At 39.3% G+C, this 113752-nt stretch overlaps 4 protein-coding genes across 12 annotated transcripts; 1 reads left to right on the forward strand and 3 right to left on the reverse strand.

The window, feature by feature from the left end:
- The first annotated feature begins 439 nt into the window (after positions 1–439).
- On the forward strand, positions 440–18356 carry hipk1b (homeodomain interacting protein kinase 1b). Of its 4 annotated transcripts, none has more exons than XM_058631316.1 (18): positions 440–812; positions 4128–4861; positions 5174–5365; positions 5488–5669; positions 5829–5952; positions 6539–6658; positions 6863–6949; positions 7093–7277; positions 7366–7516; positions 7609–7795; positions 8131–8249; positions 10324–10458; positions 11477–11637; positions 11760–11831; positions 12150–12320; positions 15021–15235; positions 15319–15428; positions 16387–18356. In XM_058631316.1, the coding sequence occupies exons 2-18, from the start codon at positions 4130–4132 to the stop codon at positions 16849–16851; spliced, it is 3408 nt and encodes a 1135-aa protein (XP_058487299.1). In that variant the 5' UTR covers positions 440–812; positions 4128–4129; the 3' UTR covers positions 16852–18356. The 4 variants fall into 4 exon arrangements, with proteins under 4 accessions (XP_058487299.1, XP_058487300.1, XP_058487301.1 ...); XM_058631317.1 differs by having other exon boundaries at positions 11480–11637; XM_058631318.1 differs by lacking the exon at positions 10324–10458.
- A 5193-nt stretch (positions 18357–23549) lies between these two features.
- Positions 23550–25596, reverse strand: LOC131461248 (RING finger protein 224-like). Its single transcript, XM_058632344.1, has 3 exons — positions 25402–25596; positions 24980–25300; positions 23550–24093 (listed from the first exon to the last, which is right to left on the reverse strand). Exons 2-3 carry the CDS (start codon positions 25285–25287, stop codon positions 23979–23981), a joined length of 423 nt encoding a protein of 140 aa, XP_058488327.1. The 5' UTR covers positions 25288–25300; positions 25402–25596; the 3' UTR covers positions 23550–23978.
- Positions 25597–27430: 1834 nt separating this feature from the next.
- On the reverse strand, positions 27431–38228 carry ube2j2 (ubiquitin-conjugating enzyme E2, J2 (UBC6 homolog, yeast)). 4 transcript variants are annotated; one of them, XM_058632565.1, is made up of 7 exons: positions 38073–38228; positions 33840–33970; positions 33593–33633; positions 33372–33474; positions 33128–33266; positions 31235–31315; positions 27431–29848 (listed from the first exon to the last, which is right to left on the reverse strand). In XM_058632565.1, the coding sequence occupies exons 2-7, from the start codon at positions 33968–33970 to the stop codon at positions 29558–29560; spliced, it is 786 nt and encodes a 261-aa protein (XP_058488548.1). In that variant the 5' UTR covers positions 38073–38228; the 3' UTR covers positions 27431–29557. The 4 variants fall into 4 exon arrangements, with proteins under 4 accessions (XP_058488548.1, XP_058488550.1, XP_058488546.1 ...); XM_058632567.1 differs by lacking the exon at positions 38073–38228 and adding an exon at positions 37897–38006; XM_058632563.1 differs by lacking the exon at positions 38073–38228 and adding an exon at positions 35228–35344.
- A 700-nt stretch (positions 38229–38928) lies between these two features.
- LOC131460789 (arf-GAP with coiled-coil, ANK repeat and PH domain-containing protein 3-like) lies at positions 38929–113196 on the reverse strand. 3 transcript variants are annotated; one of them, XM_058631575.1, is made up of 26 exons: positions 112930–113196; positions 75808–75865; positions 72159–72278; positions 70942–70995; positions 66383–66441; positions 64588–64771; positions 64337–64381; positions 63140–63235; positions 62871–62945; positions 60814–60825; positions 57007–57119; positions 56320–56371; positions 55551–55651; positions 54666–54777; positions 54347–54582; positions 53681–53750; positions 53443–53537; positions 52522–52742; positions 51592–51684; positions 51300–51392; positions 50282–50505; positions 49913–50022; positions 47604–47714; positions 47404–47465; positions 41494–41543; positions 38929–39685 (listed from the first exon to the last, which is right to left on the reverse strand). In XM_058631575.1, the coding sequence occupies exons 1-26, from the start codon at positions 112974–112976 to the stop codon at positions 39617–39619; spliced, it is 2562 nt and encodes an 853-aa protein (XP_058487558.1). In that variant the 5' UTR covers positions 112977–113196; the 3' UTR covers positions 38929–39616. The 3 variants fall into 3 exon arrangements, with proteins under 3 accessions (XP_058487558.1, XP_058487557.1, XP_058487559.1); XM_058631574.1 differs by having other exon boundaries at positions 51592–51687; XM_058631576.1 differs by lacking the exons at positions 38929–39685; positions 41494–41543 and having other exon boundaries at positions 46407–47465; positions 51592–51687.
- Positions 113197–113752: the final 556 nt, after the last annotated feature.

Here is a 113752-nt window from a genome sequence, read left to right on the forward strand (position 1 = left end):
TAGAGATATGCATATTCTCCCTTATAGCACTTATAAAAATAAAACCTGAGTCACTAACTGTGACTGTATCGCATATGTTATATAGAAATACATGTAAATGACGGAAAAAACACATGGTTTGATGTCAAATCTACTAGAACTGTGGAATATGTCTGGCCCTCCACGGAAAATTACTGATTCCTCCCACTACACGTTTCCTTTTACCGTAAAAAATGCTGTTTCTCGTTTTCCCCTTGACGCCTAAAAACCACCGAACACATGACTCGACCACTCTTTAGACCGCGGTGGCGTCGTATGACAGACGTAAATTCATATTTGTATTCGCTTCAATAGTACTTTTAATCTCTTTATATCTTGTTAAAATAACACTAACGTCCGTGTGTCTACGCCATCAAGCTGATGGTAATTACGGTAGTGAGCGGAAATGCCGTAAGGCTCGCAGCTGATATAAGGACGTGGTTTGTTCCGGTGAAAAGTGGCTTTCGCTGCTCCAAGAGAGGCGGTTTTATAATATAATTTATTTTATTTTTTCATCAATAACTGTGCGAATTTTTAAGGATATTGACATTTAATGTTGTAAGACAATGAGACCTTGGTGTTTTTCCTCTGAGTTCGGGACTCTGTGACGTCTTGTCCCGATGGCTAGCATTTCATCGACTGAAGAAACAATGCAGGCCTAGCGAGCGGCTAACTGTAGCAGCTAACTGTAGCTAGCGGAAGCTAATCGAAGAAGGCTAGTCCAGCAGCAGACTGCAGTGGGATTTAAACCTTGGACGAAGCAGTTTTTCGACGCTGTTATTCCATCCAATCCGGTATGTTGCATCTTTTTTGGCATCTTGTGTTTAATTGCATACGCGCTGTGTCATTCAAACACATTAATTGTGAGTTTTTATCAGCCGACCAAGAGAATATTAACAGAAAGTTCAACCGTTGACTTGCTAGCATCAGCGAGCTAAGAAGTGTTGCCTTGTTGATTTGGCTCTTATAGGATTGCCTGTCTCAGTGTGGTAAGCTTCGGATTTCCGTGGCGAATAAAGTGGCAGGTTAATCACGCTTTCAGATGGGATGTTTATTTATTTTTTCTTATTGAACAACAACAATAACGGCTGAACTTCCACCAATGTCAACCAGTCTCAAGTCAGCATTCACAACACAACGTTAGCTTCATAACTTCACTTTCATTTATTAGATCTTGTTATAAATTAAATATAACAAGTGATGCCATTTTTACAACCTTAAATGTAGTAAAGAATATACTTTAGTGGTCCTCCAAGTGGTATTTTTTGTTGTGGCCCAGAAGTGTAATGATAAAAACAAGTAAAATACTTAGTAATAAAAAGGGACAGAATACATAACTATTGAATAACATGTATGCAATAATATTGTTTGATTTATATGAATATAAATTATTTAAGTGAATTCAGGTAAGACCAATCTTAAAATAGTGACTTGCTGTACAGTTACGTAATTTATCCCCTTGGAAACTACAGTATCCATTAGCTCCCGCAGATAAACACACCAACAACTAAAACCTAACACTAACAGTGCAAAAACAGGTTTATTTATTGTAGGACCACTCAACCTCATTCAAAATGTTTACCATTCAAAGCAGTGTGACACCTGTAACCTGAGCAGTGCTCAAGTGTCTTTGCTCAGTTGAGATGTGGAATTTTGCCTCTGGCAGTTGAAACCAGATGCTTCTGCTCATTTCCAGAGGAAAATAGGACATTTCAGCGCTAGTGATCTGGGAGAAGTTGAAAATGACATGAACCTTTAGTTTTATTGTTAAGTGTATCACATCCAGAGATACAAGCCCTTTTTTCTGCAAAATTAATACATTTTCCTATTTACTGTTCACGAAAAAAGTCTGTGATTCAGTAATAGTTTCAATAGTACCTTCCAACATGGAGGAACAGCACTATATTTTTGACTGGATGTGGTTTTCCGTCATGTTATTGTAGCATCTCAAACAGGCTGGACACATTTTGGTGCATGACACGGGTTAGGGTAAAACTACACACTCATTGACTAAAATATCAACAAAGTGCATGATGGTGGTTGGTAGTCCCAGCTTTGTATGGTGTCCACTTGCACAACTTTTAATTTAACAGTTGTTTTAGTGCATATACAGCCCTTTTTCAAACCTCCCCACTCAAACAGAGCTGTGTAAGTTGTATACCAAAACACAAACACCCTATCTTAAAGGGGACATAATATGCAAAATCAACTTTTTAATAATTTTAATACTTAATTTGGGACTCTTGAGGCCCTACCAGTCGCCAAAGTGTGGAAAAAGAATACTCAGTCATGTTTTCGTGGTCCCCTTTAGTGTAAGTATAGGCGATAAAACACGCAATGTTGAATTCCCTGCTCATTATGACGGCAGCATGCGCATTTCACCGCGAAGTTGCCACCCCACCAGTAAGTTTACTTCGAGAGTTCCACCGTAGCTCCACCTTGTCCCTATAAAATGCGAGAGTGAAGGCGAGGGAGGAAGAGTGGTATTATGTCAACGCGGAGGGATAAGTGTGCTGTTCGTGGCTGCACAGTGGAGCACAGTGTTTTACACAAACTTCCAGCCTCAGAGGATTTGCGTGTCCGGTGGATACATTTTATGTATGAAGCTAATGTGCCAGATAAAGTCAGCAAACGTGTTCGCACCACTTCGCGACAGACTGCGGCCAGTGGTCGCTGTATTTAGTCAGCGACCGTATTTCACCGACGTACAAACACACACATTTTGAAGAAAAGGTCAAATTGAGCTGATAACCGACCATTCTGACACGTCCTAATTAAAAATATTTGTTCAGTACGTCCTCCATGACCGGAGCACAGACTCAGTCTGATACAGTCACATACAGCCGCAGTTTATGCAGCTCGCCGGTGGCGATCAGCGGTGCTGTCCCTAAGTCTTTTTAACTTATTTACTGTTCGGCTTGATCCTTGTGTCGGACGTCTCTTCCTGTGACGGCACTCTCGCTGTTTTCTGCGCACGCTGCCATGTTGATATTGTCAGAGAACTAGTGGAGGGAGGGGGAGAGGAATGGAGTGGAGGGAACAGGAGCTGAGTGAGCGCAGTAAAAGGCCAAATCAGAAACCCCCTGGAAGAAGTGGGTGTGTGTTTGCCTGTGTCTCATTTGCATGTAAAGGGACCAGGCACAAAACCGAGCGTTCTGAAAGGGGTGGTTTTGGCAGGGTTATTGAACTGCTATGGTGCTTCATCCTTATGGTATTTTGACCAAAGCATGTCACATACATGTTCATTAGGACACCAGGGAACTATTTTAACTTGGAGAAATAGGGTATAAAATGTCCCCTTTAACAATTCTGGAAATCAGTGTCAGTGTGTGCTGATATAACTACACCTCTGTTTGCTGTTCAGTGTTAACTGTTGTTTGGGTTAGCATTAAAAGTTTATTGAGAAAATAAAAAAGTAAAAAGACAAATGAACTTTCTTGAATTTGAAAAATAAATAACTATTAAAGAATATAAACAGCAGTTTTAGACAATGTAAATCATTGTTTACATGCAACTCTTGGAGTATGTCCACAGTGTTTATACCAATATCCCTGTTCTTATTACCTTTACACACAAAGCTTATTGCCTTTACACACAAAGCACAGTCTGATACTTTTTAGTTTTATTGATCCGAGTCATTTAATTTTTTTAATTAAATGACTCGCACAGTCGTGCATTTAGTAAAAGTAAAAAAACAAACATGATAAGTTATGTTTTTGAAAGTCAGACATTTTGGAACTCAAATATGAACTTGGTGTCCATAAAGGCTTGTTAGAGTAAGTCTTTCAAATGTGAATAACAAGTTCTTTCCTCAAATGATCTACAAAACTCTTGTCATACTTTGCATGTCACAACTGGCCAGATTTGGCTGGAGTCCAGAGAAAACTACTGATTGTGTCTTTGTTAATGTACAAACCAAGCTTGTAATCTAATTTCTATGATTTGGTCACTACAACCAGTGTGACAAATATCACTACACTAATAGTACCTGCAGTGGCTCCAGGAGTTCTTATGAGTCAAGATTTTAATAAATGATAGGGTTTATTTGGTAATTCAAGAGGTTTGGGATTCTTTTGTTATGTCTAAATTTTCTTTAAATCTCTTTTCAGCTATGAGCTCTCAGCTGCAGGTCTTCTCACCCCCTTCCATCTCCTCCAGTGCCTTTTGCCGTGTTAAGAAGCTGAAAGTCGAGAGCAATGTTTGGGACGTGTCCACCTCTGAAGCTTACAGCTCCATAGCAGGCCAGTCGGCGTATGCTTTCACGCCTGCAATGGCTGTGCCACCCTTTGCACCTTCTCTGGTCTTCCCTCCTACAGCTCCTGGCTCCAGGGGCCAAGTGGTGGTGCGGGCAGCTGATAGCACCGGCAGTCTTCCACGAGGTTCCAGTCGACGTGTCACTGAGCATGCAACGTCCTCCTCTTACACTCATGCTGAAACAGCATCTGAAACCAGGGCACACAGGCATGGGCAGAAGAGAAAAATTGAGGAGACGAATGAAGGCAGTGGGAGTGGATGTGGCAGTGTGCAAATATTAGAGGAGCTTTCGGCTCCTGCAGCAACATACTCCAACCGTACAGGTGGGGGTGGTGGAGGGGGCACAGGCCAATCTATACCGCATTCGGCTCCAACCACCAAGAGCAGCAGCTCCAATGGCGAAGGAGATTATCAGCTAGTGCAGCATGAGATCCTCTGCTCAGTGTCCTGTAGCTATGAAGTGCTGGAGTTCCTGGGAAGAGGCACATTTGGACAAGTAGCTAAATGTTGGAAGAGGGGCACGAATGAGATTGTTGCCATCAAGATCCTAAAGAACCATCCTTCCTATGCTCGTCAGGGCCAAATTGAGGTAAATCAGATAAATATTTGTTTGCTCTACCTCAATAACGCAATAACTAGCCTGCCTCAATTACCCAGTTAACTGTCAACCTTCAAAAATAATTGAAACAAGCACTGTGATTTTTAAGTTTTCTTTGATTTCTTTGCCCCATTAAAATTGTCTTTTTTGGTTTGTTGACAAAACAAGACATATAAAGAGGCAGCTTTAGTCATTGTAGAGAAAACTGGCCAAATGAAACTTGCAACATATTACTGTATTATATTATTAATCACTGAATTGTTCTTGCCATTCATGATGTGAATGTATGTGCCTCTTTCATAGGTGGGCATCCTGAACCGGCTGAGTGCAGAGAACGCAGATGAATATAATTTTGTGCGTTCATATGAATGCTTCCAACACAAGGGCCACACCTGCTTGGTGTTTGAAATGCTGGAGCAGAACCTTTATGATTTTCTGAAGCACAGCAAGTTTAGTCCACTCCCACTACGGCACATTAGACCCATCCTACAGCAGGTTAGCAAATGTTTTGACATACACACTCAATATTATTGGTTTTTTTTTAGCCATCTTGAAAGTACCCATTTTTCATTCTTGGTGTTTCATCTTGGGTAATATTTGTATGTTTGAATATTTAGGTGGCTACAGCACTGATGAAGTTGAAGAGCCTGGGCCTAATTCATGCAGACCTAAAACCTGAAAACATCATGCTGGTTGACCCACTTCGACAGCCGTACAGGGTGAAGGTTATTGACTTTGGCTCAGCAAGTCATGTTTCCAAGGCCGTCTGCTCAACCTACTTACAGTCTCGCTACTACAGGTTGGTAGGAAGCCATTGGGCTGTGCTTTTGTTTATCATAATACACTTCCTTGCAGTCATGAAGCACGGGTGCTACCAAATAAGCCACTTTTATGCAACCCAACTGTTTTTCTTTGGCACTAGTCTTTAATTTCTTTAATTTTCTTCTTTACTGTCTAGGGCTCCAGAGATCATCTTGGGTTTGCCTTTCTGTGAGGCCATTGACATGTGGTCTTTAGGCTGTGTGATAGCTGAACTGTTTCTAGGTTGGCCTCTCTACCCTGGAGCCTCTGAGTATGACCAGGTCAGTACCAGTGATTGCATTTCCCAGGCTATATTTTGATGAAGTTGCATGTTGCAGTTGAATATCCCTCACCTTCCAAGTGTGTTTGTTTGTCCATTGCGGGCTATTGTAAAAATCATGATGGCCCAAAACCACCAATTTTTTTTTATTTGCCAAATTTCTGCACCTCAACAACCTGCCTCAGATTTAGCGACATGGTTTGGGCTGGTGGAATCCTGTTTGGTTCACTGCCTCCTCCAGCAGGACTGCAAATTGTCCCACCAAAATTCACAAATCACTAGTTTTCGTCAGCGAGCTTAACAATCTGTACATGAAGAATCATCTTCTGTCCTTGGACTGTCAGTCTGAGTAGGACCAACTCTCTCAAATATCTGCAGACAAGTGCTTTGGATTCTCATGTCATTTAGCACTCATATTGTGTAAAGGCCACCAGGCTGCAGACGCTTGGAACTTAAGTAGCAAGTCATGAGTAAATAAGTACTTGTTTTGTTTTCAATCAAAGAGGTTTAAGTGCTTCAGTATTTAAGCCCAACCTTAAGGGACTTGCAGTAATGGTTTCCTTGTGTTCTCTCCGTATCGCCTACAGATTCGTTACATTTCCCAGACTCAAGGCCTCCCAGCAGAGTACTTATTGAGTGCCGGCACTAAGACCAGCCGTTTCTTCAACCGTGGCCCTGACTCTAGCTACCCACTCTGGAGGCTGAAGGTGAATAAATCCACTCTTTAATACAGGCTTAGTTTCTGTTTATAAAACATTTTTATAGGTATCAAAAAACAGGTAAATATGTCAAGTAAAGTATTGGTGCCATTTCTCATTTTCTTATTTGAGATGAACATGCATAATTTGAGCAGGTTCTTGGACAAATGCTTTTTGGCCTTCAAATGTGATTTATTTTTTTCTTTTCCCCAGACCCCATCAGAGCATGAAATGGAGATGGGCATTAAGTCCAAGGAGGCCAGGAAGTACATCTTCAACTGTCTGGATGACATGATGCAGGTAGATCATCACATTTACTACTATCTCTGCATTGTATGTGCGTTTTGCCCACTTTTTTCTTTCTTTTTTCTATATTTGTATGTTTTTATTTTCTTTACATGTTGTTAGTTTGATCTATGTTGACATAAATATGTAAATTCTAGGTCAACTTGTCATCTCATTTGGAGGGGACGGACATGTTGGCTGAAAAAGCTGATCGACGAGAGTTTATAGACCTCTTGAAGCGGATGCTCCGTCTGGATGCAGACAAAAGGATCACACCCACAAAAACGCTGGGTCACCCCTTTGTGACGATGAGCCACCTCATGGATTATCCCCACAGCTCTCAGTAAGTGTTTTACTCCGATGTCCTCACTGTGTTAATTGAGTTGTGTTTATTGGAATTAAATCGCTCACTGTTCCTCAATTCTCTCCAGTGTGAAATCATGCTTCCAGAACATGGAGATTTGCAAGCGCCGCAGCTCCTATGACACTGGCAAGTCCTTGTACTCCACCAGTGCTGTCCCCAGTGCTGCAGCAGGGAACCTCACTGTTACCTTCAGTAGCCAACTCAACCAGCACAACCAGGCATGGCCCACTTAACAGTCAACTTTAGCATATGTTAAGGAAACTGTGACTCAAGTCTCCGCTTGTATTGATTTATGGTATTTTTCATCAAGGTGCCTTCTGCGGGAGGAGCGGTGCCTCTGTTGAACTACCAGCCAGCGCTGTATCAGCAAGCGACCATCAATATTCCGGGGCTGGCTCAGCAGAGTGTGCCAATTCCAACTCGTCCTACTGGGCTATGTAGCCAGGCAGAACCCTTCCAGCAGACTCTCATTGTCTGCCCACCCTCCACTATTCAAGGTGAAGGCAAGGCTAAACTACACAAAGAACTTCATTGTGGTCAAGATTAAAGGAAAGAAATAAAAAAATGATAATTTGAATATGTCCTGCGACATGTCATGTCAACTGTAGAGAGTATTCATTTCTGGACTAAAACTTTTGTTATATAGCTAAATGCCAAGCAGTTTTTGAATTTGTTTATCATTTAAATGCTGACAGTCCGAAGGCTATTTGTCTTTTATAACAGGAATAATGATGCTCACACACACCATCTATGTCCAGAAATGCATAAAGGCACTGACTGTTGGAGGACAAAAAGATACTAAAGTTGTTTTTGTGTGTTTGTCCATTTCCAGGGCTACAGCCATCCAATAAGAGTTCCAGTTTTCCTGTGAGGATGGAGAACTCTGTACCTATTGTACCTCAGAACCAATCTGCCCAGTCGTTGCAGATCCAGCCAAGTATGCTCACACAGGTAAGAGTTTGGGCAGTGTTTGTATACTTGTATAGTGTGTTTGCATAGTGTTTGTGTATTTGTTGAGTGTGTTTGTGAGTGTACTGTTGTGAGAGGAGGTAATACTTACTGGTTTGTGTAAATGTACCATCAAACAAGGGATACAATTCTTGTTTGTTTGTCCTGTAATTTTCATTTTGGGTAACCTCTGGCATTACAACAGAAATAATTAACTTGCATTGGCTAATTTTCTAACTTTTTCAGGATTTACCACAGAATGTTACACATGTTTCCAGTAGAGCTGTGACCTGAGAGTTACAGGAACCGTACGAAGTTCATACTGTGTAAACTGCTGGAATGACTCATGCTCCTACCTGAGGTTGACATTGCAATGACATGTTCTGTCCATATACCCCTATTAACACTGATAGGAACATGGTTCACAGCCACATTTTCCATCTGAAAGGCTCAGCATGTGTCAGCTTAGACCTCTGTCTTTTCTCAATGAATTGGTATACAGTATCTCTAAAATACAAAAGAATTTAATGATACTGACATTTAAATGTCAAAGAACCAACTTCTTTAAAAGAATGTAAAGAATGGGGAAAGGCTAATTACCATTCTTGTGAAATTATTTTCGCTAGTCTGTCAGTATTTTCTCACAATATCAAGATGCACAACATGCATATTACAATAGCTTTGTACATATTACAAAAACTGCTTGACCTGCAATAAATGTAGATTATTCCTTATGCTAGATTTGTTTGACCTTTGTTTATTTTCTTCCAATTTGGCTTAAATTCACCCATCATATGTCAAGAGAGAACTGAGTGGACAATGAGAGACCTTGCAGTTGAATTCAGATTTATTTTACATGTTTAGAGTAGAAGAAAAGTAAACCATGATGTGGGAATGAAACATAATTAATATTAATTTCAGTGTCTGAATTGGCTCGTCGCTGTTGGCACTGAACTCAAAGCTGAAAACATACAACCGTAAACTTGAGTATTTGTTTATTAATTGTAAGTCATCACAATATTCAACATTTTTTTTGCATATTGCATGTTTACCCAATATTGTGCAGCTGTACTCTGTCATTTTTCATGGTCAGATGTATTTATTGTCTGTGCATCAGTTATCTAATCTCTAGGTTTCTGTAAAAATGTGGGATCATCCACGAGTGAACATGTGAACATGTTGGCAGTGGTGCCATCATGGTGGATATTCTGAGTTCATCCTGTTGTTGTTGTTTTCATGTCCCCTCTCCTCTTTACTGCCATCACAGCTGGCCAAAGTGTGGTAGGAAGGACGGGTGGACTATGATCTTCAAATAACTGGTTTTATTTTCAGACAAGATTTTTGTTATTTCACTGTGTTGACACACACATCAGTGTTTTGCAGTAACAGGGGTGGCTTTAGTGACATGGTCAAAGTTGTTTTTGCTGATTGCACCCTGCTTTGGATTTGCTTACAAACCGGATTTGACTGCCAGGCCTCTCTTATTCCCAGTTTTCCTGTCTGGGATGGAATCCAGATGTTTAGGGCAGGAGACTCATCTGGCACAATAGGTTGTTAGCTAAAAATAGGAATAATTGCTTGACTCTACATGATTCGCTATTCATTCCATTAAGGACCTTTGTATGTTCCCTTGCCCACACACAAACATGACAAAATTAGTTATTACTCTTACTGTTATTCACATGAAGTTGAACTCCTATTGACCGTCAGTGAGGTCTCCTCCACTGCCTCACTCACTTGGTTGTGTCCCTGTTTTCACAGTAAAACACAGTGTGGATGTATAATTTTTCTTATGTGCTCATAGCGCCCTCTGCTGGACCATGAGCTGAATACTTCAGACTGTCTGATGCACATTTAGACTGTATATTTAGAAATCTTAGAAATTGAATTTTCTTCATCAAGTTCTAACATATATCAAAATTTTGGATACATGTTGATGGTGATGGAGTGTGCATCTCTTGTGCAGCTGGTTTTATCTCCTCCATCCCTTTTGTTTAAAAAATGATACAGCCTTGAAGGACGTACATTTTCTATCCTTACCCTAACATTGCCCTCACCTATCCTCCGCTCCCTCCAGGGTTCCTGCACACCCCTGATGGTGGCCACCCTGCACCCACCCTCAGCAGGCATAGCCCCACAGTATTCTCTGCCCCTGGGGCTTGGCACCGGGGTGGGTCGGCCCACCCTCTTGGAGCACACAGCCACAGTGCTGGTAAACCAACGATGACATCCCTGAAGAGACATGCACATGCACACTCGCTATACCACTAACAATGCCATCTCTCTCTGGCCCCACTTTCCATTTTCTTTCTCATGCATTTGCAAATTTTCCTTTCCGTCTGTGCTACACACTGTATGGGGATAGTCTTTAATTTTATGTATCTTATTATTACCTTGTCCCTCCACATAATGTGGACATGCCATGGTTGTCAGAATAATGACTGATCAATAATTATTTTTTTTTTAAATCACCATTGTGTGTTTTGGTGTTTATGATTTTAAATTCTCCCTTGTAATATCATATTAATAGAGAAAAATATTTCAGGGTGTCCACACCTGACAAAACAGTCTTTTCACACCATTCACACTCAGTCATTCCCTCCCTCAGTCTTCTCTCATAGGTGTGCTGAGGGCATTGAGCGCATGTGCTGCTGAGTTGGTCTGCGCTTTGCTTGCAGCTTCTCTTGTTACCATCCATCCTTGATTTTCAGCACAGGAGGTTGCAGCTACAGAGTTGACTAAAATCCATACTCCACAGCCTGATCTGACTCACCTTTTATTTCAGCCCCAGAACACGTGGCATGCTTTTTTCCCCCCTCAAGACAGCTTATCAACAGACTATTTGGAATCAGTGAAGTGAACTAATCTCTCTCAAATGTTTCTTCTTTAACAGGCACCATGGTTCTTTGTGAACTTTTTTACAATCTGACCTTTTCTAAAATGTTAAATTTGTCTGTGCTTTGCATGTTATCCTCTTGTGAATATGTTGTAGGGCTATGCTATAATGAAGGAATGGCTTGGAAAAGTTGCTCGCTTACTTTAGCTTTATGCTTTTGCTCGTAGTAGAGATTTACCCCATTGTTGTGCCTTCTCTGTTTTCTTTGAATTTGTTTCTCAGCATGGCTCAGTTTGCCTGGCCCATTCCAGTAACTAAATCATTTGTGGATTTCTTAAATGCTGATCCTTGATATTAGTGTCTGAATTGTAAGTGTCTTTTTTTCTTTTCTCAGCAGGCTTGGCCCACTGGCACCCAACAGATCCTCATACCGTCATCATGGCAGCAGGTCCCGGGTGTGGCCATCCACAGCTCTGCCCACCAGTCCACTATTCCAGAGTCTTCCCTCCAAACACATCACTCAGATGCTGCCACACAGCAGGGACACAGCTGGAGGTCAGTCAGCGAATCTCTAATATACCCCTTTCAGAATAATGAGCTTTCTTTTTCACGTTTCATATCATAATCTTTACCATTGGTGTCCATCATTAACCTGTTCCGACCTTAAACCATTACAGGGCCACGAACCAAGCTAGGACTCAGCAGGAGAGGAAGAAGGTGAAAGCCAGACGTGGAGAGAACAGGAACAGGTTGATAAATCATTCTTTCAGCATTTTTTTATGAATGTTGAGCAAATGTTTTTTGGCCATAAATCAAGAAATGTTGAGCCTATTACAACAAAATACCGTGGATATAATTAAGTCTTCACTGCATTTAAGAGTCTGGACAGACATGAAGTTAAACTGTGTCTTGACAGGGAGCACTGACTTACAACTTTATTGCAGTTTGTCTACTTCTGATTCTTCTTGGAAAATTACTCCATCTTGTGTTTTTCCTGAAAGATCTGCACCAAACTTTTTCTCCTCTTGTCATTTTCAATATTCAGTGTTTTGATGATTATTTTTTAGGGGTCTGCCAACTGCATCATTACTTGGCAGTGGTGGTTGTGACCCGACTAGTTCCAGTGCCACGTTGTCCCAGCCAATCATCATCTCTGACACACCAAGCCCGGCAGTCAGCATCATCACGATTCACAGTGACACTGACACAGAAGACGAGCGCAAGTTCCATCCTGCCAGGTATGAAAAGATGCTCCAATCAAATAAACACATGTTTTTTTTTCTGAGTTTCTGCCTCTGAAAACTGAGATTGTTGTGGCTCCTGTTATCTTCCATCATAGCTGCTACAGCGCAGGAATAGGTTTCAGTATTTGATTATTTGGTTGAATATAAAAAAGGTGGTTAGTAATGCAACTGTTGTTGTTGTTGTTTAAAAAGAAGCAAAACTGAACATGGATTAAACCAATTATTTTGGCTCCATCTTTTACCTCAAGGTGGCAGCATTTAGTTTGTGGAATCCATGTGTGTCTGCAGAAGGGATTAGATTTTCTTGCTTGCATACCGGGAGCTTTTGAATGCATCATGTTAGCTCACACCTTGTGCACTCAACTTTGTTGTTGTTTGTTTTACTGAAGTGGGCAGTTTCTCTCTGACCAGGAGGGCTGACACAATTAATCATTGCTAAATTCATGAATTTAGCATTTCTGATTTGTGTCTATGCTCCACATAAAGAAATCATTAAAACAGAATCATTCCGGTTTGTGGACGACACAAGCCATTTGAGAAACACCATCATTTCCAGGATTGATAAACACAGATCAACATTTTCTCAATTAATAGAGAAATTAAATGACAGATTAATTGATTTATGAAAATAAATGTTAGTCGCATCCTAAGACAAAAATAGATCTGATTCAGGTAGACAGCATTTGTGCTTGAACTGCCCATCTATACTACATGGATAATCCTGTACCTTTGCACTAAGATTACTGATGGATTCCTAACAAACGGTTAAATATGAGAATTGTTAATTGCTGACATACATTGCTCATGCACCCCATTTCCCACTAGTCAAAAAAACCCAGGCTTAAGGTCACGATCGGCACGAGCTCGGGTCAGGTGGTTGTGTGTTTCTCATCACTACCACCTGGGTTTTCATCACCATCCATTTTGTATTTATTTCTCCTTCGCACACACTTTCTCCTATGTTCTGTGCTGCACTCACTCAGTGCCGCTGCTTGTAAACTCTGTGGAGGCGGAAGAGAGTTGCTCTTCCGCCTCCACTGAATCACATGATGTAAAGGAGCTTGATGTTGAGAGAGAAGGCAGCAACAAGAGGAAAATGGGATCGTTTATTTGCGATGCTGCTCATGAAATAAAATGCAGAAGAATTGTTTTCATTTAGAAATTAGATCACGTGTTGAGAACACGATATTTTTTAACCTTTTACCTTTTGTTTTGCTCATGTTTTCTTCTTCCTCCGACTTTGTCTCAGGTTTGTATGTGGTGCCACAATCTATACATCCGGGATGCAGTGGTTAAAAGAAATGCCTAGGGTTGGGACAATATTGCTTGTATCGATATACCGTAAATTTCAGCCTATTAAGCGCACCTGACTACAAGCCACACCAGCTACATTTTAAAAGAAAATAAATTTTGTACATCTATAGGCCGCACTTGAATATAAGCCGCAGGTTTTCATGTTGTTACCAGTAGCGGAACCAGGATTCAATCTCTTATCAAAGAAGTTTGTTAATGAATGCATCGACTTTATGAATGGCGAGTGAGTGCGCTTGACTAGCACTGAATGATGCGTCTCGATCACGGATGCATCATTCAGTGAAGGATGCGTCCGTGATCGCAAGTGGGCTACGGACAAAAGTGGGCCCACCTGTAACGCCGTGTATGGTTGTAACATGAGATATTTACATAGAAAGACGCTACACGGAAGTTTTTTTGTTGTTTTTATTAAAACACGGGGTGAACATGCCTACACGTTTAGAAAATAAAACAGCACCGACACGGCATCAACATGCCTGGTTAAAAATAAACACTGCACCAACCCGAAAGTAACACGCCTGGTTAGAAAAGAAAACACTTTAGCCTACCAGAAAAGTCATTGGTCGCTATCTTCATCTTCTTCTTGCGCACTTAAGCCACTGAAGTCTTCATCTTCAGTGCATAATATTTCCCCGCGTCTGTCTCACTTTTGCGTTTACTGCTAGAGAGTGCCCCCCGGTGGCCTTTAGCCAGTAAAAATCTATAAATTAGTCGCACCGTTGTATAGACCGCAGGGGTCAAAGTGTGGGAACAAAGTAGCGGCTTATAGGCCGAAATTTACGGTAGTTAATTTGGCGTCATTTGGCTTACTCTGTTATCATTTCTTGTCCTTACGCTAGTGTAGTCATATTCTCATCATCTGTTTTTGTTGTTTATTTTCTTTTTGAAATAACAGTTTGCGGTGCAGTTGCAGCAAATACGTCAGTGGAAAAGTGTTAATTGTTATTGTTAAAATTGTAACAGTATTGTATTTTTGAATTAATTACTGTATATTTTTGTCGTGTAGGAAAGATTTGTTTTATTTTATTCATGGAGCATTTTTATTTCAGTGACCTCTAACATTTGGTATGTGGCTTAAACTTATAACAGACAGCGTGTTTATTTTTTCAACGGTTTGCCTCTAGAAAAAAAAAATCGAATATGCTATAAAGCTTTGGGGGAAACCCTAATTACGTCACAGAAAAAATATTGAAATGTATATGTCATTCAGATAAAAAAATCGATATGACTTTATGTCCATATCACCCAGCCCTAGAAGTTCCACAGGGCAGACCAATTACTGGTTATAGGAATTATGTTTACTGCCCTTTTTACTGGGTTCAATTAGGTTCACGTATCTGGTGTATAGCCACTAATTACACCGTTCCTGTCTTCACACAGTGTCAGTCTGAGCCAGCGCACTAACGTAATCAGCTGCGTGACGGTGCACGACTCCGACTCGTCGACTGCCAGCCCTCTGACCCCTCTGCCCCGCACGCTCAACCCAGCCAGCAGCGTGTCATCACGCCACGTCAAGTCTCTGGCTGTGGTGGCACCTTCAGTGAAAACACAGGCTTCTGAGAAAGGAGGGGCTTCACGTGGACGTTTGGAGACTGGTGAGTGTCGCTCATCGCGCCGTCGACACATTTTATTTGGTTAAAAGCAGCGTCATAAATTTACTTAAACTTTTATTCCCCAGTAAACTACATAAAACCTAAACGATCCAACCGGCAGCCGTGCAGTTCTGGGGAGAGTGTGGAGCAGCATGGACTAGTGCCAAGTCAGTCACACCCATTAAACCTGAGCCAGGTGAGGTGTTGCGTGGGAATTTCCAATGAAATGTTTTGAATACAGTCGCGTAAGAGTTTTTTCTGTATTACTGACAGTATAATTTAAACACAGGGTTGAAGCAAACACCAGTGAGTTTATCCGCTGTAAAAAAAATGTGAGAACCAAAAACAAAGCATTGTTCAAACACAGGCAGATTCAAGGAGCAGCTACAGAATCTGCAGAAAGATAATTTGTTCTGGCATTGTGGGAAAATGTCGCTTTGTCCAACGCCCACGACTCTTTTTTATTTTTTTTTTTATTTTTTTTTAATGTTTCTCTCTGAAAGTTAGCTTTTTTGACGAGCAGTCTGGAGAATGTAAGGTTCACTCTTTATAAGAGGTAAACTGATTCATCGTAATCAACTAAATCCTGCCACTGCTGATGTTAAATCAGTGTAGCCGATGTATGATGTCTATTTATTTATTTGTCAATATGTTTGGCCAGTTTTTTTCCCTCCCATCTGATTTAAAAATATAGCAGTTTAAAAACAACAAATGTACACTTGTCCGTCTCTCCTTTCTGCATTGTCAGCACTGCAGTACAGTGTTCTGTGTTTAAAAACTATTATACATTTGTTATATTACATTATGTTAACTGTTGTGTATAACCTAAAACACGTTCAAACTATTGTGAAATGAGTTTACTTATGTCAGTTCCACTCAACTCTGTGTGTTTCTTAGTGTTTAGATCTTGTTTCTCTTTCCAGTAAAGCGAGAGATGACTACAAACAGGTTTGGAGTACGACTAAAAGGTCATAGGTTCACAGTTTTGAGATTCCAGATAAAAGAGAGGCAAAACATATTTTTTTTAAAAACACCAACACTGCAGCTTTACTATACAGTAATGTGTAAACTAAAAATTACAGGGGTTGAGACAGGTTACAAAATTCACCCCTCGGCTGATTGTTGTGTATGTCTGCCTTGTCATTGCTGTTTAGGTTCAGCCGGTGGTTTCATCATCTCAGGAGCGTTCGGGTTTGTCCCACACTGACTCATCTTTGCGCCGGCAGCAGACGTTCCCTCCGGCCGTCTCTGCCTCTCACTACTACAACCCAGAAGTGTCGGCGCTGACGTCGGCCACGGCCTCAGGCTCCGGCCTGTACACGTACCCGGCCTCCACTGCCCTGTCCTCAGCGTCTCAGGCCATGGAGCATCTGCTGGGCCGTGGCCACAGCAGCCACGGACACTCGCCCTCCACCTATGCAGCAACGTACACCTCGTCCTCCAGGAGAGACTCGGCCAGCCGCAGGGATTCCGTCAGTAGCCTGCTGCACGGCCTCCCCGCGGCCTACCAGCACCAGTTCACCACTGTTTCTCCGTATGTTAGTGTGACGCCGCGGGCCGAGGCTTACGGTGCCTACCAGCTGAGTCCCAGGCGCCTCACGCAGTACCCGTACCTATAGACAGCCACAAACACTCTGTGAACAAAGAAAAGAAAATACACTTCCCCTCATACTATCACAAAGGGACATTTAATCTGTATTTCTAATAGAATAACTATTACTCACTTTTGCTGCTTTTGTCCACAAGGCAGAATCTCACTTCCAACTGTGGACTGTTTGAGTGTTTAATGTTTTTAATGTTCTTTGGTATTATTTGATATCAGGTCAGTTTGTTTTCCCTTAAAAATCATGTTTTATTTCCCCATATTTTAGTCCCCGTCATACCCCGATGTGCAGTAATGTCATTGTGGTTCATGTATTTTACATCCGTTAATCTTGAGGTTTCGCGTGAAGAGAGATTTTTGCTCCTGTCACAAACTGCGATGACACTTAAGGATTTTTATTTTATTTTAACACCTGACTTTCAACACGCAAGGATCATGAAGTTGAAACGGGGAGAAAAAGAAAAGAGTCACGATCCTTGTTACAAAGTTTTCACACTAATCTAGCGAGGCCCTATGTTTTAGCACATATTACTGACTGTGTCTGTTTACTCACAATTATGTCTTTTACAATGTTTAAATTATGTTGTTTGTCAGCGTGAGCTCGGAAGAGGACTAAGAGAAAGGTGTGGTTAAAAACTGTGATGGATACGTGTTAATTTAAGTGCACATGTGATAATAGTCTCTTAATGTAGTGATATTGTTTAGACAGGAATAACCATGTCCTTTTTAAAAAAAGAAACAAAAAAAAATGCATCAACTGAGTCTTGAATGTATTTATGAAGTAGAGCATAACCTCCTGAGGAATGACGTGAGGAAAAAAAAAATTCAAATAAACCTTTTCAATCCAGACTTTCCTTCAAATATGAAAAACATATTCTATATTATCTGTGAAGCCTGATTGTTTAGGACCTGATTATTATTATTATTATATATATAACATGGATACATGGCCAGTTATAACAGTCTTTGTTGCTATATATATATATATATATATATATATATATATATATATATATATATATATATATATATATATATATATATAATTTTATATATATAAAATTGATGATTTGGAAACTCCCCTCACTGCAATACGATGACTAATGTATTTAATGGTACACAAACAGCTGTGTAATGGTCTCTGTGGTCAGTTGTCTGGTGAGCAGACGCTGGAGTTGTGACGTCCTTCAACACCGTTCAATCAAAGGCGACATTGAAGGCAGTTTTTCCACAGACGAACAATAACAATTGCCGTGTGTGTGATAAGAGGAGGTTAAATATTTGGATGGTTTTTTGTGTTATGAAATCGCTTTTCTTTTTTTTCTTTTTTTCTTCCTCCCTGCTGTGTTTGCATCAGTTTTGTGTTGTAACGTCTTGACTGTTAAACTGTATTTCATCTTAACGTAGTGTAGTTGAGAGACTTGTTTGGTAGTAAGTAATTCAGGGAAAAAAAATGCTTTCGGCTCAAATAATCCACAGTCACTGTTTTCAATAAAATAACCACAAATTCACAAAAACTCACCGGCTGTTTTGTGTTTTTTGTACTGTGAAACGTAGCGTTGGTTGCTGTTGTGAGCAAATGAGGTGAGAGGATAATTAAAGAAAACAAAAACAGTCGAGCACAGACCACAGCCGAGGCTTAAACACCTGTGTTTATACTGGCACCACTACATTTTTACACTTTTTTAAACGTTGGACGTCCTTCAATAACAGATGACCCAAAAACGCCAAAAAAAGGTCACACTGATGAAGTATTTAAGGATGTCTGTGCAGGATGCTGGGCTACACGGCTGGTGTAGTGGTTAGTGTTCTTGCCTTTGCAACAAGAACACCTGGGTTTGAGACCCAGTTGGAACAAGGATCTTTCTCTGTGGAGTTTTTCATGTTCTCTCTGTGTGTGTGTGTGGCATTTCTCCGGGTTAATAAATAAATACAGAAATAAATAAATGTATGAATAAATGAATAAATAAGTGCTTTGCATTTATTTCTACATTTCTGTTCACTTACATTTATTTATTTAAATGTACATACTAAACTCTGACTTTTTTGTCACATTTTGGACGACATACTAAACTATGACTTTTTTGTACATTTTTGGACGACATACTAAACTATGACTTTTTTCGTCACATTTTGGACGACATACTAAACTATGACTTTTTTCGTCACATTTTGGACGACATACTAAACTATGACTTTTTTTTCTCATTTTGGACGACATACTAAACTATGACTTTTTTCGTCTCATTTTGGACGACATACTAAACTATGACTTTTTCGTCTAATTTTGGACGACATACTTAACTATGACTTTTTTTTCTCATTTTGGACGACATACTAAACTATGACTTTTTTCGTCACATTTTGGACGACATACTAAACTATGACTTTTTTTGTCACATTTTGGACGACATACTAAACTATGACTTTTTTTTCTAATTTTGGACGACATACTAAACTATGACTTTTTTTTCTAATTTTGGACGACATACTAAACTATGACTTTTTTTTCTCATTTTGGACGACATACTAAACTATGACTTTTTTTTCTAATTTTGGACGACATACTAAACTATGACTTTTTTTTCTAATTTTGGACGACATACTAAACTATGACTTTTTCGTCTCATTTTGGACGACATACTAAACTATGACTTTTTTTTCTAATTTTGGACGACATACTAAACTATGACTTTTTTTTCTAATTTTGGACGACATACTAAACTATGACTTTTTCGTCTCATTTTGGACGACATACTAAACTATGACTTTTTTTTCTAATTTTGGACGACATACTAAACTATGACTTTTTCGTCTCATTTTGGACGACATACTAAACTATGACTTTTTCGTCTCATTTTGGACGACATACTAAACTATGACTTTTTCGTCTCATTTTGGACGACATACTAAACTATGACTTTTTTGTCTCATTTTGGACGACATACTAAACTATGACTTTTTCGTCTCATTTTGGACGACATACGAAACTATGACTTTTTTTCTCATTTTGGACGACATACTAAACTATGACTTTTTTTCTCATTTTGGACGACATACTAAACTATGACTTTTTTGTCACATTTTGGACGACATACTAAACTATGACTTTTTCGTCTCATTTTGGACGACATACTAAACTATGACTTTTTTGTCACATTTGGGACAACATACTAAACTATGACTTTTTTTTCTCATTTTGGATGACATACTAAGCTATGACTTTTTTTTCTCATTTTGGCCGACATACTAAACTATGACTTTTTTTTCTCATTTTGGACGACATACTAAACTATGACTTTTTGGTCTCATTTTGGACGACATACTAAACTATGACTTTTTCGTCTCATTTTGGACGACATACTAAACTATGACTTTTTTGTCTCATTTTGGACGACATACTAACCTATGACTTTTTTTCTCATTTTGGACGACATACTGACTTTTTTATCACATTTTGGACGACATACTAAACTATGACTTTTTTGTAAATTTTTGGACGACATACTAAACTATGACTTTTTTGTCAATTTTTGGACAACATACTAAACTATGACTTTTTTGTCAATTTTTGGACGACATACTACACTATGACTTTTTGTCACATTTTGGACGACATAATAAACTATGACTTTTTCGTCACATTTTGGACGACATACTAAACTATGACTTTTTTGTCTCATTTTGGACGACATACTAAACTATGACTTTTTCGTCTCATTTTGGACGACATACTAAACTATGACTTTTTCGTCTCATTTTGGACGACATACTAAACTATGACTTTTTTGTCACATTTTGGACGACATATTAAACTATGACTTTTTTGTACATTTTTGGACGACATACTAAACTATGACTTTTTTTCTCATTTTGGACGACATACTAAACTATGACTTTTTTCGTCACATTTTGGACGACATACTAAACTATGACTTTTTCGTCTCATTTTGGACAACATACTAAACTATGACTTTTTTGTAAATTTTTGGACTACATACTAAACTATGACTTTTTTGTCACATTTTGGACAACATACTAAACTATGACTTTTTTGTAAATTTTTGGACTACATACTAAACTATGACTTTTTTGTCACATTTTGGACGACATACGAAACTATGACTTTTTCGTCTCATTTTGGACGACGTACTAAACTATGACTTTTTGGTCTCATTTTGGACGACATACTAAACTATGACTTTTTCGTCTCATTTTGGACGACATACTTAACTATGACTTTTTTGTCACATTTTGGACGACATATTAAACTATGACTTTTTTGAACATTTTTGGACGACATACTAAACTATGACTTTTTTTCTCATTTTGGACGACATACTAAACTATGACTTTTTCGTCTCATTTTGGACGACATACTAAACTATGACTTTTTCGTCTCATTTTGGACGACATACTTAACTATGACTTTTTTGTCACATTTTGGACGACATACGAAACTATGACTTTTTTTTCTCATTTTGGACGACATACTAAACTATGACTTTTTCATCTCATTTTGGACGACGTACTAAACTATGACTTTTTCGTCTCATTTTGGACGACATACTAAACTATGACTTTTTCGTCTCATTTTGGACGACATACTTAACTATGACTTTTTTGTCACATTTTGGACGACATACTAAACTATGACTTTTTCGTCTCATTTTGGACGACATACTAAACTATGACTTTTTCGTCTCATTTTGGACGACATACTAAACTATGACTTTTTCGTCTCATTTTGGACGAGATACTAAACTATGACTTTTTTGTAAATTTTTGGACTACATACTAAACTATGACTTTTTTGTCACATTTTGGACGACATACGAAACTATGACTTTTTCGTCTCATTTTGGACGACATACTAAACTATGACTTTTTTGTCTCATTTTGGACGACATACTAAGCTATGACTTTTTTGTCACATTTTGGACGACATACTAAACTATGACTTTTTTGTACATTTTTGGACTACATACTAAACTATGACTTTTTTGTCAATTTTTTGACTACATACTAAACTATGACTTTTTCGTCTCATTTTGGACGACATACTAAACTGTGACTTTTTTATCACATTTTGGACGACATACTAAACTATGACTTTTTCGTCTCATTTTGGACGACATACTAAACTGTGACTTTTTTATCACATTTTGGACGACATACTAAACTATGACTTTTTTGTAAATTTTTGGACGACATACTAAACTATGACTTTTTTGTCCATTTTTGGACGACATACTAAATCATTACTTTTTTATCACATTTTGGACGACATACTAAACTATGACTTTTTTCTCACATTGGACAACATACTAAAATATGACTTTTTTGTCACATTTTGGACGACATAATAAACTATGACTTTTTTGTCAGATTTTGGACGACATACTAAACTATTACTTTTTTTGTCATATTTTGGACGACATACTAAACTATGACTTTTTTGTCAATTTTTGGACGACATACTACACTATGACTTTTTGTCACATTTTGGACGACATAATAAACTATGACTTTTTCGTCACATTTTGGACGACATACTAAACTATGACTTTTTTGTCTCATTTTGGACGACATACTAAACTATGACTTTTTTCGTCACATTTTGGACGACATACTAAACTATGACTTTTTCGTCTCATTTTGGACGACATATGAAGTTTTTCTCACATGTTGGACGTCATACTAAACTATGACTTTTTGTTTATTTTTGGACTATCTTTGTCAACTAGTACCTAGAGAGCTAGAGAGTTGAGGCTTTTTCAAGGCTCGTTCTTTCCTCCCATTATTGCCGTTGTTGATGATGAAGTTGAAATCCTCATTGAAATTGAAATGATGCACGCAACGCAACGCTGAGTTTTCAATTGGTTTTTGGAAGTTATTTTGTTTGCTTTTGAAGGTTTTTAGTTTGGTTTAGTTGTTTTTAAAACACCCAGACAGACACACATATATTCGTAGACACATACCTCCAGTGGGATTTGAACCCATGATGACTTGAGTCGTGATGCGACGTCCTTGTCCACTGGACCATCTTCAGCGCTGGTGATTTCCCCGACAGTGACAGACAATCACATGAAATAAGTGAACTGATGAAGGATCAAACAGTTTGTCCTCGTAATTCAACTGTTAAATTTTTGAAAAACTCTGACCAAGATGAGAGCATAGAGAGGAAGTTACTAACAGTACCAACTTCCAGATAAACCACGAATGAGTCTTGAATTTGTGACACCTCTTGGTAACTTTTCATCTTTGACGGGTCTAGTACAAATAGATTTTTTTTTTTATGTTGGTGCGATTAACATGCTCATATAAGTTCAATTACAGTTAAGTTGAGTTTGTGGTCCCGGTGAAATTTGGGGCAACTTAGTTTGGACTTAGTTTGGTTTTGAGCCATTTTGCACTGCTTTTTTTGCATGTATGCAATGCTTAGTGCCTTAAAAATGTGATCCTTTCGGAAGAAAAGTTAATAAATTCCAGGAATTCCAGCAGGTCCAGCACTTAACTCCTCCCCAAACATAGATCTGTTTATTTTATATAATCAGGTTAATGCTTTCAATCTAAACGTTGACACAGGAAAAAAACGAGGCATCAAACCCTTTTCTTTTACATCAAAGTCTACATTTTTCCCTTGGACGATGCAAGTCATACGACGATCATCAATCTAACAACAGTGACCACACGGTTTCTGAAATTCACAGTTTATTTTTAAATACACATCAGTAAACACTGCACTTGGCTCATTTTCATGGTAAAGTTACATTAAAAGAAGTACAAATATTAAATAACATTAAAAATAAAAAATACAAATTGCGAAACAATATAAAATCACTCAAACGTGAACGCGAGCAACCACGAAAAGTAACAAACAAGAGAGTTAAGTGAAGCTCTGTATCGTGAGGCTTCAGCCATGGAAGAAGATTCCATCAGTGTTTTTGATAAATGAATGACATTGTGTTTCTTTTTCCTATCATAGAAGTAACTTAGAAAAAACAAAAAGAAGTCAGAAAAAAAAGTCATTATTTCAGAAAAACAACGCCATCAAAACCTAAACAAATCAGGAAAATTATCCATTATCTCTTGACAAAAAGGATTTTTCTTCACAGATACTTCAAACGTTTATGCTTCCCATTATTTCAATAAATCAGGAAAAACACAAGACAACAGATGCTGCCGAGATGTCATCCGACCAACACGCGGTCGTCGTGTCTTGACTGTGGACATGAAACCAGACTGAGGATCAGATCTGCAAAAAAAAGGAAAGATGTCTTTAGAATTAAGGTTGAAGATAAATTCTAATTTAATGAAGTCACTTTTTCCCCACAGACAAACGAGAGTAAACGTAAATGAGCAGATTTTTCTTTTACTAAAGATTTAACTTTAAAAGTTGTGGTTCACATATCAACGTCAATGTTAAGTTTGACACTCTTCCCAGCACCTTAAATAACTTCATAAATATATTAAAAAAAGACACGTTCAAAATGATTATTTCATGTAAAGAAAAAAAAAGATCACATCATGTCGTAAGACTAATGATGTAAGACAAAAACAATTCCTATTTGTATGAAAGGTGCGTTATAAATAAAGTCTTTGATTGATTTAAAAACATTTTGGATAAGTATTAAGTGAGGTGTGTTATTTCAAACATACAGACCTTATTTTTTAGCAGAAACTTCAGCATTAAATTAAATAAAAAAGTTTCTTTATTTGGGAAAATTCTGCTCATATGTTCGGGGACCCCCCCAAAAAAAATCTCGACCCATATGTGGGTCCCGACCCAGTCTTTGGGAACCACTGGACTTTCTTTCTGACAATTTATTCACATAGTGAAATAAATAAAAACACAAAATCTAAACTTGAACGCTTGATGCGAGTCTTCATGCTGCTCTAGTACTTTACATAGTCAAATATTTAAGAATCCTAATATAATTGATAAATATAAGAGAAATAATATAATTGAATATAATTGAACTATAACTTGGTGATGACTTTATGTAAATCAGGTGCTTTTTAATTTAAATGGTGTTGCAGTAAAGCGTCAAACACAGTCTTTCCTGCGTGCACATTAAAGCTGCACGTGTGGGTCTGTTGTGTGTCCCCCCCGTGGACGAGAGCAGGACAAGCGTACTTACACTTTATTGTCTATCCTCCGCGGCTCCTCCTCTGGAATCTGCTCCCAGATTTTGTAGTCCACGTACAGGACCCTGTCCAGGTCCTTCCCGGTCAGGATGCACGTCTGCCAGCGGCACAGAGGACAGCAGATGGTGCGGATGCAATCCTCCTGCTTGGATATTTTCTGCAGACAGTGGACGCAGAAGGTGTGTTTGCAGTGGAGGAGGAGCGGGACGCGGCTCCTGCGGTAGAACTCATGGCAGCACACGATGCACTCCAGGTCCGCTTGGTCCGCTTGGTCCACCGCGGTGAAGTTTTGTGAAGACATTGTTTGTGAGAACCTGCAGCAGAGGCACGTTTTTTTTAAGTATAAAGAAGAATATAAGCAACGTTTGACTTGAATGAATGCTCTGAAATAATAAGTATTTAAAAGTATACTCACTTAAAGACTGACCGGCTGGAAGACGCTCGCTCAGGTTTGTCTTTGAGCTGCTGCTGCAGTGACTGTGTGACGTCCCCTGTGGGCTCAGGTGTTTTTAAAGCAGCCCGTGCTCATTCAGTCACCGCACCTGTTCTGTCACGCTCACGCTTGTTTCTGAGGAAGTGACTGAAGAGCGTGTTGTTTTTCTGTGGAAGAGCTCAGCGCTGCTGCATGCTGCTGCTGCTGCTGCTCACGTCACTTTGCATGACTCATTATTTTCACATAAAATCCTTTACTAGAGATTTTAACTGACATTTCATTTGCAATATCATTTGATAAAAGTTAGGGTCACTCCTGCATCTGTGTGTCTACTTGTTTCCAACATGTGTGCGTGACATTTTTAATTTGCATAGATAGTCAGTCAGTCAGTCAGTATCTACCGCTTAATCCTCCACCAGAGGGTCGCGGGGGGTGCTGTGCCAATCTCAGCTCCATCGGGCGATAGGCGGGGTACACCCTGGACACTTCCCAGTCCATCACAGGGCCACACACACACACACACACACATAGAGACAAACAACCATTCACTCTCACACTCACTCCTATGGTCAATTTACAGTGTCCAATTTACCCTAATCCCCACATTGCATGTTTTTGGACTGTGGGAGGAAGCCGGAGAACCCGGAGAGTACCCACGCGCACACGGGGAGAACCTGCTAGGCGAGAGTGCTAACCACTATACCACCGTGTGGCCCTTTGCATAGATAACAAAAACAATGACAATTTACACTAGCGCTGAAAAGTGAATCCTATTTTAAATTAAAATCACTATTTGAATGTAACTGCAAATGTTTATGTTCATTTAAAATGCTAACGATACACACTTCAGATACAGAATCTCACATATAAGTCATGTAGGGCTGAAACAATTACTCTATTATTAACCACTTAATACATGTAAACCAGGGGTCGCCAACCTTTTTGAGACCGAGAGCTACGTGAAGGGTAGAGAATAATGTGGAGGGCTACCATATTAACATTTTATGCAATTTACGATTTAAATGAAGAATATTATGCATTCAATTGCATACACATTAATTCCAGTGCTTACTCCTAATGATTATCACAGTTTTTATAAACAATATCAAGGACATTTTACTCAGTGATCATATGGATACATGCAAGTGAGGTGAAGTGAAATGAGCCCGCGGGCACCTCGTTGGCTGCTCGCGGGCTACCAGGTGCCCGCGGGCACCACGTTGGTTACCCCTGATGTAAACTATTCTGACACTTGGTTTATCAATTTGAGCGGTTTTTTTGTTTTGTTTTTTAAGAGTTAAAACAAGTTTTCAAGATTATTCAGCTTCTTAAATGTGAGAATTTTCTGGTTTCATTTCCATGTTTGAGAAACACTGAGGAACGTTTGATGAACCAAACAATTATTCGACAGATCGAGAAAATGATCTACAGATCAATCAATAAAATAGAAAAGAAAAACACAAAGATATTTAAAAATAACAATGATGTACAGACAAAAAAATGTTGGTTTATTTCATGGTTCCTATAGTTAGTGGAACTATAGTGGTCAGCTACGCCACTTCACTGCAGCTTTAAATCGACAATTTCAAAAGTTAAAGCGCTGAACAAATGTATTAGACCACACAATGCAAGGTTTGCATTGGTAATAATCAAAATCATTTCTTATGTTTCTGTAATGGTTAATACTCCAGTAAGCTCTTTAACTGAAACGATATTTTAATGCTAAAATATAATTATTGTTATCCATGAATTTTCAAATGTACTGTTTTACAAACAAAAAACAGAAACAAATAAAGCACATGATTATTTCTTGATTAAGTCGTCAAATTATAGCTATTTACTTGGATTCCTGAACAGAAACATGATTTTTAATGGTTGAATGTGTCGCTTCTGGCTCAACTTTGTTATTTAACATTTTGTTAAGCACTGAAGATTAATAATGTGTCAAAAAACAAAAGATATTTTTGATATTTGGTTCCAATTGTTGATTCAGACATGAAGAAGCAGCGGGGAAGGTTTTCTAAAACGCCCCGCCAAGCAGGGTTATTTATTTGCATGTACTATGAAAACATTATGTCACACAAGATTAACTGAAGCATGGAAATGTAGGCATTTGCTGTATAATCACACAAACGCACTCCCATCCTCATCATCGAGTTGTTTTTTTTTGTTGTTGCCAGGAAAAGAAGAACAATAAAAAGCCAATCATCTGCCTTCTGATCATTTTTGTTTTACCCTGTCGAAACATTACATACACAAGAGAACCATCTTTACTAAAATGCAATGCACAACAGTAAATTATCAGCAATTAATGCGAGTCCGGTCCACGGCCTGCCTGTGTGTGTGTGTGTGTGCGTGTGTGTGTGTGTGTCTGTCCATACACACACGTCTCCTCAGAACCATGACAGACAAAGCCAGGCAGGCTCTATAAATAAAGAGAAAGAAAAAGATGTTTTTTTGAAAAAAATATAATATACAGACACAAAACGTTGCTTTATTCCATGTGTCTCCTTATTTGGACCTATATAGAGTGGGCTAGGCAGAATCTTAACTAAAAGGTACTTGTCTGTGTGGGACACTGCTTTGCTCATGGGTTGACTGGAATGAATACCCGGTCTGATGTCAGACTTTTACCAGTGTATCACAACGGCTCGTGAGACAAGACGTTGCCAAGTTTCGTTTCTCCACGTTTTCCCTCCCCCCCTCGTCGTCAACTCCGCCCATCAACTCTCAACAGAATTCTAAAGATGATATCTTCCTCCTGGAACATGAGACACGAAGTTAGCAGAGAATTAAACCCAAACGCCCATTATTAATGTATTAATTAGCCTGAGGGGCAAAAAAATAAAAATAAAAAAGGAACAAAAAATTTAAATCACATAAGAGGTGATGGTTTGAAACTTGATTTATATCAGATTTCTACACGTCGTGTCTCGGTTGTTTACGTGACGTAAGAAAGAAACAATAATCGCGTTAGTGTGATGACTTTTAAAAATGTCCTGATATGTTTTTATGCAGACCCAAACTGTTCCCAGCTTTGATTTGGATTTTGGCTTTGATTTGGAAGTTGTCAAACAAGTAAAATGCAAAATTCTGAAATCCAGGCTGGTGCAATTTTGCTCTGCTGAATCAAATCTTTTTTATATTTCTTAAGTTTCAAAATGTCGCTTGACATGCTTCCACCCAGCTTCAGCGAAACTGTCTAATACTAACCAAGCGAGTTCTGTTGGTATCCTGGGATTAAGGGCATTAGTCGAGATAATGTTGTAGTTTATCTGGAAACATACTGAGTGTGAAAGCTGTGGCTCAACACGACACACAGCATGTGACCAAGTCTTTACATCCACCAATCAGAGGAGTTTGTAGAGTGAGATCATGCATCTCTATTTATCCCCATTTCAACAAAAATCAGTTGCTGCAAACGTGTTTCTGCCGCGCAGTTACCAAAGGATTGATTATGTTTGGACACAGAGTGGACACTCGTCTGCCTGAAACACGTGAATGGAGAAAATAATGGGTAATACTTCAGGACCAACGACTTCACCTAAACCCCACTTTTGATTTCGCTCTGCAACAGCGCCACCCTGAGGAGCCTTTGTGATAATGAATAATGAGGGGCCTTTGCTGGGCTAATGTTAGAATAATGTACAATTAAAGAAAGAAACAACCTTTTTTTCCACTGATGTTCATGACAGCGCAGGAGAACAATGGTTACATTTTATTTCACCTCAGAAAAGCACATTTCTGTTGTAACCAGTCGTCCAACGTGGCGACACCACAAACTACGACCCTCGGTTTCACACTCTTCCACAACCCATGAGCCAAGTTTGTTCCTATCGCTGACATGAACCTCTGACGCAGAGATTGGATCACAACCGTTTCAATGAGCCCCTCAAACCCGCCCCCCCACCCCCCCAGCTCTACTGATGTCCCCACTCCTCCTTCCCCTCTCAGTCCTTCCTGGGTGGGTTTGGCTTTGAGATCCCATCTAAAAGTCGATGGTGGTCGTAGTGGTTGAGTGGACGGGGGGCTTTAAACAGGACTGAACAGCGCCCCCCCCCTCCACATAGAGTGTGTTTGTAGAATTTGGAGTCCACTAGCCTGCAGGGGGATCTTTGCCCTACAACGCCAGCTCCTCTCACTCCTGCGCTATGCTCCTCAGCACGTACTTGACCGTGTAGGCAAACGCTGCAAAGCCTACAATCACAAACAAGTTGGCCAGAGCTCCACCTAGAAGTCCATGGTTACGATGGGCCTGCTGCAGACCAGGGGCGGGGTTGGCTGCCCCCAGGGGGACAGGGCCCCCGTTGAGGGCGGGTAGGCCATAGTGGGCGTGTTGAGGGTCACCGTCAGGCACCACGTCGGGTAAAGGGAGGGGCTGCGTGCGGGCACTTAACTCCTCCTGGGCCTTCTGTTTCTGCTTCATCTCCTGAAGGGATGAGAGCAAAGACATGAGAGAATAGTAGGCCAACAAAGAACCAGAGATATATTATACCATTTAAAACCGTAGTGCATCATTTTTAAATACAAACACATCCGTTATTTCACACCATTGTTCACACAATGCTGATGAACTGTCAGCTCCACACGACTCTCTCAGTATAGTGTTTGCATTCCCGCACTGCACACAGGAAGGGATTTGTTTTATGTTAAGACAGACAGAGACTTGGTTGACTTCAAATTCAAGGACTTTTCAGGACCAATGCCATCTTTTGCTTGTTCATGTCTTTGGTGAGGTCCCTGGCACAGCTGGCACAACAGGAAACTCAAGTCTTTTGAACTATCACCAGAAAATATTGCATGCTTTTTTTTTTGATTGACTGACTCATATAGCCTTTGATTGATTCATATAATCATTCATATCATTCACATACAGTCAAATTGAACGCTATGGTAATTAGCCTGTTGATGTCTAATTAAAAGGTAGACATGAACAGAACGTTTTTGCGTTTTGTTGTTTTAATAGTCTAACATTTTTAAAACAATAAATACACATATATTTAGGAAAAGTCAGGGACCCATGGTCTCATATGTTCAATTTCAACAAGGTTATCACCATACAAAAATCAGAAACAGTCAAAATGACCCCCCTTGGTAGTTAAAGCGTTAACAAGATATTGTTCAATATTTCTGGAAATGTTGCTACACTATTCGTTTGGTGTGTATATTCATTTTTAAGTGGTTTAAATTCTGAAATTCTAAGTTGCTGTGAAAGCCCATAATATTTTCCTACTTCTCTCTTTTGATGCAAATGCACAGTTGATGTCATTAGCCCTGCCCCCTCTCTTTTGTGTTTTTTCAACAATTGATGATGAATGTGGATCATGAGATGACTGCGGCGATGAGCTGTGACTTGCAACAAATTTCTGAGTGTTTTATCAAACTAGAGATCGTCCAAACTGGTTTCACACTGGGTGAGTATGAATACACTTAAAAACCAAACTGTGGTTACATGTACTGTAACATTTTGGTTTGTGCTTCTTAAAATGTGCCTTCCCTTAAAAAAGGTTCAAAAACCCTGACTTCATCAAAGTTGGAAGCTAACCCATTGACCCACAGCAACTACAAACAGACTATGATGGTGGAATTACTTTAGTTACGGTTCAACAAGAGTTAATAAAGAAGAACTGCATTGATAACATCTGTTGTTTGTCGTTACCATAAATAATGTCTAATAGCCACCCGCATGACAGTCAGTAGCACACTGCAGCTTAATCCAACTGTGTCTAGTATATTCTCTCTGGTTCAGACAGAAAAATGTGGCCACAGTCGTAATCTAATGTGAACTCAGCTTCAGGGATCAGCACATACTTACATCAACTACATCAGGAAACAGCTCACAGAACACTTTATCCTTCAGGTTGAAGGCCAGGCTTTGGGCCGACAGCTGTCTTTTCTGTGGAAAAAAATATTGCAACATATATTAAATATCCGACTGTATGTTTGTGTCACTGCTCTGTGTTCATGATGTTTTTTTTTTGCCATTTTAAAATATTATTATTTAACTTATCAGCCTGGTATTACTGATGTGTCCAAAATTATTGAATCAGTAGCAACTGGACATGTAGATTTCTTGATGACTTCTTATAACACAAGTTTACAAAAAGAAATGTCTTTGATAGATGAGAAATTTTAAAAATTAATTTTGTTAGCCAAAGATTATATGAAAAAGTTTGATTAAAGACTCACAAGTACAGACAAAAACAAACACACAAAACAAATGAAACAAACATTTATGAATTAAGACTTTAAATCAAGAATAGATTAATGTTTAAACAATTTTTGTGCATCATTTATATTTTAATGAGATGGCTTGAGAACAAAATAATTAACCAAAATAAAAAAATACTAACATCTTATACAGTTAGGTATGTATATATATTATGGACAAAGGCACACATATTGTAATTTTGCCTCTGTACACCACTACAATGAATATGAAAGGAAACAATCAAGATGTGAATAAAGTGTGGACTCTTAACTTTAATTTGAGGGATTGAACAAAAACATTGCATTAACTGTTGAGAAATTATAAGAATTGTCCATTTTCAGGGGCACTGAAATAATTGTGCAATTGCCTAAAAAGCTGTTTCATGGACAAGTGTGGCCCGTTACCTCACTATTCTGTCAGAACAAGACCTAAAGCCGATTGCATGTGTTTAATTTGCATTTGTTGGCTTTTCACTGAAAGTATCAATGAGGCCAAAAGAGCTGACAAGTGAAGACGGCCATTATTCAGCTGAGACAACAACATAAACAGATATATAGCAAAAATGTTAGAAGTGGCCAAATTAGGAATTTGGCACATTCTTAAATAGAAGAAATTAAAAAACACCAAAAGACCTGGAAGACCACATAAAACGAGGGGATTACCCCTTGTCAAGAACAAACTTGAGGAGGTAGATGTGTCATTATCAAAAGTCTACTATCAGAATAATATAAATATAAAATATTAAAAATATTCTTCAGACCGATGAAACAAAGATGAACTTGTACCACAACGATGGGAAGACAAAAGTGTGGAGAAGGAAAGGAACAGCTCATGATCCAAAGCATACACGGCATCAGTCAACCATGGAGGAGGCCTCACCAGGCTCACTTGTGTTTGTTGATGATGTGACTGCTGATAGAAGTAGCAGGAGGAATTCTGAAGTGTACAGGATTATAATTGTCATTGCTGAGATTCAGCTAAACGCTGCAAAACTGATAGGACGGCATTTCCCATTAAAAATGGATAATGACCCAAAACATACTGCAAAAGGGAGACAAGGGCTTTAAGGCCTGGCAAAGCATGTCCAAACTCAGTATTTGGCAATGTCCATGGGTAACAACCTTTGCAGCTGCAAAGGATTTTTAACCAAGTATTTTATTTATCGTGATTTGAGTTTGGCAATATTATTTCCAAGGCCCCTGATAATGGACAATAATGTATGAAAATGCTTGTAATTTCTCAACGGTTAATGAGATTTTTCTTGTTCAATCCCTCAAATTAAAACAGAGTGCACTCTTTAATCACATTTAATTTCAAATTCATTGTGGTATAGAGGCTAAATGACAAAATCTTGACAAAGTCTTTGTCCATATACATACGTAAGTGTACTTGCTGCAATGATTTATAAATAAATATATTTATACAATTGATTTTAAATTTATTTCATTTCATTTTGTATAATTTGCCCAGAGAAAAACCTCTGTAATTTAAACCCACTGTGTAGTCCGAGGTCTCAATGCTCCCGAGGGTGGGGCCTTTTTCAACCATGAAGCTGAGCAGACCTGTGAGGATGGTAGAGACGGACCACGCAGGGTTCCATGTGTCTGGATGGAAGTCTGTGATGGACAAACATAATCTGTAGGAAAAAAAAACATGCACAAACAGACAAAAAATAAGAACCAGGGTCTTTCCAAAACAACCTTCTTTAAATCCTGAAATCTCAATTCATCAATATTATTACCTTGTATTACACTTGAATCTCCCATTGGGTGTGATCATATAGATACTTGGTGGTTTAAAGGGAAACTCCCGTGGAAATATAAGTTTCCCATGATAATATCCTCCTATGAAAGAGAGATGAGGGTTAGGGTTGTGAAATGTGATAAAACAATCTGCGTCAACAAACCACAAAGATCAGCATGTTTAGTCTTGTTCCATAAATAGACCGTCAGGAGTTTTTACCTTCATATGGTGTTTTCTCAGGACCTCTCACTACATAGTGCCTGCAGAAGACAGGAAAGATTTATTTTAAAACAAAGCTAATAAAATATGGTAAATGGTAAACTGAACACAGCCTATGTAAAGTGCCATGAATAATGCATGTTGTGATTTGGCGCAATACAAATAAAATAAAATAAATTAAAAAAATAAATGTGTAAATAAATATAAAATTTGATTTATAATTGTATCCTTTTTTTGAAGACCTTACCATTCTAAGATGTTAGAGGGTAGAGGTTCTGCACAGATGTAAGGCACAGGGTCTTTCTTTATCCTGAGGTAATCCTGCTTAAGTCGCTGAGTGGCTGTGGTTGGAGCTCTCTTATTCCCGTTGCTGTTCATCTGAGGATTTAGAAGATGTGAAAAAAGAAGAGACTGTTATTTATCTTGCCATTTTAGGTCTTTTAGTGTCTTAGTGTGGGGTCAAATCAGATTGTATTATTTCAACTGTGGGACTTTAAACTGTTTTTGTGTCATTTAACGCAACTGTGTAAACTGATTAGTTGCAGTTGGGATTCATTAACCTATAACAAATGCCCGGTTTATGTATTAAAAACAATATTAGGTGCTAGATCTTATTAAGTGACAGTAAAAATAGACATTATATTATGCATAATTTTGCACTTGTCATCATTTATATTATGACTAAACTAGAAACTAGTCTTCCCTAAAGCACCAGCTACTATTTAATGCTAGAAGTACAATCACTTTATTATGTACAGTACATGTCGCTAATATTAGGTTGGATCCCTTTAAATGAAAAAACTCTCTATAATCACATCTCTGTGTGTATCTCCTGTTCCACCATGTAGTGGCAAACGTAGACTTCATTCCAAAGCCATCCAAAGTCGTTAGCTGCAGGCAGTTTCCTATGGGCTTCATGTTCAGTCATGTTAAATTAATGTGCAAACCCTTGAGTCAACGGTTTCCACATTTATTTCCAATTGTCATACATCAAGGTTACATTTACTTCCACCATATCCAAGCCTCTCTCGGATCAACAACACAGAAATATTCCCTTGACGTTCCAGGTTGTGAATGACAATCTATAGATTTAACAGTAACAAAGATCAAAAAAACGTTTTACACCAAACCTAGCACAGCTTCTAACGGACACGTCCACCAAACCAAAATGCTAGATATTTTCCATTACATATCTACCTATCCTTCTATCTATCACAGCTGTCAAAGGATCGACAGTGCCCTTTATCTGATAAACTGAAGTTCTTAATGGCATCAAAGGTCCACAACGCCACGTTCCTTTCCTTGTAAGAATACATGCTTAAGGCAAACAGCTAACTACTTTAACTGTTCAAAAATTATGCTTAAAGAAATAATTTGTGCATTAATCATTTAAACTAACTCAAAACTAAATTAACTCAATACTGGCTCCTACACACCACAATAGTTCTATTTTTGAATTAACAACTGGTGACACTGGAGGCCATTTGAGTTCAGTGAACTCATTGTCTTTCACTCATGACGCGTCATCGGAAAACAACAATACCGAGGTAGGCTATCATTTGTCCAATAAGTACTACACCAAAAAATATCCCCCACAGATGGTTTAATTTTGTTTACACCAAATTCTCACCCTACCATCGGAATGTCTCAAAGATCACAGCAATCACTTCTAATGTCACTCAGGCTTCTTCTACTTGAATCATGAAATTCAAAATATACATCAAAGTGTGCCATTCGGCCAGGAATGGTACACTCCAGCTTTGAGTTAGTGCCTTGACATAGAAAATTGCAAGAACTTCAAAAACACTTTAAGAATTCAGAATTTCATCTGTCTTTGATCTCCATTCTCTTCCTGTGAAAAGCACAAAGGCTGACACCATTCCACTGTTCACGTAAACTTAAGTGCACAGCAAAGACACGTCGATGACTGTCCTGCAGAGAAACTCATGCACCCCTCAAATGGCTGGAGTCCTGACAGAGAGCATTGTGGTCAACAATATGGGACAAATATCAACGGTTGAAGATGAGGGACTTAAGCAGATGATTTAACCCAGGTTACAGTTGACTCTGAAAAACACATTTTCCCAAACTACTCCCCAATATCATGTTGGTAGTTAATCATGCATTGAAACATCCTTCGATTAGTAAAGTACTAGGATCTTGTGGAGCATGTTAAACAAAGTGAAGCAAGCCAACTTGCTTGGCTTCAAGCAATCTAAATATTACATTTTTTTAAATATAAAATTTCTATTAATTGTTTAGGAATGCCACAAAATGACACAACAGACGTACCACAGTGTCAGTGACACAGTTCCAAATAGGTTTGTTTCACTTCTCGGATGTTACTTAACAGACAGTGAGACTAATTCACTGCTAATTTTAATGTTTTACTGATGACGGGCGCTCACATACTTTGGAGAGCAGCCCCCGGTTTTGGTGGAAGTTGAATTTGGGAAAGTATCCAATTGTTGCATCACTAGCTAAATCATTCCTGTGAATACCTGGTACTTTAACTCCCTCCGAGCACCTCTTCTCTGCTGCTGGGAACTCGCCCTGCCCAAGAGCACATCAACATGCACAAATTCCCACACTGCAACTTACACATCACCAGTATTAATTTCCTTACTGCAGAGAGTTTAGGTTTGAAGCCTTTTAATTTTTTACATTTGAAGTCTATTGAAAGACTAACATTTGAACTTTTGGACTCCGGTTGTAGTCTGGACCCAGATCCAACAAGATACTTTTTACTCAATGGAATTGAACGTCACTTTAACTTATTCTTCAGTATGTTTCGGGTAGAGTTCTCAACAGATCGGGCAGGCCCAAAAAACCTGACCGGACCCGTGAGTTTGGGCCGAAAAAATACGCAAATGGTTGGGTCGTGCCTCAGGCTTACTTTTTTCCACTCACAAAACACATTGCTTGCAGGTTGTCTTATATGTTGTTTTTTGTAAAATGCTGTGTTGTTCATGTGTGGTGAAGAGTAAATCTGGCTGCCTGCTTGATGGAGAGGGGCAGACCTGATGCCACTGCGTGCGTAACCCCCGACACTTTGGGCATGTTAGTGTCATTTGTGGAGCCCTTTTATGATGCTCAGTGTGAACTGGAGGGGGACAAATATCCCACTCTGCATCTTGTGCCGCTATGGGCAAAACGACTCAGACATCACTGTCAGGCCAGGGCGGGTTCGGGCGGACCATTCATGCTGGTGTGCCGGGCTGCATTGGGTTTGGGTTTAAAGACCCGCGGGTCGGGTTGTAATTTTTAGAACTCTAGATTTGGGTCTGCTACCTGTAAGGCATGTTCACAGCCTTGGACAGAGGGCATGCTTGGACAGAGGCTGCTATTTTGAGTTATTTATTTGTACTTACACTTGCAATTTAATTTGTATTATTATATCAATTTCTTTGATATTTTGGACTCACATGTATAAATGTTACAAATATATTTGCTTAAGCTATTAAGCTTAGCTTTCATATTCATCTGTCATTATTTTTGTCATTACAGGAAATTACACTGGACAACAGGGTGATTTACATAGGACAAACATAAAACATATTTACACACACACACACACACATACATACATACATACATATACACATACACACACACATACATACATATATATATATATACACACACACACACACACACACACACACACACACACTCACACATACATATATGGGTGGATCTAGACTTTTTTTTTCTCTCTGTTTTGTTATTTCTTGTTGACTCAAGGTGCTTAAAATTCCTCTGTGCAGCTGTTCTACAGATCCAAACCCTTTCAACCCTTTTAAACACACATTTCAAAGTGAACAGGTCCACTAAGTCGTACAATTTTAATGTCTGAGATAATTCTAAAAGCAAACATTAAAATTGGTTTTGTGTTTACTACTTAACTACAGTAAACAAGCTACATCACATTGACGGGGGTGTACGTGCTGTCTCTCCGCCCCAGTCCATTGAACTCAAGATAACTCCACTAAGCGCACAGTGATCTGCTGTCATGCGGCTAACTGACATGCACACACTACTGAGACGAGTTGAAACCGTGTCAGAATCCCGTCTTTTACGAAAACACAGTTTATTTACCTCAAAGTGTATGTGTGATTTACCTGTGACTACTACGCTAACGCTGCTATTAAATCTCTACCTGGACAAGTTACATCGACCAAGTCACACGTTCGAAAAGTGTAAACAAACAAAACAGAGCAGCTGCAAACCGTTGGACGCCATTACAAGTGGCTGAATATTGTTAATAATGTGTAATTCACATGTCTGTTGGTGTGGCCGCTTACTTGTGTGTTATATGAAGCTCTCGTGTAAATTGTCCTCGCTTGCTAACGTTAGCTAACACAGGCCACAGCTATGTTTAGCTACCAGGCGTTAGCATCCACTAGCTCTGTTACTCACGAGAGCTGAACGCCGTGTCTGTAGCATTTATTACCGCGAGGACATTTGGGGCATGACGTACCTCTCCAGAAACCACAGTGGAAACAGGGATTCGCGGCTGGACCCGGAACGATGCTGCTGTTTGTGTTGTCAAACCCCAAACCGCTAAGACGATGATGACACTGACGTAGCTTCAGCTATCGCCAGCAGCAGGAGGAGTGACACTTCCGGCTTTCTTCTACTTCTTCTCCTTGGCATTTTTCTCGTCGATTGGCAAACATTTCTTAGGCACATTAGCGCCCCCAATTGGTATGGAGTGTAAATCACTACTTTTTTATGTATTTTTTCCACTCTAAAGTAGTGACGTGCGATACCAGCCTGAAATAAAACTCAGGCTGGTATTGACGATAATAGAAAAAGTAGCATATTTCAAATTTTAGGTTCATCATGAAAACAAGACATTAGACTACTCTTTCTTGTTCTTTGATTATAAATGGACATTTCGTACAGTAAAAACAAATTTATAATAGCATCTATTTATTTCCTAACCACATTTCTTCATGTAAATTTGAGTAAAATGGGATTCCTGACCCTAAGGGTCTTATTTATTCTTGCTGACAAATGAAAATCCATCCATCCTCCATCTTCTACCGCTCAATCTTCCATATGAGGGTGTCAATGCTAGCTGCTAGCGGAGTACACCCTAGACAGGATGCAGGTCCATCACAGGGACTCATACAGACAAACAACCGTCCACTCTCACACTCACACCTACGGTCAATTTAGAGTGTCCAATTTGTCTCACCTCCTAAATCTGCATGTTTTTAGACAGTGGGAGGAAACCGGAGAACCTGGAGAAAACCCAAGCACACATGGGGAGAACATGCAAACACCATGTAGAAATACCCTTATTCTGACTGGGTAAATGCGAAACCAAACAATTTTAAAACATTTTATTAGAGAGTTTGCAGAAAAACAATATTAAAAATGTAAAAGGAATTATGGGCATTTCAATTGTCTTTAACCTAAAATACAATTTACTCATCACAGAGAGTATTTTTAAGCCAATGTGTTTTTGTAAATACTGTCATTGTCTTTAAGGAAATATCTCAGACAATATTATTGTTCTAGCTTTAAACAGGAGAAAATCATAAGCAAGCATGGGTTTTAAAATCAATGGACTTTTCACAAGCTGACAAATATGAAATTGTGTTACATTATGTCAAATTACGAATCTAGTCATTTGGGTACTTGTCCCATACTTGACAGTATACGACTGTAATGATTGCATCATCTTTATGGAAGCGAAACACTACATTTGTGAAGTACCGTCCATCCAAAGTATTCATGTTACATATCCCAACAATGTGGTGTCAGACAGACTGAAATAACAGTGCAAAGACTTTTATCCCAATCAAAATAAGAAAAATTAATTCAGAACCATTATGATTAAAAGCACATTGTAAACTCACTTTATCTGTTTACCTATAGCACAAGAGTGGCAGAGTATAGTCTGTTTTTACTGGCGTGCTGCCACCATTTTTATTCCACAGTGGTCAGATGAAGTGGAGTTCAGTCGTGGTCACGATGGCTTCTTGCAGCGGCAGAATTGTAAGCTCCTTCTCCTCAACTTCTCGGGCTGGAGAGACGCGAGGACAGAAAACTCGCGAAAGACATCAACACAGGTGACGTTACCTGCAAAAGGCAACACTTCACATAAGTTCAGGGAGGAAGGGGTGGGGGGTGCAGGTGCGGGAACTGTGGAGACTGTAGTGGTTAAACTGCTGTATTGTGCTTTCCTTTAACAACATTAATACATATTTTTAAAAATAAAGATACAGGAGCGAACACTGCAATCTCTATTTTCAGGAGGAAAGAAAAGGAAAGAAACCACTGCATTGTGCACCCAAGAAATAGCAAAGCCCTCAAAAGCATAGTCTACAGATATATAGACATTTATTCCTTCATTAGTATAATATACATGACTAATTCTCCATTAAACAAGATTGTTGGACTATTTAAACTGTATCAGTGCTGGTTAAAATTCTCGAAATCCTTAAAACATAATCATCAATAAGAAATTTTAATCAAGCAAAGGTTTTAGAAAAAGACAGCACCACCGCAGCAGCAGCAGTAAGGGGGTTAAATGACATTTCTGTTATCTTTGATAGGAAACAACATTGTGCACCATTTTGACACACTTAACCATAATATTTAAAATGTTTAACTTGCTCCAAATTTACTTGATAGCTTTTATACAATTGAGCAACATGTCTTAGTAGTAGAGTAGAAGGGTGTACCTCAGGGCTTTGTATTAAACCCAATTTTGGTCACATTGTGTCAGTTATCACTCAGGTTTTAGAAAACAGTATCATCACAGCAGCAATAAAGGTGAAATTGAAATTTCTCTTGCACTTGATAAGAAGGAACAGCATTTGACCATGATATTTTAAAATGTAGACTTTTCTTTGGAGCATGTAGTTGCTCAAGCAAAAGGTGTCAAGATATTAGTTTAGATATGGATTATCTGCTGATAACATGTCCAGAGTCAAGGGCATACCACAGGGCTTTATGTTAGGCCCACTTTTATTCACTCAATAAACTAGAATTTTTTTTTTTTTAAATTGAAGGTTAGGAACATATATATATAGTTGGTAAATAATATATAGTAGCATAATCTTGGCTGAAACTGATTGATGCAAATACAGTTGAATATCAATGCTATTCCTCAATCTTAGGCACATATAGCACATAAAGACGACATAAAGTCAAGTACGTTTTGGTGATATTATCAGGTATTTGATCTACCTATTCTACCTATATCAGGTATTTGGTGTTTAATTTACAACTATTAAAGCAAACTGTCTTAGAGAAGCTAGTTGTTAAGTTAAATTTAAACACCATAGATCCAATATCTACCTCATGATATCAAAACGTACTTGACTTTATGTCGTCTTTATGTGCTATGTGCCTAAGCACGTCACCATTTTATTTGACATGTAAAGTTCGACTCACAAATGTATATATTTGCATCATTTTACATGTCTTCTTATGACAAAACAAAATATTTATATTTGTTCATGTCTATGATACAGTTTCTCTAAATTATCCAACATTCCCACTTACTTCCCATACATTTCTACAGAAAGCTTCCCATATGAAAATATTTCCAAAATTCTCAATCTAAAGTTCCCATGCAAATTTTCTGAAAATGTATCTGAAACCTACCAGTAATTTTCCGCCGCTTTGGAGCCCTCACAAAATGAAAATGTCAAATGCTAATTTTAATATTTAAACTGATGACACCCATTACATGCCATAATTAACATTATCAAGGAAGCTCCAAATGATTTCCCACAGAGAGAGAAAGAGTTTGTGTGTGCTTCAATGACAGAAGGTGATAGATGGAGACACCCTGAAGATCATCCCCAGACCACCAAAGCAGACAATCACCGTATCACACTAATCCCTCTAGTTAAGACGGCCCAGGAGGCTTCACTCACTCTATCCCGAACATCCTTGGCTTTAATTCTCCTGCTGCCTGGGGCAACCCCTGTGGTAACAGAAGCAATGATACGTCATCAAAATGTTTATTTGCACAAGTGGACACGTGTTGGCTGCATTTAGTGTAAGGTGAGGAATTAGGCATATCTGGCATGTGAGAAGAGTTTTTTTTATCAGGGATGGTGTATGAATGCTAATGAGATCACATATAAATGTTTAACACACCGGGAACACCGAATTATTCAAGGCACAATGTTGCTGCTGCAGACTGGGAACGTGATTTAATACCCATGAGATCTTTTAAGATCTTTAAATTAAAAGTGTTCTTGTGCACACCTCATTTATATATGCTGTGATTCCCAAAGAATGGGTCAGGACCCTTGTGTCCCCAAACAAATTTACAGAATGTTAGTTCATATATACTTTATGTGTATATGTTTTAAAAGACATGCATAAAATGAAGCTGTAATTCATTTACCAAACGTCTCATTTGTTTACCAATTCAGAATGATATTGTTACAGAAATGGCTGAAACATTATGGTCAAATTTGCTCTTATCAAGATTTATGATGTGGCATCTTTAAAAAGTGGGTCCCCATATAGAAAGTGTGGGAAACATTGATTTAATTCACCATTTCATTGCAGAGAATAAGTCAAAAGTTAGAAACACCAGATTATATTGTTAAAAAAACAGTATACTCCCAACATCCAGCAATACTTTAACGGCTAGACATCTAAAAAAATGTTTCCAACTTTTTAAAAACAACCATTTCAAATGTATTGCTTTAATGTTGAGAGAATGTTACAGATCAGAGATGAAACAGGAAACAGAAATGAGAGCAACAAGCAGGAAGCCGGGTTAGTTCATCCAGAATTTTTCAGTTTTATTGTATGTATTTTGTTTTACTTTGTTCCCCCCTCAGTGCTTCTAAACACAAGAAAGAAAGTATTCCAAAGATATTGAAATGTTATTGAACAGAAGACATTACAGGTCTGTCTGATAGTTGTTGGTTTTTTTTGTTATAAGTAAAAAGACAAACATGAAATAGATCAGACAGTCAGGATCCATGATTGAATGCTGAGAGGCAGGCAGTTGGCTTTGAGTTGAAATACATAAGTGTACTATTTACAGCATGTTTGTTTTGAGCAGCACCTTTAACCACTCCTATGTCAAAACACACACAGACAATGGACACAACATTGAATACTTCTGCTAGAGCAGTTGGTCACAGTAGCTTCACATCACCTGATAGACTGGTTCTACTTGCAGCACATTGAACTAACGCAGAATCTCACCTGCCACATCAAAATCTGTCAGGTGGTGAGTCACAACTCTGTGACCTCTTTTGAACACGCGAGTACATCAAAAGTGTTTTCATCACTGTGTCACTTCACAAAGCATGGTGAAAGACTATGCTGTATCTACTCGGAAGAGTTTCATAAAGAAAGAAAAAACTGCGTTATCATACAACAATGTCAGACACTTTCCCTTTAAAAAATCTTTGGCAGAGGAAAATAAACAACTACGTTTTCGCGAGTAAAAAAACAAAACCAATATGACAGGAATGAGGAAGCCGCCACAGATTTTGTTTGTGGTTAGAAGAATGGCACAGAGGTGTCATGGCGATGCATGCTTATTCCACTGGACTGCACTGTACGACGTGGTCAAACCACAGAAAATTGTTTCATCATGCTTATTTATGTAAAAGATGTCGAACTTCCCAAAAAAATTCTGGCGAGTCATGCAGGGAATATGCTCAGCGTTAAAGGTGATATATGTAAGGAATGTATTATATTAAGTCATAAAATGACCATGATGTCGCTTCAGGCAAGGCAAGGGGACATGTTAAATCAAAAGATTAACAATTCAAATTTTCATTTGTGGGCTGCAAATAACAACCTAATAACACACTGAGTCGCCCTTTGACACAGCCAACTGCAGCTGCAGGGTCATAAATGTCCAATGTTACCAAACCATAAAAGCCTCACTACTCCTCTCAAAAACGACTTGACCAAAGAGACAAAATGAGGACCTGCAATGGAGATGTGTTAAAATTTAGACAACTGAAAGCAGAAAGTTGAAGACAGACAATACAGGACAGGAAACCAAAAGAGCCAAGGTTTGCTAAAGCGTGGAACGGTATGGTTTGGTAGGTATTAGAGATGGGAATTGGTATCGGACAGATAAAAATGTCAAATCTGATACAATCCAAAAATCCTATATACTGCAAGCTCCACTAGGCACAGACTGTGAAAAATGTAAATAAAAATCAGCAAAAACATTTTAGCTGAGTCATGTTTGAGCTGTTTAATTCTTCTTTTTTTGAGAATAATATATGTTACACAGTTGGAGTATTACGTTTTTGAAAGGACTCAGCACAAATGTGTTGTTAACAGCTAATATCGGTATCGGTAGATAGTGTTTGTGATGTTAACATCCCACCCCTAGTATAATACGTATTTTTTGGCTTTTCCATTAGGAACAGTACCAAAATAACCAGCCCCAACTGTTCCATTTTTGGCACCCTTCCCTTGAGGTACCAGAGTATGGTACGGTCTTGGTGGCGCTAGACCGCCTCACAGAAAAACCTTTCTCCCTTGCGACAAACAGCCACAAACCAAGGTGATGCAGCACTACGTATGTTGCTGACGTAGCCGTCAGGCACGGAATACACTCCGCCTACCAAGTAAGGGTACTGACCCCGGGCTTTACCATTCCAAACCGTACCAAACCGAGCCGTACTATGATGGAAACATGGCATAACTCTCACTCAGGTGGGTATTAAAGGAGCATAATCTTTTTTAAGGCTACTTATGTTGCCTTGTCTCCAATCATGTGATAATTCTCCGCTATCTCTGTCTGTTGCCGACACGTAAAACATTAATCAAATTGGCTAAAAGATTTTGAACATAAAACAGAAGGTGGGACAGTTATGTGTGTGACGCCAGGTATATGTGCAATTCATGTTAGGGAAAGTCTGACAACCATGGCCCGCAATGTTTACAATTAATGTGCAGTAACCGTTTTGAACACTAAAGGTCACTGTTGTACATATTTAACATATATCACCTTTAACCAGCGTGGGAAGACAGAAATGTACATGTCCTTTGACCCCACAGGCAAGTAGACTGTTCAAAAGTAATGTCTCACCACAGGTACTGTCAAATGGATGAGTATTTACAACAAAACCGAGGGAGGGGTTATTTCCCAAGAAATTTTCTGCAATTGTCAGGGAAGAAGTCAACCGTTTACGGGCGAGGAGTGAATCTGGTTTGATTCACTCCTTTACTGCACTGCAACACTGCCACAATTGTGTCACATTCACCTTAACAAATCCACCCTCAAAAGAAATCAATAACTAACTGTGAGTCATTTAAATAATAATACCCCGCAACTACAATTTCCATAGCAAAGGCTGTAAAATCTCTGTCAGTGGTTTGTCTGAATGCCAAAGTTGTACACATTTAAATCTAAGGCCATTCTAAAGTGGAAATGAAAGCACAAAGTCTTTCATGGAAGTGCTATTACAAGGTGTAATTTGAACACTTAGATTAAAATGACAATCATTAACAGAAATGCAGATGAAAACTGCACCCAAGAAATGCATTGCACTGGTCCTCTGGGGAGATAAACATAAATAAAAATGAAATAAAATAGACATATAGATAAAGATATACAATAACACAAGTGGACAAGAACAATCTAAAAAAAAAAAAAGTCACACTAGCTCAATAAAAAATCAAATTATATAATACTAAGAATGGGAAAAGTGCACAGTTTCTTTTTTCCTTTACATAGTGTATCATATTATGATATATATTTTTTTTTTACTCTTTCAGTGACACATGCACTCCTGTTTACTCACTCGCTCACTGACTCACTCACTCATCATGTCACAAACTATCTACGAGAGCAGGTGAGGGTCTCTTCCCCACAAGCCCTTCAGTATTTCTGTCACAGTTTCACACTGAATTCCCCTCCTGATTCCTCTGCATACACAGGAAACTACTTGACCCACGTCTAATGCAGTTAGTCAGTTTCTAATTTTAACAAAAGCAATGGCACACATACCATTTTTTTTTTTTCACCTCATGCCACAGCATAACACATTTAAAAGATTACCCATGTAACTTCTAAATATCTATATTTACATCTCTGATTGAGAAGCGCTGGTTATGCTGGATGTCACAGAGGGTTTGGATAGATATGAAGTGATGGGGGTTAGTACAGTTGTTCAGAGGTCAGAGGTGTTAGATAACCCCACATTCTCGCACAAGAGGTTATACCACGTTTGATAACTCTGTAAAGGTCCAGTGTGTAAAAATTATACACTAAAAAAATCTGTTTAAACCCAGGTTTTAACATGTTTTGACCAGTAGGAATGTGTTTAATCTGCATTCACTTCCGTACAAAGCACGCCTGTGAACTGGGAACACCAGACATGCTGATTTTGCCTTGTCTATATTTCTGGTAAAGATGCAAAATGTAGAGAAACTTACTGTTATGGTGTTTGTAAATCAAACACCAAGCTTTAAAATAGTTTTCACCGACATTCGCTCTGAGCTGCTGTCTCTGCTGTGTGTGTGTCTGGTGTTATTAGAATCTCCAAAAGTCTCTAATAACACCAGAAAAAGTCACTAGATTTATCGCTAGTCGCTTTATTGAAAAAGAGTCGTCTGAATGTTCGCAAAATATAGCGACAGAGTCGCTAAGTTGGCAACACTGTTTTAAAGTGGGACAAAAGCAAAAGACACAACAGGGTAACGTTTGTGACGTCACTTTGGTGTGAATGGTGTTGCTCAGTTCAAGTATACGTGTGGAGTGGAAAAAAGGTTTATTGGCTGTGTACATCTGACTCTGCCTCCGTAGGTGGCGCTGTGTCTCTCTATAAGCTAGTGTGTATTGAATTAGTTTCCTGTTGACCGTTACATCACAGAAAAACAAACAAACGGCGAGATGGATCGTGCTGTGACTAATTGGACTATGAATCGCATTATCCAAGTATGTAGCTCAATTTAAGTTGGACCAACGTGTTTACATGACATTAAGAAAACCAAATTATTGTCTTAGTCTGACTAAAATCAAACTTTTAATGTGCATGTAAACACATCTAATGATCAAATCTAAAAATCCTCTGCGCGTACTTCCTGTTTGTGAGAATGTCAGGGAACTACGGTGGCTTTCACATACCAGAAAAGATGCCATTCTCCTTTGTTTGTGTACTAGACTTCAGCTTCAAAATGGAAAAACACACGCTCTGGCTAGTTGGTCCATTTTGGCTGCTGTAGAATTATGGCGGCCTCCGCAAAGCTAGGCCCTTGGCTAAAGTACACATGACAAAGATTATTCTAAGGCTACGAAAACTAAACTACTTTTCGTTATAAAAAAAAAAATTTATACAATATTACCTCCTGAATGTTACACACTGGACCTTAAAACACCCCCCTTGTGTGTGTGGGAGATGGAGCTACCATAGCATGGCTGGTGCTGAGTCATGGCAAGCAGAGACATGGTAATGATGCAGAGAAATGGAGGTGGTGACTGTATCATCAGTCAAGTTAAAAAGGTCCATCAGGGGTCTCCCTATGACACCACACACCCTCATAATGAGCAAGTGGTACGCTCCGCTCTTCTCAGACACCCTGAAGAAGTTCCCCATAAGCCTTGATCTACACGAGTAACTGAGATCAGTGTCTAGGGGCAACTTTGTCTACAGGGTCACTTTCCGTTTCCAGTCAAGAGGAATATATACCATAGTATGTATATACTGTATATATACTGTATGTATAGGGCACAAGCCATGCTCCTGGATACAGAAGTGACTAGCATTCGTCTATCGTGAGGCAGATGAATTCTTGGATGCACTTCCTATACTGCTGCTCAGTGGGGCTGCTGCTGTGGTATTGACCTGGTTGACCCAACGGAGGCTCGGCCTCTCGCATCTCCTCGTTCATCCGCGCTAGACGCAATCTGTTGAGGAGAAACAAGGAGGGAGAGTTTTGACTTTGGATTGCAGTAACAGTTTTGAATTGTTGTGGACACTGTTGTATGTATTCTATATACATCACCTCTAAGCAATAGTTACAATACAAAAAAAAGAGGATTTACAGTGTGACGATGTCCGCATTGGCAGCTTTCACAGCAATGCTTAGTGGGTCGCGACCCTGCTCATCCACCTCCGTCTGTGACGCTCCTCTCTTCAGGAACAGACACACCTGACTGTAAAAACGACAGAATCATACATCAGTTTTTTACAAAGACAGAGACAGGGGTACCTGGGGATGTTATGTTTATAGAGGCCGTCGTGTTTCCATGTCAACAAAACCACGATGACCTTTATTGCTTCGATTTTTATCTTCTTTTAGTGGTGACAGGGTTACTAGACTAAGCCTAACAAACAAAGTAATATAAAAACAACTTTGTATTCTTGCCATATGGGGCTGCAGCTAATCAATCCATCTATTATTAATCGATGACTAGATGAATTGTCAAATATTTTGAGAATTGTTTATTCTGTCTTAGAGTTTTGAATAATTAAAGAAAATTTTCTGATTTTTTCAGCTTCTTGAACGTTAAATGCTTCATTTGACAAAGAAAAACCTTTAAAAAATTTGGTTTGTGGACAAAACCGACAGATCTATTGCCGTATCTATTTATTATAATATTGATTTTGCGATTTAATCTGTATTTTAAGTCTTACTTTTGTATATAGTTTTATTATTTGTTTTAAAAAATGTTCAATGTTTGCTAAAGGAAGCTTCTGTCTTATAAAAGAATGTTCTGCAGCCAGTCGAGTTATCTTTGTCACATCAGGTAATTCCACTCAACCCACTCAACAAGTCAAAACATAAAGTGAGAGTTGTTGACGGCACGTTAGAAACGCACGTTTTTGTTTCACATTATTAGGTCAAATCCAAAAGTACCTACTCAGGTAAAATTCATGTGAATTTTTTACCCTTAATCAATTATTTACTCTCAAAAGAAGTTCATCTTGTATTCTTTTTGAACTCACTGCTATATCTATATCAACTATATCACCACGAGGGAACTCTCTGGTTCAAAACAGAATAGTTTTTATTCTTTTTTCTTTTTGGTCGTGAAGTAACTTGGTATATTCAAAGCATTTATCAAATGTTATGTATTTAAATGTCTACTTAATATAAAATTAAATTCATCATTGTTCATTTAAATTACTTCATATAATTTATGTCTTGCATTTTTGCTTCTCTTGAAGGTCATATCTCGTGCACTGCGTATAAAAGGTCACTCTTCCACCTTCCATCCCCAGTTCAACAATAAAACATTATTGAAGCCCAAGATATTTTCCTCCCATTACCTAATGGACATGTTGGCGCCTGCTTTAAAACCGCCAAAACGTGCTGTAAGGGGTGATGCAATTACACATGCTGTAGGGAGGTGACATCATGCAGCGTATAAATAAGGGTGCACATGTCTGAAGAGGAAGAGTCCAAGGCAAGCAGGGAGAACCTTAGTCACTCTGACCTCTGATTTAAGAAGGGTATTTTCTCAGAAATCTCATCACTTATCTTTTAATTTTGTTATTTGTACTTTTAAGTATTTGTAGGTTAACCATCTTCTCTCATCTTATATTTTTTCCCTTTTCTTTCCTTGAACAAATACCTTGGAGGTCAAAGAAAAGAAGGTAAACATAAGGAACCCGCATCACAGTGACATTACTGACATATGAAAATTAGGATTCCACTTATGGCGCTTTTCCACTATACAGTTGTAGCACGGCTCGACACAGCACGTTTCTCTTGCTTTTCCATCAGTGATAGTACCTGGTACCTGGTACCTGGTGCTTTTTGACTACCTGCTCTGGTGAGGTTCCAAGTGAGCTGAGCCGATACTACAATGTGACGTCGATAAATTGCCGGCCAATGATTGGTCAGAGAGTGTCGTCACCGGAAGAGCCATGAGCGTGACGTCCAACACAAGAATCAAACTGATCAATGCCGAACTGTAGTTCAGTAAAAAGACTTAAAAATCCTGAAACCATGCGTTAATCTATAACATTCAGCAAGTAAAGTGTCTAAAATCTCAATATTTAACAGAGGAGTCTGGTGTATTTAGTGACAGCACTGCTGAAAGGCGGAGATCGTGAGGCGACTCACAACCCGTTCAGTCGTATTTTAGTTCTAATTAAGTTTTAATTAAGTGATTCTAATGATTCACTTACACTGAAAGCAACTGCTTTGAGCGTCACTAGTTTGTGTGTTTGTGTCGTCATGACAGTTTCGTGACCCCGCCCACATTGAGGAGGTACTACAGTAATGGAAATCAACACCAAACCGTGTCGATATGAGCCGTGCCGTGCAGGGCTACAACTGTACAGTGCAAAAGTGCCATTAGTGTATTAAGACACTAGTGAAGAGTATTTATCCTGAGCTTCTCACCCTGTGTGTCCCAGGAAGGTGGCGTGGTGCAGCGGTCCTCTGCCTCTCATGTCCCTCTGATTCACATCAGCACCATTCTGTAGCAGGAACTCGCAAGCAATGAGAGAACCCTGTTCCACAAACAGACATCCTTTTAGTTGTTTTAGTTAATTTGCTCTCAATGGGTTTTACCTAGTTAATTATTGGTTAAATAAAAAATAATTTCATTAAAACTTAAGTCCATAATTTTGTCCATAGTTTTTGGCATTATTAAATAACGGTATAAGGGAATAACATCAACATGTTGAGAGAGTTAACATCGCGTGAACTCCTCTGACAACGGTTGAAAGCTTGAATACATTTGCAGGCTGGACAAACACAGCGTCTCACCCCGATCACGGCCTGTATGAGCGGCGTTTTTCCCTCCTCCTCTTCACTTGCGGCGTGGACGTCAGCACCGTGGGCGACCGCCTCGGCCATGAGAGGCAGGTTGTGCAAACGTGAGGATCGGTAGAGAAGCGCCCCGGGATGCAGCTCTCTGGGATCCTCTGGGTCTGAAGACGTTTCCTGTTCGATCTCCACCTCACCGCTGGAGGACTCCTCCGACTCCTCCTCTACAGGGAGGTAAGGAAACAGGACAATGGTAATAACTGACCCCCTGATGAAATGGAGCACAGTTAGGCACTTTGTCAGCTGACCAGAGAACATAAGAGTTGGTGACAGCTAAGAGTGAGACCAGACTGCAAAATCACATGTCTGTACATGCTTTCTGGACGAGGTATCTCCACCTGCACTTGCACTTATTGTCCACCTACTGGAAAAAGACTAAGGGGGCGTGTCTTTCTATGGACATGTTATCCCTAAGTGGCTGTGACCGCAGTGTTTTCAGGGAACTATGGTGGCCTATGCTTACCAGAAAGCTCCATTTTTTCTTCTTCTTCTTCTTCTTCATTTGTTTATGAATCAGATTTATATGGTGCAGAGGACCCACTTTTCCTTTTTAATTTGCAAAAGAGCAGGCACAAAACGACGGCCTACCGTAAAGCAAGGTTCTTGTCTACATTAAATATTAAAGATTTTATCGAAGATGACAAAAACAAAATGATTTATTTTATTCTAATGCAATTATACTCTCATACAAACATACTGATAGGTAGTCTATTCATTTGAAAACACCAAAATGTTACACACTGGACCTTTAAGTTGTATTATCTAAAAAGGGACATTTTTCATCTTTGATACAACCTTTTTAGTGGGACAGCTAAGCTTTTAGCAGATAACACAGCAGGTAACAAAGCAATAAAACAGCAACCAGTTTGGTTATTGCAAGACTTAACCTGTGTTTTCCTGTATTTAACCTTGATTTTCTACACTCACGACACATGTTCTCCGTTAAACTCACACTTACCTTCTTCCGTGACACTGTCCACAACTGAGCCAAAAACCAGGATGTCAGTGCTGCCGTCAGTGCTTCCTCCGAGGCCGCTGTCACTGCTGAGACCTGCGGGGCCAAGTATCGCCGAGCCACGGACACGTTAGTCACGATATTATATTACAGCAAATTACTGCACTTGTCACACAGCATCGCCGTAGGACAACAAAATGAACAGAAAACATGTATTTGCAATAGGACATCAGTTACTGACTCTACAGTGTTATTGCAGGGTGTGTGTGTGTGTGTAGATGTGTTCTGGACTTACTGCGAGGACCAGAGCCAGTGTCAAAGTAGGAAAACAGTGAGTCCAGCTCATCTGGACAGAACAGGGAGTCCCGGCGAAACTTTGCTGCAGCAGCTGCTGCCAAAAGAGCAGAGAACCACAGGATTTCAGTCTCTCTATCTCCACAACTGTAATATCTGTGTGACATATTCACCATTTACTCGTCCCCCAGACACTTCTGAACCACCACAGTCATCTGCTCTTAAACTCACATGACTCCACAGTCAGGAGAGAATGTAGCATTTAAAATTGCAGATGTCAAGAAAAAGACTCTCCCTGTCTGTGAACACCGCCGGCATTGTCAAACAGATCCAGCACTTTCTTAAGCAGAACTCCCAGGTTTTTCCTCAACATGCAGAATCAGCTGCAAAAGGCTGACTAGACTAGAATCGACTAGAGCACACAGTGCCACACATGCCGCCCCGGTGAAAGTAGACGTTTAGTATAGACGTTTAGAACACTAAGAACACTCTAGAACATTAATCATTCCACTTGTAAGTTTATTAGACATATGAATCTTTGCCTTTACCTTCTTGCATCTTGATGTTTTTTTAGTTTTGTCTTTAAATTGACAGAGCAATGCACTAATATGTCATTTAAAATATTGAATATTAGTGTGAGAAATAATTTACTTTTAATTATTTTTTTTTTTCTATTTCATCATTATGTATCTATAGAAAAATAATAAGAATGACGTAAATATGAGAATGAATTGAACACCATGGTTCTCAAACTGGGGTAGCTCAATATTTTCTCAGGTGGTACTTGGTTTAAAAAGTTTGAGAACCCACTGGACTAATACGTACAGATCTATATTAAAAAAGTCCAGTTTTAGTCAGACTAATGCAATCATTTGCTGTTTTTCAGATGTAAACGCACTGACAGAGGACATAAAAACTATATCTTACTCACCTGCTGAGAGGTTTGCAGGTGAGGCGCTGCCTGGCTCGTAGCGGTGGTACTTCCTGCGGGCCTTGTTGGGGGCGCGGACAGAACTGCTGTGTCGCTGGCACTTCTTCACCGTCCAGGGGCGGGACTTCCTCTCACCCTCCACTAAGGCCTCGCTGCCGCTCATTTTCTTCAGGAAGCGCTTCTCCACATATTTGGACTTGATCCAGGCTTCCTTCTCCTGCCTGAAAGGAGATTAACGAGAGACTGATCGATTTACATCCTAAGTAATGATTATTTTCATAATTAATTAATTAGATGAATCAAGTAATCTTTGGTTCACATGTCAAATCTGGAAATGATAATGGTCTCAAACCAAAATTGATTCAGTTTGAATGATTTCTTTGTGATATGGAGCAAAGAAAATCTTAAAATTTAAAAAGCTGAACAATCTTAGAAACTGCGTTTAAGTGTTTAAAAATTAGGTTTCAAATCATATAAAATTCATTAAAAAAAAAGAACTTTGACCTCATTCTATGCATGCTTCACTGCTTATATACTTTAGTGAGGACCAAAGCAGGTGAACACTGCAGTTCCTTAATTTATGTCAATGCAACATTTATAGTTTTTCCTTGTATTTTTATTTCTATATAATCTTTAAATGTCATCATATATCATCATCAGATAGTTAATACTTAAATAGTTAAAAAAAGATGGATTTCTATTTTTTGGAAATGTGTTGGTTAATGTACTGAAATAAAGTATATACTCAATAAAGTATAGTAGAACATTAGTCTTGTCGTTTTTACATATTTTAATGCAGAAATGATACATACTCGCTTCAGAGTGGAGTTTACTCTATAGGCAAAAGTATTAACAATGGAACTTGAACCATGGCTAGTTTTGTTTCCTATCCTAATATTAATCACAGAGAAGAAAACTGACCTTGAACTGGAGGGTCCAGGTTTTTTGGCTCCTTGTTCCTCACAGCCTCCCTCATAGATCTGGTTAATCACAGTGTTCCCCAATTCACACATCAGCTAAATGTGGGAAGAGGCAGATGCAGAAAGGGAATATATATATATTGTTTTAAAATTTGTTTCAGCAAAGCACAAAAAATATCATCAAACTGCAATTGGAAATAAAAGGAGAAACAGTTTGCACACGTTTTGCAGACACACACCTTCAGTAACTCCGGCTCCCATGAGTCTAACGTCAGTGAACGCACTTTAGAGCAATGGACGCCTAAACTCCTGAAAGAAACAAGGACGACAGAGGGGGAAAGAAGTTTACATCACGAGTTCCACGTAAGCACCAACGTAAATCCAGTTTCATTTCCTATAGTTTTCCTTTAATTCACCTTTTAAGAGGGTAGGCATGTTTACATCCAAGATACTTCAGATCTGTAATGAACTGGATTTGAATCAGACTTCTAGAATGTGGTTGGTAATCAATGTTTTTGCAAATGCTTATTTTTAGTTTATTTTTTTATTAGTTTGAGTTTTTTGTAATATATATGTATATATATATGGAGAGAGAGAGTATTTGCCAGGGGCAAGATGCAAAAAGGTCATAAAAAGTATTGTGTCATAAAACCCAGCAAAAGATGTCATTTTTTAAAAATGTATTAGGACAGATGAACAACCATCCCTGAAACAAATATAACAGTCTACAAGAAAGTAACCTAAAGTTCAAATTGCTGAGGTTGGATGCAGTTAGTGTGCCAAATAGCCAACATACATTTATTTCAGAAAATGTTAGTTTTTGTTAACTATAATAACCTGGTTGGTGATGTGGCCGCAGCCATACAGAGAGTAATGTGGCGTTTTGTTATTGTTGGTGCACGTACCTGTGGATGCCCGAGCACTCGATGCAGAGCAGCACTCCCAGGTTGATGGAGGCCCAGCATGGAGAGGTCTGGCTGCAGTCGCAGCACAGCTCGTTGCCCGGCAGGCTCTGCACCCTCTGAAGGAGGCTTTCTCCTCCTCCTCCCCTCACTCCTTTATCCCCTCTCTCCCCTCTGTCTCTGGGCTCGCTGGCGGAGTCGATGCTGCTGGTGGAGGGCGACGCGGTGCGGTCCAGACGCTGCAGGGACAACAGGAGAGGCAAATTCAGAGACAGAACAAATGGCAATGAAACATAAAACGCGTGAGTGCGTGTGTTCATACCTCTATGTAATAGTTGTCAGTGATGTCTTTGTAAGCTGAGGCGATGCTTGCCTGCACGGCCTGGATCCAAGCCTGCCGCAGCTTCTCAGACTCCGCCTGCAGCATACAGCTCCTTCAGAGTGAGACAGAACATGTGTGATGATGTTTAACCCTTAGAACACAGAACATTAAGGCGGCTTTTTGTCCATTACTATGTTCAAGCGTATATACAGAGACTATAAAAATGTGCAATATAGAGTGTCTTTTGTTTTACATCTCTTTAGTTTTTCTTTATTCTACACACACACAACACAACTCCTTATATGGACATCCTGGAGGTGTGTGTTTATAGGTCACATATTCAGGCTTTACAAAGTGTGTTTTTTCGTCTTCCCATGTGTTGTTGAGTCAAAGTTATGATTGATTTTATATTGCATTTTTTATAGTGATATAAAGTAGCAATAATTGTGCAGAAGTCACAAAAGAGACAGTTTTTATTTTATATTTGTTCACAGAAACGAGCCAAGTGAATCAGATTGTCGAGGTTGTGCTGAAAAAAAGGATATAAGACACTATATTGCACGTTATCTTATAGCCTCAGAATCCTATTTTATTAAATAGGATTGAATTAGGGAAATTTGTAAATACGTCACATTTCAAAGTTCACTGGGCTTGTTTTTATGAACAAAAGGAAAAGTTAGTTTTTTTCTTTTTAAATAGGCAATATAAAAAACACATTTTGTAAAAGCCTGTATGTGTGACCCATAAACACACTAACCCAGGATGTCCATATAAGGAATTGCGTATTATTCCCACGGCAATTTACCATGGGTGCACCATGAGCACAAAGGGTTAAAGTAATAAATGTAGTTAAGCACACACACACACACACACACACACACTTACTTGGTGGGAGAAACCACCTCAAAGCAGAACCTCCTCTCATTATCTTCACAGGGTTTGACTGAGCACAGCCTCAGGTCTTCCACCACCACGGTCAAAGAGTCCTGTCATTGACAGAGAAGACGGTCACAACTGTTAAAGTTAACAGACAAAACCACCTCTCCTTCAATGTCCAGTTTGTAAGAATTAGTGGTATCCAACGGTGAGACTACAGACTGTAAGAAATGAACGACGCCTTCCCTCACTGCTCCCTTTTTAAAGAGCATCAGGGAACTACGGAGGCCTGAGAGAAATTTAAATAATGCACTATTTTGGCCTCTCGTGAATGTAAGCATCTGATATTGAAAATGAAAATAATTTGACACACACTTTGGCTTTAGGCAATATTATGCCTCGTGCCATTAGAAAACTGCAGCAGGCTGTATTGTGGTTTGATCAAATTTGGATTTATGGTTCAGCCCTAGTGCCAATCACACCTGCTGCTGTTTCCTTCACCACGCAGCTCAAATGAAGCTCCCTGGATGCAGTGCAGTCTGAACAAGTAATACACATAACCTGCCAAAGTACCATAGAAGTGAGAGAGGGAGAGAGAGAGAGAGAGAGAGAGAGAGAGAGAGAGAGAGAGAGTGAAATCTACAATGGGCACTGGACCTTAAAGTGGTAGTAAATAATAAGTAAATGCATGTCACTGTTCTTCACCAAAATGCAAATTGATCCCAAACACACAGTCAAAGACAAGACAAAATCAAAACTTATAAAATTCAAACTGTACCTTGAGTTTCTTCTGGTAAACCAGTTGGCTATTTTGTATAGAAAACCATCGTCTAAAGGGAAGAAGGTATGAATTTAGTTCAATTAATGAAAAACAAATGTTTATATCATGAACTCTGCTCTGTTACTGTGTTCACTGCAGTGGTATTTAATGCACATTTAGTACAACACATTTATTAGACTAGATAGCAAATAGATAACAAATTGAATTCACCTTTTAATGCCTACATTTGAGCCGACTCAGTGGGCTTCTTCTCTGAGAAGTCAGAAATATTTTTGTCTGTTTTTTTGGAAAACAGTACATTTGAAAATTCATGGATAAATACATATTCTAGTATTAAAAATGGAGTATTGGTTTAACGGCTTCTACAGACAGTACTTGTGTATTAACCATTACAGAAACATAAAAAATAATTGTCATTATTACCAATTCTGTTAATTTAGGGCAGCTGTGGCTTTGAGTGGTGGTCTAATAAATTGTTACTGACTGATTTCTCATTTTTAATTTCATTTAAATTCATTTTGGGATCTAAGAAATAAGTGAACATTTTTTAATTTTGTCAAATAAAAACCCACTGTTTCCTCGTCTTTAAATGTTCCTACCAATAACACTCACAATAAATACTGTGTGTATCTACTGGTTATCCTCCTGGCTTTAATTATTTGATGATGTTATGCTTTCTTTTACCTGTTCCAGGTCTTGAAAGCATTGCTCGCCCTCTTGAAGAGGTAGCCCTCCATGACCACACCATTGGGAGCATCCACATTAAATTCCAGCTTGGGGTCATCATAGGAAAAGTCCTGTGAGGAGAACACACAAGTGTGTAAGTGTGGGGGATGAACTCACTTTCAACTGTGTGAAATAACTGTCGGGGAGTCACAAGTGAGATTAGAGTCGATCAATCAATCAGTCAATCAATCAATCAATCAATGTGTCCTTGGGCAAGACACTTAACCCCACGTTGCTCCTGACTGGTTTAAAAGAGGAGTAATAGAAAATTCAACAAGACTAGAAAAGGCGTTATGTATATATCTTTATATATATATATATACATATATATATATATGTATATATATATATATATATATATATATATATATATATATATATGTATACAGCAGGAATAAAATACACAACAAAACAGTAAAACAGTAAGGAAAACCAATGAAATAAGAATCAGTAAAAATAGAAAACGTACTATTAACCCTTTAACACCGAGCGTATCGTGGACAACACTTTTGCACAAGCTTACTTCGCATTATCGTGACTACGTGACGCGAAATTCCAACGGTTTCTGAAAGCTGAGAAGTTGCACATCAAAGTCAACATGTGGCCTGTTCATGCAATAATTTCCATTTGTTGGCCTGTTTTTGACATTGAAACAAAGACTTATTTGTTATTTAAATGTGTTTTATACTGTTCATATTTCATATTTAGCACGCAAAATCTGACGTTCATGTACAACTAGACTAAACTAGTATTTTAAAGTTTTAACATGCAGTCAATAAATTGCAGATAACTGCCAGATATTGAAAGTTATTCTGGAAAATGGACAAAAGCACTTACTCACAGGATCATGTCCTGGCCCCAGAACAGAAGCAAAGTGTCACTGTGCTACTGAATTTTAAAAGCCATAATATATTGGGGGGGGAAAGCAACATGAGAGCAACGTTTCCATGACTACTGGGATGGCTCAACACCACTTTTTTTGCATCTTAAACAACACTGATATCACACGCTTGGGAACAAGCAGAGGTTTTCACTCAGCCGACAGATTGTGCGCCACGTCATGTGACATGTGTGTATTATTTGACTTCACATCTCGACTGTCTATCTCTAACATCGACTCCAAAACAAGCATCTGTTCTCCACAGTTTACCTGCAAAGGTTTGTGTGTCCACCTGTCAGCTGACACCTGTGGCACACAGAGCTGATGCCGCCTGCCCTGGGACATGAATAACACTGATTTAAATGACCGTCAACACCACAGCTCAGCTTTCATTAGTGTTACGGAAGCTTTCGGTTTGAGGTAAAGGGATACTTGGCATATGGCAAGCTGCTCTCTCTCTCTCACGCGCGCTTTTAATGACTTCAGAGGACGTTAAATTGACTTACATTCATTCCCCGCAGACTTACTCGAACCTCAACCTCATCCCAACCATAGAGCCTTAAAATTAGGGCTGCAACGATTAATCGATGATTATATTTTTGACAATCACTTAATTGGTTTGCATGAATTAAAACAAGCTTTCTGTTTTTTCAGCTTCTTAAATGTGAATATTGTCTGGTTTCTTTGCTCCGTATAACAAAGAAATCATTAAAACTGAACAATTTTTTTGGTTTATGGACAAAAATGGACAAAAAAAAATGTCTTGTTTTTGTCCACAAACCAAAACCTTTAACTTTTAATGATTTATTTGTTACGTGGAGGAAAGAAACCACATAATATTGACATTTAAGAAGCTGAAAAATCACAAAGCTTGATTTTATTATAAAAAAAATGCTTTCAAACCGAATAATCGATAATCAAAATGGTTGACCATTAATTTAGTAATCGATTAACTTAAATGAAATTGTTGCCCCAGTGAGGACACTTTACCATGAAGAAGCCATATACGTTTTATTACACCTAAGCAACAATAAAGATAATTCCGATTCTGTTAAATATTCATTAACTTAAAAATGTGAAAATAAAATAATGAACAAAGTAAACAAGGAAAATGAACTGACGTATAACAATAATATAAGTGACATTTCTCACCAGTGTTTGGTCCAGTCTGCCAAATATCCTCATCCTCACCACACTGCCATCCAACAGCATTTTCCACTAACAACACTAACAACTTTAATAACTTAAATAAATTAACTAGTGAGCTATTTTTAACTCTATATCATCATATACGTTATTCCCTTGAAGCAAAGACACACGTGTGCGTCCCACAGCTCGTGTCGTGCCTTCACTCCACTCCACGCCACCAGTGGACTGCTGGGCCGCGTGGACCTGGCGCTCATTATCATACAGCTGTCACAGAGAGTGACCCGCTGACCTCGCCACGGCTGCCGGTGATCAAACATTTGCCGTCCCTTCTTCTTCTTCTTCCTATTCCTTCGCTTCCTCATCGTCGTCCCGACCTACACCCGCGATTTAGGGCTCTCCCTCTGACCCTGTGACCCCCCCAGCTCCTCTCAAAACCGGGGTTGCTGTTGTTGTGTTTTTTTGTCACCCTCACTTTTTGGAGCAGTCAGCTTTCCATCTGTCTGCGGCTCTCATCACTGTTCTTCCTGCCTAATCAAGCTGACATTATTGCTCCCCAAACACCAGCGCGGAGGCCCCGCTCTTCCCACCTTAAATCAGCCACGACGGTGGAAGAATGCAGCGCACACAAGTATCCACACACACACACACACACACATACGCACACACTGGTTTCCATGACTTCAGAGGACATTGCGTTGACTTACATTCATTTCCTAAACTTAACCATAACTACTACTGGCTTAATCCTAACCCTGACCCTAACCTTAACTTAACCCTGACCTCAGACTAACTTTAAAACACGTCTTCACCTTAAAATGTAGTAATTCAATTTATGGGGACTTGACTTTTTGTCCGCATAAGGAAGACAAGTGCCCATAATGTGACTGTGGAAACACACTGTCAGAGATTTCTTCCTGTTTCTCTCCACTGATGCCTAGTGTTATGGTCATTGTGTGAACTGCTGGGTTTCTCTTCTCTCTATAATATTGTAAAGGTTTTTGTCTTACTATGTACAGTGCCTTGAGATAATGTATAATGTGATTTGGCACTATACAAATAAAATTGAATTGAACAAAGCTCAACAGTTAGCCTGGTCCAGACCTTGTCCGGACAGGGACAGCGATTCCCACGAGATTGCCCCCATGCCCCGGAATTTACACAAGGAAGAAGTTCACAAGAAGCCGAGATTGCACACACAATTGGTACATGTGATGTGCAGTGTTTCTCACAGATGCACTATCCTCATCCTATCTCTAACTCCATCTCATCTCCAGACACACACGCACACGCACACGCACACGCACACGCACACACACAGTGTCTCCACCACAACAATAGATTCCTGCCACTGAAGCATGTGACGGCCATTAAAACACAGAGAGAGAGAGAGAGAGACATCTGTTGGTGCACATTTTATGAGGTACCACTTTAAGGGCAGGGTAAACCTGGAGTTTGATGTAAACATGAGAGAACACAGCAGATGTTTATGTGAATATACGTAAGATAAAATGCAAGAAAAGTTATCTGTGTGAAGAGGAAAAAAAATCAGAAATTCAGCAGCGATGCGAGTGCAGTAAATTCCCTCTGCCCTTTTCTCTCCTCAACCATCATTGTGTACAACCAAAAAAATCACCTGCAGTTCTGTGATACCACAGCTCATTATGTTGTCACACACGTCACTGAGCATGGAGACATGTTAAGATATATATATATAAAAAATTAATAAATAAACTCACCTGCATCAGAGTCTGGTGGTGAAATAATGTGGTCACAGACAGTGGAACAGCAGAGAGAGGAGAAGAAGAAGAAGAGAAAGAACGTTAAACGTAACATGAATTAAATAACTTTTTTTTTCTTCTTTTTTTTTAAACATACATTAACAATGTTATTAATAAAAAATACAAATGACTTGTACATACATGAAGAAATAGATGCTTTTTTCCTTTTTTAACTTGTGTATGTATATAGTGTTTTTGTGAATGTATGTGTACATGTATATATTCTTTCCTATTATTATTCAATTATTTATTTTAAAACTTTTTTTTTTGGTTATTTTACATGTACAGGTATAGTGCTTTAAGTACAATAAACAATCAAATATGTGCGGAAAATACACATCATGTGATAATTATCCTGAGGTGTTCCATGCAGGCTGGAAATTTTATCCTAATCTCCCCCTCTGTCTTGTTGCCTGACAAGGCAGTTCTGCAGAATGGAGACAGAGGATCTTTCTCTGAATCTAAAAAATGCATTTCACAACAAAAACTTATCTTAGTCTCATTTTACACACAAAAAACGTTGCATGGCATCTACTCTTTTAGATCTTATCAATATTATTTAACAAAGCACTGAAATAAGTTTGCAAAATAACTGAAACGTGGTTGTAGTTTTGGTCTTCATGTTCAAACGTAAATTTTAAAGTGGGAAAGCCGTTCCCACAAAGACAGTTTGGCTCATACTGTGTATTTCTGGTCATTCTTTCAATGCCTCCTGCACAGATGCACATAAATCATCCATCTGTTACCGAAAGAGATGCCAAACGTGGAGGTTTCTTTGGCTCCTCCGTCTGATCGATTCAGTTGCCAAGTGGAGGCACTCGGCCAAACAAACCTAATGGCCCGTCAGCCACCTTTCCCCCTCCTTTTAATGAGATGAAAAACTGTACAAGTGTTTCCTGGAGGCTTTATGTGCTGCAAGATCATCACTACCTGTGTGTAAAGAGTCTGAAGACACTGGCATTTTTGATTAAGATGACGTTTAAAAAAAAATTGGATGTGGTCTTCAGGTTTGAAAAGTGAGGCCTAGGAAGTGGGAGTTATAGCCACCAGGGGGCAACATCACTGGTGACTCAGTTTATATGGAAGTGTATGAGAAAATTAGTCATTTCCTGGTCTCAATCCCGAGTTATAATCTCTTCTTCAATAGCATGTGACATCCATTTTGTGAAAACAAATTCACATTTAAATGTAAATAAATAAATAGCACATATGAGTGGACACTGTGGGTATCGGCCAATAGGAGCCTGGTAGCACGTGATGTCTGTGAATTTGCGGTTTCAAAAACTGACTGATCAAATGACAAATCTTCACAGTGCAGCTTTGCTTAACAAATGGAAGACTGGGCATTTAAATATTATGGTCTACGGCTGAAACAATTACTCAATTAATAGATAAACTATTTTGATAGTGTTTAAGTTTAAGTTATTTCTTAAATGTGAACAATTTTCTGGTTTCTTTGCTCCATATAACAAAGAAATCATCAAAACTGAATCAAGACGTTGGAGAACATCATCATTTCCATCTTTGAGAAACACCGATCAACATTTTCTTCGGGATTTTATGAACCAAACGCTTAATCGAGATTAATCAGTTGTGAAAATAATCGTTAGTTGCAGCCCTGATGTTGTCTATGGATTATAATCCTAAAGAAAACATGGGCAGAGACAAGACCAGGGTTAACAGTGGTCTTATATAGTGGCATTTCCACTAAATAGCTCCATGTTTGCTCGTTTCACCCAAACCTTGACACATATATTATGTTAGAAGGTTATTTTTTTACATGAATCTGAATAAACACATTTCCTAAACTCACTGCTTGTTTTAGAGTGTAATCATTTGTGCCTGAATTGTTTTGAAAAACGTTGGTATAAAACAATCTGCAATTTAAAAATGATTGCTCATTTCAGGGCCAAGTGGATATATATAACCTTTCATGTTGGCAGCAGAATGTAATTCTGTAGGGAAGAAGAGGTTAATGTGTGTAGGAAGATAAAAGTGCTGTGTTGATGTCTCACTCTCTGCTGGATGATCGCGTGTTTATGCTCCAAATCTCGCTTCTCCATGGCCGAGTCGATGACCAGCTGGTCCAGCTGCACGGAGAAGAGGACAGGAAAGAACACATAAAAATATATTCCTATTTGGACAGTTTAACAGGAAAAAGCAGAAGAATATGAGAAGAAGGCAGGAACATTTTAGTGTTTGCAAAATCAACTTAACGTCTTTCATGAATTTCTTTTCCCCAATTGACAAACTTTCAAGGATTTCAAGGACCCTTTGTTTTTACCTGTGCGGCTAGTTTCTTCATGTAGGGGTCAATCTCGTCCAAGATGTTGAAGCCCTGCTGGAACAGAGTGTACTGGGCTCTCATGAAGGACAACATCTGCAGCAGACACAGGGGACACAAAGTCACGAGTGGTCACTGCATTTTAATAACATGACTCCAATACACTAACCCGCCACTTTATTAGGTACAACCGTTCCAACTGCTTGTTCATGCTAATATCTAATCTGCCCATCACATGGCAGCAACTCGATGCATTTAGTCACGTAGATACGGACAAGACGAACTGCTGAAGGTCAAACCGAGCATCGGAATGAGAAAGTACGGTGATTTAATTAACTTTGAATGTGACACGGTGGTTGGAGTATTTCCAGCAGATCAGCAGAAACTGCTGATCTACATCTACAACCATCTCTGATCTGAAAAGGAGAGAATACGCCCACTGCAGTGAGCTGCTGTCAAAAATACCTCATTAATGCTAGAGCTGCAACCAACGATTATTTTCATACTCAATTCATCTGTCAATTATTTTCTCGATTAATCAAGTAGTTGTTTACGACATTCTTAAATGTTTTGTTTTGTCCACAAACCAAAATGATTCAGTTTTAATGATGTCTTTGTTATATTGAGCAAAGAAACCAGATATTCACATTTAAGAAGCTAAAAATCAGTAAGCTTGTTTTGGCAATTGAAAAAAACACTCAAACCGATCGATGATCAAACTAGTTGGTGATTAATTTAGTATTCAATTAAAAATCAAATAATTGATGCAGCCCTAGTTGATGCAAGAGGTCAAAGGAGAACAGCCACACTGGTTCAAAATGATAGAAAGGAAACAGTGACTCATAAAATCGACATATACAGAGGACGATCTCAGAACGCACAACATGTCCAACTTTGAAGCAAATGGACGACAGAAGCATTAGACCACACCAGGTGCCACGTCTGCCATGTTATAATGTGTCCTGAGTATCTAATAAAGTGGCTAATGTGTGTCATTTCAATTCAAGTCAGTTCAAATGATGAATTTTGTCCCACACGGGACAAAAGAGCAGCAGAAAAGACAACACACAACCAGGCAAGTGCATCAAGAGCCAGTAGTTAGTACAAATCATAATAAAACAATACAATATGATAGGAAAAACAAGATTTAAAGATTTTATGAATACAATGATATGCAGGTACAAATCTGTTACTCACAGCATCCAGGATTTCAAACTTCTTTCTCGCCTGAAGAACATTAATCTGCAAAGAAAAAAAGGTTGTAGATTAAAAGAGATATTTCAGATTAGTATCAAGGATTGCATTGTTTTTGGATTAAGTTTGGGCCACATGTTTGGTGCAGTGGTTAGCGCTCTTGCCTTTGCAGCCTTTGATTAATTCCATCTATTGGATAGTAATACAGCTGTGTTTTGTGTGTGTGTGTGTGTGTGTGTGTGTGTGTGTTTCACCTGTAGTACATAGTCCAGCGCCAGGTGCCTGAAGGCTTTACGGCTGAGGATGAGGGCCTGCGCGGCCTCCTCTGCCTCGTGGACTTTGTTCCTGGGCGCCTGAGCGTTCTTCACCTGGGCCAGCTCCATGTCCTCACGGACACGGTCAAACTGCTTTTTAGTGTCCTTGAATTTACGCACATCCCTAAAGGACAACGAGGAACATGAACAAGGAGGCCATTTACAATCCAAACACATTAAATGTGTCTATGACGAGCAGGAGAGCAGGAAGGTTGTTTTCTATGTCACCTACATGTGACCAAATAATGTCAAAAGAGCCGTTTTTCTCAATATTCCCATTGGATTTTAGACTTTGCCACGCATTTAAATCCTCTTTTAAATCTTTCTGATGACTCAATGAAGCACTGTATCAGGTTGTCAAAGTCTCTCTGCCTCTTTAAATATAAATGTTACTGTGGCTTGCTGTATGAGCCACAGTTTTACTGGCTGATTGACATCATGTCAAAAGCATGAATGAATGAATGAAAGAATGGAGAATTCACACTGAATTATTTTTTACTGAAAAAAAAAGTGCACACAAACATGTTTCACCAAGAGCACGGTCAGAACTATGAAAGCATGAATGAATGAATACATAAATGGATGGATGGATGGATGTATATAGAATTCACAATCTTTTCCCTCACATCTTTCTTCCCATCCTTAACACAACTTCTCTTTATCTTATCATTTTAAATCACAAACACTTTTGAGAAAGTCAGATGTTTACTTTGTAGCTTTATTTGCTTTTCTTTGTATATTACATTGTATATTTGTAGACTCTAAAATTTCTACTATGAGCTAAAGTTTTTTCCAGACTTTTTCAAGACTTTCACACAAAATTCCAGACTTCTCAAGGCCTGGAAAATGGCATTTTAAAATTCCAAACTTTTTATGACTTTCATCACCTGCACCAGCACCCTGTGTGTCACTTCAGCTGCGAGTGGTCTGTCAATCAAAACAATAACAAAACGCTTCTCCCGTGCGTGTGCACTCTAATGAGAGATCTTTGGTTTTTCCATATTTTAATGCAGAAATGTTGCATATCTTCTTATCATACACATATGTATAAATTATAGTATGTGGAGTTAGTAGGTTTTTGTTAACAGTGGTTACTAATGTAGAAATGACCTATTATCAATCTTGTTTAAAGTACCTTAAGTATCATACCAGAAAATGACTTTGGTAGAAGTTGAAGTCATTTTTATAATATTACTTAAGTAAAAGTCTTAAAGTATATGACATTCACTGTACTTAAGTATCATGAATATTTTTTATTATTTTTTTTAGTAAGTTTTAGAAGTAAAAGTATTAAAAAAAAATGAGGAATAAGGATTGAACCAAGGTGGCTCAGTGGTAGGGTGAGTTGTCTTTCAACTGGAAGGCTGTGGGTTCAGTACCTGGCTCTGCTAGTCTATATGTGTCCTTGAGCAAGACACTTAACACCATGTAGCAGCATTTGCATGGATGTAAACTGTAGTGTAAAGCAGCTCATCAAGACCAGAAAAGCTCTATATAAATACAGACCATAATACCAACTCTTCTTCTTCTGATTTTATTTGGTAGTAACGAGTAACAAAGATAGTTAGAGGAAATGTAGTGGAGTAAAAGCAAAAGTTGCTAGAAATACAAATAACAAAGTAAAGTACAGATATGTACATTTTCTACTTAAAGTACAGTAACAACGTATTTGTACTTTGTTAAGTTACAACACCGCATATTACATCTTTCAGTGAATATTATGAAAAGTACTCACTCTTTAATGAAGGTGTGAAGCTGCTGCTTAATGGAGCGCTGAGCCTGGTCGAACAGAATCTGTGGACGTGAAAACATGAAGACATGATAAGAGCTGGACAGGGTGAACTGTCAGGATATGTAGTGTCCACAAAACACCACACGATGGCAGTATGAGCCGTTACACTTGGTCAGTGACAACACCAGGAGCAGAGGAGAGGGGGAAATGGAAGAGAGATGAGGACAAACTCAGCTGCTGCCCCAACAGATTTGTAGCCTCACAGGATTCCAGACGTCTTTTCCTGTTAAGTGTATACGATTCCTGCTCTGCTTCCTTCCTCCTTTCGCCCCCCTTTCCTGCTTCCTCGCGATTTTCTGTGCATGTTGTATCTCTATGTGTATGTTAGGATCAGCAGCTGCTCTGCATCAGGACATGGACGTTTTCTTCCATCGCAACATTTCTGATCATACTCTCAGTAAAATGGCTGCTGATTAACAGATCAGCCATCTTTAATGGGAGGTTAGTTTAAACTCTAGTGTCCTTACATTAAGTTTATTAAGTTTAGAATTGTAACTATCACTATTTTTCTATTTGATAACATGTAAAAAATGTTTCTTACAGACTTTATTTTGTGGCTTGTGGAGGATTAGAACGCAGAGATGTAGGAAATACACACATGTTGAAATGCTTGGATTAGACTGGGACTGCAGAATATATACAACAATCACAGACTGTGGATTAAACTTTCTATTGGATTCCACCAGTTAATGAACATACACATCGAGGATTATCCTACAGACTTAGTCCACGTGTATGTGTGTGTGTACTTGTATTTATATCTTTGTGAGGTCCAAAAAAACACACGTTGAGACCTCTGGGGTTAAGATAAGGCACTTAGTTGTGATGGTTATGGTTAGGGTAAGGAGCTAGGGAATGCATTGTGTCCTTACTAAGTTATTAAAACATGTGTCTGTACCAGACTAGGAGAGACCAAAACCTGGTCCTAATAAGACTGAACCTAATTTCTGAGTAACTGTTTAAATTTAGGACTAAGATTTAAATTGTTGTTAGGGTTAAGCAATAACTGGTTTAGGATAGGGATACGGTGTGTGTGTGTGTGTGTGTGTGTGTGTATGTAAGCCTCCACCCATATGACGGCAGAGCCTGATGACATCACTGGCTGGTTCTTGTGCCTGGGTTTTCATAAGTGCTCACTGAAATATTCTGTGTTTTTTGTAGGACTACAAAAGTACTTCTCCAAGACTCCAAAGGTCAACGAGGGGTCAGACGTTCCCTTCTTTTATCCCCTGATATCTTTATTCCTGCACCTGCAGTCACTTTCTACACGTAACGACTGTTGTGCAGGAAACAGTCAGTGTCATTTAGTAAAAAAAAAAAATCTAACGACGTGACGTGAGTCAGGGGAGTGCAGACAGCTCAGTTTTGCTGCACTTAATGAAGGTTTGGTACTTTCCAGGCTGGTGTAACATAACCTACACTATCTGCCAGTTTGACAGAACATAAGAAAATCCAACAAAAAAAAAATACAATAAATAAATCCAAATCATTTCCAGCAGATAGACATTAAGAACACATGTGCACTAATCCAAATGTTTCCACCCAAACCTGTTCTGGATTATTGTGGCCTGGGCATGACCCAACTTTGAGTTGTGTATCCAAGCGCTCGTCTTCACAGGGAATAGAGCGACTAAGAGCTTGATGTCTCAATATTAATCTCTGCCGTATGTTCAGTACACAATCAAAAGTAGAAGTACTGATGCGTTCCTACTTCCTCAAAGGGTACAGATGCTTTTTAAAAGACACTTTTGTGCCTTGTTCACTTGTACCAGTTCAAGTACAATGTAGTACCACAAAATACATACAAGTACCTTCACAATACTCTGGTACAGCAGGACACAAACATGAACCACACAATAATCACTTATTGATCGTTCACTTACATGAAGAAAAACATAATTCCTGGGGTAACTGTAAAATGAGCAGTGTTTTTTACTGAAGAAAATGTCCTTGTTTACATTTTTAAAGGAATTGGTGCATGTGTACTGTACCATTGGGTTAAGTAGGTACAAATGTGGTCTTTCTTTTTTTTGATTTCATTCACTTTGTAACCTCTCTGATTGTCAAAATCTACATTTCTGGCTCAATATTGTACTAGTGAGTTCTCCAAATGTGTAGCTACAGGTTCAGAAATGTCTGTGTGTACATGGGAACTAACTAACTAACTAACTAACTAAAAACATGTCATTTTCTTCTGTTTGCAAAACGTCAACATGGCAACTTTGGAGGATTCAAAACAAGACTATGGACTAAACAAAAAGACATAGAGGCTCAAAGACACATTTTCATGATCTTGCAACCAACCTTTTTTTTGCAGGGTAGCTATGAATTGCTACTACATTTAATAATCTTTACTAATTTACATCATAGCCTTTGGTTTAATGGCTGTCACACACTGTGATGTGCACTGATCGTGTATGACCTCAGGGATTGAGAAGAATCTTCCATTTATCAAATTCATTAAAAAAATAAACTAAAGGATGAAATTATAAGACATTATAATACAGTATGTCTACAGAAAAATATAACACTTTACATATAGACACAACATAAAAAAAACAAAGCAAACAAAAGCCTTGAGCCTTTCTTTTAACATAAACTCTCGACCTGCAATACTAGACCCAGTAATTCAGAGACCTTTTACTTTAGTTTTCTCTCACAAAGAGTAAAAGCTGAAGCATCAAAATCTTAAATTCTGTTGAGCTATGTGGCCCCCCACTGGGGTTGGGCACCCCCGGTTGGGAACCTCTGATCCAGAGCAGCAAAAGCTGCGCCGTGTGCAAATGAAGAAGCTACAATCTCGGAAAAAATCTGCTCCAATCCATGTCAATATAATTATAACCGTGCTTAGATTTGTGGTTGGATTACGTCTCAAAGTAAAATAATTGGACTGTCGGGTGATTTTACTTTCCACTTCAGACGCCGTCTTTTGTGTCAGATGAGCTGAGAAGGTGCAGGAACGGGAATCAGTGGGTGGTCGAACAAATACGAGATTTCCTTTCACTGTGTCTTTCCCTCCACGCTCTACATCCCTCCATTCATACTGTCTGCCAGACAAGCTATTAGTCTAATTCCTTGGTGTTTGAGTGGAGGAGTGGGAGGCCTGTGGTGAAGGGTAAGTGAGGGGGGAGCAGGACGAGGAGGAGGAGGATAGATGGACAGGCGACGGAACAGAACGGAAGAGGAGAAGAAACAGGTGTTGTAGAAAACAGCTGAGAAAATGACTGTATGATGAGGATGATGAGGCAGAAATCTGACACAACAGAAATGTAAGACACATATTTTGGATAGAGCGAGAGAAAAATAACAAAGTGTCATTGTAGAAGAGGAGAGAGGAGAGGATTGTGTTGCACTGTTGCAGCTGATGGATTTGATTTGATTTGATTTAAAAGGAAAGAAAAGCTCAGGGATGAACAGGCTGGAGTCTGACGGAGTGAAATGGAAAATATGGGAATAAAACAAGAGAGATTAAAGAGGACAAAATATATGTCTACAAAGTAGACATAATAACATCATATTTCTGTTAATGCCGTTTTGCCTGTGAGCAGTCCAAACCCGTGGAGCATCTCAAAATGTCATAATCACATTGAGTCATAGAAGAAAATCCCTCCACCAAATCCAGTCACATTTGGGGTCAAATCCAGTGTGTGTGTGTGTGCGTGTGTGTTGCCATACACATCTGGTGAAGCATGTAGTTTGAATTAGACACACACACGTACACTGGCCTGTGAGGTCACAGTTAAAGCCTTTGTGTGTGTGTGTACATGTCCTTAGTAGGTTGTGTGGACCATTTGTCAAGCACACCCATCTTTGTGAGGACATTTCCACAAAACCCTAACAGTTTTTAACAGAGGATTAAGACCTGTTTGTTTAGGGTTAGGGTTAAGCACTTAGTTGTGAGGGTTAAGGTAAGGGTAAAGAGCTAGGGAATGCATTATGCATTATTATGTCCTCACTACGATATAAAAACAAGTTTGTCTGTGTGTGGACATTTTCTGGCATTAACACTGACCTTGTCAGGACCAGTAGTCCTCATGGAGACCAAAACCTGGTCCTGATGAGGCAGAATTTCTGAGGAACGGGTTAAGTTTAGGGGTACGATTTGAATTGTGGTTAAGTTAAAGTTAGGGTTAGGCATAAACTGGTTATGGTTAAGATTATGGATAATGCTGTGTTTAGGCTGATGAATGGAGGTCAAAGCATGTATATGTATATCTGTGAGGACAAATCAGAACCAAATGACTTGTGAGGACTTTGGATTTTGGCTGGTCCTCACGTTTTATCACACATTAAAAGGGCTGTTTTGGGAATAAGACCTGAACTTTATGGTTAAAGTTAAAATTAGGCTTATGTCACGGGTTAGGTTAAAGGTCAGGGTGAGGTATTTAGTTTGTGATGGTTAAGGTCAGGGTAAGGGCACGCATTAAGTCTCTGAGTGTCTTCACTGAGGTTGCTGTACACAAATATGTGTAAGATAGATAGATAGATAGATAGAAACCTACCATGTGGTAGTTGACGATTTCCTGGAGTCTCTCGCCACACTTTTCAAGGCATTCCTGCAACGTGGACAACACACAAACACCGTATACTTAAACATATAAAACAATTTAAAGACTCAGTAGTTAGTGACTGTGACACAATTAACGCCTCCAGTGTTGAGTAGAAAAGCTGCCGGGGTGACACTGACAGGAAATCTGCTCCAAATGTTTTCTTGAGAGTAAAAGCATGCAGCAGGTTTTAAATCTCACTGCACATAGCCATAGTCAACTCCCAGTATAAACATCTCCTGTGTGCATGTGGTCACATCGCTCATGTTTAAAAGAGCCAGATGACTGTGTGTCTGGACAATACTGTTTATACTGACTTACTGTTATTATTCCAGTGGGGAATCACTGGAATGTACAAGCAAAGACACTTGAGAGCCAAATTGTTGAGAAGTTGACCACCAAACATTTCTCACAGAATGTACAGGTTTGAGGTCAGTGCTTAAAACGTAGTCTGCAAAATTTATTGGCTAAGTTGCATGTCGCAGCTGAATATCCCTTAAGTGTGTTGAGCCGTGTTTGGTAAGGTACACATTTTTTTGCATATCCATTTGGAATAGTACCAAAATAACTGGCCCCAACCTTCCTTGGAGTAAAATGGTACAGTGCGTTCCGGGTGGCGCTAGACTGGCTCCACCCACGACAGTCAGCTGATTAGCCGACAGAAAAACGCCACAGAAAAACGCCACAGAAGTCAAGTCATAGAAAGCTTCGCATCTTGTTGAGACGAACAGCCACAAACCGAGCCCATAGATATTTATATTTAGTTTGTCCATTGTTGGAGGATGTCATTCTTTTCTCACAGCCCTGGGAGAGAGAACTAATATCTTTGTTCTTGTGGAGTATGTATAGGCCTTTAGAGAAAGGGTGAGAAGTTCAGTCATCCATGAAGGACTTGGAGTAAAGTCACTGCTTCTTTGCATGGAAAGGAGCCAGATTGAGGTGGTTTGGGGCACCTGGTAAGGATGCCACCAGGGCGCCACCCTAGGTAGGTGTTCCTGGCACGTCCAACTGGGAGGAGACCTAGGGGAAGACTAAGGACCAGGTGGAGATGGATGATGTGGCCAGGGAAAGGGAAGTCTGAGGCTCTCTGTTAGAGCTGCTACCCCCCGATATGATCTTGGATAAGCGGCAGCGATGGATGGATATATCAAGTTATATAATTTCCCACTCACTGATATCATCTCCTCCTTCTTGCACTGCTGGGACAGGTCTTTGATGCCATTCACGAAGAGTTTGTTTGCGCTGACGTAGGCCCTGCCGGCCTCGATCATCCCACTGCACAGCTTCACCAGCTAGTAAGGACGAGAAGAAAAAAGAAGAACATTATCTTTACTTTAAAAATCTAACAATGCTGAATATTTTAGGCTAATTCACAGTGTGACGTGATATTAATCGTCACAATGAAGACGTGACACAATGTACTATCACTAACCAAAAAGATGTTTTCCCTCTCATACACCCAGAATTTCAGCAATATATAGAAAAGGCTTAAGAAGCACAATCTCAGACATCGGTCACATTTTTGTGAGATTTATAGTTCACACACAGGGAGTGATATCAGATGCACGGAGCACAAACCATAATTGTAAACATGTAAAGTTTATTACCAGGTCCAGACAGTTCACAGCAGAGGCATGTGCTCTTTTAAACACCACTCAACCACACTAACTGGCAACCGCCACACTTTCCCACTTTATAGGGAATATGATAAGCTACAGAGTGGCACACTGTCATTACTACTGTCCTCACCCAGCTGTGTACACTGCAGAATCACAACTCTGTGTGTGTGTGTTGGTGAGGGGTGGAGTGGTAGTGGGCTAGTGGGGGTGGGGGTGGGGGAGGATTGCAGAAGCGGGATGGCTGTAAACCTTTAATTAAATCATTTGGTGCAGAAGTTCCCAAGGTTGCTGCTAGACGAGTGTGGTGTGATGATGTGCCGCTCGGCTCGCAGTGAGACTTTTATTCTGTATTCCGGCTTTAGACTTTTATTCCGGGCTGGAAATGAGAACCTCTTCCATACAGGGGCCTGGGTGAGATGTGTGCAGTGCAGGTGATCTATGCACACAGTAGGAAGCACCAATCATAACATGTAGCATACCAAAATGACAGGTAGATTCTCAGCTAAAAGCCTCTACCAGCAGTGCCACCTAAATGAAACACAAGTCAAACCTCAAGCAATTACATGAGCATATAACAAAAACACACAAACCGTGTATGTCCACTATCGTAGGTCTGCTAACTTCCCCACATCAAGCAAAAGTCCAAACTATTCTAATAGTCTGGCTAAAGCTGGAGTTTTAAAATCCATGTAAACATGTTGAAATTGTACTAAATCAAATTTGGACTAACACACCCAGATAATCAGGTTGGGAGTTTAACTACTATTACTTGTATAAAAGGCCGCAACTAACTATTATTTCTATCAACTATTAATCTATTGATTATTTTCGCAATTCATCAAGTAATGGTTTGTTCCATAAAATGTCAGAAAAGCATGGTTCTAAACCTAAATCATGACACAAATTACAATATAAATCAAGACAAAAGATAATTTGTGCATATTGTCGCGACTTATTTACAGCCATAGCTGTAGCAAGACTTCTGACCCAGTCTTTGGGAGTCACTGGTGTACATGTGTCATGTGCACACCACAGACACGGTGATGAATCCATGTACAACAGTGCGATGCCTGCTCTGCACTCGTTGCTGCTGCTGCTGCTGCTGGTCTGGCAACATATCTGTCAACAAATTGGCTGGTCGAGGGAATCTGATCTCATCTCGTGCCGCTGTAGTAAGCCCTCGGGGTCTGAACGTGGCCATTATAGGCACAGTGTACGTGTCAGGATTTGTTGATTAATGGACTGGAAGAACCATGGGGGTCCACTTGCTCTCACAATGCCACATCTGGTACCACATGACAGACTTTGCAGCGTTAATCGACCGAAACAGATACAACAGAAGTCACTGGTGTAGGATTTGACATACTATAAATGGCCCATAAGAGCCACACTTAGGCAAATATACTGAACAATTCTTCACTCTCTATAATAGATAGATACTTTATTAATGCTTCAAAGGAAATGACAGTAGTTACTGCAGTTTATTCATTTCTAACCGCACACACTGTAACATAAAAGCACATGTGCTAGATACTAATACTAATACTAATACCTGTGTGTGTCCCAGACTTCCATGTGACGGTGGTGGTTCAGCAGAAGTGTGACTTGTCTTTCAACTGGAAAGTTGAGGGTTCGATTTGATCGAATATTGATTTTGTGCCAGTCCATCCCTAGGGTTACTAGTTAGAACTTATGAGATGCAGCTTGCATTTTGAGCAGGTAGTTACAATCCAAAGGTGAACTTTACATCCCACCTTCACAATAACATTAAAGTTTGAATAGAAAGTGATAACTGCAGGGTGACTGGCTAAAAAGACATGTGATCAAAAAAAGTTGTGTGAGTGAATGGCAAACTAGTGAAAAGTAGCTTTGAGTGGTCGTCACAACTAAAAAAAAGCACGCTATAAATACAGTTTACACAGAATTGTCCCCTGACCGTGTTGATATTGCATACATTTTCCATATAGTATATATTGTGCAGCTCTATAGCAGAGTCAGCCATTAGGACAGTGACTGCAAGCAGCGTCAGCTGTCATTAATCTCAAACATGCTCTGTGAGATCATCCGTCAGCAGCTCCAGAGCCTCAGTGACAGAGCAGCGTGAGGAGTGAGGACACACTGCTGAAAACAACAAATCACCCTGATTGAAACCTCTCTCTCTCTCTCCCTGAGTCAATCATCTTTCAGTGCTCAGGGTTCAATAGAAGGTCATGACCTTTCAGGGGCTGAAATAATCATGGGATGTGTGTGTGTGTGTGTGTGTGCGTGTGTGTGTGTGTGTGATTGGTGTGTGATTTGTCTGAAATGTCAAAGTGTTGCCTACTGGCTCGCTAATTTAAGAGTGGGGGCAGTGACTGCGCGCACCTATCGATAAACCTGGAGACTGCACCATCGAAGAAGCGTCACAATCATTTAAACAGCTTGTTCATCACTTACAACAGGGACTTTTTCTGGAACAGTTATCATGGTAAAAATAATCACAATTCACAGTATCATTGATATAGATTTTTAGATTTTGTACATGTAAACAGGCAGCACCTCGCACCAATCTGTCTGTATTTGTGCACATTTTCGGAGTTTGCACAAAGCAGATTAGCTAGTGTTTTAGTCCAGAAAAAAGGGATAAAACCACTAATGTTACAAAAACATACTGTAAAATGATGAAATGTAATAAAAAAAATATGTTATAAACATAACAAAAAAACATGACTGACAAAAAATGTTGTAAAATGTTTTAACCTTAAAAAAATGTTAAAGGTCATAAAATGATTGAGTGTAACAAAAATATGTTATTAATGATTATTAAGATGACCGGAAAAATATGACATAATGTAATGTGAGAAAACACTATAAAGCTATACAATTATGAAATACGTTAATGACTTCACAAAAATATGTTAATGACTTCACAAAAAACGTGACGAACATCACCAAAGGTTTTTGCAAAAATGTTGTAAAGTTACACAATAAAACAAGCTGACGTGACTGACAACACAAACAATTTTAAGGTTTTTGAATAAAACCCAAATGTCTGTCTGTGAGTCGACAAACACCGTCCTGACACATTCATATGTATTTGTGTATTTTTCTTCCAAACATCAGTGAAGTTTCAGACGCTGTAAAGCGACCGACACACGCTGAGCTGTATATTTATCAAATATGACGTTTTAATGAGCTGAACATTGTGCAGTGCGGTCCATACCTTGTCGAGCTTTGCCTCGATCTCCACCACATCCGTCTCCACATCGTCGATGCCAGCTCTGCAGAGAAAACACACACAAAAGCCACACAGTTAATCACACGTGCTCCTCCGTAATTGGCATCGCCATTTTCTGAAAACCACCACAGATGGAAAAAAGATTCAAATTCTTGTTTGGTAGCGGCACCGGGATGAGCAGCAGAAAACCACAATGTGACTGACAGACAGATTTCTTTTTATTGTTGTGCTATTATGCAGAGAATTTATGAAATTCACCGAGTTCAAACAGGCTCATGAGACACCATTATCCAGAGATTCAGACAGAGGAGAATATAAATAACACATCATTCTAAGCAAACAAACCTTCCTGACACTTTTTCTTTCCAGATTTTAGACCGGAGAGTGAAGCGGGGGGAAAAACGAAGTGCCATATGAGGCGTGTATGTCGGTATGACTAAATGATTCAATTCAGAAGATGTTCACAACATCTATTTATTTAAATAGATGTATTTCCAACATCGATTTAAACTTCACAGAGTCGTTGTTGTTTTTCTTCTTTTCAGCTAGTACCTTTAGGGGGCGCCAATCAAGAAAATAGTCGACAGATTCATTGATTATGAAAGTATATGTGAGTTGCAGCCCTAAAAATGATTATTGTGGGCTATAATAATGAATACAGAGTTTTTAGTCGAGATTTTGGCACATCTAAAAGCAGCCTGTTATTAGACCTCTGAGCTCAGGATGAGGTGTGAAGAAACATGAAGTTCAGAGAGGTAAGATGGTGCCAAACTGTTTAAAAACAATAATAACATTTTAAAATCAATCCTAAGAGGGAGCGCAACACAGTACTGACCCAGGTTTGCACCAACAAAGGGCAGCCAACCGAAGAACATTTCTTGTGGAACGTAAATGAAAGAAGCCTCTAAATGTGTGGCTCTAAATAGTGTCAGTGTAGAGACGTGTGAATAAAGTTGTCTGTATTCAAACCCCAGCAGTAGCATCATCTCGTCTGCTTTATGTTTTTCCCACCATTCACTGCCAATCAAACTGCAATCAGTCACCACAGTCTCACAGTCTAACGTCAGCCTCGATGGCTGCATCGACAGAGGCATCGCTCTGGAAGATTAGTGGCCACGGCCGAGCTGCAGATACAAAAAAATCAATGAATGACATCATGCAGAGACGTTGACTGTTACTTAGGCAACCATAAGACGACCAGCAGCAACCAGGGAAGGTAACACTGAACAACAATACAATAACACGCAACACTAATAAGTTATCACTTAGTGTTTTTATCTTGTTGTTTATTAAATATGAATATAATGGGATTCGACAAGAAGCTTTTACCGTACTTCCCCGAAGAATTTCCTACAAAAAATCCCACACACACGCACACACTCACTCATGACCACATTTACAGGGTCAGTTGTTATGGTAAGTCCTTGCATGTGGGGCACAAAGGTTGACTCAATAAGTCAAATTGTACATGTTATGTTTCTGGCACATGCACCACCTCCACCATTTCATTGAACAAAGACATCAAGCAAACATCAGAGGAAAAACATGACTGTACAAAATACAAAATACAGAAACTGCTGCACTGACACTAAAGGCAGATTTTCCAAATTCACTCCCACAAGAGGAACCTGAAGGAACTTGTGCGAACTTGTGACAATCAAAAAGAATGTCTTTATATGACATTTAAAGGTGAAAACGAAACATGATTGGTTGAGTTATGACCAAAGTATGTTCCAAGTGTTCCATAAGACAAACAGAAACAGATTTAAACAACACTTTTTAGGTCTCTGTACTTCAGTTCAGTTCAGACCTTTATTGTCCCACAAGGGGGAACTTTGGTTTACAGCCGTGGTTAAAAAGACAGAAGACAGAACACACAAATATTGCAAGCAACCTGATAAAATTCAGCCGCAAGAATTCTTTGTTTAAAAAACCCCTACAGATGACTGTGCAGGAACATTTCAGTAGATCAGAAGTTACTGAAAATACTCACCAAGAACCAACAACCATACCATGTTCACAGTCACTTAAATCCATGGTTCCCAACCTGGGGTCTGAGCCCCCACAGGGGCTGCCAGAGCTCACGTGGGGGACGTAGAGCTTTGTCTGCTCTGAGGTTCTCAGGTTATTAAAATTATATTTTCCCATATTAAATTTAGAAAATCCCAATAAAACACTTTATTATTTGAACTCAGTATTACACAATTTAAAACCCATTTTTATTGTCCACTTTTAAATGACTTAAGCAATGCATTACTGACACTTGTGTGACCATAAATATCATGTCTGAGAAACATTAAAGTACCAAAGTTTCCTTTTTGGTGTCAAAAAGGAAAACTTTTTATCCATATACACTGCGAGAGGAACAAAAAACTACAACTACAACTGCTGTTTATTTTAGCATATAAACATTTGTAATAATTAACTTTATTCTTTCAGTGTGTGTACTAGTTTGTCTTGAACACAAGCAAAGTGAGGCATGGAAGTTGGGAACCAGGTTGTCTCAACCATGACATACCTAAATGAGTTGAGTTGCTGCCATGTGATTTGCTGATTCGATATTTGTGTTAACAAGCAGTTGAAGAGGCGTACCTCATAAAGTGCACCACCAATTCCTTGGAATGTGACTCTGTTAAAGTAAAAAGAACACGATGTTTCTCCTCAGATAAATAAATCTAAACGTATTCTCAAAGTGCTCATGCAGGATCAGCTGGATTTTTCACGGCTCAGGCCAAGAATCGGCGTCACACCCTGCATGTGCTGGAACATGTCGATAGTTAACTAGGAAAAAAAAAAAACGTGGGAGACGATGATCTCATCACACAAGCTCAACCCCACCCTCAGCTTCGGCTATTCTACTTGTAAAAACACCGTGACAGCTGATCTGATTCGCGACAGGAGAACATTCAGAACATGTGAACCCTTGAACAACAGCAGCACATGGTTTCGTTTTTTTTCTTCCCTCCAAAGGTTGCGACTGTCTCTGCTTCAGATGGGAAGTGCACAGCGGGGTCATCGCCGCTTCACCACCTGCTCCAAAGAACAACATTCCCAGAATTCCTTTCTGCTCCTGAGCATTTGTACAATGCCGGGAGATGCTTATTTTTGACTTGTGGCTGTTTTGCACTTGTCTTCTTGTCTCACACAGTGTTTATAAAGACAGCGCTGTATCTCTGGACCGCAGCTCTTGTGTGGCCTGCACACAGCTGATTTATATTGTTTCAGAGAGAATTAGTGCTGGGAAAACAGAGGTGATGAGAGCTAAAGCATTTTCATTAAGCTGTCGGTTTAATTTGTAGCACTTGTGTCGTGGAGAAATTTCTGGCATGGAGTCCAATCTATCAAACTGGCTCACAGTTCCTGCTTTTCTGCTGTGTGTAAATTAAAAATACATCACACACACACACAGGTTTGCACAGCTATCCTTGTAAGGACTCCATTCATTTGATTTCCATTCATTTGGATGGCCTAAAACAAAGCTTTATCCCTAACCTTAACCATAACCAGTTAATGCATAACTCTAAACTTAAAGTAACTACAACTTAAATCTTAACCCTATACTTAATCAGTTCCTAAGAAATGATGTTCTGCCTCATTAGGACCAGGTTTTGATCCCCATGACAACAACTGGTCCTGACCTGACAAGGTCATGCCACAAAATGTCCTAAAGAGGTAACAAATACAAGCATACACACACACTATTTTAGTGAGGACACAGTCCCTAAACATAACCCTTAACCTTACCTAAACCCACTTGTAACCATAACCCTAAAACCACAAGGTCAAAATATCCTCACAATCACAGGTTTGTACAATTTTGGACCTCACAAAGATATAAATACAAGTAAAAACATGCATATTTGTACTTCATTCATAGTGAGGACCCTCACATAGGCACATAATCCATTCCCTAGCCCCTTACCCTAACCTTAAATGTCTAACCTTAACCCTAAAACCAGTTCTTAATACCCAAAAAATCCTCTGAAGATGTGAGGACCAGACACAATGTCCTGACTCTGTATGGTATATACAATGTTTGATCCTCACAAAACCACAAATACATGAACACTCACACATACACACAGCATAGCACAGCTCCCCTAAGCAGGGAGTCAGATCCAACATGCATCATGTTCTCCATTAAGTCACTCTGAACCAAACACATTCAATGTCAAACAGCTGTTCAATGTAGAGGATAAGCTCATTACAAGCGTGTCGTGTTTCTTGCGGCACACACTGCCAATAAGTACTCGCTGACATTTGATTGCATTTACCACAGCCGCTCGATGCTCTGGCCGTTAGAGTTTAACTGCAGGACAATAAAAATGTGAGTGTTGGTTTTGTGCTTTGGTCCCGGCCTGGACTCTCAAGTGTTTTCTCAGCTGGGAGATTTGTTTGAGGGTTTGATCGTTTTCTAAAATCGGTAAACTAAGAAAATTGCCAAATCAGAGCTAGAGGCAATCGTGTGTGTGTTTGAAGAGTACAGACATGCCAGCCATTTTATTAGGTACACCTGTTCAACCGCTTGTTTAGTTGTGGATTTATTAAATGTATTTGTGTAGAGTGTACAAACTATGTTCATCTCGGGAAGAAGAAAGATGCTTTGTACCAGATTTAGATACTAGCTAATTCCCAAGTTGGATAGACATAGTCAAATACAGAGCACACACACACACACACACACCCTCACTCTTGTTCTTATGTCTTAGTGAGGACACATCATTGACATAATGCATTCCCTAGCCCCTTACCCCAATCTTAACTATCACAACTAAGTGTCCAATCTTAAACCTTAACTCAACCCTAACCTAAACCCAATTGTAACCATAACTCAAACCAGGTCTTAACCCTTTTAAGTTGTGGGGCCAAGACAAAATGTCCCCACAAGGTCAAAAGAGATATGAATACAAGTACACACACAGCACACTGAATAAAGGTAGGGTAGTGTAAAATGTCCAAATATGAAATACATTAAATGCAAACATCTAATTAGCCAATCACATGGCAGCATCTCACTGCACTTAGGCGTATAGACACGGTGGAGAGGATGTGCTGGAGTTTAAAGTGGGCATCAGAATGAGGAAGGAAGGTGATTTTGAATGTGGCACGGCTATTGGCTATTAGTCAGAAACTGCTGATCTAGTGGAATTTTCACATTCGACCATCTCTGGGGTTTACAGAGACTGGACTGAAAATATCCAGTGAGCAGCAGTTGTCTGGGCGAAAATATAACTCGTAGTAGTAACCACTTGTTTACAGAGGACCATCACAGTTTGAACCATTAAAGCAGATTCAGACTTCAGACCACACAGGATGCTACTCCTGTCACTTTATTATTGTCCTGTCGTGTACCTAATAAAGTGGCCAGTGAGTGTGAGTGTATGTTTGTCCTTATTCACCACCACCCCTGTAGTATATCATATTCAGCTATTCATTTTCCTCAGGCTGAATGCATTAGAGAGTTATGGGATTAAAGCGAAATGGCCTAAGACTGACTCCCACAGAGGATTATGGGTAACGTGGCGAGACATAATGGTTACATGTAGATGGAAATTGTGTTCCAGTGCCGCCTGCTTTGTGTGTGTGTGTTTTTAAAGATTAGATAAACTCATTTTCGCTGTTGTAATGGTGATGGTGATGATGATGGAGAAGGGGGGGTGTGCTCATACTTGCAGCCAGTGCTAACATACTGTACACAGTCTGACATCACCAGTGAGGGGGGAAGGGGATCCTCACGTGCAATTGCTCCACGTGTTCTCCCATCAGCTCCAACAAGCATCCACATTTCTCTGGCCCTTCACGCTGTGTGTGTGTGTGTGTGTGTGTGTGTGTGTGTACTCTAGCGTGAAGCTCGCGTGGCAATCCAGTCCAATCTCCTCACACGAGAGCAAATCGCACACACGCAAATCCACATGGCAAGGCTTCCAGCCCAGAGATACTGCACATCTGAGCCTCCATGTCTTCCAGACTCCATGTGTCACAAAGCATCACATTCACATCAACCAGGAGAACAGCAGCGGAAAGACCAACAAGTCCTCTGATAGCCGATGAAGCCTCAGTCATGGTGCTTTCCAGTTCCATTCAGAAATACAAATGTAACAATGGCTAGCATGAGATACCAAGATTAAAGATTTGATTTATACACTGCTTACTTCTCGAGTCAGCACTGTATAAAAACGGTGATAATAAACAGAATTAATAATAAGAAAGCAAAAAAAAGATGTAATATATGCATACACATTTAAAAAAAAATGCTGTTCAATTCTATATAATACTATAAATTAAGTTTAACTTAAACGGTTTTAAAAAATTAATTACAAATATAAAATTACACTTCATATTTTACAACTTTGCTCTGTCGTCAGATTTCCAGTTGCATTCAGAAGTACAAATGTACATGTCCTTAATGGGAAGTTTCAAATTATAGTCCACTAAGGTCGGATTGACTTCTCAATGAGCAGAAAACAAACTAAATGGTTAGCTGTTAACGATAGCGGCATCTCATCAAGTTTAACAACTGACTCACACGTCACCTGACGCTTCTGTGCTAAAGATAGCTATCAGAGGTTAGCAGAGCAATGTTTGTCATGGCTAACTATGTAGCAAGCGTTGCTAATGTTGCTAAAGTAATGCTAATGTGATGACAGCCATGTTGGGTGCATTTTGTCCAGCAAAATATTTGGAATGGGAGACAACAACCTTGTCCTAGACCTCAGCCTGGACTGTGTGGTGTTAGAGTTCAGCACATAAATGTGATTTGATGGGTTAACTTCTGTGTAGGAATATTTGCATAACATGATTTGAATGGCCAACGTTGCCACTGCTGCTGCTTAAACGAAAGGTTGATCATTTCTAAACTTCGGACATGTGTGTCCTAGATTAGATTTAGGTTAAGGTCAACCTGATCTGTTGGCGCTGCCTAATCTGACCCACTGACCTAAAATGCATGAAAATGATTGTTCTAATCTAGACATACATAGCATTACCTGGACAGATTAGTACAGGATGAACAGTTATTATTTGAAAGCTGACTCAGCAGTTCAGGCTGTGATGAGCTGTGACCTCGTTTTGCACTGACATCAGGTGATTATAAAGCAAAGCACACACACACTAGAGAAGAATAGAATAGAATAGAATAGAATAGAATATGTCGTTATTGTCCACTGGGGTGGAAAATAATTTTTGCTTCCATTAAATAAACATTTATTGAACAACATTAATGGTCTGTTTCTCCAGTTTGTACTTTGTGTGTGTGCATGTGCAAAAAAATCAACCTGAATATTAAATGAATGAAGCAGCATGAAACTTATAATTTAACCTTTAACTTTACCAAGTTTTAGTGCAGCATTTATCAAGTTTCTGACGACACAAATGTGTAAACTTACATAAATAATATATATTTTTTATTTATTTAATAATAATCGGCTGATTACACCTTAATCGACTAACAAGTACTTGGGAGATAATTGTGTTCATTTTCAACATGTTATGTCTTAAATGCAAGTCACAGAATGAGACACGTCCAGTTAATATAACACGCTACAGAAGACTGAGAACAGACATGTCGTGGGTGACATGGTTGTATTTGTATCTGTGGTTGTCGAATATATCTATCAACATGTTGCTGTCACACGGCAGTTGCATCAATAAGCAGTAACCATGGCAACTGTAAGGAAACACTTTAAGTGTCATCATTCTCTGAATTATCAGTGGACAGATATTTCTGTCCAGACCTTTTTACCCGTTAAACATTTTCTTTGTGCGTGTGTTGTCTTTCACAGACTTCCACTGTAAACTCATTTATAATGTATATACAGGACATTTTCATCTGGCTCCACCCACAAGTTCAGACAACACACACACACATGAAAATATCCCCTTCCCAGAATTCCAAGCAGCTCCATGGCAACCATTCATTGACCCCAATCACCATGGCAACAGCCATCATCATGCTCACGCCTTCCTTTTTTTTTTGTTACTGACCAATTTCCTCTTTGTCTGATGTGTCTGTCCATCCCTCTTTCACTCTTACAGCTTCTTCCTTTTATAAACAGCTCGCTCTCCTCTGACACGTGTTCCTGCAACATCATTAACCAAAATACAGGACGCTGCTGCGTTAGGAGGAGAGGAGGAGGAAAGTACCCTCAAGTATCTTGCAAATCCCTAAAAAGCTACAAACAGCTCTGTTGTTCCTGCAAAATTCATTATTTTTCTTAAAACATTTAGAGAAATGTTCATATTATTTGACGAAATAGTAGGTTAAAAAGAACACTGCTTACTTCTCGAGTCGGCAGTGTATAAAAAGGGTGGTAATAAACAGAATTAATAACAAGGAAGCAGAAAAAAGCTGTAAACTATGTATACAAATGCAGTTAAATACTATATCATAATATAAAATTAAGTTTCCCTTTATGCAGTTATTTTAAGACACATTTCCATTGAAATATTGATGGAATTATCTTAATTCCTATTAATTTTAACCAAAAAAAAAATTTAAACATCATTTTTATAACCTTGCATACATTCACATATTTCCCCCCAAAACTGAAGCTGAGATCAGATGACTTTGGATAATTGTCTTTGTCTGACGGTGAGCAGACGCAGGTGGTTTGGGGAGGGGGGACACTGCAGCCCATCCCTAATTTTCTTTGTTCTTCTGTCTCAAACAATTCCACATTCACAACAGTTTTATTCACCTCCAACAAACATTTGCGGCTTTTTCATTAAAGTGTCTGCATCTTCAAAGGGGTTTTCGATACGTTTCTGATAAGCTTTGATTTCTCTTCCTCCACGATGTCACGTCTTAGTTTCATTCCACAGAAATCCTTCGCTTCCCCTTTCTCTTTGTTTCGTTCGTGCATGTCTCCCTCTGCCCAGACTGTCTGTCTGTGACACTCCTTCATTAGCTGTTGGCATGGACGGTGTGTGTGCATGTGTGTGTGTGTGTAAGAGAGAGAGACAGACAGAGAGACAGACAGAGAGAGGGCTGAACAATGAATCATTTTAAATTGAAATTGCAATTAGAAACCACCACATTTAACAAATTACAATGGCTGCAGTGTAATACTTATATGTTCTATATCAGCGTTAGAGCTGCAGCTACTACTCCTACTACTATTTTGTGATCTCAGAATCATGTGTTTAAAATATATATAAATATGTTTTTATAAAATAAAAATGTGCACATTGTCCTCCATATGGCAGGGAAGTATCTTTGGTTTGTGGACATGTATTACAAACAATTTTTGGGTTTCTTGAGGAAATCAACTCTATCTTGATACATCAGCTATTGATGAAGCAAAAATAATAAAGAGTTGAGGCCGTTGTCCATTTAATTCTGGATCCACAAATCAAACACCAAGGTGAGAGTACAGAAGTACACTGACTAACAGTCCGTGGGGCATTTCTATTTATCCTCTGGGAAAGGGCCACCCCCCCTTCCCTGACCCTTATTTTTTGTTATCACTCATTAGGTGTTTTCCACGATAAGCTTGGGTCAAGCTTTCCTAATTGTGATTAGCTGCCTTGTCTTTTTTTTAAACCTGTAAGGGGAGGGTTTGCCCCCTCTTTCTCTGATTGGTTACGTTGTTGCTGTGTAAGCTGTTTTGAGACTTCTCAGCTTTATTTTCCTGACATTTTGGGTGATTTCCAAATACATGCAGGTGGCACGCTTCCACTAAGCTGATCCCTTGTCTCTTGATGTGCGGCTAATAAGGCTAATTTACGACCTCTACTGTAGCACAGTACAACACAAACTTTTCAGACAATCCTAGTGTAGCACACAAACATTTGTCAACGCAAAGTCATCGGTAACACACCATCAATGTGAAACAATACAAAACAGAGTACATTTATAAGAATAGCATTGTTATTAGCTTGATTGTCATTATTATTAGCCTGATTTTCTCCAACACTTGCATTGATATTTTGTTAAGAGGTGGGACAATGCCACTTTTTGTGTCCCATACAACAGCGTTATCTACCGAAACCAATTTTAGTCCGATACAGTCATTTTAGACCATTCATGAACTATGAAGCTGTTAACAACACATTTGTGTTAAGTCATTTCAAAGACATAATTCTCCAACTGTGTAACAAATATTGTTCTCCCAAAAAAAGAGAAATAAACAGCCTCTGACTCAGCTGATTTTTTACTTACACAGTGAAGCATGATGTGATATATAGGATTTTTGGATTGTATTGGACTGTACACTTTTATCTTTTTAACTTCAGAAAGAAAAAAAATATATACTATAGCTCTATAGCACTAAATGTACACACACACACACACACACACACTGAGACTTAATTAAAAGAGCTTTCACGAAATGATCCACACAAACGAGTAACACACACATTCACTGAAACAGACTCTCTTTTCACTCTAAGAAGGAGCCAAGCCAAACACTAGTATCTTATATGTGGTCAACAAAGATGCCTTCACTGCACTCCCCATAAGCCCCGCCTCCCTGCATCCCAACACACAACAAAACATCACACTCATTCCCCTGAAAAAACATTTGACTGCAGCGATGGCCACGGAGACAAAGAGACCAAACATGATGCGGACAAAAAAACGGGACAACCCTCACTTGTGTTCCTGCAGCCTCGGCGTCATGGTTTCACAAACAACTTAGCTGACTACAAACAAAGTAATGTGCTGAGACAGTGTTCGTCAGCTAAATGAATCAAGCATGCGGTCAAACTAGACAAACACTTATTTACATATTATGACAGTGCAGAGAGAGCAGAATTTCACAGACAATTAATAATTATTATCAAGTACTATAAATATAGGTTCATCCCATTATCCATGAGCCCAAAGTTTATTTAAGTTTAAATAAAATTAGGAAAAGAAAGCCAATGTTATTTGATTGATTTTGAAGCAGTTCACAACAGAGAAGTGAATCTGTGTTTTTCAAAAAAAAAATTTCAATTTCCAATATTGTGCTCAAATGTAAAATGGAAAGTTCAGTATTATTAGTAATCATTGTCAATAACGTCACAATAATACAGTGTAGTGTCGTCAAACTTTATGAAAACATCACTTGTCTCCTGCAGGTTGTACTACACCATTCACCATGTTTTTTTTTATAATTTTTAAACAAAATACCAAATACAAAGTGTATTTAAGTTCGGAAGTTTGAATCTGTGAATATCTTTCTAACTTATGACCCTCTTACTTCCAGCAAAAAGCATACAAATCAATCAGTCATGTCATGTTATGTTGATTTGCAGACAGTTTTATGATTGTTGTACCGTGTGATTCACGACCTTGCGTTAGATGGAGAAATCAAAACTGGACGAAATAGGAAATGCTCGTTATCCGTTTTTTCCTTTTAATTTGAAAAACAAATGAACAAATGACACCCTTGACTGACGTGCTACAGGGTTAACTCTGTGGTATAGTTAGTGTTCACACATACAGAGCCGTTACAACAAGTTCTGACACGACTGCGGTCACAGTGGAGGATTTATGCCTCACATCCGTGTAAATGTAACCCAGATACAGTTGATACAGTTACAGTCTAATAACCTACAGGAAGCAGCATAGGATAATAGATGACAGTGTTGCCACTTTCTGAAGTGCGGTTGTGTTGCCGACTCTCAGAACCGGTGTGGTACAGTGTGTCCGCACAGACAAGGAAACAATTAAAAACAGATTTTACTTAATCAAAGGCTCATGTAATAAAATCTACACCTTCTTAAGTCTACAACATCTTATGTCAGACACCTTTTAAGCTGTTAGACAGCCTTTTCCTGCTGGCTACTCAAGTTTGCAAGTGTCCACCTTCCCGCACCAAAGTCCATAGAGAAAATCAGTGTTTTTAGCTTGACGGGACACAGGAGCTGCTGATCTACTGCTGCCTCGTTTGGCACGTTTGTGTCACTCGAGTAACTCCGAATAAAGGATTTCAAACACTGAAGTCATCCTGTGACACATTTGGACTTACTGATGGAGGCAGCAGGGCATCAACAACTCTTGTGTGGTATGATGTAAAATCGTTGGTTTTCTCTATGGACTTTTGTGCAGGGAGTGAGCAGTTTAGAAAACTCCAGTTTCAGGTGGAAAACACATTGAAACATCAAAACAAAGAGGCAAACTTATTCTTAAGATATCGCGCATTAAAGCAGGCATAGATTTTTTATCAGCTGAGCCTTTTGTTAAGTGGCTAAAATCTTGAGTGAGTGCCAGGCTGTTTCTCAGAGATGGTGGCATTTTAGTAGCTCCAATCTACAACCGACTGCCCCGAACTCACTTTAAGAGAGAAGACAGAGTATCTGTGCTTCAGCAGCTGCCAGACCACCTGCTCGCTGGTCTCAATGAAGCCCAACATTGACCAGAATGTGATGTGTCTCTGTTATTTTCCCTCATACACAGTCGCTGGGTGCACCACTCACTATAAACACAATACATCTCGGAATACTCCCGGTATAGTAGAGCTGTCTGGGATGTGGTAACATCATTTTATCATTCTTGAGCACATTCCAGCAGCAGACCACAGGAAGTGTGCTGGAAGCTGCAGAGTGCAAAGCAGACAGAACTAATTCCTCTCTAATGTATTGTAACCGCGACCGAGGCCAGGTGGAACAGAGCTGTTTCTCTCTCTCTCCTCTCTTGTTGAGAGATGAGGGCAGAGAGTGGAACAGGGAGAACGACGACTTCCACAGGAAACCACACTGCTGACTCTGACAAATACAGTCCGAGTTACATCATCATCGAGTCACACGATCATCGCTCTGTTGCCGTAATACCTTAAACCAGCGTGACAGCAAGAAACAGAGTTTAAAAACTCAAACTGGCCATTTCATTAGGTACACAGGACACTTAATGAAGTGTCAGCCAGTGTCGCAGTTTGCAGGTTGAGTGACAGCTTACTGAACAGCCATAACACTGCAAATATGGGAACATTTGTTTACGTCTCACTTGATTAATAATGTCAGCACACATTTTGCTGAATAGTTAATGGCCTCAATCGCGGCTTTCAGATGATTCGAGTTTGACCTCGTCATGTCACTGTGCAATTTCACTTGTATCATGACAATAAAGATCCTTTCCTTTCTTCAGTAGAACATGATGTCAATGTTGTCATTTATGTGCCCATTTAGAGGAAAATACACTATAAAGCACATGAGTGGACATCAGAGGGAATGGACTCAAACAACAAGAGCAAGAGGTGGGGGTATTACATCAATCATTCATTCATTCATTCATTCATTGTGCACCATTTTATTGGTCACCTGTCCATCATAAGGACAACATGAGACACTCACATTCACACCTATGGTTAATTTAGTGTCCAGTTATCTTCAACACGTTGTTGGACTGTGGGAGGAAACAGAAGTACCTGGAAAAAACACACAAACACACACAAGGGGAGAACAAACAAAAAAGTTATATATTTAAATGTGGAAGTTTTTCACTCTGGGACCTGTTCTCCAAAAATAGCATTTGAGTGCTCCCAAAACACAGGTTCTATGTCGGATAGAAAGCTGACGCTATCGCAAACTTTTGCTGATTCTCCCAAACTAATTCTCATGGGTAAACTTCCTGAAAGTAAGATGACTAAGGACTTCATGCTCATCCCCAACTGCAACTTCTTCACCCCCAGCACACACAGAAGCAGATGCATGAGAAAAGCAGGGGAGGTAGAAGAAGAAGAAGAAGAAGAAGACTCCCTGCGGTGTTTAACTACTTTATTCCCAGGACTCTTTTGCCTCCGTCCTCATGTGCATCCAACCACCCACAGACTCATCACATCTCTAGTGATCTGATCACCAGTGGACAAATCTGAGTATGTCAGATGTTGGAATATATTTCCACATTTGATGTCTTGTTTGTTGCTGCTGACCAGAGCTAAATTAATTTCCCTTGTGGATCAGAAACCTATTAAATCTAATCTAATTTGATGTAATTCAATCAAATTTAATCAAATTGGATCTAATTGCATTAAATCAAATCTAATCCAATCTTAATTTTTTTATTGAGGATAATCAGAATAACACTAAATATTAATAGTTTTAATAGAAAACTGTTATGAAGATTTTTGACTGATCCAGTGCCCTTCTTTTACTGGATGTGGGTGTAATTTTCTATTTTCTACTTTGTACTGACTAAATAGATCATTCTCACACTTTGACGCCAGTGACTAACACACCTACGTATCATCGCCCTCATAAGCCTGGAGCTGAGAGCCAGAAAGAGAAACTAAAAATCAGAATGAAAGTGTTTTCTTTTAAGATATTTCCACCTCTTCACAAAAACAGGCTTTTCAGGCCACACACACACAGACACTAGCCCGAGTCTTCACTGTAAACAAACGGCAACAGTCAAAAATTTGGACCCAGGCCTTCTCTCTCTCTGTAAAACACCTGTTTAAACCTGCGTTGCTAAGAACACAGGAAGTGCGAACTTCAGACATCTTATCAAAACAAAATCACGTCACATGTCATCGCAGCTTCTCCCGGACTGCGCTGCACGCCGTCCTTATATGGCTGAAGAGCTGTGTGCATCACAGATATTAACAAGCTGATACAGACAGGTTTAGATGCCGGTGAGATTAAACTCTGCATTCCTCCCGCTGTGCTGAGCACAAGGAGCCACTGTTGCTCTGAACTCGGCACAGAGTGTGACTTCCTCCTTAAAGAATGTGTGACACAGGTAAGACTCTGAAACACACACACACGTATGATACTCGGAGAGAGCACAGACCTCGGCCAAGGCTTATGCCGTGATCAGACAACACCAATTCAAGCCATCTGGTGATGAATGGACATGTAGTGTAAAGCCTGCCCCACATCATTGGGGCTAACTGGCCAGATTTCAGTCCCAATCTGGCCCTTCCGACAATCGTGGGAGTCTTCCAATTTTAGGCTGCTTTGTGCAGATAATCTGGCCAAATTATTAGGGTACAGAGTGAAACAGTGTGACAGTTAGTGTCATATTTGACCGTCGTTCTGCTCACAGATGTGAGGTTCCCTCCTGTTATCACTGGCAGCTCTGGTGGAACTCCAGCAGAATCAAGTGTCTCTTTACACGTTCGTCCACGGGAACAAGTTTGAACGGAGCGTCGGTGCCAAAGACAGAGGAAACGAGCACATTCTCGCCGTCTGCTCGACATTAAGTAATTATGTGATCGTGTGCAGCATGTTACTACACTCGAGGCACTTTGATCAGATCTTAGCCACAAAGTAACCCAAGGTCTGGTTTTGGTTCAACCGTCACATTATGCTGTTATTTTTTAAATATTAACGCGTGAATTCTTGTCTTTTCTCCATTTAATCTGCTTTATTGTTCATATTTTTGTAAAGATAAGATAAGGCCTTTTAATTAGTCCCACAGCGGGTCAAAACAGTCAAAAAGGGAATAATTAATAAACCTGCATTTTTCATCTACAATATATATGATAATCAAAAATAGAATATTGTTTGCAGTATAGACAGTGAGTAATATAAGAACACAGGAAGTGCAAACTTCAAACATCTCTATAAATGTGTATATAAGGATATATAAAGCTGAATATATTCTATAAAATAAGAATCTAAATTATTTTTAAATGACTTGAGAACAGAAATGAATCACTGCTCAAGTTTTGCCTGCGTGTTTTTCTGGACGTATTTGCTTACACGGCTTCAGTCTTCGAGCACTGATTACTTCACTCTGCCATGCTGTAATTATAATTGGATAACTATGATCAGGTTAATCATACTTTTACTAACCAGTTCAACCACTTGCAGCTACTCAAATCTGTTTTGGCTATAATTACATCTAATCATAGAAGTTACATTTTATGGGGCAAATTTAAAGAGTAAAACCTATAATCAGAGTGTTCTCGTGTTTACACACTGAGTGATATTAAAGTCTCACTTCACTCGCGTCTTTCAGGAAACGCTGGTGACTGCAGTTTCCACGTCTTCATTTTATCTCAAAGGAGGACAATTCCAAATGTCAGTAAACTCAGAGAGCTTTGCATTTTGAAATGTTTAAAAACTGAACTAAGGTTTGCTACAAACAATAATATGCGTTTTACATGCAGACGATGGCTGATGAATGCACATGATGTGAAACTGGAAACAGGAATTTTCATCACAGGTTATGCGACCAGTGGATATGTAACAAAAAACTGTTTAAACTTGGGTTTAATTGAGTTTTTGATGGGTGGGAATATCAAAAACCAGTTTACACTTGTGTTTTAATAAGTTTCTGTTCAGTGGAAATGTAACAAAAACGTTTTAAACTTGGGTTGAATCAAGTTTTTGACTAGTGGGAATATCAAAAACCAGTTTAGAGCTTTAGACCTGTGTTTTAACAGTATTTTGTCCAGTAGAAATGTAAAGAGCCAGATTAAACTTGGGTTTAATCAAGTTTTTGACCAGTAGGAAAGTCAAAACCCAGATTAGACTTTTTGTGAATGTGGGGATATCAAGAAGAAGTAAGAAAGGACACAGATTGTGGAGGCCATGATGTAGAAATCAAAGGATAGAAAGCTCATTTAAATTAAAGACTGTATTTGTGATTTCATTACTATCTATAATCGTCAATGTTGCCCTGATTTCTCTGGTTTTTTTTTACTCCTGCATGCAGCTGAATGTCGGGATTAACGATGAGGTGACAACACCAGAGGATTATTTTACAGTGGAGGACAATGGAAAACATGTTCACTGAACGTACCAGCATTTTCTCGGTCAGACGACAGTGACGGCTCTCAGCAGCGCACGTGTTACGACACGTAACACGAGGCACTGATGTGACGGGAAAAATGAGAAACTGGCTGGAAAGTTTGGGGAAAGTTCAGGGTTTGAGAGAGAATGGAGACTAGTTTACATTAACTCGACGGGTGGTCTTACGCAAGACCCCCACACACTGAGACACAGAGACACAGCTACAGAAACAAAGAGACGCGGTCTGGAACATGTATGACGTTACAGTCAAAATGTACGTACAGTAGTCCTCATGGAGAGCAAAACCTGGTCCTAATGAGGCAGAACCTCATCTCTAAAGGAACTGGTTAAGATTAGGGCCAAGATTTGGAAGTGTGGGTTAGGTTATTAAGTTAAGGGGGGTGCTGTGCCAATCTCACCCTGGACAGTTTGCCAGTCTATCGCAGGGCCACATAGAGACAAACAACCATTCAACCATTCACTCTCACACCTATAGTCAAATTTAGAGTGCCCTATTTACCGAATATGTGCAGAAAATGAAACATAAAATAAATTAACCTTATCACCTTATCTCTTGCTCCATCTTAATCTAATGTCACTATACCAGTGTGTGAAGTATATGTGAGGAAGAAGAAGAAGAAGAAATTATCTTATGGGGAATAAATCTGCCTACCCGTTGACCTATTTACATCACTGTATTTTAACGTTGGTGATAATGGTGTTACTTCAAGAGCTCGATATTTTCTCAGGTGGTTCTTGGTATAAAAAGTTTGAGAGCCACTGCTATAAGACATTTAAAATGCAATTCAAAACTGAAAAACTTATGTAAATGGACCCTGGATGGATCAGCTGAACGTCTGACGGACAACATTCAAAGCGCTTCATTCATGAAAGCAAACATATATAGTATGTGCTGACATGTGCCGCGGGCTGAAACACATTCTGGACTTCTGAAATTATATATTTGGAGACATTTGAAACCATAAAACAGCCAATTGATTTTGGCCGCGGGGCAGAATTACGAATCAATGGCCTCATGATAGTTCTTGCCAAAAACGTTAGGGCAATACATCAAGTGTTGTATTATTCTGGAAGAGTTATTACGTTCAGATTTACTATACTGCTTCTGCTTTTTAATGCATATATCATAAAACTGGGGGAAAAATGTGTTTGGCAAAGTAAACCGCTACAGTTGCAGTGACTGTGAACTTTTAGTCATGCTTGTTTCATTTACTGTCGAGTCTTCATCTCCCTCCACTCTGGCCAAAAATCCATCTTACAAAACCTCACTGATGGGCTGCATCTGTCCACTCCACTGTGACACACGCTGTAATTCCCTGCACCCACATACCAAAGTAATGGTATATTGAGCATCCGTCCTTCCTGCTCTAAGACATACTGTGTGCGTTATCGACTGTTGACCGCAGTTTCAGCTGTTCTGAGGTTTTCCACTTGTATGCGATCCATTGAACAAATGGAAAGAAAGCGCTTCCCGTGTCCAAGAGTGCATGGGTGTATATATGTGATTTTGCGTGTGTGTGTGTGGGTCGGGTGGGAACGGCGGATCCAAGAAAAGCGCGGGACTGCTGCTGACACGGCAGATGGGAATGTTTTCATTTGGTTACAAGGAATTCCACAGAGATGCGAGGCAGAGCTACGGGCCGGATAATGTAAAGACGGATGAGAATGAGAGACAGGAGAATCCATTGGTTTTTCTGAGTGTTTCCATTCCTCCTGGTGTCTCTGTAGATGATTGGCTTGTCAATCAATCACGGGAGGTGTTTGTGTTCAGGGAGTCGGGGGATGGCGAGCTGCCAAACACACCGCAAGCCTGTGTGAGCATGCAGTGAGGGAGCGAACGGAAGATAAATGTCTCAACGCGGTGCGAACAAAAAAAACAAAAAAAAGATGACACCGGTGGTGTGTAACATTTAAATATAAACAAATGTCTGTTGCATTCAAACCATAGTCAAATGAGTTCACACTGCGCTGTATAAGCCCATCAGCTTCACACAAAAAAGGCTCTCAGTATACTGGTGTTTAGATCTTACACTCCCCCTGGGATATTTTTCCACACTGCACACAGGAAGTGATTCACTTCATGTCAAGACAGATGGAGGCAACAGCAACATTACACTAGTAACGCGACACGACTGCAAACAGGAAGTGAATTCTACTGGGGCGACAGTAGCTCAGTGGTAGAGCGAGTCGTCTTTCAACTGGAGGCTTGTGGGTTGAGTCCCGGCTCTGCTCGTCTACCTGTCTACTAGTCTTCATCAAGACTGTTGGTTAGTACTTAGCTGTCAATCATGTGGTGTCCACTCACTGTGTCGTGCTTTGTCGTCTACATGAAAATATCAAATTGGCATCATGTTTTATTGAGGAAGAGCTGAAACTAGTGAAACCTTTAACTCCTCAAGAAAATGTTTACTCATGTGATTAATTGTCATTGTCATTTTCCAATGGACTTCCAGAGTCGCCGCCTTCCATCCAATGTACTGCCTGGCCTTCACTTATCGATGAAGAACGCAACACCAAACAGAGGTGGAATAATAAATCCATAACAGCAACAACAAAAAAAAAAGAATCTCCAGAAGTCAGAGACACTACAGCTTGAAGTTAAAGTCAGCTAAAAAACATTTCTGACGCATTTCGGTTCATCTTCCTCCACAACAGCATCACACATCGCCGAGGGCGACAGGAACGTGGGTGGCAGAAGAGAGACAGATTGAAGGAGTTGGAAAAGGCTCAAGAGTAAACAGGATGAAGAAACAACATTTAAACTGAAAATGATAACAACAACAACAACGTTGATAAATAATAATAATAAAAGCATGTCAATGAAAACCAGAATGCAAAATACTGAGAGAGCAGAGCTAAAACAAAGGCAGAGAAAGTTGGGACAAATCTGAACCAGCTGCTCGACTGGATCCCAGATGTGTGAGAGGGTGAGAGTCACACAAACACACACACACAGGTTCGTGCAGCTGTCCTTTTAAGGACTCTCATTGACTTTCATTCATTTGGACAACCCAACCAAAGCGTTATCTCTAACCCTAACCTAACCACAATTCAAATCTTAAAAAAGGGGGGTTCTGCCTCATTAGGACCAGGTTTTATAGTCTCCATGGGGACTACTGGTCCTGACAAGGTCAGTGTTTATGACAGAGAAGGTCCTAAAGAGGTAACAAATACACACACACACTGTCCTCCTCGCCTGCATGATACAGCTCTGAGACAGCGAAAAAAAAAAAACATGACTATTCCATTTGTCACTTCAGGGACCGACTGTGCTCGGGACATCTGTCCACTTCCTCTGCCCAGCTCCACCTCTGTCCTCTCCCACATCCCGTTTGGCATCATTTGCTGTGAATTGTTTTGAGTGAGTTGTGTTTTCATTCATTCTTCGAGGCCTGGATGGATTCTGGCTCATAGTGCAACTCATGACGCATTCGGTGTATAAATCTGTGATATATCAGGCAGGTTACCAAGACGGGATCGCGGCACAGTAATGATGGAGACCATTAATCTTTCTCCGCTTTCCGTCTTCCTTCCTCTGTCCTTTAGTCAACACCTCCTCTGAGTCTATTTATCCCTCCAGTCCACCCACTGCTTTGTCCCTGTGCTCCTTCTCCCCCAGAAACTCCCATCCAGCAATTATTTCCGCTAACCTGTCAGTCATCTATCAGCCCTGCAGTCATAATTCCCTCTCTTCCTGCAGCCTTCTAACCACATTTAGCTTGAAAACATTCAGGCAGACTAAGGTGACCTGCTGAAACCCAATACACCGCCGTGCTGCAGCGCTGACATTGATTCATATCCATCCCCACATCTGCATCACCGCCACTGCAGAAGTGGAGGACGAGGCAAAGAGGTAAAAAGGTGAAAGTAGAAAGAATACCTGTCGGATAGATGTCACGGGAGAAAATGAAAGGAAGACGAATGTGAGAAACTGCTGCAGTCAAAGAGAGAATCACTCGCTATGTTTGCTCGACGTTAGACTGAAACCAGACTTTTCAAATACATTCACTCTATGGACAAAAGTATTGGGACGCCCGACCATTACACCAGTACTTTAATATGGAGTTGGTCGCCCTTTTGCAGCTGTAACAGCTTCCACACTTCTTGGAAGACTTTTCCTCCAGATTCATTCATTCTGTAGAGCATTTACGAGGCCAGGCACTGATGTAGGACGAGGAGGCCTGGCTCACAATCTCTGCTCCAGTTCATCCCAAAGGTGCTCGATGTCAAGTCAAGTCCTTCCACACCCAACTCACAGTCCAACCATGTCTTTACTGTCCTTGCTTTGTGCACTGGGACACAATTATGATGGAATAGAAAAGGACCTTCAACAAACTGCTGCCACAAAGATTGTCCTTCAGTGGAGATAAGGTGCCTCGAGCCCAAAGCCTGATTGAAACATGTGAATTCAATTCTTTTGTCCAGAGTTTCTGAGTGGAGTTCCTTCTGGAGCGTCCCCTTGAGTTGGATTCCCAACACTGAAAGCCGACTTCTCTCTGGAACAAGGTCAACTTGGAGGTCACTTCCATCTTTTCCGACTTTTGATAAAAAATGGAACGCACCTTTATTTGTTCAACTGCCCACTTGTTTTGACGTGGAAATAATAGAAGAAAGCTAGCGCACAGAAGAAGACAGCAGTGAGGAAAAACATGGCAAGATCCGGACAAATGAGGAGAGTGAATTAATGCTCTGTCAGCTTAAAAAATCTAATGTTTTAAAGTTAGTGGATGTAGAGAGACACGTAACGGTGCTCGATATGCGAACTAGCCACCAGTGAGACGGAACCCCAGTTGTCAGCCATAGCTGTTTTAATTTGTGATGTTATAGGTCAATCAAAAAAATGCCTGATAGGAACACTGTGAAAGGAGGCATAAGGAGGTCACCTAGTGTAGTGGAGTGTTGTGATTGTGTACCCCGGTACACGCTGTGCCTGTAAACATACAGGGTGAGCGCAGATAGAGATGACAGATGAAAAGACCTTGTCTCTGTTTGTATTTTCTCTGCCACTTGGTAAAACCAGTGGGGTCACTTTAAAAAAAAAAGGCAAGCAGGGCTTGGCACACGGTTAATTCCCACATTGTGTTCAGGTGACAAACGCCCACTTGTGGCTCAATATCTGGAGCACAACGTTGTTAGTCACACGAGCATCAGGGGGGCAGGGATTTCTTTGACCGTCCCTGATCCTCCAACGATAAACACATGAACAACAAAAGAGTGTGTGCGTCTGTGATGGATAGTTTGTCTTGTGAAACAGGCTTTTCCAGATCCGTTTTTTTTTTTTTTGTATGTTTTGACTCGACCTGGACGTGTTAGCAGTGAGGACGGTAGATGGTATTTCCCCGAAGAGTTTAGTTTTTAAATAGTTCTCTCTGATTTACTGATACAGATCTTTCTACTGTATACAGAATACTGAAAAATTGTGTATGAAAACTTCCAAAACAAACAAAAAAAGCCACCATGAAGTTGAGAGTTCTGGGCTTTCTTTGCAGCGAGCAACACAATGTTCATCTCAAAAACCTTTTCATGTGCAGTGTGAGAGTAGAAACCATCGACTGACTGACCGACCGTGTCCACGGTGACAGGTTAGAAGCATGTGCCGCACACCAGCAGGTTTCCTGTCGTGTACTGTATGTGCAAACACACATGGTGCTGCATGTTTTAACAGCTCTTTAAGTGCTCACGCCTAAATGTGTGGCAGTGAGCGCTGAAGTCTGGCCACCACAGATGCATTCCACATATTACACACATGCCAAACAGTCGTGCTCGTTTCCCCCTGTGAGATTTAATGACTTCCTGCGGAGCAAACTCTCCGCAGCAACTTTCGGGGGTTCATAGTTCAGACATGGCTTCCATTATGAGCTCTTAACCTCTGTCAGTCAGCTTGTTTGTCCGACAGTGTTTTAAAACAAAGGATGTAACTGCCACAGCACGCTTAAAAAGAAAAACAGCAAAAGCCGCAGCTCGGCGAAGACAAAAGCAGAGTTTGAATTGGCAGTGACGCCCAAGGACAGTGCGGTGCCAAAATGAAGAGAAACAAGCTGCAGGACATTTTCTTAATAGTTTTGATTTGACTTTCAACCGGCATTGGCAGGACTTTCACAAACTCCCGGCCAAGTACTGATGTCAGTGAGGACGAATGAAGATAAGAAACTGTAACGCTGTAAAGCAAGGCTCTTACCGAAGGTGCATGTAATTAGATTAGTGTAGTTTATTAGATTTACCTGACTAAATACATGCATCCCAGCAAGAGAACACATGCTTTGCACCACATTTAGTTAATGGCTCGTTTCCATTCTAACTGTACACTCACACTGAACAGGATGTGATTTGTTGCTTGCGTTTATCACGTCTAAGGCCCTGTGGGATCATTTTTGACCAATTTTCTGAAATTCTGCATATTTCCACTGGAGGAGAAGAGAGGAGGAGGAGTAGCTATTTCTCTTCATCATCAACCATGGCTGAAGTTTATCAGACTGGAAGTAGGATATTGTATTGTTCACTGGTAATGCCTTATATGTCATACTGTGTCGAAATTTGGGGAAACACTTAGCGAGGGAAAAACTAAGAGAAGGAAATTATAATTTAAAAGGATTATAAAGGAAATACAGATGTTTGTCAGTTAGGGGGGTAAGAACTCAACGATGAACTGAAATTGTGGGAAACTCTTTTGGGGTTCAAAAATGTTTGAAATGTAAAATAATTACAGCTTATAATGCTAATTGAAAGACTGGTACAATAATTGTATAGGTGCAATGTTTTATGTATTTTCTCTACATTTCTGATTTTCTTGATTTTGATGATGATCTCGATTGATGTTTACGTTATATATGAATAATAACCGAAATACAATGAATAGACATTCATTCATTCCTAGAGTAGTAGAGACATCATGAATCTCCAGGTAACCACATACTAAAACTCTGTCCTTAAATTCTCTGTCCTCAATTTTGTGATGGCAATAAAATCTTAATTCTCATTAGGGCTGAACAATTTTGAATAAATATCTAATTGCAATTATTTTGAATGAAATTGTGATTGAAATATGATTCACTATATTCGAGGGAATGGTCATTTTTAGAGCTGCAACTAACGATTATTTTAATAATCGAATAATCAGTCGATTCTTTTCTCAATTAATCAAGTAACCATTAAACGTCAGAAAATGTTGATAGTTTTTCTCAAACCTGGAACTAATGATGTTTTCAAATGATCTCAGTTATTCAGTTATAATGATTTCTTTGTTATATGGAGTTGGCGATTAATCTAGTAATCCATTCATAATCGATTAATTGTTTGTCATTCTCATTTTCATTAAAAAACTTTTAAAATGATTACGGTGTGATGATCTTCAGGTGTATGTCATCTTCATATTTTCATAAACGATGAATTTTTGATAATGTTCAAGTATTTGTTTGGTCCATAAAATGTCGAAAAATGTCAATCAGTGTTTACTAATCCTGGAAATGATGATGTTTTGAATGTCTTATTTTTGTCAACAAACCAAATTGATTACATTTTTCATGATTTCTTTGTTATGGTGCAAAGAAACCAGAAAATATTCACATTTAAGATAAGAAATTTCACAAAAAACTGATGAATGAATTGTCAAAATATTTGATGATAAACTAAATTATCGATTAATAAACATACATAAGGGTATTATCTTCCATTTCTGCCAATAAACCCTCCTAAATGTTACACAGTTGGACCTTTAAATGTGGTTTCTGCATCCTACTGTGCAGCATACCATTAGTTTATGCCATAGCTCCTAAAATAACCCAGGTTGGACAGTCTGTAAAGGTCAGATTCAGATTACGGATAAATAAAACCATCTATGGCAAGTGGAAAAACACATTTCCAACAAGCACAGAAATCCAATTTGTGCAGAATATCCAGAGAATAATAGCCACAGCTCCTTTGAACTACAAACACACATATTTGTGTCACTCCCATATCTGCAGTTGTGCATTATCCTGCACACACACCATGGAATGGGATGTGAAATTGCGTTGCGATTCCCAGGGTATGAGGCTGATAGTGTGTGAGATATAATAGGGTGTGTAGGCCATCCCGTTGATTTAATCAGAAAGTGTGGTTACAGATAATCCCATTTCATAAATGGGTTGCACAGTAAGTCCCCGGCCGGCAACACGTGTAGCACAGCAGCAGGAAATCTGCAGTGCAAGTGTCCACGTGTCCATGTGCAGCAATGATGCGCTTTTATGAACATGTCAAAACAATACATGTCAGCTGAGACAGCAGCATGATTAGCCCACATGCTAGCTAGCCAGTGAACACATATATATATATATATATATATTGTAAAAAAAACTGGAGATAAGCCTAATGTTAAAATTGATTAAATGTTGTTGTTTAAAGAAAAATAATCTAGATGAGTGTTACTCACCTCAAGAAGAAGTAGTAGGAGAAGCAGGGGGCTAATGGGGTGAGTGCATTTAGCTTGGCTAGAAAACCTAAAACTAGCTTGTAATGTGCCTTAAAACAAACAAAAAATCACTTCCTGATAAGAAAATAAGGAACGTGCAACATGCGTAATGTTCATGAGTTATGGTTTTGCACTGACTTGATTATCAAAAATAATAGGAACAAAGCGCGTTCCTTATTTGTTCAATACAGAACACGTATCTTTCAAATACGGAACAAATCTTATTTTACAGTTTATGGTTGAATTGTACTTCTGTTTCAGCTTGTTGCTTGTGATTAAAGCTAAAAAGTAAGCTGTAATATCTTATTAAAACAAAGAAATATATAGGTTTTATTTTCTTAGAATGTGATTATTTTGCTAGTGCAAAACAAGATTGTTTCTCTTTTTAGGCGGAATGTAGCCCAGAATTTGGGCTTATTTTACATCAGTTTTTACAGTGTAGGCTACACGTGCAGCACAAATGCAAACCAGACCAAATTAACAAGAAGAAACGTCATTAACGGGGCCAAAGATTTTATCAAAACATTTGAATGGTCTCATTAATACAATCAGATTACACTGAGTTAATCGTGTTTTAACTGGAGTTCAACCATCGTGGGTTTTTCTATACACACTGTAGCTTTAAATGACCGTTTATCGCATAAAATGACTTCTCTCCAATATGCATTATGTCTTTGTGGCTTACATTAACATAAATGTTATAATCCTCAAATTTTAACATGATTTTTTTCTTTGTAACCTAAAATAAATGAATAAATAAATATTCTGCATCTGATTGTAGCAGTTGTATTTCCAAAGGCAGTGCTGGTGAAAATAATTTGGATTAAAAGCTGAATTTCACATGAAACACCCAGAAATATCTTTTTCACACTCTCAATTCTCTCTCGATGACTCACTTGCTCTTATATAATGCTTAAAGCCCACATAGACCGGAAGCTCCAATTAACGCTGCGTTTGTGTGTGTATCTGCGTCATTACCTCGTTTAAACAAACAGTTCAGCCACTGCTGAGAAAATAGTGTTGTATTGTTTTCCTGGGCTCTGCGAAGCGGATCGGCACTTCCGTAGTTTGATGTCGTCATCAGAAATCCTCACCACTCCTCTTACCACCGTAGCGCCTCCCGGTGCGGGCACTAGTCCGGGCACATCCGGTTGCGTACATTCAACCTCAGAAGAAGAAGAAGAACTAGTCTCGTTGTAGCTGCTGAGATGCAGAACATCCACCGTGCCAGAGGGGGAGCTGTGTATCTGAGAGCTGGCCTATCTATTACGTCACTTCCAGGTACCTGGCCAATCACAGTACAGTAGGAAAGCTCTCGTTGGCTGGCCAATCACAACACAGTCCTGGTTCTGGGGGTGTGGTTTTGGTCTGAAACAGCGCGGCTGACGAGAGCGTCAGTGAGGAGATATTTTGATCGGCTCGTTTGCAGCGATTAGGAGGATTTTAACCATGAAAACAAGTTAATATATGTAAGTAGACCTCCATAACTAACATATATGTGTGATACAAGCATTCTATGTCGCCTTTAAGATGTCCTCTCAAATCTTCTATTTATTGTTCTTTTGACATGCGAACCGATCATCTTTATGAATGACGCCGCTGGATTAACTACTTTAATAATCAACTATTTGGTTTAAATTGTTGTTGTTTTTTAATAATCATAACAAGTTATTTTACTTTTCAGCTGCTTCAATGTCAATAATGCCTGGTTTATTTGCTCCTCATAACAAATACATCATTCTTCATTTGTGGATAAAACAAAACATCAGTTGAACAACGAATCGATTCATTGAGAAAAATAACCGTCAGATCAATCTATATAAATAACGGTTAGTTGTTGCCATAAATCAGATTCACCTTTTTCTTGTTAAATACATGACAGACTTGTGAGCAGGGAAACAATCAGGCTCTAACTCACTTAAGCCATATGTGTCCATGACGTCATTTTGTTATCAGGAGCATTAATTCAGTGCACACATACAGGAAAAACATGGGTGGGGCCGTCCCCTTTGTTCACCTCCTCTTTGTTCACCAGCCGTCTTTCAACTGTGGATGTTTTTTTCGTATTTTGTTTGTTAGAATTAGAATCTTATGCAGCACATACAGTAAATGCTGCAGCCCCAAATCTAGTGGCCACATTCTCGCAGGCTTCAAACATGAAAGACTTGTTTCCTGTGGTTCACACACTCCACTGAGGCCTCTCTCTCTCTCTCTCTCTTTACACACACACACACACTGATAACTAAAATATTTATACACACTGATGGAGGCTGTCACATATTTTTACAAGCTCTGATGCTCTACCAACGCTGTCTTTTTACAACATGTACTGTTTAGAAGAGTTGAAAAGGTCACTTGGTGGTTAAATGTCCTTTTCTTGCCGTCAACAGGTAAACAAAAAAACATCCACAGTATCATCGTCAACCTGATTTGACACATCATACAAACATGTGTAGCTATTAACAAGATATTTGTTCATTTGATATATTACGGTACTCGATTAATCTAGAAAATAGTCAACAGATTAATCGTTTATGAAAATAATCAGTTAGTTAGTTAGTTGTAGCCCTGATTCAATGGACAAGACTACTCACTCTCAGAGACTGGGTCATGTTTTCTTTTATAGCACATAAAAACACAACATAAACATAGATGAATGTATGAATGCAAATTAGGTCACGATGATCATCGTTAGAAAGTGAGTTACCACATAAAAGTTAGGAAAAGTGATGCAAAATCCACCCCTTATATACAGTATCTGTCACAATGCAACAATTACTGAACAGAAAATTTGCCATATTTGCTAAATCAGATTATAAACAAAAAAGCCACACTATGCTATCCTTTCTTTATCGGTTTAGGGATTATTAAACCAGGATTTCCCCTAAAATAGAACTATTTAACGAGGGAGACCTGGCGAAGACAACTCCCCAGTTACAGGTAAAATAACACACACATAAAACACATACAACACAGAATATAAACTACAACTCAAATGTCAGTATAGTGGGAGAATATAAGCAATTCAATTACAACAACTGCAGTTTGCCCTTTTAACTCAGATTAAATATTTTCCAAGGCTATAATCCAACCATCTCTAGAATGCAAATAATTCTATAAACTTCAGCTCACGCATTAAACCCACCATAGAAATATTACGCCAATGTTAATACATCTTTCCCATTTGTGGAAGCAGAAATAAATTGTTTGACCTTCCTATAGCTTCAAAGAAATAATCTATTGCTCAGGGGGCAAATCCATCAAGATTAGGGCCAAATGTCAGAGATTAGCTCGCTGCAATAGGATGTTTTCCAACAGTTATGGAGGAGCTGAGAGTGAACGGTTTAAAGGAAAGACAGAATTCTGAAGCAGGACATCTTCAGCGTAACAAAAAGCAGGACTGGTGAAAGTAGGGTCTCCATGTCTGGAGGGTAAGAGGAGAGTGGTTTCAGGACGGTGGGTTAGTTTGTTTCCGTCACCAGCGCATCTCCTGTGGACATGGATGCATTAGTGAGAGTGGCTCATAATGAGTGTCTTGACATTAGCAACTTAACGTGAGTGAGTGGTCTGGAATCTGTCTGAACGCTCTTCTGCCAAAGTCGGGGTCAAAGAGGGTCACGGTGACTGTGAGAGAGATTTTCTCCAGAACAGGGATGAGACACAGAGTTTAAAAAGCTCTCACAACAAGTGAATTGTGAGGAATTTCGATTATTATGATGATTGTCATCAGAGAAATAGATTTATTTGTTGTTTAAAGTTCCATGCAGAACCTCTATGCAGAACCTGTGGAACCCTGAGTAATTACAACAACAATGCAGTTCTGATTTCATCCAGTTTTCTCCCCCAGCTCTAAAAGTAACATAAATACGCACATAATGAGAGTGACAGAAATGAAGCCATCGCACGTTTGTTTAAAAAAAAAAAAACTATAATGATGCAAATGCAAAATGTCCGAAAAATTTTCTCAAACCAAAAATTATTAAGTTTTAATGATTTTTTTTGTTACATGGAGCAAAAAAAAACAGGAAATATTCACATTTAAGGAGCTGAAAAATCTGAAAAAAACACCCAACTCCATTATCAAAATAGTTGACCGTTCATTTCGTAATTGATTAATCGAGTAATTGTTTCAGCCCTGAAGCATATTTTTTACAATTTTTGCATTAATATTGTGAATGTCAATTATTTTAGTCTGGATAATTGTGACAGGGAATGTTCACATTGAGGTGATGAGGTAAAAGCTGGGATTTCACACCATCGTCATGAGACTGGGACACTTTTCAGGCGTCATCACATTAACAAAACACACAGGACATCAGAGTCAGACCTTCTCTAGCAACAACTAATTTTATTCTGCACTTTATCACAATTTATTTTCTACTGTAAATCTGCACTCGCTCAAGGTGACCATGTGTCTTTCCATTACACACTGTGAATAATGATACTGTACTCTCTCTGTCTGTCTCTGTCTGTCTCTGGCACACACAGCAGCTGTGTATGGAGCTGTGATGAAGTGGACAGATATTAGCCTGTCTGTCTCTCTTTCTCTCTGTCTCACACACACGCACACGCACACACCCACCCTGGAGTGAGACGGGGACTTGTGTGGATGCCAGGCCCATCAAAAGACTCATCATCACCCATGGCAACGGCTTCTCTGCTTCCCCTCCTCTGACTAGAAAAGGCAGCCTGGTTGATTTTTACATATTTCACAAGCGACTTGACCAGAAAAAAAAAGAAAAAGAACTCATTATCTCAGACAAATCAAAGTGGTGACGTGTCTAAAAGGATTGTAGGTTATGATGATGATGATGATGATGATGATGCAGGTGGGGAATAGAAAGCAGGGCGCCAGACAGATATCTAAAGATATCTAAAGCATCACATAGCACATTAATCTGCCAATAACTGAGGCTCTGTTTTAAAGTAATGAGGGAAACCAGAAATGGCAGGGATAAAAGCTTCTTTTTATTAAGTGTTTTCAGAATTGTTCCATTTTATAAGATTAGTTTAGACGTTTGTGTGGTTTTAAGTGTAACTGTCACTAATAACATTTCTTGATCCACTGCTGCCATAAGTAAGTTCAAATGTTCAAATGAAATCAGTTTCTCCTTCATTTCTTGACGGCAGCCACGTCATTAGTGACAGCAAGCCTCAGGCTCTAAGCCTGGCTCACAGAAACAAACATCACTGGGAATCAATACCTTACTCAACCACACTTGACCTTTTTGTCGTTGTTTCTTTTTCTCTTTAAATTTCATAATTAAGTGTATAAGATTTTCTGCTGACTTGTGTGTTGTTTAAAAGCATACAATGCAACAAATATGGCTCAGTCTATTTTGGTTACTCTATTAAAAACTGACATGCTGTGACCTCTCATTAGTTTTTTTTCTGCAGGTAACCATGGTAACCAGAGAGGAGGTATACGGTAAGACAGGTGCAGAACGTCTGGACTGCAACCGGATAAGATTAGATGGTATAATATGTCCCTGCATTTCTTTATAATGGAACAATAACGCGGCATTTCTCGCTACCTCAAACCTGGAGTGATGAAATTGTTTTATTGTTATAACGTACGAATACAATTTCAGGTTCAGACCTGAATGTGTTTCAGGGTTACACAACCACATCCCGTCCAACAGGTAATTAATGACACCTGATTATTTGAGTTTTTCTGAGTATTTGGTTGCGTTGCGCTGCTGTTAATTTGGTTTATAAAGCTGACACACAGTAAAGACTCTCAGTCTGGATACCGTGTGTGTACATATATATATTTTTTTTTTTGTGGGTTTATATATGTATATATATGTATATATGTATATATATATATATATATATATATATATATATATATATATACATATGTACAGTGTGAGGGTGGAATAGAAGCAGACTGGTGCAGCTGGTTCTTCACGTCAGTAAACTACACTCAATGACCTGAGACAAAAAGGCAAAATATGTATTTCCTTTGACATATGACACAATTAAATACTGAATATTAGATATCGACAGTTTAGTTTAAATCCAGAAACAGGTCTTTCTATATTATTTAAATTTTTAATATCACTTGTGTCACACCAAATAACAACATATCATAATCTGCCTTAAACTATTGCTTAATTCTCAGTTAATGAGGGTTTCAACATAAGTTAATGCCTTAATACTGTTGTAACACCATTATCGCCAACGTTATAATACAGTGGTGTAATTAGGCCGAGCAAAGTCAGCTACAGACTTTTCACAGGAGGCAGATTTATTCCCAATCAGATTATTTGCTCTCTCATCATCCTTCTCTTCCTCACATATACTTCAAAAACTGGTATAGTGACATGAGATTAAGATGGAGCGAGAGATAATGTGACTCTTATTAATATTATTTTATTTATTTATTTAGTTATTACATTTTCTACGCACTCCAATTAAAATTCCTCAACTCCATTCCACCTGTGGTTTGAGAACCATGGCCTTAACACGTTTAACATACATTCTGATGATCGATCTAAAATGTACTAAAACAGAAAATACTGACATATACACAGCCATCTCATATTGGAAATTCAAAATAATGACAGCGTTTCTTAGGTTATTACTTTCCTGAATCATCCATGAGCTGATTGATTGGACCATAAAATGTCATAAAATGGTGGAAAAAAAAACCTCAAAGTGGCAGCGTCCTTAAATGTCCACAAAGCAAACATATTAATTTTTCTGGGTTTCTATAGATCTGGACACAAAGGAACAAAGAAACCATAACATATTCACCTTTAAAAAGCTGCCAATGAAATGGATTAATGGTGATTAAGGCAGTAATCGATTGATAATAGATTAATTGTTGCCGCTCCAGTGTCTCCTGTCCTTGTCCTCTCTCAGCTCTCACTTGTCTCCTATAGGGGAGCAGTTGCCTAGCAACAGCTCACACCCACATAAGCATATTAATACTCATATCATGACAGTGAATGAAGACACTAAATATAAACACGGTGCAATGCTTCCCTTAGGGACCAGCAGACCATTGACTACAGGGTTATTTACGATAATTGTACAGTAATGTAATGGAACATTTACAGTAATGTGTTGCTCCCAGCGCTGCTTATCAAAGGATCTCCTTCAAGTCAAGTGGTTTTGGTTTATAGTGATGACCTCAGTGTAAATTTGTGCAAACACATCAGAATGAAAACCTCACTTAACTATAGGTGTGGAAATTCTAACACCAGTAAAAGGTATACAATCATTGTTTTTCACTATAAGAATCAGATTACAACCATTCACCAACAACTTCCAGGCCGGTGCACAGGTGTCCTTCCATTGTTGTGAAAGGAATGAAAGCAGCCGGTGACAGACGAATAAAAGACAGAGCAGGGACGGGAAGAAGAGAAATGGAAGTGAAGAGAAAACGTGTGAAAGAGCGCTCGCAATACGAAGGCATACCTTAAATATTCCTTCACATGCTCACCCACTCATGTATACACACTTACAGCACCGGCACAAGTTTGGACCTGCGGTGAGAGGGTGTGTGTGTGTGTGTGTGTGTGTGTGTGTGTGTGTGCACCATTTGTGGGAAAACAGACAAGACTGGCCATGACTGTGTCCTCCTGACACACAAGTCAAACACTGACAGCAGAACTGCTCCAGCCACTCCTGGGTGGCTTTGATTAGGTTACATTGTCATTTAAAAAGGATAGTTATGGCAATGAAAATGTAATTATTATAAAACGTTAAACAAAAAAAAGGTCTGAGAGACCATTGGCCACCAGAAATCTTCACATTATCAAATCTTGCCCTCGTTAAAAAAAAAGTTGGGACCCCGCTGCAATAAATAATCATAGAAGACATAAAGAAATCATTTTTAGGTAACAGTTGGATGATGGAGTTGTCTTGGAAAGAAACCTGTGATGAACCAAAATGTCTCCATCTTTGCTATGACCCAAACCAGGGGGTGGGACATAAACAATTTAACTTTTATTTTGAAATAATGTAAAATATGGTCATAAATATTGCTATTGAGTTATTATGATGGTATCCTGATATCAGCCACCCTCACTGAACATATGTGTTTTTCAGTGATCGACCCCCTCCTGACCAGACTAGATGCTCAGTGACCCCCAGGTCATTTGAGTGTGACTTACACCTTCTGTGTTTTATGGACTTAGATGTGTCACATGCCTTTACAAAATGATTTCACGGCTGCTTTTTCATCTCAGTGATCAAATCACAAGCACATCACACTAAGTTCAGGTCTGAACGCTCCCAATCCATCCTGAATTCATCCTCAGACAGATACTATTCATATTACACGGAATTCAAGAGTGAGAGCAGCTTCTCCCTGGAATAAATCTGATTTCCACTGCTATGTTGCCAATAAGATATAATATCCATCGGATATACAGGTGCTGTGCCACACGGTGACCGAGTGGCTAGCACTCACACCTCACAGCAAGAGGTTAATTGGACACTGTAAATTGTAGGTGTAACATTTGATGGTTGTGAACGTGTTAGCCCTGTGTTGGACTGGTGACCAGGCTGTGACCGCGCATTTCACCCTATGTCAACTGGGATTGGCTCCCACTACCACTTGACCTTCGTGCGGAAGATAAAGCAGTAGATAATGAATGAATGAATGAATGAATGAATGAATGAATAAAGACTAGGACAGGGACAAGCATCCTCTTACATCGGTGCCAGAAGATATATGCGTTTTTGCTCACTGAGTTAATGTGGTTCATTTAAACTCATTATTTAATCATATATGATGAGAAATTCAGAAATAAATGACACCATGACTTCACACAAATCACCAGATGGAAAAAAAATCAAGCAGACTGTCCGCGGCGGCTGGAAACCACAGTGAAGACATCAATGTGTCGAAATATGATCAAAAACCTGGGAAATATTACATGAAAAACAAGGTCACTCATGCTGCGAGTAAACATCATGATCAAAGCGAGAAGAGTCATGACTGACGGAGTGATGTGTGTGTGTGTGTGTGTGTGTGCAGATTCACTGAAATCATCACATACGTGTCTGCAACAGAAACTATTCTTCTCACCGTCACCATCGTCACTGTATTACACAACATTACACTTTCCCTGCTGCTTGTAAAATCAATTTAACGACACATTAGCTTCCCTTTTTTCTTTTTTTTACAGTGACGGTATTTTCCCAAATAACACTCCCTCAAAAGTTCATGGGAAAGTGAACCAGGCATAAAAAGGGGGAAGTGTCTGAATGTGCGCTGATTCTCTTCCTGTGACCTTCCATCTCCCGGCCATTCACCAGCACCGAGGAGCAGCCAGATGAACGTCTGTCTCGCTCGCTCAGTCTCCTCTTTGTTTGCCACACTCGTCTGCCTGCTTACTCTAAATCGCTGACTGTAGTTTTGTCTGTGGACATGTAAATTTGTCAAGTTCAGCAAACAGGACAAGAGTTTGGACCGAGAGAGGAAGAGGGAAGCAACGAGATAACAGCCAGAAAAAAACATAATATGAACTAGGGCTAAAAGATTTTGAATAAATATCTAATTGCGAGGGGAAAAATGAAGGATAATATATCTCAGGCTAGCCACTGTTAGCCGATTAGCATTACCAGTCGATAACAATGCTCTTATGATTTCACACACAAAGCGTTTTAACACGTCCACGGATAAATATTGAACAGGAATATGTGTAGAGCTGATTTATTGGGACACAAATAAGTCAGAAGTGCAATGAACAGCTAAAATAGCAGGGTGTTTTTACTATGAAAACGAGTAGCAGCCATCTTAGGGGCTAACGTTGCTCCAACTTTCCAAGATGGAAATCCAAACTGAGGAGTGCTCAAATTAAAACCTCCTCCAAATAACTCAGAACTTTGAATTACAAGTGAAACGCACCAGTACAGATCACAGAATCCCGTCATGCAAATTCGGATTTAAACAACACCATTTTGGCAGGAAGCGTTGTTGTTAAAATCTATAGACGTATGAGGCAACGTGTCAGGCAACTGGTCTCTTCTCTGGCTTTATTCATTTAATAAAAAATGGAGAATGCATCCAAAAGAGTTTATCAGAATCAGAATCAGAATCAGAATCAGAAGAGCTTTATTGCCAAGTACGATTTGCACATACAAGGAATTTGTTCTGTGTCATTGGTGCATAACAAGCATACAAAATTTTAAATTATGGACTGGGTCCACATACTTGTTGCCACAAAGGATTTGGCAGATACTTTTACGCCGGATTTCCTTCCTGAAGCAACCCACTGGGATCAATTAAGAGTGTCCAATTAACAATGAACAATGGGGATTGGGTACCTTGTGGGGATTCGAACTGACAACCTTTACAGTTACACACCAAGTTCCCTTTCCACTTGACCATGGGCATGCCCAAAGGACCCAAATAATACTACTATTAAAATAAACTAATTCCTTGGTAAACAAATAATTTCCAAGGTTGTTAAAATTCAGAAAATTAGTTTGGTGGCACCAAAAAAATCTCCCACGGCCCATCTGTGGGTCCCGACCCAGACTTTGGGACTCACGATTTCGCTCAACACAACCTAGAGTGTGTGACTCCACCAGTTACATACAAACAACACTCGTACGTTTGCATGCACAGTTTAATCGAGCTAAGGCCGTAGTCCGAGTATACATCCGCAAAAATCAATTTGTTGGCTGTGTTCACCTGACTCCGCCTCCGTAGGTGTGGCTACATCTCTCTATAAGCTAGTATTGGATCAGTAACCTGTTGACATTTACATCACAGAAAAACAAACAGTGAACGGCGAGCTGGACGGGGAGATGAATCATGATGTGGTTCTGAATGTTTTGTACGTGCAGTACATGTTAATCGTTACTCTTGTAGTTAAACTATAGTCCGTGTTTTTTTCCGGCAACTGTACAGCAGTTTATAAGTCATCTCCTATTACGTCCGGGTCAAAGACTGGGGAGGAAATTTTGCTGCATAAGCAGAACGCCAACAAGTAGTCAGTCTACGACTCGCATTATCCAGTATCTTAGTCCGACTAAGACTAGCTCGATTTTAGTCGGACTAAGTGTGTATACATGACATTAAGAAAACCAAATTAGACATCAGACACCACCAGTTACATATAAACAGAATATACATTCTTTTCATACGATGCAACACACTGATCACAAAATTGCTGCACATCTAACTGACATTAAGAAGGGAGATCACTGGCCTGAAGGATCTACTGTAGTTTCCCACCGACCTGCTGCCCAGCAGAGCAGCCAGACTGGCACGTGGACTGAGTGTGGGTACAACGCTCCAGCAGGCAGCAAAGGAGCAAACAGCTGGATTAATGCCCAGGATACAAACTCCATCCCTGCAGGGAGAGTCAGGCAGCATCACCACCACCACCACCACCGCTGGTGCTGCTGCTGCACCTCAGAGACACACCAGGTGACTGCAGGGCCTCCTCTACATGAATACATGAGGAGATTGCACCTAACATGTATGCAAACACTCACTCATACACCCGCAAGGATCATGAAAACACTCTGGTGTTGTAAGCAGGGACTCAAAGAGAGTGATATTTAATAGATGGTTTGAATAAAACATGTAAATCACTGACATCTTTCACACTCCAGAAAATGGACCCTGAATGTGCTTGACTGTCCCTCCTCTCACAACGTTACAAACCACACTGAAAAATCAGCTCCACATACACATGTCTGCCTTATCACAGACAAAACACACGTTTTATTTCATTTTTATTATCAACCAAATGTTGACATGTACATATTCTAGGGAGATTTAATCAAAAAAGATTAATAAAATAATGATAAAAACAGATTCCAAAATACTAAAACCGCCATCCTATCATTGAGCACATGGGTGAATTCAGACACATTTACCCTGTTGATGTAGGAACATATTCAGCACGAGAGGAAAACCTTCAGTGTCAGAGAGAAAAAATCATTCGTAAAAGAAGGTGTGCCATTTTTGCGCACCGCTGTGATGAAGAGAGAAGCAGTCTCACCTGAATCTGGGTGAATCTTTGATACATTCCTCAAAGTCCACCGTCATTTTTGCGTTTTCTCGTGTATTCCCACTTCAGAGCGCCAATGTCATTGCCCGCAGCGGCGCGTCGCGTGGATTTAGTGACTGGTTTGGCCCGGACGCGCAGCAGCAGTCTGTCGCTCTTCTCTTCTCCCGGTGACACGGTGACACAAAATGCGAGCTGACTGTGAGGAAGGCAGATTTTACTACTACACTCAACGCTGCTGCTGCTGCTGCTGCTGAGACACAGACAAGAGGGAGGCGTAGCTGCAGCGTGGAGGAAACCAGAGGTGGAGATTGAAAAAGGAGAGGAGAGCGCCGACTGGCGACAACCTGAAGCACAGAAACGGAGGGAAATGTACACATTTAATAGACCACCTGTCAAATCTTTCAAAAACTTGTTTGAAAATAAAAAATATCGTTATTTATTTGGCAAATAACAAACTGAATTCACCTTTTATACCCACATTTGAGTCGGCTCATTTGGCTTCTCTGAGAAATAAATCAAGCATAACATTCCAACACACATTTGTATATACAGGAATGCAAGTAAACAACTGTAATGTGACATCTTAGTCAAGAAATAACCATGTGCTTTAATTTTTTTTCTAGTTTTTTTTGTAAAACAGTACATTTTAAAATGCATGGATAACAATAATAATTGTATTTTTAGCATTAAAATATAATTTCGGTTAAAGCTTTTACATACTGGTGTATTAACCATTACATAAAAAATAACAACAATAATGATTTCTTTGTTATATGGAGCAAAGAAACCAGGAAAAAAAGTTACATTTAAGAAG

This window comes from Solea solea, chromosome 6, assembly GCF_958295425.1.
Source record: "Solea solea chromosome 6, fSolSol10.1, whole genome shotgun sequence".
NCBI lineage: Eukaryota > Metazoa > Chordata > Actinopteri > Pleuronectiformes > Soleidae > Solea > Solea solea.

Coding starts and splice junctions, on each gene's coding strand:
- LOC131460789 (XM_058631574.1), bottom strand. CDS start 112,976: ATGACGGTGGACTTTGAGGAATGTATCAAAGATTCACCCAGATTCAG. Junction 63,236..64,336: donor AGTTTGAAATCCTGGATGCT/GTGAGTAACAGA, acceptor TGTCTGCTGCAG/ATGTTGTCCTTCATGAGAGC. Junction 56,372..57,006: donor GCTTTCAAGACCTGGAACAG/GTAAAAGAAAGC, acceptor TCTTCCCTTTAG/ACGATGGTTTTCTATACAAA.
- hipk1b (XM_058631316.1), top strand. CDS start 4,130: ATGAGCTCTCAGCTGCAGGTCTTCTCACCCCCTTCCATCTCCTCCAGT. Junction 11,638..11,759: donor CAGCAGGGACACAGCTGGAG/GTCAGTCAGCGA, acceptor AAACCATTACAG/GGCCACGAACCAAGCTAGGA. Junction 12,321..15,020: donor CGCAAGTTCCATCCTGCCAG/GTATGAAAAGAT, acceptor GTCTTCACACAG/TGTCAGTCTGAGCCAGCGCA.
- LOC131461248 (XM_058632344.1), bottom strand. CDS start 25,287: ATGTCTTCACAAAACTTCACCGCGGTGGACCAAGCGGACCAAGCGGAC. Junction 24,094..24,979: donor CGGAGGATAGACAATAAAGT/GTAAGTACGCTT, acceptor TTTTTTTTGCAG/ATCTGATCCTCAGTCTGGTT.
- ube2j2 (XM_058632563.1), bottom strand. Junction 33,475..33,592: donor TGAGAAAACACCATATGAAG/GTAAAAACTCCT, acceptor TCTCTTTCATAG/GAGGATATTATCATGGGAAA. Junction 29,849..31,234: donor TGTTTCCTGATGTAGTTGAT/GTAAGTATGTGC, acceptor TCATCCCTTCAG/GAGATGAAGCAGAAACAGAA.